The sequence below is a fragment of the Leucoraja erinacea genome, chromosome 21 (genome assembly GCF_028641065.1).
Source record: "Leucoraja erinacea ecotype New England chromosome 21, Leri_hhj_1, whole genome shotgun sequence".
Taxonomy (NCBI): Eukaryota; Metazoa; Chordata; class Chondrichthyes; order Rajiformes; family Rajidae; genus Leucoraja; species Leucoraja erinaceus.
Genome location: NC_073397.1, coordinates 28932592 through 29076770, shown reverse-complemented (window position 1 = coordinate 29076770; position 144179 = coordinate 28932592). Strand labels below are relative to the sequence as shown.

General features: G+C 43.1%; 2 long non-coding RNA genes across 4 annotated transcripts; one reads left to right on the top strand and one right to left on the bottom strand.

The window, feature by feature from the left end:
• Nucleotides 1-52186: 52186 nt before the first annotated feature.
• LOC129707449 (uncharacterized) lies at nucleotides 52187-120156 on the bottom strand. 3 transcript variants are annotated; one of them, XR_008725187.1, is made up of 3 exons: nucleotides 118814-120156; nucleotides 64918-65019; nucleotides 52187-52605 (listed from the first exon to the last, which is right to left on the bottom strand). It is a non-coding gene; the product is annotated as an uncharacterized LOC129707449 (long non-coding RNA). The 3 variants fall into 3 exon arrangements; XR_008725188.1 differs by lacking the exon at nucleotides 118814-120156 and adding an exon at nucleotides 100193-100301; XR_008725186.1 differs by lacking the exon at nucleotides 118814-120156 and adding an exon at nucleotides 71084-72250.
• A 7708-nt stretch (nucleotides 120157-127864) lies between these two features.
• Nucleotides 127865-141109, top strand: LOC129707448 (uncharacterized). Its single transcript, XR_008725185.1, has 3 exons — nucleotides 127865-128171; nucleotides 132221-132376; nucleotides 139979-141109. It is a non-coding gene; the product is annotated as an uncharacterized LOC129707448 (long non-coding RNA).
• Nucleotides 141110-144179: the final 3070 nt, after the last annotated feature.

Genomic DNA, 144179 nt, shown 5'->3' with positions numbered 1-144179 from the left:
TTTTGCATTCAAAGGCGCCAGTTCTTAGGAAGTTTACGACCTCTACCTTTGTGTCTCTCTAAAATTTCTCACAGCTGAGAAGATAAGCAGGTGATCTGGTTTCTTGCCTCTAAAGATTTTCTTTGCACTAACTGACAGGACACCTTATTGTTCAATTGTGACTTCCTTAAAGTCTCACAGCTGGGTTCACTCCTGAACTCAGGTGCTGTATGTGAAGAATTTGCATGTTCTTCATATGACCACATGGGTTTCCTTCGGGTGACAATAGACAATAGACAATGGACAATAGGTGCAGGAGTAGGCTATTTGGCCCTTCGAGCCAGCACTGCCATTCACTGTGATCATGGCTGATCATTCACAATCAGTACCCCGTTCCTGCCTTCTCCTCATATCCCTTGACTCTGCTATTTAAGAGCTCTATCTATCTCTTGAAAGCATCCAGAGAATTGGACTCCACTTCCTTCTAAGGCAGAGAATTCCACAGATTCAAAACTCTCTGGGTGAAAAAGTTTTTTCTCATCTCCATTCTAAATGGCCTACCCTTTATTCTTAATATGTGGCCCCTGGTTCTGAACTCCCCCATCATTGGGAACATGTTTCCTGCCTCTAGCATGTCCAATCCCTTAACAATCTTATATGTTTCAATAAGATCCCCTCTCATCCCTCGAAATTCCAGTGTATACAAGCCCAGTCGCTCCATTCTCTCAACATATGACAGTCTTGCCATCCCGGGAATTAACCTCGTGAATCTATGCTGCACTCCCTCAATAATAGGAATGTCCTTCCTCAAATTTGGAGACCAAAACTGCACACAATACTCCAGGTGTGATCTCACCAGGGCCCTGAACAACTGCAGAAGGACTTCCTTGCTCCCATACTCAGCTCCTCTTGTTATGAAGGCCAACATGTCATTAGCTTTCATCACTGCTTGCTCTACCTGCATGCTTTCTTTCAGTGACTGAAGAACAAGTACCCCCAGATCTCGTTGTACTTCCCTTTTTCCCAACTTGACCATTCAGATAATAATCTGCTTTCCTGTTTTTGCCAGCAAAGTGGATAACCTCACATTTATCCACATTAAACTGCCTCTGCCATGCATCAGCCCACTCACCCAACCTGTCCAAGTCACCCTGCATCCTCATAGCATTCTCCTCACAGTTCACCGTGCCACCCAGCTTTGTGCCATCTGCAAATTTGCTGGTGCTCCTGTTTCCAAAGGTGCTCCTGTTTCCTCCCAGATACCAAAGACGTGCCAGTAGGTTAATTGGCCTCTGTAAATTGCCCCTAGTGTGTTGGGAGTGGATGAGAAAGTGGTGTAACATAGGTCGGCACGGTGGCGCAGCGGCAGAGTTGCTGCCTTACAGCGCCAGAGACCCGGGTTTGATCCTGACTACGGGTGCAGTCTATATGGAGTTTGTACATTCTCCCTGTGACCGCGTGGGTTTTCCCCGGGAGCTCCGGTTTCCTCCCACACTCCAAAGATGTACGGGTTTGTATGTTAATTTGGCTTTGGTAAAAATTGTAAATTGTTCCTAGTGGTGCTGGTGTATAAGCATCACTGATCGGCGCGGACTCAGTGGACCAAAGAGCTTGTTTCCGCTCCGTATCTGGAAGCTAAAGAACCAGTGTGAATGGGTGATCAATGTCCCCGTGGACTCGGAGGGCTGAAGACCTGTTTCCATGCTGTATCTTTCAACTAAAACAGCATTTGAGGAACTGGAAATTGTACTTTCTCAGGCAAGCGTATCTTTTTAGATATTATAACATGATTTTTATATGACATGTGTTTACATTTTAAATGAGGCAATGCACATCCAATGGTTTATGGTTTCCACAAAATGAAAAGAAACACTGTGACCGCTAAATATCAAAAACAAACAGGAATTTTGCTTGGAACACAATAGTGAAACATGTGGGCACCAAATGTATCAAGTGCATTGATGTGAATATCACACACATTTATCCTTTGATAGGGTACTTCACACTGAAGTGGTAATGCTCTGAAAATGGTAATAAAACACACGCATTTTAAAGCTACTTAATATTATATGTGGTCCATTTGTTATTTATGCTGGAGTTTCCCATTTGGGTGGAATATAGCTGTTCCAAGAACTATGGTGCCAGATTAATTCCTATCGTCCACTTAATTAACCAGTCGTGAAGTGTGGACAAAGTTTGCTTCAAGTGGTCTTTGTACTTCGAGGTTAGTGAAGAGCATTTGTATAGACTCCTGCTCCAAATACTTTAAATAAATGTTGAATACATCTATTTGGGAACAGAGATAGGACAATGGTGGGAAGATAATTGATTGTGATGTCTTCTTGTGGAAGATACTTGTCGACGCTCATGAAACTGGCCCTTCGGCCCAACTCATCCATGCTGACCAGGATGCAATGGTTCAATGGCACTATATCATCGCAGGCGAGTCTTTGTGTGCCAGTCACAGAGGTGGCTCTGCAATCACACATTACAATCGCTCCCCTCTTTTAAATCTCTATTCCAATAGCAGCGTTTCTCACTTTAACTGTGCTTTTCTTGATCTCCTCTCAGATCTGTCCATTATTCATGTTATCCCCTTTATCGTGTATCTGTACACGGTGGATGGCTCAATTGTGATCATGTATTGTCTTTATGCTTACTGGATAGGATGCAACAAAAGTTTTTCACTGTACCTCGGTACACGTGACAATAAACTAAACTCAAACATTTGTTTTTTTCTATACAGTTCAGTGACAATCCTACTATTAGGCATAATCATACTAAGTACATGATTGTAAGATAGTCGACCAAACTGAGTCAGTACACAAGAGTCGCCACATCTCAGGCAAAATCTTCTACCTATAAAGTCCAACACTTAACAAAACATATTAGAGTCTTAAATTGGCCACAAAGGCCCGTTGTCATGGCGGCAGCACTGGAATGGAGTTACAGGGGTCGTCCTGGCCCAGGCGACGTGTCGGTGTCATCCACCGCTGCTCCGCCACTACTTACCGCTGCAGGCCACGTCCACACAGCCAACTGGAATGGTGTCTGATCTAATGAAGCCCTAGGCTGCTTCAGGGCCTCCAGCGGCCCTCTCCAAAGCCTCTGCATTGGCCCATCAACATGTCGTCCCTCGACTCCAATGGTCAGCGCTCAGCCTCTGTGTCACAGGACATCTCCCACAGCCCGACCCAGAACGCCTCTCAGGGCGCAGAAGGAAGCCCCGAACCCGCTTAGCAGCGTCGTTCTTTTCCTCCATTTCCGCTGCCGCCATCTTGAAGGGTTATCACCTTGGAACCCACAAACTAAGAGTAGAAATCTCAACCCTGAGGGCTGACAGAGAAAAACGCATTGTAGAACGCCGAGATAATTTGATTGTCTGGTTGCATTGTTTTAGCACCAAGTACTGACCTGCAAACTGGTTACAATCTCTAATGAGTACGAGGGAGTGGCAAGCACCTTGGTTTAACAACCTGCCTGCCTGCCTCATCTAGGCTAGTCCAACTTGCTTGGATTTGGCCCATATCCATCCAAACCTTTCCTATCTATGAGAAGAACTTTTTTCAATGAGAATAACTTTTTTTCACACAGAGTGGTGAATCTCTGGAACTCTCTGCCACAGAGGGTAGTTGAGGCCAGTTCATTGGCTATATTTAAGAGGGAGTTAGATGTGGCCCTTGTGGCTAAGGGGATCAGGGGGTATGGAGAGAAGGCAGGTACGGGATACTGAGTTGGATGATCAGCCATGATCACATTGAATGGCGGTGCAGGCTCGAAGGGCCGAATGGCCTACTCCTGCACCTAATTTCTATGTTTCTATGTTTCTACCCAATTTCTGCTGGGAAATTGAAAGATTTACTGTTACAATGATTCCCCTCTTGGGCCATGATAGTTTCAGAAGGTGAAAAAGGCAAAGAAACTAGAACTATTGAACATACAGTGGGGACCAATGGTTTGCACACATAATCACACGCTATAACTCACAATGTTTGCATAAGTAATATGGTCAACTGCAGAACCAGTGTTATTAATTTCCTACAATCCTTTAACCCCAGCTGGAATTCTTCATACATTAATAGCATTTAAATAAATCTCTCCGAAATCCCGTGGAAGATTTATTTACCAGTCTTTAGTGTGTACAGAGGGACATGTAAAGCCATTCCAACGTTAAAAAAAAACCAGTGACTATGGAGCTGGTAATTGGGTCTGATGAAGTCATCATGCCACAGGAATGTTGAGACTTGACTTTAGTTCTGGCTGCACCTTCCATTCAGTTCAACAGACAATTTCCTTCACCCACACTTATTAGCAAATGTGAAAAACAAACAAGATCTGCTCATCTTTCATAACTTCTATCAAGAGGGCGGCAATGGATGCTAGACAGACTTGAATGGGTAGATGGCTGCTTCCTATTGCTTACGTTCCTGTTTTTTCTAAGGTAGCAGCCAGAATTGCTAAAGATTCAAGGCTATTAGAGGGCGGCACGGTGGCACAACGGTAGAGTGATTACCTCATGCCCCTGTCGCACTTAGGAAACCTGAACGGAACGGAACCTGAACGGAAACCTCTGGAGACTTTGTGCCCCACCCAAGGTTTTTCGTGCAGTTCCCGGGGGTTCCCAGAGGTTTTTGTTAGTCTCCCTACCTGCTTCCACTACCTGCAACCTCCGGCAACCACCTGCAACCTCCGGGAACCGCACGGAAACCTTGGGTGGGGCGCAAAGTCTCCAGAGGTTTCCGTTCAGGTTCCGTTCCGTTCAGGTTTCCTAAGTGGGACAGGGGCATTACAGAGCCAGAGACTCAGGTTCAATCCTGACTACGGGTGCTGTCTGTACAGAGCTTGCACGTTCTCCCTGTGACCACGTGGGTTTAATCCGGGCACTCCGGATTCCTCTCACATTGCAAAGGGTTTGTAGGTTAATTGGCTTTGTAAATTGGCCCTAGAGTGTAGGATAGAACTAGTGTACGGGGTGATTGTTGGTCGGCACGGACTCAGTGGGCCAAAGGGCCTGTAACCAAGCTGCATCTCTAAACTAAACTAAACTAAACTAAAAATCTGACCTCTGGGTCTCAGGAAAGAAGTTGGCTGGTCAAGGATCTCTGTCTGTGTTTTTCTAAATTGATTTATTATTTCTCTTTCATTACTATTGCAGGGGGTGGGTTGCAATTTTATATCATTAATACAATTTTATTCTGCTTTTACTTTTACACTTTAATGCCCTTATGTATTTTTGCTTACAAACCATAGCTTTGCAGAGATGAAAATGTGTAATGGTCACACTATGGTACCATTAGGGTCTCGACCTACTCGTTTCTCCAGAGATTCTGCCTAAGCCGCTGAGTTACTCCAGCATTTTTTGTGCCGGTGCCAAAAGATGAGTTTTTCACCCTGTTCAGCAAGCAATTCTTTTTGTACATGGACACCTCTATAGAGAATTCAGAGTTTCAGGATGTAGCAGTTTTTGGCAAAATGTTCTACAGACTAATTATAACATTGCTACAGACTGACAGTCCAGCCCTATCTCCAGCGCTGCACACAATGGACTTGGGCATAAGACACCCCACTTTCCTCAAACAAACTCTCTTACACTCCATACTGAATCCACAAGCATACATTAGGATTTCTTTGCAATCTGCCAAGCAGGACCCTTGTTATTTGTCAACTGGTTGACAAGGGTTTTGTACAACATAAAAGATGCTTCGGGTAGCAATTAGAGACGAGTTTTCTTAAAAGATCCCATGGTCTTTGATGCAAACACAGAGGAGGCGCAAGCATAAATTACCAAAGGCCTCTAAATGCAATTTAATAATTGTGTTGCGTCTTTAGCAAAATTGTGTTTCTGGCTCAGCAGCCATTTTATACGTATAGCAAGAAATGAATTCTTCCATAAGGTTTCTTGCCTCTTCCCTAATCCAGACACTATTTTCAGCAATTTACCTGCACTTGACTTATCATATTTATGGCCCGTGAGACAATTGTTTAAAATTTTGGTTTCCAAATGTGATTAGTCTTGCATGAAATCCCCATTCAGTCGGCCAATGTAACCCCAGGTGTCTGGGCTTTAGACTTTAAACTTCAGACTTACTTTAGTTTAGAGATTCAGCACGGAGACAGGCCCTTTGGTCCACTGAGTCCGCGCCGACCAGCGGTCCCCATACGCTAACACACAAGGAACGATTTACAATTTTGTGATGGAGGAAACTGGAGCACCTGGAGAAATCCCATATAGTCACAGGGGGAACGTACAAAATCCATACGGACAGCACCCGTAGACAGGATGGAACCCGCCTCTTTGGCGCTGTCAGGCAGCAACTCTACAGCTGCGATACTGTGCCACCTCCCCCTTGACTTTTAATTCACCACATCACTCCCACCTGATATCCCTGTCCGTTGCCTCTCACTCTGACCCAGTGAAAGTCCGAGCTATCAATTAGACATATGAAATCTTTCCGGAATAAATAACAAATGAAATAATTTCAAATTATTACCCCCATTTTCAATCTGCGTCTGGAGGAAATGATTTATTGTAAACAGTGCACAGAAGTCAGACATAAAGTGCTGGAGTAACTCAGCGGGTCAGGCAACATCGCTGGAGAAAAAGGATAGATGACGTTTCGGGTCGGAATCCTTCTTCAGACTGCTTTCGGAGAGAGGAGAAGAATTTCTTCACACTTGGCATACCTGAAGAAGATTTTGCAGTGAAGCAGACTAAATGTGTAGGAAGGAACTGCACATGCTGATATATACAAAGTACTGGAGTAACTCAGCGGGTCAGGCAGCATCTCTGGATAGTGCGCTGTTCAGGCCCAGTTTTCCAATGGGTGGTGTTTCACCCAGAAATGATTATTAGTGCAGTCTACTCTGGGTTAGCTCAGTTTAGGGGCAAAAAATTGGTTCTCCACAATCCAGTTACTAGGCATGTATTATCTTCATCAATATAAACTTCTTACATGTGGCAGGGAATCTTTTGCATATTACCAGCAGATTCAATTTTTACTTCAGAAATTTGCCATTTTCACTTTTTCCTTCTTTTGTAGTCGCTGCATGATAACTGGCTTAATTTTTCAACCTGAATGGATAAACTCATAATCTAAATAGCAAGCAGATTGCTAATTGCATGTGAGTGGAACATGTCAAAGCTCTCATTCATTACTATTTCCCTGCACTATGTTATAATGGGCTGCTGGGTACTTATTACAATTTGGCTTTTTATTTCTGTCCCCGCTGGTTTGAAACATTTGATATATTGTCAATGAAACTAGTGTGCCAAAACACTTTGTTGTACAGTGAAGTACTGAGGCTGTATAGCTTCATGGAGCAAGCCCCTTGTGGAAGCCTCGATCCAACAGGGCGGTCGAGTTACTGCCTTACAGTGCATGCAGCGCCGGAGACCCGGGATCGAACCCAACTACGGGTGCTGTCTGTGCGGAGTTTGTACGTTCTCCCTAGTGACTTTGGTTTCCTCCCACATTCCAAAGGAGTAGAGGTATTTAGGTTAATCGGCTTGGTGTAAGTGTAAATTGTCCCTAGTGTGTGTAGGATGATGTTAATGTGCGGGGATCGCTGGTCGGTGTGGATTTGGTGGACAGAAGGGCCTGTTTCCACGCTGTATCTCTAAACTACACAAAAAAATAAACTAAACAACATCATTCATGACCAGGTGTGATAGAACTTTGATTGATCTGTTGCTTCTGGTATGTGTTATCCATTGCAGACTGATGTTGCCGTTCGACAAGTATATAGTCCAGTGTTCCAGTGGGGCAGCTAGTGAGGTCACTGGAGGAGGCATCTCCAGGAGGGTGGGCTTACATAGTCAACCCTATAACCTCAGATGTACAATTGCCCCCCATCGGCTTGTTTCCATGCTGTATCTCTAATATAAACTAAACTACTTGTGTCGATTGCATTTGCAGCCCTTTTAAACGTTTGCATATACAGGTACTTCATTGCTCATCTTTGGCCTGAAGCTTTTCTTTTTCTTTTCACGGATACTGTCTGACCTGCCGGGTTTTTTTCCCCAGCAGTTTTTGCTTTTATTTCAGATATCCAGCATATGTGGAGGGGTTTTTTAAATTTCAGTTTTCCCTTTGGCAAACATGCAGAGTAGAAAACTGGACTCAAGGTACCACTGCTTCAGTGGTAACTATCTGGTAGTTAATTAATGACAAGATGATAATGCAACACTGTAGACGGAAAATGCTGGAGTAACTCAGCGGGCGAGGCAGCATACCTTCTTTCTCCTTTACTTTTCAAGGTCTTCACCTGTGTCTTCACCACGAGAAAACCTATTCCATGTTGACTGAATAACAGATAGATAATTTCAAAAGGAAATCCTCCCATATGTCATAGAAACATAGACATAGAAAATAGGTGCAGGAGAAGGCCATTCGGTCCTTCAAGCCAGCACCGCCATTTAATATTATCATGGCTGATCATCCAAAATCAGTACCCCGTTCCGGCTTTTCTCCGCATGTCCCTTCATTCCCTTAAGCCTAGAAGCTAAATCTAACTCTCTCTTGAAAACACCCAGTCAAACATCCACTATCCAAGTGGACGTGGACTTGTTGGGCCGATGGCCCTGTTTCCCTTCTCTTCCTTTTAATAAATTAAGTGAGTCTGCACAAAGCAGTGATTATATTTATTTTATAAAGGTGTAAGAAAGGGCCAGATGAGGTCACATGACACTGCGGAACAGACAGCATCTCTGGATAGAAGGAATGGGTGACACTTCAGGTCAAGCCCCTTCTTCAGCTGAAGAATGGCCTCAACCTGAAACATCACCCATTCCTTCTATCCACAGATGCTGCTTGTCCCACTGAGTTTCTCCAGTATTTTGTGTCTATCTTCAATTGAAACCAGTATCTGCAGCTCCTTCTTACACATGAGGTTACATGACAATGTGTGTTGAGTAGTGGGTTAGTGTGGTGATTGTTCCCAGTAACTGGTCCTTAGCAAAGATACATCTATGACCCCGTGGGCATCACCCCAGGTTAGGATGCGTCCTCTAAATCAGTGGTTCCCAACCTTTTATAGTTCATGGCCCCCTTGGGCTCTTTAATTTTTCTGTGGCCCCCCCCCTGACATTATTAGTGGAAAAAAAGTGGCCCCCTTCATTGAACCTGGGGCCCCCTAAATCCCCAAATTTTTCTTTGGCCCCCCTGAAATTTGCCATGGCCTCTTTGGGGCTATATGGCCCCAGGTTGGGGATCACTGCTCTAAATAATCTAGAGTTGCAGGAGAGGATAGAGGATTGAAGGATGTTTCTGCAGGGAAACAAAATGGTCAAGTAACTGTCCTGCTAACCGGGTGAATTTCCTGTTTCAGAAGGCTAAACTCATTCCCATTACTGTCAATGTTCCATTTGGATTTAAAACATTGGGGATTTTTATTTGCTTCTGGCTGGTTGGAAGCATTTTTTCCAAATAGATTACAGGACGTGGCTTCCCATGAGACTCGGTAGCAGTAAGTATAGGTGTTTCAGGTTTGGCCCAGTATCGTGAATCGAGATTTTCTGGCCTCAAGTGCCTCGGTGGCAGTATTGCTTTTATTTGCGTTTGGCAGGCTTTTACATCAGATCATGTATTTACTTCAGCGACGACCAATCTCCGAGAACTACTGATTTTGGTGATACAATAAACAAATTGTTCCAAGCGCCCTTGGTCTGGACTATCCAGTCATGGCAATTTACAATAACAGAATAGGGAACACAATATTATGAGTCCTGAAACTGGGCTTAAGGCTGAAATGTGAAACCACTTCTTTGCAGCAGAAACCAGCAGAGTCCAAGTTTCTGAAAGCATCTTTAGTTGTAACTGTCATTGCTATAAACAAGTTATTGCCTGCTCAACCATCTTCTAGCTTAGGTAGACACAAAAAGCTGGAGTAACTCAGCGGGACAGGCAGCATCTCTGGAGGTACACCCGAAACGTCACCCATTCCTTCCCTCCAGAGATGCTGCCTGTCCCGCTGAGTTACTCCAGCTTTTTGTGTCTATCTTCAGTTTAAACCAGCATCTGCAGTTCCTTCTTACACATGCTTTAGATTAGATTAGTTCAGTTTAGTTTAGAGGCACAGCATGGAAACCAGTCTTTGAGCCCACCGAGTCAATGAAAGCCATCAATCTCCTCTGCATACTAGTTCCATGTTATCCCACTTTCTTATCCACTCCCTACACATCAGGGATAATTTTATAGAGGCTGATTAACCTTCAAACCTGCGCGTCTTTAGGATGTGGGAGGAAACCAGAGCACCCAGAGGCAACCCACACAGTCACTATGTGGGAGGAAACCAGAGCACCCAGAGGCAACCCACACAGTCACAGGGAGAACGTGCAAAGTCCACACAGACAGCACCCAAGGTCAGTATCGAACCTGTGTCTCCGACTCTGTGAGGCAGCAGATTTATCAGCTGCACCAATTTGAAAGTTGGGTCGATCCTAAAAAGCAAAATTCTGCACAAATCGAAATGAAACACAAAATGCATCATATGCTCTGTTTTTCTCTCTTCACAACCACTGCCTACCCTGCTGGGCATTTCTAGTATTTAGTGCTTCAGTTTGAATATATCCTTTTATTTTGAAAAGTAGGTGAATTGTTGAAAAGCCCTTTCAAGGTGGGAGCGTCATGAATAAATGGCGTAATAATCCATACCATTGCTGATAAATTCTCCCTAAAATCAATATCACATCATACTAGTTCATAATTGCAAACAGCATGAAGCAAATGAACACCAATAATATGTATTTAGTGCTCACAATTTTTTGAATTTGTGCACTGCATTCCACAATAAATCTTTGTGATGAAATGTAGTTTGATTGTCCTCGTCATCACTAGAAGTAAAATATTCAATGAAACATTATGGAACAATAAATATTATTTTGAAACTAGGTTCAAGTTGTAGTTGTTGAGATTCCATTTTGCATCCCCCCCTTTCCTACACTCAAGGTTTATTCTGCTTACCAACAATGTTGCTTTTCCTCAAGGGAAATTGAAGATCAAAGATGTAGGGGCACTACCAACTTACGTAATAGGTGACTTATGCTAACTTGCACTTACGCAAGCAATTCTTTAAGCCCACAGTTTTATTTCTGAGTTGCATGTCTCGGTGGTATCGGTAGCAGTACGTTACTGCTGTCGCATGTGGCCGATTCTACTACCTAGTCAGCTGTATTCGTGGATGATCCCACAGGGTCCCCACGATGAAGCTCCCATGTAGTCTCCACATCGGAGCTCCACGTGGTCCCCACATCAGAGCTTCTACATGGTCTCCACATCGGAGCTTCTACATGGTCCCCACATCAGAGCTTCTACATGGTCTCCACGTCGGAGCTTCTACATGGTCCCCACGATGGAGATTCCACATGACCTCCACGACAGAGGCTCCACATGGTCTCTATGTCGGAGCTCGCACATGGTCTCTACATTATATCTCCCACATGGTCTCCACGTCGCGCGTCGGAGCTCCCACATGGTTGAATAGTATATTTACACTTGTGCAATGGCACCTCCGTTTCCTACTTCTATAGCATCTGACTTACGATTACTTCCTCCAGTATCACATGCAAGCACACTCACCTATGCACATGCATACACATGCACGCACACATGCACTCGCCCACATGCACTTACAAACACACACACACATGCATATGCAGGCCCATACACATTCATATACATACACACACTCACATACATGCACGTATACACACAGCCATGCATGATCTCACACTCTAATTAAATTAAATAAAACACTGGTGTTTCTGCCAGTAATCACCAATTTCCCTCATTCACTTTAATGAAGCTGTAGAACCTGTACCGGGTCGAAGCTCGAGCTCATACTTCAGCTTGTCTGCGTCCATGCTCATTTCAGTCACGACAGGAATCAGAAACTGTGGCTGTGTTTCTTAACGGTAATGATGTTGTAGGCAATGTGTCAGTGGGCAGATAACTCCTCTGCCACAGCTAAAACAGGCATAGAAGTTATTGCTGCCCCTTCGTTGTCCATGTGGACTCCACCAATGCAGTGCAATTTCCCCTAAGGCCAGCAGTCTGCTGAGAGGAAGGCAGCGATACCTTCTTGGCTCAGACCAGGGGCACATATGCCAGTTTTCTGTCTAGCGTTTGAGGCAGATCTTGGCAGAAAATTGGCAGCTGAAGATGGTTGAGTTTCTTGAGGGCTTCTTCCCCTTGTCTTTCAGACAATATGCGTGCAGCTCGATTGATTCTCCCTCACATGTTATTCTGTTGTCCGTAACTTTAACAGAAGCATTGCCCCGAGGTTGAAAATAGTGAAGCAAGGGGATTGCACATTGATTTATTAGCTTCTAAGAGGCCAATACTTGCAGAGTAATTTCAACCCCCTCAACGAATAAGGCATTGTTTGGAACACAGCCTCTTTGCTCAGTAGTTCTGTCAGTGGAGGGAGCAGGAGCCATGAGTCAAATACAAAACACAATTGTTGATCCAAATCTCAGACCTAATAGTGTCATGGAGACATAGAGTGATACAGCGTGAAAACAGGCCCTTCGGCCCAACTTGCCACACCGGCCAACATGTCCCAGCTCCACCAGCCAGCATTTGGTCCATATCCCTCCAAACCTGTCCTATCCATGTACCTGTCTAACTACTTCTTAAATGTTGTGATAGTCCCTGCCTCAACTACCCCCTCTGACAGCTTGTTCCATGTATCCACCTGCCTCTGTGTGAAATGTTACCCCTCAGATTCCTATTAGATCTTTTCCCCTTCACCTTTGTTACCACCTTTCGTTGGATACATTCTCAGATGTTTGATTTAGTGTCAATTTATGACAGTTTGCAAACATTATAGCATTTACTTCAGTCTTCTTATTAATTTACAATGGAACATAGAACAATATAGCAAAAGGACAGACCCTTTGGCCCACAGTGGGATGGCACGGTGGTGTAGCAGTAGAGTTGCTGCCTTAAAGTTCCAGAGACCCTGGTTCGATCCTGACTATGGGTGCTTTCTGTATGAAGTTTGTTCGTTCACCCCGTGACTGCAAGGGTTTTTTCGGGATGCTCCGGTTCCCTCCCACACTCCAAAGATGCGCAGGTTTGTAGGTTCATTGGCTTTGGTAAAATTGTAAATTGTCCCTAGTTTATAAGACAGTGCTAGTGTATGCAGTGATCGCTGGTCGGCACAGATTCGGTGGGTCGAAGGACCTGATTCCGTGCTGTATCTCTAAAGTCCAAAGTCTAACTTAACAAAGTGCCAAACATGATGCCAAGACTACCTCTTTCCTGCTTGCACATAATCCATATACCTCCATTCCCTGTATATCTGTATGTTTATACAAAAGTCTCTTAAATGCCTCTCTCACATCTGCCTCGATCACTATCCCTGGCAGTGCTTTCCAGGCATTCACTACCCACTATATGTAAAAAATGTTCTCCGCACATCTCCTTTAAATATTGTCCCTCTCATCTTAAAATTATGCCCTCTAGTATTCACTTTTTCCATCCTGGGATAAAGGTTCTGATTGTCTACTCTGTCTGTCCCTCTCATCATTTCATATACCTCTATCGGGTCTGTCCACAATCTCCAGCGTTCCAGAGGAAACGGAAGTCTGTCCAACCTCTCCCTATAGCTATAGTCTGCCTGACACTTGCTTTAGAAATCACAAAATAAAGCAAGTTTACTATATAACTATACACCAACATTAGTTCATGTTAAATTTGGACAGAAAATGGATGAGAATCATGTAATGTAGACACAAGGAACTGCAGATGCTAGTTAACAAAAAAAAAGACAAAGTGCTGGAGTAACTCAGCGAGTCAGGCAGCATCACTGGAGAACATGGCTAGGCGATGTTTCAGGTCAGGACCCTTCTTCAGACTCAATAAATAGACATTAGTTCCGTGTGTCATGAATGGCAAGTCAAGGACAAAATGAGTGACAAATCGCTCATAGACATATGTGACTTGCCACAGATTACAGAGAGTGATTCTGTTTTATCTAGCGGGCGCTGTCTGCCTAGACAAGAAACTCAGTTTAGAACATAAAAATGAGAGAAAAAAAGGGGCTTCCTTAAATCAGGGACTGGCAAATGAATCTGTCAGATTATTGACATGAGTTGTACGATGTATACTCTTCCTTCCTTCTCCATGGATGGAATTCTGTTTTGTCTCACAACTAATTTCCTTTCTCTAGATTTCCCATTGAAATCAAAATCCTGGTACTGGTTACACTACCTGACAACTAATTAGGCCTGGCCCCATGCACAAAGTATGCTTCATAGAGGCTCTTTAATGACATGGTTATTTATGTACAAGGTTCGCTCATAAATCCACTGGGTGCCTCTTCCACCGGCAAAACCAGAGACAATAAAATCGGAAAACAGCAAGAATGGCAATTGCTTCATTCCCATTCAGTGGAAAGAGCTAATATTTCTCTTGTTTTTAAATAAAAAGTTTTCTTCTGGATTTCCAACATTTGTGGCCTCCCTTTTTTAATTTGTTGTCGTGGGCAGCTGCCACTTGTCTATGGCTTTACCCCGAACTGTCTCACCAGGTATGCTGGAAATTCCTCAAGTAAAACCAAGGGTGAGGTTAAAGCTTTACTGCCGCTTTGGGACAAAAATGGAGCAAATGACTATTTAACAGTATAACGATGCACGATGCTATGTTAAAACCACCAGGTTTACTCACTTGGTGGGGCCCCTCTCTTCCCTGACGCACAACCATTTCTCCCCCCGTCCCCTTCCACCTATATTCCTTCCTCTTGCTTCATATTTCACGCTACTCCCATCCATATCTCTTTTGTCTTTCATCTCTAGCCTTTGTCCAATCATCTGCCAATCAACTCCACCCCCCTCCCTCCCTCAACTGTATCCACCTATCACTTGCCAGGCTTTGTCCTATCAGTAATCTCTCTCAGCTCTCTCCCCCTGCTATAATCAATCCGAATGATCAAGAAGGAACTGCAGATGCTGGAAAATCGAAGGTAGACGAAAATGCTGGAGAAACTCAGTGGGTGAGGCAGCATCTATGGAGCGAAGGAAATAGGCGACGTTTCGGGTCGAGACCCCACATCCCCACAATCCTGACCCAGGGTACTGTCCATGCAGCGTTTTCATGTTCTCCCTGTAACCTGTGTGTGTACTCCGGTTTCCTTTCCAAAGACAGTAGGCTGCTAGGTTAATGCGTAGGATGGAACTGCTGCAGATGCTGGTTTAAACCAAAGATAGACACAAAATGCTGGAGTAACTCAACGGGACAGGCAGCATCTCTGGAGAGAATGAATGGGAGACGTTTTGTGTCGAGACCCTTCCTCAGACTGCTAGGTTAATTGGTAATACAATTGCCCTTGTGTGCAGGTGGACAACACAATATGGGTGGGAATTAATGGGAATGTGGTGAAAATAGATTACAAGGAGCAATGGCATTGAAAAGGTGATCTGGCATTGACTCGACAGGCTGAAATAGCCTGCTTTATGCTGTGGAGAAATATATGAAATGTACAGCAACAAAGAACTGCAGATCCTGGTTTATCAAAGAAAGACACAAAATGTTGGGTAACTTAACAAGTCAGGTAGCATCTCTGGAGCACATGGATAGGTGACGTTTCGGGTCCACAATCACATTGTTTAATCATATGTGAAATGTATGATTGAACCTAGTCACAAGCAGAATGTACAAACTCCACACTAGCAGCACCAAGGTTGGGAACAGTCCAAGCAGCTGGGGCTGTGTGGCAGCATCTTCACCAACCCCTGATTCTGCTCTATGCAATGTTGTTCTGTTTGCTGCATAAATTGCTCACGAGAAATCACGGAATTCAAGTTTACTTTAGACTTTAGAGATACAGCACGGAAACAGGCCCTTCAGCCCACTGAGTCTGCACAGACCAGTGATCACCCCGCACACTAACACTATCCTACCCACTCGGGACAACTTACTGCTTTACCAAAGCCAATTAACCTACTATTTTTGGGGTTTGGGAGGAGACTGAATGACCTGGAGAAAAACCCACGTGGTCACAGGGAGAACGTGCAAACTCAGCGCAGACAGCACTTGTGGTCAGGATGGAGCCCGGGTCTCTGGTGCTGTAAGGCAGCAACTCTACCGCTGCACCACTGTGCCAAATTAGCCACATTCCGATACTGTGATTTGAAGTGATTTGCAGTGTTATTGGAGAACAATTAAAACATAGTTTTATCTATCTCTCCTGATAGTTTCCTATCAAAATCATTCCGTTTCTGAAGCCGCCTTTTGTAGGACATTGTTGCCTAAATCCTTCATGACCTGTAAGGAGACCTTTTCTAAACATATGGAATCTGATCATATTTATAGTGGCAGTGAGACTAAAATTAGGCCTATATTTGTGTTTCAAGTTTCCTTTAGCCAAAGACAACAAGATTGTCCCGTTTACATTGGAGTTTCTTCTCTCTGTTGATCTTGCAAGAGGTCGAATAATTTGTTGCACTGCTATGTTGTGCCGTTGCCAAAAGTGCTTTCCCTCAGATGAATGTTCACAAGTTAATTACAGATGGTGAAGCTCATCCTAATTTATGACGTACAAAGATCATTACTCCCTTCTATTGCAACAAGCAGTTATGTATTAATTATGCTTCCAATGCTCTGACAGGAAGTTTAGTTCTCATGTTGATCACTGTGTGAAGAATATAAATGACCCCATCCTTACTCTCAACTCTGCTCTTAATCCACTTTTCCCTTTCACGTCATCTCCTGTGTTAACTATTTCTGTACCTTGAACACTCTTGTAGACCAAAGATTAGATCTCAGATTTCTCACATCGAAGCTATAAACCAATGGACCACGGTGGTGCAGCGGTCGAGTTGCTGCCTTACAGGGCTTGCAGCGCCAGAGGCCCGAGCTACGGGTGCTTGTCTGTACGGAGTTTGTACGTTATCCCCGTGACCTACGTGGATTTTCTCCGAGATCTTCGGTTTCCTCCACACTACAAAGACGTACAGGTTTGTAGGTAAATTGGTTTGGTAAAATGTCAAAATCATCCCTAGTGTGTGATAGTGTTAATATGCGGGGATCGCTGGACAACATGGACCCTGTGGGCCGAAGGGCCTGTTTCTGTGCCGTATCTCTAAACTAAACTAAACTAAACCGGAAACTCCACAGCACACACACTGCTCACCTTAGACATTTAAGATGGACACAAAATGCTGGAGTAACTCAGCGGGATAGACAGCATCTCTGGAGAGAAGGAATGGGTAACGATTTGGGTCAAGACCTTTCTTCAGACCAAAAGTTCCTTCCTACCCCTTATACATTTGTTCTTCAACCGTTAAAGTTGCCTAAAAGTCCCAGTTCATTATTTGGAACAATATATAGTTATTCTTCAAATTCAAATGAAAAGTCTTCAATGCAGTTCAAGAGGGCTTTAGAAAAAATATCTAAATTGTTCCAGTGCTGGGGTAACTCAACACTACAGGCAGCATCTCTAGAGAACATGGATAGATGAAGTTTCGGATCAGGACCCTACTTCAGTCTGAGAGAGGGTCCCGACCAAAAGCTTCACCTATCCATGTTTTCCATTGATGCTGCCCGACCCACTGAATTACAACAGTACTTTGTATCTTTTTTTGTTGTAAACCAGCATCTGCAGTTCCTTGTCTCTCCAGTGTCAACTGTGCGGTGATATGACACAGATTTATGGTACAAATTTGTTGGTATACTGAATTAGGCCAGTTCATAACACATCTTCCACCTTAATACTGCCTTATGTGACACAGTTTTACTTTAGACTGAAGACTTTAGAGATACAGTGTGGGAACAACCCCTTCAGCCCATCGAGTCTGCGCCAACCAGCGATTGCCCCATACACTAGCACTTGGTTGGAAATGTGGTTAGAAATGCATCCATTTCAGTTTTATTGAATCATGTTCTCGATGTTGGGAGAGTCCAGAACCAGGGGCCACAGTTTAAGAATAAGGGGTAAGCCATTTAGAACGGGGATGAGAAAAAACATTTTCACACAGAGAGTTGGGAGTCTATGGAAATCTCTGCCTCAGAAGGCCGGTTCTCTGGATGCTTTCAAGAGAGAGTTAGATAGAGCTCTTAAAGATAGCAGAGTCAGGGGATATGGGGAGAAGGCAGGAACGGGGATACTGATTGTTGATGATCAGCCATGATCACACTGAATGGCGGTGCTGGCACGAAGGATCAAATTAGATTAGATTAGATTAGATTCAACTTTATTATCATTGCACAAATACGAGTACAGGTACAACGAAATACAACAAATGGCCTACTCCTGCACCTATTGTCCATTGTCTATTGTCCATTGACACTATCCTGCATGGATATGAGAAACATTGTATTTCCATGCTTAATGAAGTTCAGACTTCTTGAGATCAGCTTTCAATGGCTCTACTTTTTGGCAGTCACATCATTGCCTCATAACACTTACATGGGGAAATAATGAATTCATGTGGAAAGTAGGGAGAGGAGCTGTTTGCGTGACACTTGGTACATCTGCTTCGAATGAATATTTTGGCCTGGAGATCCATCAATATAACATCCGCCTTCGAAGCATAACACAGACGTTTATGCGTGCAATATGGTGGGTGATGACTATACCCATTCCAGAGCAGAAACCCGGCTCATGCTGTTTTGGGAAAGGGTGTGGTATTGATGTCCAGTGCTTGTGCGTTGGCTGACATATAAGTGCACATAAGGTACTTCTGACTATTTTTCAAGACCCTTTCAATGAATATAGCAGTCCCTCTGCATTTATGGTAACCAAATCCCCAAGTAAGATCACTAGCGTAACACAACTGGCTACATGAAACACACTCATTGCTCGTGTAAATATACCTGGCTACCCTTAATGGGTAAAGGTTCCCTTCCGTGGTATTTGGACAGAATGAAAGGGAAGGATTTCTTGGAGCACAGGAGAATGAGAGGTGGACATTACATAAAGGTTTACAAAATCATGAGATAAATAGATCAGGTAGATGCACAGAGCCTTTTGCCCAGGGTAGGGGAATTGTGACCCAGTGGATATAGCATTAAGGTGAGGGGGGAAAGATTTAATAGGAACCTGAGGGGTAAGTTTCTTACACAGAGGGTGATGGGTGCATGGAACAAGCTGCCAGAGGAGGTAGGTTTAGAGGGATATGGGCCAAATGCAGGCAGGTGCGACTAGTGTAGATGGGACATGTCAGTCGATGTGGGCCAGCAAGTTGGGCCAAAGGGCCTGTTTCCACACTGCATGATTCTATGGAAAGTAAAAGGGTGGAAGTTTCAGTCCCAGTGGTGGAGTGAGGCTTCTACCAAAGGTTTTGTAGCTGAACGGTGAAAGAGATCTTCAATGCTAATGGTTCCAAAGAGCAAATAAATGGAGAAGAGCACATTATAAGCTGTGCAATGGAATATAGTAAATTTCCAACTCAATTTAACCACACTGTTACAGGCTTGCACGGAACAAATGATAGCACTTCTCGGCATTGCCTGCATGGGGTTTCTCCGGGATCTCTGGTTTCCACTCACACTCCAAAGATATTGGTTAATTGGCTTGGTATAATTGTAAATTGTCCCTAGTATGTGTAGGATAGCATTAGTGTGCAAGGATTACTGGTCTGCATGGACTCGGTGGGCTGAAGGGCCTGTTTCTCTGAACTAAACTAAACCAATCTTGCCTGTTAAATCTCCAGGTTATTGCTTCAAACATTACTTCCGGATTCACGAACAGTTTCTTCCCAGCTGTTATCAGGCAACTGAATGGTCCTCTCATCAGTATGGTCCTGACCTCCCAACTACCTCATTGGAGACTTTGAACTGTCTTAAATCGGACTTCAATGCGATATCTTGTACTAAATGTTTAACCCTTTATCCGTGCAGCTTGACTGTATTCATACATAGTCTTTCCTTTAACTAGATAGCACGCAAACATAAGCTTTTCACTATATCTCGGCACACGTGACAATAATAAACAAACTAAACTAGACTGGGAAGCCTTAACACTGGACTGAAATTTCAAGGCAGGCAAGAGATGGTGGGGTGATGTCAGCAATAAAGACTTTTAAATGAGATGTTAAATCATCTGCTTATTCAGGTGGCAGTAAATGATTGCATGGATCTATTCAAAGGGCAGGGATTTTTCCTGGCTAATGTACCCTAATTACAGGGAACACAGACTTTGATGCAAATATCTCAATAGAACAAATCTGCTTCCTAGTCCCGCTTGGAGCTGAGATATGGCTAGCAAAGGGCCCGGGCTTTGATTAGTTGTAATCCTGATAACAACTACTTTGTAGGCCCTTAGGACCTTGCAGTAATGAGCTGTGACTGCAGTTCTGTTTTGCTTCGAATCTCCTTCAGAACGCAGACAGTTAACTTTACGGAGAAAGTTTGATGTAAAGGAAAGATTTTTTTCTCTCCAGCTTAATGCTGATATGCGACCAGTCAGTAATCAGTCAGCAACAGCTGATAAATGCAAAGTAAATGATTCAATGTGAGGTCAAAAAGGAGCACTTAACTAATAAACCAGAAGATGGATTAATATTTTTAGAGTATAACTATATTTTTCATCACTAGAAAAGCAAGTAACAGTCAAGAGGTGAGGAGGAGGTGGGGGGTGGGGGGAGGAGTGGTAATGCACTGACCTTGTCTTTAGTTAACTTTAGGCCTTTAAAAATGTGTCTTGAACAGGGACAGGAAGTCCCCTAGCAGACAGAGTGTCTGCTAGCCCGTAATGTTTGGCACAGTGGAGTACTCTGTTCAATGCCACCGACCAGGAAAAATTCCAAACAAAAAGCACGAGACTCCGGAAAAAGGAGGAAGAAAATTGGGATCTGACTCCTACAATCTTGCAGAAATGCTCGTTTTTATGTTCCAAGAAGTTAAAGACTTTGAAGTCTCGGAATCAGCTGGGAATTCTCAGTGAGATTTTCATTGCAGAGCTCTTGATGAGTTTAGCAATTTTATTTTTTCGCAACAATGATTTATAATTCAATTCTACAAACTTGTAGCCAAGGCACTTGTTGGAAATTTACCAGATTCCTACCTGATGAACTGAGAGCGAGAGTATTCGCCGATAAATCTGGAAAAAAATGACAGCAATAAAAATCAAAATACTGCTGATTTTTCTTCTCCTTTTTGACAAAAAAAATAACTTTAACACTTCATGTTTGACTACAAAATGCGTAGCAATTTAGCTTAAGATGCAATCTTGACTAGGAATAATTAAAATTCTGTGTAGGTTATCTCTCTATCTTTGCTGACTTAAAGCAGTGCTACCCAGTTTATGTGGAGTTATTTCCGTAGTTCCTGTTTTACAAATTGGACACATTGATAAATTGGAAAGCTGAGAGAGAGAGAGAGAAGTGCAAATGTGTTCTGCAGTGGCAGAGGCACACATGGTTTGAGAATTCTGCTTTCATCTCCTCCATTAATTCATTGTGCTTCCTGGATATCTACGATTTGGCAGGAAGTTCTGGCCAATTTGACATTCCATTGAAACTACCCTTTCTGTTAATTATTTCTCTAAAAATTAAAATGGCTCGAATGCAAGGAGAATTTCGACGACATTGGGATCATCAAACTACGAGCAACAGCTGTTCTGCACAGCCAAGCAAGGTCGTGTAGTTTGAAATATTTCATGATGCCTCATTAACACTAACATGCCTGTATCCATGATGGATTAAAGAGTACAGCCCAACAAAAGTAGAGTTTGATATGCAACTCTGTGTGTGTATGAAATTCATTTAGCTGAGGGTTTAACTCAATTGTTAAATTAGTTAGATCCATATTTAAGGTTCCCGAGCGAACTGCACGCTTGAAGGCCTTTTTGAGGTGTAATAAAACTCTGTTACATAGAAACATAGAAACATAGAAAATAGGTGCAGGAGTAGGCCATTCGGCCCTTCGAGCCGGCACCGCCAGTCACTATGATCATGGCTGTTCATCCAACTCAGTATCCTGTACCTGCCTTCTCTCCATACCCCCTGATCCCTTTAGCCACAAGGACCACATCTAACTCCCTCTTAAATATAGCCAATGAACCGGCCCTCAACTACCTTCTGTTGCAGAGAAATCCAGAGATTCACCACTCTCTGTGTGAAAAAGGTTTTTCTCATCTCGGTCATAAAAGATTTCCCCCTTATCCTTAAGCTGTGACCCCTTATCCTAGACTTCCCCAACTTCGGGAGCAATCTTCCTGCATCTAGCCTGTCCAACCCCTTCAGAATTTTCTAAGTTTCTATAAGATCCCCCCTCAATCTTCTAAATTCTAGCGAGTACAAGCCAAGTCTATCCAGTCTTTCTTCATAAGAAAGTCCTGACATCCCAGGAATCAGTCTGGTGAACCTTCTCTGTACTCCCTCTATGGCAAGAATGTCTTTCCTCAGATTAGGAGACCAAAACTGTACGCAATACTCCAGGTGTAGTCTCACCAAGACCCTGTACAACTGCAGTAGAACCTCCCTGCTCCTATACTCAAATCCTTTTGCTATGAATGCTAACATACCATTCGCTTTCTTCACTGCCTGCTGCACCTGCATGCCTACTTTCAATGACTGTTGTTCCCTTGGCAGACACAAAATACTGGAGCAACTCAGTGGAACAGGCAGCATCTATGGATAGAAGGAATGGGTGATGTTTCAGACTGTCTGAAGAAGGGTCTCGACCCAAAATGTCACCCATTCCTTCTATCCAGAGATGCTGCCTGTTCCACTGAGATACTCCAGCATTTTGTCTCTGTCTTCAGTGTAAACCAGCATCTGCAGTTCCTTCCTACACATTTAGCCTGTTGTTCCCTACACCCACAAATCCTTCGTCCACACATGCACACAACCACCCACACATAAACCCAACAGCAGACTATTGGGACATACTTGAGAATCAGGACACACATAAAACAAAGTTTGAAGGGTTGAAGTCTGAAGAAGGGTTTCGACCTGAACTGTCACCCACCCTTTTTCTCCAGAGATGCTGCCTGACCTGCTGAAGGTAGACAAAAATGCTGTAGAAACTCAGCGGGCGAGGCAGCATCTATGGAGTGAAGAAAATAGGCAATGTTCTGGGTCGAGACCCTTCTTCAGACTGATGTGAGGGTGGGGGGAAGGGGGGGCGCGGGAAGAAGAAAGGAAGAGGCGGAGACAGTGGGCTGAGGGAGAGCTGAGAAGAGGAGGAGAAAGCAGGGACTACCTGAAATTAGAGAAGTCAATTTTCATACTGCTGGGGTGTAAACTACCTGACCTGCAGAGTTACTCCAGCACTTAGTGTCTATCTCCATCTTTAATGGTCTATTTAGGTCTACTCAACATCCCCAACATTGTCTCACCTCATGTCCAAATTATTCATACGCTGAAACTCTCAAACTTCTGCAATCTCTTTGGGCTTACAAGATGGAGTCCTACCGTTCCATATCGACATTCCCCGTCTTTCTTACATCCAGAATTCTCCATTCTTGTGACTAAACGTTCGACTTTTGCTCACCTTTGTGTTCACATTTTGTGAAGCTCCCAGGGATGTTAAGGTTTCGTATCAATGATGATTGATGTGCCTCCTGTGTCATGTTTTATTATTATTTTTCTTCTATGTCCCACTGGTCTGACGGACGAAAGGTCCTTGACATTCCAAGCTCCCAGCGATCTTCCCGTGATGGTTTGTAAGTAATCCCATTGCAAGATGTAAAGGAAATAACCAGGAAATAATATTATTGCTCTTTGTGGAACAAAGGCTTGAAGGGAGATAATCCCTGCAGCAGTCCAAGGGCAGTGAAGTGAGAAACCAGAAGTGGATAGTGTTCATTGCTTGAATATGAATTACCAGCCAAGATAAAGGAAGGGGCGTTGAATAGGCATGAGATGAGCAGTCAGCCTCTGGAAGAATCGAAGGGATGGCTTGAGATGATTGAGAATCAAAAGAAAGTGAAGAGGTCCAGGGAAGAGATGGAAAACCGATGCAAACAAAATAGTCTGAAGAGAAGATGCAGTTGCTGGTTAACACACAAAAAGGACATAAACACTGGAGCAACTCAGCGGGTCAGGCAGCATCTCTGGAGACCACGGAAAGGTGACGCTTCGGGTCGAGACCCTTCTTCTGAAGGGAAACAGGAGCTGGCAGTCCAAGGGAAAGGATGGAAAGGGTGTAGGCCCAAATCCATCATTATGGCACGAATTAATGTTGGGAGGGGAGGGTGGGGTTAGCGGTGCGGAGGCACAGGCAGTATCAATGGAAAGGGGTGAGTTATTCATAAATACATTGAAACAATAGTTTGCTTTAAAACAGTTAAATGCACATCTCTAGAAAAGGCTGGATAAAGACAGATGGCGAGAGAGGGGAGAAACAGAGTCCAGAAATGACAGTGCCAGATGGTGGCTCGAGCTCGCAATTGCAGCGTGGCAGGCACTTGTTTACATAGGACAGTTGCCATCATAAATATCTACATACTATTTTAGTGTTGCAAATGGTGATATGAAAAAAAAAGTAGCCAGGGAAGCTGATGGCAGGAAGCACATGCCTGTGGAAACATTTTGAAAGACAGATATGCATTGATCCTCACAAGCCAACTGGGGGTGGTGGGAAAATGCTTTGCCTCATGCTGTGGATCTTTCCCATCCTAGCTTTGAGCATAGACTTGTAGGGCCCGAACTTTAATGTCATCCACCCGCTCCCTCCTCCCACGGCACCCACCACTTCCAAACCAAATCAAAACTCCGAAATAGACCCAGATGCCCATCCTTTACAGTTAAGTGGTTGATCACCAGGCTCTAATAAATAATGAAAGTGTATCATATATTTTATAAGATGGTTTAATTTTTATAAGTGTATCCTTTATTGTGGTTGTATTGCATCATCTGCTTCTATTTATCTTGATTATAAGCATTTTTTTTTAATCCAGTCCCAAATGTTTTCATATGAGGATGTCAGATGAGATGTTTTAGCTTCAGTGCATGTGAGCTGACTGCTCCAAATGAGGGAATGGTCATATTCTGTGCCAAAGGGGTCACTCCATTCATTGCATTAATCTACCACTTGATTAATCTGAAACACATGATATGACCAGACTTTTTTTTTAAACAACTTCTGCCATCCATCATTGTGTTCTGTATTTCCTCAGTAACTTCCCACTTTCAAAGTTGGCAGCAGAAATGATGTTATTTGACTGTTTGTAACTGGTTTAGTGGATATAAGCTTCATCGTGTTATCAACTTTACCCTGATCAAATTTTAACAAACAAACTCACAAAAACAGCACTTGCAACATCCCGGGGATTTGCTGACAGATCCGTTTCGGATGCAAACGTTGGATTGTTTAAATGTCACCAGGGTAATATTACGTATTCACGGTTTCTCCCTTGATTTACAATAATAATGAAGAAAGAACAAATCAACTAGTGTAAGATGTTGCAGCTGAAATAAGTAAAAACCTTTGTGAACAGTCAATGATTTGACAAGAATAAAATACAATATTGGATGCAAAGAACGGCTTCCCTGACTATGTTTGATTGGTTTTGAGTCCACAGTATATTGAGTCCACAGTATATTAAAGTTAGAGGCTTCCAAGAACCACAAGGCAGATTGGGTTTCCCCTGTGATATAAACCACTGAAATAAATCCAGATAGGTCAGCCTCCAAACAGTGAAAAGGCACGCTAACTTTTGGATGTGAATTCATTTCAAATATCTCTTTGTGAAGTGGTGTTGAATTATATTTCAGTTATATTTCATGGCTTCTGACTCATTCTGAGGCAATGAAAGTATCCATTTGTCTCGGTAATCATATGTTTAAAATAATGTTACAAGATCATTCTAGGATCCCTGCCATGTCTAAGGAGGCTTGATGGTAAGGAATAGGAAAAGGTTGGTTATGGGGGGATACGGTGATGCTGTTTCATAGAAGGGTGTAAGTGGAGAGTCCTGTTGGAACAACAGGGTGGCACGGTGGCGCAGCGGTAGAGTTGCTGCCTTACAGCGCCAGCAAGCCGGGTTCGATCCTGACTACGGGTGCTTGTCTAACGAAGTTTGTACGTTCTCCCTGTGGCTATTCCCCAAGATCTTCGGTTTCCACCAACACTCCAAAGACGTACAGGTTTGTAGATTAATTGGTTTGGTATAAATGTAAACATTGCCTTTAGTGTGTGTAGGATAGTGTTACTGTGTGGGGATCGCTGGTCAGTGCGGACTCGGTGGGCCGAAGGGCCTGTTTCCGTGCTGTATCTCTAAACTAAACTAAAACAGGAAAGATCACGTAACCTGATTCCACCTACTCCCCAGCGACAACAATTCGTCTTGTGTTAATAAAAAATAGCAACAAATCTCAAAGCGATTGAGGATCTCAGCGGGTCAGCAGCGTCTGTGGAGGGAATTGGCAATTGACGTTTCAGGTCCGAACACTTCCTCAGTCTGAAGATGAGTCATGACTTGAAAGGTCGTCTAATAGACACAAAGTGTTGGAGTGACTCAGCGGGTCAAGCAGCATCTCTGAAGAATAAGGATGGGTGAAGTTTCGGCTTGGGACCCTTCTTCAGACCCATATCAGACCCATTGGTTTAAACCAGCATCTGCAGTTCTTTGTTTTTACCACTGAATGGTTGCCTGTCCATTACCCTCCACCGAAGTTGTCTGACCAGCTGAGTTCCTCCAGTACATTGCGTATTGCTCAAGATTCCAGCAACTGCAGTTTCTCGTATCAGCAACAAATCTTTATTTTTTTCAAACTATGCCACTGAATATATTGGATATAAACATGTTTAAGAAGGAACTGCAGATGCTGGAAAATGGAAGGTAGACAAAAATGCTGGAGAAACTCAGCGGGTGAGGCAGCATCTATGGAGCGAAGGAAATAGGTAACGTTTCAGTGATGTGAGGGTGGAGGGGAGGGCAGGAAGAAGAAAGGAAGAGGTGGAGCAAGTGGGCTGAGGGAGAGCTGGGAAGGGGAGGAGAAAGTAGGGACTACCTGAAATTAGAGGTCAATGTTCATACCGCTGGGGTAGAAACATGCTCATTGTCTGTACTATCAGAGCCAGGAACCTTGTCACATGTCTCCTTTTATTTCTTAACTGTAACACTGGAATAGTTAAACCCAAATATGGATTAACTGAGTGACAATATCCCAAGATGCTGCCTGCCCGCTGAGTTACTCCAGCACTTTGTGTCTTTTTTTGTTGTTGTAAATCAGTACTTGCAGATGGTTAGGATTCAAAAACATCCTTCTTTGTTTTCTTAAAGTTGTATTGCTTTTTAGTTTAGTTTTTAGTTTTAATTTTAGAGATACAATGCGGAAACAGGCCATTCGGCCCACTGAGTCCGCACTGACCAGCGATGCCCGCACATTAACTCAATCCTACACACACTAGTGACAATTTACAATTTTACCAAAGCCAATTAACCTACAAACCTGCCCATCTTTTGAGTGTGGGAGGAAACCAGTGATCCCGGAGAAAACCCACGCAAGTCACGGGGAGAAGGTACAAACTCCATATACACGGCAGCCGTTGCCAGGATCAAATCTGGGTCTCTGGCACTGTAAGGCAGCAATTCTACCGCTCCGTCACCGTGCTGCCCTGGTATTAACCATATACATGAAAATATAAACTTTAACTTACATTTTTGTTATCAAGGGCCCATGAGAAAAGAGTCCAGAATGTTTTAATGGGAATAAATCAACTGTAACTTAAACCAGGTTGGAAACAATTGTTCATCTTTCTTTCAATCCGTTTGCCAGAGATAAAAACAGAAAACTACAAGACATTTGGGGTAAAGGTGTGTGAACAATGAAGACAACAAACGTCTATCATTTTATATACAGTACTTCTATCTTAGTAAAAATGAATCATCTTCACTGCTTAAAGCGTAGGCAGTATTGGTGACAGCCTGCCTTCATCAAAGTAGTATGTGTTAAGCCCCTGTCCCACCGTACGAGGTAATTCAAGAGTTCTCCCGAGTTTCCCCCGATTCGAACTCGGAGAATGTCCGTAGCGGGTCCGTAGGAGTCCGTGGATGTCTCGTAGCGGCTCGTAATGCTAACGGTAGGTACTCAGGACATCCGGTAAACTCGTGACTTTTTTTCACCGCTGCAAAAGAATGTCCACAAGTAAACAAATACCCGTGATGAAAAATATTATTACTTTCTACTTGTACGAGCCGCTACAAGACATCCACGAACTCCTACGGGACCCGCTACAGACATTCTCCGAGTTCGAATCAGGGGAAAACTTGGGAGAACTCTTGAATTACCTCGTACAGTGGGACAGGGGCTTCAGAAGGAACTGCAAACTCTGGTTTAAACCGAAGATTGACACAAAAATCTGGAGTAACTCAGCGGGACAGGCAGCATCTGAAAAGGAACGAGTGACGTTTCGGGTCGAGATGCTTCTTCGTTACTCCAGCTTTTTGTGTCAATCTTCTTCAAGTAGTGTCCGATGCAACATGAACACATGGCTCTTTTGGCAATTATGTTGCTGGAAAAAGGCTGTTTGAGAACGTAGCCAAACTATGAATCAGGATCCAGTTCACTTTTCTTACTGAATGCAAATCTATTTGATTTTGTCAGAGAAAACCAAAACTCTGATCATGAAAGAGATCCACCTCAAATTATCATTGGTTCATAATCGGTACAAAAATTAATGGTAAATATGTATGTGAACGAACATCAATTCCATTGACATGACCATTTATCTGCAGTTGCCTCTGTACGTATGCACAAAGGATCAAACTGCGATTTATAGAAGCAAGCATCACGCACACAAATGATCGCACTACAGTTAGGGCGGCATAATGGTGCAGCGGTAGAGTGGCTGCCTTTCAGTGCCAGAGACCCGGGTTTGATCCTAACTACTGGTGCTGCCTGTAAGGACTTTGTACGTTCTCCCTGTGACCTGCGTGGGGTTTCCCCGGGTCCTCTGATTTGTTTCCACATTCCAAAGACTTGCAGACTTGCAAGTTAGTTGGCTTTTGCAACTTATCCCTAGTGTGTAGAATAGAAATGGTGTATGGGTGGCTGCAGGTGGCACAGACTTGGTGGGTCTGTTTCCATGCTGTACTCTATCGCTGAACCAAACTAAACTAAACTAATGGTACACAAAAATGCTGGAGAAACTCAGCGGGTGCAGCAGCATCTATGGAGCGAAGGAAATAGGAAACGTTACCTATTTCCTTCAGGTTTCGGCCCGAAACGTTACCTATTTCCTTCGGGTTTCGGCCTGAAACGTTACCTATTTCCTTCGGGTTTCGGCCCGAAACGTTACCTATTTCCTTCGGGTTTCGGCCCCGAAACGTTACCTATTTCGTTCGGGTTTCGGCCCGAAACGTTACCTATTTCCTTTGGGTTTCGGCCCAAAACGTTACCTATTTCCTTCGCTCCATAGATGCTGCTGCACCCGCTGAGTTTCTCCTACATTTTTGTGTACCTTCGATTTTCCAGCATCTGCAGTTCCTTCTTGTAAACTAAACTAATCTTGGATTGTTTTCGATACAAACAAGTTTATAAAATCATGAGAGGTATAGATAGGATAGGTAGACAGTCAGAACATGTTTCCCCATGATAGAAACATCAAACAGTAGAGGGCCTAGCTTTAAGATGAGATGGGCAAAGATTAAAGGAAATGTACAGGGCCAGTTTTTGCACAGAGAGGTGATGGGTGTCGAGAATGCAGAAACGATATTGGCATTTATGAAGCTTTTAGATGGGCACATGGATATGCAGGGAATGGAGGGATATGGATCATGTGTAGGGAGATGAGATTAGTTTATCTTGGCATCATGTTTGATATTGACATTGTGGGCTGAGTTCCTTGTTCCATGATGTACTGTTCCAGTTCTAATGTTTTCCCAGCTTATTAGTGAGTACAGAGTGCTATCAAACTGGAAATTAAAGTGCAAATCAGTGGCAGGCAGCTGTCAATCCGCTAAGTACCTTACTACTTAAGTGTTCATTTAGTTTAGTTTTGTTTAGCGATACAGCACAGAAACAAGCCCTTTGGCCCACTGGGTCCGTGCCGACCAGCGATCCCTGCACATTAACACTGCCTTGCACACACTAGGAACAATTTTACATTTATATCAAGCCAATTAACCTACAAAGCTGTATGCGTTTGGAATGCAGGAGGAAGGCAAAGATCTCGGAGAAAGCAAACGTAGGTCACGAGAAGATCGTACAAACTCCGTACAAACAAGCACCCATAGTCTGGATTGAACCCGGGTCCCTGGCGCTGTAAGGCAGTAGCTCTACCACTATGCCACCGTGCCACCCTAAAAAGCTGTTTGTTAAGCAGTTATAACTGAAGATTTTCTTAAAAACCTGTATTAATGGATACCTGCTATCACACAGGGTAATGGTCACAAAGCTGGGGGATTCAGCTCATCAGAACATGACAAAGGAGTGTGGTGGAGAGATGCTAAGATAATGAAACCAAAATGACAATAGTAACTTGGTAAATAGATATCAATAGAATAATCAGGATAATTGATTAGATCTCGGGGGGGTGCCAACTTTAAAAGGAATCAAATTATTTAACTTAAATTCTGGTAGACATAAAAAGTAAATAGGAGATAGGGGATACTAAAATAAACAAGTTATTAGGCCTGAAGAAGGATCTCGAAACAAAACGTCACCCATCCCTTCTCTGCAGAGATGCTGCCAGTCCCGCTGAGTTACTCCAGCACTTTGTGTGCCTATCTTAAGTGAATTAACCAGTCAGAAGTGGGTCTTCGTGGGGATATCATTACAGTGTTAATAAAGCAATAAAAGGGATGTGGAATAATTAATTTTGTGTCAGTCTTCACATTCAGGAGGAGAATAATATCCCTGAGCTTCTAGGGAGATGACTTACAAATCACTCACTAAAATGAATGTAAGAAAACAGAATTAGAAAAAAAAGTTTGATAATAAATACCCAGGACAGGGTGCTAACAAATCAATGCTGGCTGTCCTTGATTAACTTATGCATTTCCAAAGGTCCATTGATTTTATGTTGAATTATGGATTCTGAAAGTTCACGCCTAACTGAGGTTCACATAACTGTCTCCAGTTATTCATTTAATCCTTCTCCCTTGATCTTGTACGATAATATTGAATGGCTCTTCTCCAGTCTGAGCATAATTCTTCTCGTTTAGATGGGCTAGTCATTTTGTACTGCCTGACTTCCTTCATCGGTCTCAGATAAATGCAAGAATGAACTTAACCGGCTAATAACCCAAAGGAATAATGAAACAATCGAGACACCTTCAGCAATATCTGTGGGAAAAATAAACTCTTTGTCAGAAGAGGTGTGTAAAAAATCAGTTTGTTTTTCATTGCAGAGAAGGGGGGGAGGAGGGAGGGAAGGGAATATGTCTGAGCAGTGTAGCCAAAGATCACCTGGTTGATTAGATAATGGGAACAGTTGGGCGGCACAGTGGCGCAGTGGTAGAGTTGATGCCTGACAGCGCCAGAGACCCAGGTTCGATCCTGACCATGGGTGCTGTTGGTACAGAATGTGTACGTTCTCCCCGGGACCACGTGGGTTTCCTCCGGATGCTCCGGTTTCCTCCCACATATCGTAGATGCACAGGTTTGTAGGTTCATTGGCTTTGGTATTAATTGTAAATTGTCCTTACAGTGCAAGATAGGGCTAATTACGGGGATCACTGGTCGGTACGGACTCGGCGGGTCGAAGGGCCTGTTTCCGCACTGTATCTCTGAACTAAACTAAAGGTTAGAGGGAGAGAGAGATTTGAAATGAAAGCAATTAACGAGTGAAAGAGAATTACTTTCTCTACCCAAGGAGAACTTGGATGCTCATTCATTGAGCATTTTCAAGGCAAAGATGAATGGATATTTAGGTGCTGTAGAAACTAAGGGGTTTGGAATTACTGCAGGAAAGCTACACTGAAGTCAACAATTAGCCATGATTTTATTGAATAGTGGAGCAGGAAGAATGACCAAAATGGAATGCCTCTGTGTTGGCCACTTGGATAAATGCATCTCCAACAGCCCTGAAGAACCTCAACGCCATCCTGGACCATGCAAACCTCTTCGTAGGCACACCATCCACAATCCTATGCATTAATTTCCTCCTGTACCAATTCACCGTCATTGCTGTAGGTCCCACTGAAAAAATGTCTTGCAGTTCTTCATCCAGGCTGCACCCACACTACATTCAAAACCTTTGCCATCTTCCACCAAGGACAAGGGCAGTTGGAAACCAAGTTCCATTTTAAGTTACACACCTACTGACTGGGGATCATGACAGAGGCCTCCTAGTGGCGATCCCTGGGAGCAACGATGTGATGCACTCTGTGATGCGTGGGGCGACAGTTCTGTCAACATGTTGGACAACGGCAGAAGCCAACAGCGAGCTACATCGTCTGACACACGAGCGAACAAACCTACTGACTTGGAAATGTAATGGAAATGCACAATTGTAATTATTTTTAAATGCATTATTATAATTATCCGGCCAGCCCACTGAGTCCACTCCGACCATCGATCACCCATTCACTATCGTTCTATGTTACCCCACAGTAGTTGGGGCTGTGGGAGGAAACCGGAGCACCCAGGTAAAACCAACCCGGTCACAGGGAGAACATGCAAACACGGACAGTGCCCACAGTTAGGATCAAACCCGGGTCTCTGGCAAGCAGCAGCCAACATCCTGAGAAATGAATAACTATTTTTTTTAATGCTAACACGGGTCTGGTATCCTACCTGATCTCAGAGCTTGCCAATTTGTAGGTTTGAACCAAATATTTTTTTCTGCAGTTGTCACTAACAGGAACAATTTGCATTCATAGAGCACCTGTAACAAAATATAATATCACTGGGTACTTTGATGAATTGTTATCAACAAAAATAAATGTCCAGCTGCAGAAGGAGAGATAAGGACAGGTGAACAAAACACAAGCCAAAAGCCTGGGTGTATACGGCCCTAGTGATACCATACCTGGAGTATTGTGTGCAGTTTTGGTCCCCTAATTTGAGGAAGGACATTCTTGTTATTGAGGGAGTGCAGGGTAGGTTTACAAAGTTAATTCCCGGGAATGGCAGGACTGTCATATGCTGAGAGAATGGAGCAGCTGGGCTTGTATACTCAGAAGTTTAGAAGGATGAGAGAGGATCCTATTGAAACATATAAGATTGTTAAGGGTTTGGACACGCTAGAGGCAGGAAACACGTTCCCGATGTTGGGGGAGTCTAGAACCCGGGGCCACAGTTTAAGAATAAGGGGTAAGCCATTTAAAACGGAGACGAGGAAACACTTTTTCTCACAGAGAGTTGTGAGTCTGTGGAATTCTCTGACTCAGAGGGTGGTGGGGGCCGGTTCTCTGGATACTTTCAAGAGAGAGTTAGATAGGGCTCTTAAAGATAGCGGAGTCAGGGGATATGGGGAGAAGGCAGGAATGGGGTACTGATTGGGGATGATCAGCCAAGATCACATTGAATGGCGGTGCTGGCTCAAATGGCCGAATGGCCTACCACTGCACCTATTGTCTATTGTCTATTGTCTATCGAAGTCAGAAGAAGGGTCCAACACAAAATATCACCTATCCATGTCCTCCAGAGATGCTGTCTGACTCGTTGAGTGACTCCAGCTCTTTGAGCTGCTGAATTACTCCAACACTTTGCCCCGCTGAATTATTCCAGCACTTTGAGTCTTTTATTTACCTGGTGTAAAAGTGGTCTTAAAAGATGTTGAAGAGATGCAGAGGTGCACCAGGTACCTGCCAGGCTCCTGATGTTAATCTGAAACATTCCATTTAACAAAGTTATATTGATTCTCTGGCCATCTCATTCACTACTTTTGCTTTTTGGGCTGAGAGGAATATAGAACAGCTTATGGCCTCAAAGCAGAATCAGTTTTACTGGATAAGAGAAGAGTAAGTGGATGCTTAAATGATGCTATTAAGATGATAAAGTCTTGATGTGGCAATAAAATTAAATGCCTCTTTCTTATGAATGGGGGTGAGGGGGGGGGGAGGGGGGGGAGGGGAGGAGGGGGAGGGGGGGGGGGGGGAGGAGGGTTGAGGTGGGGGGGGGACATTAGATTTTTACATATGTTAGAATTCTTTGTCATGGTATGATGGGGTGTGGGACTGTTACTTGAGACAGAGATCACTTCATTTTTAAAATGTAGATTGAATTGTATGAAGGTTGAATTATGGACCAAGGGTCAAACACCAGAACAAGTCGGGCGGCACAGTGGCACAGCAGTAGAGTTGCTGCCTTACGTATCCAGAATCTCAGGTTCGATCCTGACAAGGGGTGCTGTCTGCACGGAGTTTGTACGTTCTCCCTGTGACTGTGTGGATTTTCTCCGGGTGCTCCAGTTTCATCCCATATTCCAAAGACGTGCAGGTTCGTAGGTTAATTGGCTTCTGTAAAATCTCCTTACTGTGCAGGATAGAACTAGTATATGGGTGACCTTTGGTCGGTGGGCTGTCTCTATGCTAAACTAAACTAAACCAGAACAAATACAATTAGTGCACCTCACAAAGTGCTGAAAAGCCTTCCTCTGGAGAAAATGCCCCAGTGATATAGCAGATTTTACAGCACTAGTTTCGACTCTGGGTTTAAAAAAAAGGGTGAAATATTCAGTTCCATTTCATGCCGAATCGGGGTAACCATATTTAGCAGTTGCATCTGCTAGCATTTCAAAACACTCACAAGCAGGTATTTGGAGACAGCAGATTCCTAATATAAGGTGCATAGTTTGAATGTTACAGCGATATTCAGCAAACCTTAGAGCAGGTAGTATGATCACATCCAGGGCGTCACATTGGCGTGTGCGAACCTGCCATGTAGATCAAAATCTCTGCCGCCGGAACGTGCCAGACAGGTGTCCACACGCATACCACAGCTCCCTCTCACTTATTGACTTTGCTTACAAAATCTTGCCCTGAGGCTACAATAAGAACAAACTGCAGGCTCTTCATTCCTTGAGACATTTTAAAATACATCTGTACTATCTCTCTCTCTCTGTAAGTTCTCACTACACATTAGCACCTGAAATTATTACCCTCAGCCGTGTCGACACAGCAAAAAATATTTTCCAAATCCTTTTCATGCATCGGGCATAATCTATGTTAACATTTTTTTAATAGATTGGTAATGACTACCTTGTATTATTGTGAGGTGGCATTTGCTTTGTGTTCATGCAAAATGCACCGGTTAACAAACGCAAAGTTACTGAACAGATTTAGATAAGTGGTGTTACATCTTCACATGGTAATTGCATATATTTAGAAGGTGTGATTCATTTTCTCCGTGCTAATGGTGGGGCAGCACGGTGGCGCAGCGGTAGAATTGCTGCCTTATGCCCCTGTCCCACTTAGGAAACCTGAACGGAAACCTCTGGAGACTTTGCGCCCCACCCAAGGTTTCCGTGCTGTTCCCGGAGGTTGCAGGTGGTTGCCGGAGGTTGCAGGTAGTGGTAGCAGGTAGGGAGACTGATTAAAACCTCCGGGAACTGCACGGAAACCTTGGGTGGGGCGCAAAGTCTCCAGAGTCGCCAGAGGTTTCCGTTCAGGTTTCCTAAGTGGGACAGGGGCATTACAGCACCAGAGACCCGGGTTTGATCCTAACTGCGGGTGCAGTCTGAATGAAGTTTGTACGTTCTCACCGTGACCTGCATGGGTTTCTCCGAGATCTCCGATTTCCCTCCACAATCCAAACACATAGAGATTTGTAGGCTAATTGGCTTGGTAAAATATTAAATTATCCCATGCGTGGTGACTGTGTATAAATATCCAGCCTCTCCACTTCCCTTAAAACCTTCTCAAGAGTAATCTTTTCAACCAAGCTTTTGAACATGCCTCTAAACATTTGCTAGCACAGAGCACTCCTCTTCAATATATTGTGTTTTATCTGCCATTTTGCCAAGATGTTCCTTTGGTTATAGACACTACAGAAACAAAAAGTATTTATAATAATCAAGGCTTTAGGACGAAACAGAAGAATACCATTTTAATAATTTCAAAATGTTTCCAATGTTGATACTACTATCTAATAAACAAGAATGACCAGTTGAGACAGAGACTCAGAAACCTGGCGGTTCGTGCATATGGACTCTGTGGGCCGTTTCAACACATTTTATGTACTTAACTGGAGATTGTACCTATGTATGGGAATAATCTTACTGATCAGTGTGCAAAAAAATAATTTCACTGTACCGTGGTATATGTGGTAATAAAAGAACCATTGACCATTGACTGTAATACCAGGTTTGCCTGAAAACATTTTGCAGACGGAGACAATAATGGAAAAAAGACACAAAATGCTGGAGTAACTCAGCGGGTCAGGCAGCATCCTGGTGATCAAGAACAAGGACAGGTGACGTTTCGAGTCAGGACCCTTCTTCAGACTCTATCAATAATATGAGACAATAATGATAGCTGTTCAATATTTTCTTGCTAAAATGCCAAGTTTATTAACATAGTCATAGAGTCATACAATGTGGCAACAAGCCCTTTGGCCAAACTTGCCTGCACCGACCAACGTGACCCATCTACATTATTCCCACCTGTCTGTGTTTGGCCCATATCCCTCTAAACTTGTCCTATCCATGTACCTGTGTAAATGTTGATTAAACGTTGTGATAGTACCTGCATCGACTAGCTCCTCTGGCAGCTCGTTCCATGTACCCATCACCCTTTGAGTAAAATAGTTACTCCTCCAGTTCTTTTCCCCCTCATCTTAAACCTATGCCATAATCGTGGATAAATGCTAAGCAAACCAAAATCTACATTTATGATCTTGCAACATTTTCCATGAAAAGGAAACTGCCCTCTCTGGCCCCACCACTAAAATGGAAAATATTTAAACCCTGAATTTATTAATGGGAATACCAGTAGACAAGAGCTTAACACAATATTTCTTTGTCTGTAATTTTAAAGAATCCATTGGAAATAAATGATCGTTTGTTAAAAAGCATTAACTTGTGCGAGGTCACTACGCATACTATGTTTATTTAAACTTTTAAGTTTCTTATTAATGCTCAAGCAAAAGAGCTCTTCATTGTTGTGCAGGTTGAATCTTGCATTACGTTACGTGTAATATCCTCCATACATAAAAGAAAAAGACTCACCGTGGCATGTCGAAGCTTAGTAAATATTGAAAATTCCAATACCTTAAAGACTGGGCTGAGGCATGTTTTTGACTAAGAATGAGATGTGTTTAATACTGAGCAAGATGCCTCTTTATAGTGCAATACGACCATTACGAGTCATGAAGTCAAGTTTAAAAGAGTTGCCTTGAAGCCACCTCAATTTAATAACAATAGAAATATCTCCAGCAGGTACAGCCTAGGGTGGAATCGCCAGCGGGTGTCCTGTTACAGCATGGTTTAGATATTTCAGATCTGTGTTGATTGCTTTAGGACATACTCAAAAATTGCTGCACCTGCCGGCTCAAAATGCAAATGCAAATGATAGTGAGCACGTCCCAGCCTGTCTGAAAATAAATGATTGCAAACTAGCTTTGTTCAGTCAAAGGTTGGGTTGGTCAGGAATGATCCCAACCCACATCCCAGCTATGACAAAAATAAGAAACGTATTGTGACTGAATGTTTGTTAAAGTGCCACAAAAATTGCTAGACAGAATAATAGTCGTTAATAAAGAATTCCTTTCATGTGTTTGGTGGATTTCATGCTCATACATCCCAGAAAAAAATATCTATTATATTTATTGTAATTATGAAATCATAAGAGATCGGGAGAGGACTGCTCATCCGCCCAGCTTATCCTTCTGCTCATCCGCCCAGCTTATCCTTGAGCAAAATTGCAAAACGGTTGGAGTGAAAGCCAGTTAATGGAATGTGAAAGAGATAAGAGTAGAAATAGGCCATTCGGCCCATCAAGTCTACTCCGCCATTCAATCATGGCTGATTTATCTCTCCCTCCTAACGACATTCTCCTGCCTTCTCCCCATAACCTCTGTCACCCAAACTAATTAAGAATCTATCTATCTCTGCCTTAAACATATCTGCGGACTTTGTTCCACAGCCTACAATCCACAGTAGTCTCTTCTATGTATCTCTTTCCACACAGAAGATACTTTGCAAAAACTTCCCCATTCCTCTTCAGGGCTTTATTTTTGCATCAATTTCACTGTCACCGAGTTATTTAACAATGAGGACTACAGTGTATGCCTCAATACCCTTAAACTATGTTAAGGCACATACAACTTGTGTACAGGACCACCACCGATTTTCCGGCACCCTTGATTCCAGACCCTTGCCGTATTATCTGTTTTGCCGGACCAACAGAAGTAACGGCCTCGTGGGACCACGATACCGGCTCACAACGTTGGCCGTGGAGTCGGCAATGGGAATGGATCTGCCAGGTCAGAGTTCCAGAGCCCATGCCGCAGGGAGGCAAATTTAACCCGCCGATCGGCCGCGGAAATCCTGATGAGGGAGAGATCGGCCTCCTCACCCGGCCTAAGTGTCACATTGTCAGGGGGACATCTAGGGGGGATTTCAAGTGTGCTCTCATAATTTTGTATGGATTTAAGGAGGTGCCAGAAAATCAGTGGTGGACCTGGTGAGAATTTTTCTTTTATCGTGCGCTAGAACAATGAAGCTTAAACTTAAAGTAAAAACCAGATCTTTCTCAGACCTGAAACATTAACTGCATCTCTTTCCACACAATTGATGTGAGATTCCAGCGTTCCTTGTATTTAATCCACATTTCCAGAACCTGCAGCTTCTTTAAGACGTGATAAATTGCAGATGCTGGAATCCTGAGATAAACACGAAACTGGGACCCAACCTGAATCCTCATTTATCCATTCCCTCCACAGATGCTGCCTGACATGCAGCCTTTTGTTTGATAATGCTTGGATTAGAACAGCCATTCCACAGTGAAAATGAATCTAACAATCAATTTTCTTAATTAGTTGACATTGGGTAACCAAATGTTAATTTGACGCACCAAATTCACGCCGACCAATGATCGATCACCTGTACTCTAATTCTATCCTACATACTACGGACAATTTAGAGAAGCTAATTAACCAACAAACCTGCAAATCTGTGGAACGTGGAAGGTAACTGGAGCACCCAGAGAAAAACCACACTACAGACAGCACCAATAGTCAGGATCGAACCCGGGTCTCTGTAAGGCTGCAACTCTACCTCTGTGCCACAGTGCTTCTCATAGCCTGCTATTTTCTAACAAAAATGCTGCCAATTTATTACTTTGTAAACACAAAGTTTTTATCTGCCATAATTAAAACCAAAATGGTGAAAATATTGAGCTGGTCAGGAAACGTATTGAAACTTTAGCTCTCTTTCCCTCTCTCCAGATGATGCAGACCCACTCAGTATATTGTGTTTTTTTCTGGTTTTTATTTCAGATTGCCAGGATCTGTAGATTTTTCTTTTTCTTTGCCTTTCCCCTGCTGTTGCTGGTCTCAAGATGTGAACATATCACTTTGCTGACATTCCTTTGTAAGCTGCATGAAGGAACACGCACAATGGCATAATGGGACAATGCTCACACATTCCTTCCTGACTCTTAAAATTCAGAACAAAATCTTGGGTAAATTCACTTGTTGGTCATTCTGGCTATGTTGTCAAAGCCGGTTTAGCGAGTCTGGATTATTCTTTATCACCCACATCCTCCCATCTCACAAGACATCACTTGCTAGGCTTTGCCCCCACCCCACATCGCTTTCCCAACTCCCCCCCCACAATGAATCAATCAGTAGAAGGGTCCCTGTCCATTTCCTTCACAGATGAACCCTGACTCACTGAATCTGTGGTGTCTAGTGTCTCCATTATTGCTTCAACTCTAGCTTGACAATGACAATGGCACAGTGGTGCAGCTGGTAGAGCTGCTGCCTCCCAGCGGCAGAGACCCAGGTTTATTCCTGATATTGGCTGCTGTCTGCGTGGAGTTTACACGTTCTCCCCTGCTACCACGTGGGTTTTCTCCAGGCGCTCCAGTTTCCTCCCACGTCCCAGAGAAATGGGGTTTGTTGGCCTCTGTAAATGACCCCTTGTGTGTAGAGAGTGGGTGAGAAAATGTAATAATGTGGAACGAGTGTAAATGGGTGATAGATGGTTGCCATGGACTGAAGAACCTGTCTCAATGCTGTATGTTTAAATGAAACTAAACTGAAAATCGAACGCAAATGTGACTTAAAGTTAACGAACTGAGTGCGACTGTTGTTGAGTGCATGAAATGGCCAGGGCTTTACTGGGGAGAAAGATTAACATGCCACAGACGACTGTGGAGGCCAAGTCAATGGATATTTTTAAGGTGGAGATTGACAGATTCTTGATTAGTACGGGTGTCAGAGGTTATGTTGAGAACACAGGAGAATGGGGTTGAGAGGGAAAGGTAGATCAGCCATGATTGAATGGCAGAGTAGAGTTGATGGGCCAAATGGCCTAAATCTGCTCCTAAAACCTATGAACATTTAACTGTAAAGGGTGCACATAGTAGAGTATTTGTCTCTCACTTGTTTTCATAAGGTTTAATGATGTACAGAATAAAAAATGATCCTTGAATTTTGCATTTTGTTTTTGCTCCTATTTAAATAAAGTGAATAACATTTGATAATTTGAGTAAAAAGCCACCATTGTGCTGATTTTAAATATCCTTAATGAGCAATAAGTCATCCTCTGGGTCATTTGCCTCATTGCAGTGATATCCGACAGAAACTGCTCACTAAACACTATAATGGATTACAAGAACTTAACTTAGAGACAGGCAGTGAGTTTAGATAAAAATGAACAGACCCCATATACCACTGAGCTACAATACAATAAATAATTGTCACTGACCCTCACTCTTTTCCCACACATACAATTTGGTCACTAATCAGAATCCAGAGCTATGAAGCGACATACAATTGTTAGACTCACACAATGCAGATAAACGCAACTCTCCTAACAAATATGGACCACCATTGACTAATCAAAGAAGCATTGTGGTTTCCACATCATCAATTCATGGACAAGTAATGCAAACAGATAATATATATATATTATCCGGCAGCACTGAGGTGCATCTTGTAGAGCTTCTGCCTCATAACGCCAGACACCTAGGTTTTTATTACCTTCTCCTAGCTAACAATGATCTATTCTACATTTCCCTTGATCTCCACCCCCCTTTGATCACTCATTTTCACCCCTTACACTTCCTTGTCTCTGTATCTCCCCCTCCCCTGACTCTCAGTCTGAAGAAGGGAATCGACGCGAAACGTCACCCACTCCTTCTCAGAGATCCTGCCTGTCCCACCGAGTTACCATCATTTTGTGTCTATCAACCCAGGTTCAATCCTGACCTCGGGTGCTATCTGTATGGAGTTTGCAATAATCTATCTGTGATCATGTGGGTTTCCTCCTGCTGCTCGAATTTCCTCCCACATCTCAAAGATGTGCGGGTTAGTAGGTTAATTGGTCTCTGTAAAGTGCCCCTGGTAGGTAGGTGGATAACACAGTGAATAGATAACATATGAATGGATGATCAATGGTCGGCATGGACCCGGTGGACCGAATGGCCTGTTTTATTCAGACCTGTACATTGTAAATATGAGAATCAAGTCGACATGAACGGTGGTAATGTGCATGACTTATTTTATTAGCTGATCAGGAATGCAAATAGGAACATCAGGATTGATAATAAATTAGCCATACATTATGGGCACCCTTTTGGTCAGGGGGTGGAGCAGATTTATAGCAGAAAAAGAGGTGACCCATTAATTCACCAGTTGAGCTTGATATATGCTAACTACAAAGGCTAAGATCACGATTCCAATAATTTTCCGCTGTAATCTGTAAAATCTTCAGCACTTCAAAGAAATAGTTCCATCAACACTCATTCATTCTTTATCAGCCAGAAGGTGTGTGGAGAACCATTGATGCTTTTAAAGAACATGGCAGAAATGGGTAGTTCTAAGAAAGCCACAGTTACTATCACAAAATTGAAACAACGTGTGGACAGGCACATGGGTCGGATGCTACAAGAGCCTTAAGGGCCTGTCCCACTTTCACGACCTAGTTCACGACCTCTGCCGAGTTTGCCCTTGACTCATCCTCGCAGCATGAGGTCATCACGAGGTCGTAGGTAAGTCGTAGCAGACCGTGATGCTAGTCGTAAGTACTCGTGGCATCAAGGTCGGGGCGTTTTTTCTAGCCTGATGAAAAATGTCCATGAGTAAAAAAGGTTGTGAATTAGGTCGTGAAGGTGGGACAGGCCCTTAGCAGTGTACAGGTGTAGCAGGACTGTACAACTGCAACATATTTCCCCTTTCTGAACTCCATCCCTCTAGAAATAAAAATCAATTTGTCATTTTGGCTTCCTAATTGTATGCTGCACCTGCTTGTTAGCTTCCTGTGATTAACACCTATATCCTGCAGTGCTTTGCCTAATTGCAATCATTCTGTATTTAGATAATAGTCCAGTGGACCGATGGGACTGTTTAATCACATTGACTTTTGCAAATGATGTCTGGGGTAGCTGGCAGGCAGGAGAATCAGCGGGTAATTGATGTGAGAGAATACATCAGCAGTGGAATAGGACTGAAACGAGAGCTCTGGGACCAGCAGAGACTTCATGGGCCAAATGGCCTTCTACTGCGCCACAAGTGAATTCGACCCATTATATCATCTGTTTGATTAGAGATGAAGCCTTGTTTAAGATCAATGGCCTGGAAATTAGTACTACAAACCTTGTAGTAATTGGGCATCTAAAAATAAGGAAGGGCATGTAATGCAGAGAGGAAACCCCAATAAAAGAGAATAAAATAAATGTTTACATTTGTGAATTGAAAGTTGTGCTCAGGCACTTGTCAAATGCACAATACATTGCAGATTTCTGAAGCGTTAGCTACAATAGATTCGGACCACTATGGTGAGCCTATCACAAACAGCGATGAGACGGTGTGCACAAAGGAGCACAGCAACATGGTGTCAGGACAATAACCTCTTCATTAATTCAGCGAGTCAAAAGAGCTTGTTATCAACTTCAGGAAGCGTGGTGGAATACATGCCCCAGTCACTATCAATGGTTCCGAAGTGCAAATGATTGAGAGCTTCAAGTTACATGCGTTAATATCAGCAACGATCTGCCATAGACCAAATACATTGAAGCTGCAGCCAAGAAGGCAGACTACTTCCTCGGGAGACTATATCAATTCAGGAGGTAAACAAAAGTGCTAGAGAAACTCAGCGGGTGCAGCAGCATCTATGGTGCGAAGGAAATAGGCAACGTTTCGGCCCGAAACGTTGCCTATTTCCTTCGCTCCATAGATGCTGCTGCACCCGCTGAGTTTCTCCAGCACTTTTGTCTACCTTCGCTTTTCCAGCATCTGCAGTTCCTTCTTAAACACATATAAATTCAGAATGTCTACAATGATTCTTATAAACTTTTACAAATGCGCTATTGAAAGCATACTGTAGGGTTGCATCGCAGCTGGGTTTGGGAAGACCACAAGAAATTTCAGAGAGATGTAGATGCGGTCTAATCCATTCACAGACCTGCCAGTGGCTCCATCAACGCCGCACGCTGCCTTGGAAAAGCAGCCAACACAATCAAATCCCAACACCATCATTCCCTCTTCCCCCTGCTCTCATTGGGCAGGAGATAGAGAAAATTGAAAGTGCTCACCACCAGACTCAGAAACAACTTCTTCCCTTCTCATCGGTTTTCTGAATGGTCCTTCCATAAGGTAGGTACTGTCTGATTCATCTCTACCCCATTGTGGACACTGTACTTTGTCCATGGAACTGGTGCGCTACAATGCTGCAAACTACATTCTGCACTCTGTATCTTCCCCTTTGTATTGTATTGTATTGTATTGTATTGTATTGTATTGTATTCAAATTTATTGTCATTGTCTCAATTTGAGACAACGATATGAATTTCCCTTACAGGCAGTTTAATAAAATAAAATTAAAAAAAAAATGTTTGCTCTACCGACTTTGCTTAAGTTTGGATTGATTGTATCTATTCTCATAGTCTTGTCTGATTTGATTAGATTGAGAGCAAAACAAAGCTTTCCACTGTACCTCAGTACACATGGCAATGATATACCTAAACCTAAAGATAGATCTTTGAATGATGCAAAAATATTTATTTGAAATTACATAGCATAGCTTCAAGATTAACAGAATAGTGAACTAGAGGATATGATGAAATAGAATTGAAATCATGAGTTTTCAATTTTAGAGTGAGTGAGATTCATAGATATGATTGATAATTCCAATTCCCCAGATCAGATCTTCCTTGATGCTCTAAGAGCTTGTAATGGGAAGAAGAGTACAGATCCATTTAAGTGAAAGCTCCCAAATGAATCAATCTGGAGGAAGAACTCCTTTCGCACAAATGAAAAGGTTTATCAGTGGATTAATCTGTCGTTCATCAGGTCAAGGTTATGGCTGAAACACATGAGGCTGGATTTATCACTGAGGTTTAGACCAAAGCGAAGCACAGCTATTTATCTACAGTGAAATTAGGCTGAGAGAGTGAAAGAAAATTAGGTATATGACTTGACCAGCCCAATCAAAGGAAATAAATTATAATTGATAGATTAGTTACTATGCAGCATGGAAGCAGGCCCTTCGGCCCAGCAAGTTCGCACCGACCAGCAATCCCTGCACACTAACTATCCTACACACACTAGGGATAACTTACAATTTTACTGAAGCCAATTAGCCTACAAACCTGTGGGGTGTGGGAGGAAACCGGAGCTCCCGGAGAAAACTAACGTAGGTCACGGGGAGAATGTACAAACCCGTAGTCGGGATCCAACCTGTGTCTCGGGCTCTGGAAGACAGTAACTTTATTGTTGCACCACCGTTCCGCCCACTGTTCTTCCACTTACTCATCCATTCCTTGCACACTGGGGCAATCGACTTACAGAGACCAATTCACCTACAAACTCACACGTCTTTGGGATGTGGGAGGAAACCGGAGCACCCAGTGGGCACCCATCCTGTACCCGGTCACAGGGAGAACATGCAAACTCCACAAATACAGCATCCCAGGTCAGGATCAACACCGGTTCTCTGGCACTGTGAGGCAGCAGCTCTACCAGCAGAGCCACTGTGCCATCTTTAAGCCACTGTACCGCCCTGAACAATCATAGCTTCTCATAGTTTGGAAAACCTGTCCTCTGCATTCGAGGCAGGATTGTGCTTGTCAACGATAGTGTCTATAGCTGTGCATAGAATAGATTAGTTCATGGATCAAAGCCTGTGATTTAATATGCGCACTAACTTCTCGAGCTTCACTTTTGTACAGAGTTATTTAACAGCACTTCTGTCTTACTGAAGGACCCTGTTGTTTCTGTTAGAAGTGCCTGTACAGGCAATTAAAAATATCACACACAGGCACAGACACAAAGCATGTCTGCGTCTTGTACATCATGTAGCATAATGCAAGGAATTTAAGTCAAACATAATCTAGGATGCATAAATTGCAGGTTTGCGATTAGTGATGTCATCCATGTCTTCTCGGTTGTGTTTTTTTCCTTGTTTTTCTTACATCAATCTTCCATATTTTCATTTATAGTGTCTGGAGGTCGGAAAGATGCTGTGTGAGTACGCTGTTTAAAAAAAAAAAATGATACCCCCACTGTTGTCAGTGTGAAGAAACATATTGAAGCCAATTTTCTCCTTCTGAGGTGGTAGCACAAATTTTGGCAGAAGGTCTGGTACTAATGTGCCGAACAACTCCCATGTGAAAAAATACTCAATTCCTCACTGCCGCTGCAATTAAAAGCAAATATTTAAATAAGACGTTAAAGGAGAATTATAGCCTGCATTATTTTCCAATCTAAAATAATTCCCCTTGGATGTCGAACTCTTTTCAGCGAAATGGGAAATTTGCATTCCTTTTCATACACCAAAGCATTCTCCTGGTGTGTTAAGCTTCATATATGTCCCTCGGTTCTGCACGAGCATGAAACAAAGTCAGTCAGTTTCATCAACATCTTATTCTTGCTTTGGCCCACATGATAGCTGAGCAAACAAAAAAACACTCACAGTCGACAAACCAAATCCAATGAAACCTCTAATTTGCTGATATTTCCCCCAAGGCTGACCCTGAGCACTCTGCCTCCTACTGTTCTAAGGTGCAGAAAATAACTTAAGTAAAACTTAAATGAACAGAGACGGGCAGAGAATTCTTCAGGTGACTTCAGTCCTGCCTGACATGAGCTTTGATAGACATAGTTGTTGGAACCTCTGAACGTGATTGCAGGAGTGCTTCGAGGCAAAATATTCTGCACAACTACCTCAGAAGGCAGTGGAGGCCAATTCTCCGGATGCTTTCAAGAGAAAGTTAGATAGAACTGTTAAATATACTGTAGCGGAGTCGGGTGATATGGGGAGAAGGCAGGAACTGGGCACTGATTGTGGATGATTAGCCATGATCGCAGGGAATTGCAGTGCTGGCTCATAGGGTCGAATGGCCTACTCCTGCACTAATTGTCTATTGTCATTTGTCATTTGCGATCATCAATTAACCATTCAAAATGGGCTTGTTTGATGATGGTTTTAAATTAATTTAATTTCCAAGTTTGCAGACAGTGAAACAGTCTATCACAAACATCAAGGATGAGGTGGATAACATCTCTGTTGATAAGTGGCAAGTAATGTAGGTGCCCTCTGTACCAGGCAATAGTCATCTCCAAGATAGACACAAAATGCTGGAGTAACTCAGCAGGACAGGCAGCATCTTTGGAGAGAAGGAATGGGTAATATTTCAAGTCGAGAACCCTTCTTCAGACTGATGGTCATCTCCATTAAGAAATTCCAGATGACTTTCAATAATATTTCTATCATTGAGGCCCCATGCTGGGGTTGATGCAATGGGTGTATTTTGGGGTGAGGCTGGTTGGGAGGACTAGTTAGCCATGACAGAAACTCAACTGGACCAACCACATAAATACTGTGGCAACAAGAGCATTTCAGAGACGGAGCATTTTGTAGAGAATGCTTTGCTTCTTGAAATGTATCCATCAGCTACAAAGGTAAAACTCAGGACTGGGAACTACCTTGCCTGAATGGATGCAATTTTCAATAATACGCGGTAAGCTTGTTCCCATCCAATATAAATCAGCCTGATTTGACTAGCACCCCACCTACATTATCAGTGGAACATGACCATAAGGCACAGTGCCTGTTATGTGGACCTACAAACCTGTACTATTAAGAAGGAATGCTAATGGCTTTGGACATGCCATTAGCTATAGGTTCCCATCAAAGTCACACATCATTTTAACATGAACACATTTGGACATTCCTCAATGGCACTGAAACTCTCTATTTAACAGTTTTACCACAAGGATTGTAACTGTTGATGAATGTACTTAACTACATTTTCTCTGGGGTAATCTTCAGGCGTCTTTAAATGTCCTTTCCAGTCATCTCACTGATGCTTGCATTTTCAAAATAAATTATCCTGACTTTCTTCTTCCTTTTCCATGATGTCACTTCAATTACCCGTGTTCAAAGGTGAAATGAAGACACGTTGAATTTTTTAGCATATGTCCATTTCTATGTCTTACTGATCTCAGTTCCTTTGGACTGCACTGGAAACTAACTTTCCAAGGATAAACAGAGCCCATAGTATTTAAATGATTTCTAGAGCAAATCTCAAAGGTCGACTGTACATTACTGGCAGGAAATAAACAATTAACGCCTTCAATCGGCCTAAACTATTTAATATAATCCATCTATAATTTCCATTTAACTGAAAACCTCTATATACTGTCAGCGGAATTGGGGGAGCTCGTAACTTCTGAAATCTGCCTTTTGTCTCCCAAATGGTCGGCAGCTGAGCTGTGCAAGCGATGATGCTCCTTACATATTCAACAGCAGTAACTCTTCAAAATTCCCATGTCAACAAGCCTTCCCCAAACATGAGTAACTGCAGTCTCTTCTCCTTTGGCATGAACTGCATGTGTTCATTGGGCTGCAGACCCCTGCTGCAAACCATTACTTGGGTTCAGATAAGATCAGTTGTGCAGAATGTTTGGTTGGAAATTACAGAAACATATGCTGCTGTTGAATAAAGCGCAGGCATTGAGCCAAAAAGATTCAGATGTACAAGGCACAGAAATAAAGAATGTTGTCTACATCAGACAAACCCGTCATTCATTCCAGCCGAATAATTAGCGGATAGTCCCTTTCACCAGATTAGCCCCCCACCTAATTTTTATCACACTGTTCCACTTTTTGCATTCAGATATTTGTCAAATTAATTCAGCGATATAGCACATACAAAGAGCAATAGCTCCCCCAGTGACTTGTTGGTGTACTATCAAAATGCAAACAATATTTTCATTGTTTCAATATTTTCAAATACTGGAGGGCATAACTTTAGGGTGAGAGGGGTAAAATTTAAAGGAGATGTGTGGGGCAACTTTTTTACATGGACGGTGGTGAGTGCCTGTAACGCACTACCAGGGCTAGTGGTTGAAGCAGGCACAAATGTGGCATTTAAGCCCATTGCATAGATAGGCATGTGGTTATGCAGGGAATAGAGAGATATGGGGGAACAGAGGTTGATAAGAAATGGCCTTGGTATCATGTTCAACACAGACATTGTGGACTGAAAGGCCTGTTATAGTCAGAGAGTTATATAGCATGGAAACAGGCCCTTCGACCCAACTTTCCCACACCGACCAACATGTCCCACCATGCCAGTAATCCCACCTGCCTGCATTTGGCCCATATCCCTCGAAACCTGTCCTGTCTAAATGTTTCTTAAACATTGTGATAGTACCTGCCTGGACTATCTCCTCCGGCAGCTCCTTCTATACACCCACCACCCTTTGTGTGAAAAAGTTACCCTTCAGGTTTCTATTAAATCTTTCTCCCCTCACATCAAACCTACGTCCTGTGGTTCTATGTTCTATAGTCGTGGAGTTTAACACCAGCACTTGTACTAAAGAGGCGCAACTCCAAAGACATACAGGTTTGAAGTTTAACTGGCTTTGGTAAAGTTGTAAATTGTCCAACATGTGTGTAGGATAGTGCTAGTGTGTGTGGATCGCTGGGTAGAACAGACCCAGTGGGCCGAAGGGCCTGTGTCCACACTGTGTCTAAACTAAAACTAAACTAAACTAAACTAATATCAATGCTGTTTCTATTCAACCTCTGACATTAATGATCAAATAGCAGTGGGCAAATGCAACTGGCAATGAACAACTGGAGAAATATTATTCTTTTGTAAGTAGTTATTCTATCTCACGCCTGAGCCGAATACACATCAGGGACAGGTTTTTGGAGGAAAAAGTCAATGCATCAATGCTGGGAGAACTAATTGGTGCCTTTGACACCAAAAAGCAATGTATCAATTTTCCCTTTAGTTCCTCATTTGTATTAAATGACCTTTTGCAGATATATATTCTGACATACAGTATAATGTGCTTTAGCTGTTAAATGTTTGCAAAGCTGAATGCAAAAAGATAAAGGAATGATAAAGATGAATTGGGCGGCAGGGTGGTGTCATCAGTAGAGTTGCTGCCTTACAGCACTAGAGACCCTTGTTCGATCCTGACCACTGCCTCTGTCTGAACGGTGTTTGTATGTTCTCCACATGATCTGCGTGGGTTATTTCCGGGTGTTCCTGTTTCCTCCCACGCTCCAAAGACGTACACTTTTGTAGTTTAATTGGCTTTGGTAAAATTATTAAAATTTGTCCCTAGTGTGTGTATGTAGGATAATGTTAATGTGTGGGGATCGCTTGTCGGCGCGGACTCAGTGGGCTGAAGGGCCTATTTCCGCGCTGTATCTCTGTATATGACAATAAATGTGAATGTGAATGTGAATGTGAATCTGAATCTAAACAAAACCTAAATAATCATTATTTTGCAACCTGCTGATGGATTGAGTTTAGTTTAGAGATACAGCGCGGAAACAGGCACCGGCACTGAGTCCATGCCAACCAGTGATCCCTACATATTAACACTATCCTACACATACTAGGGACAATTTACATTGATAGAAAGCAACTTCACTTACAAACCTGTACGTCTTTGCAGTGTGGGAGGAAACCGAGGCACAGACAGCACTCGTATTTGGGATCGAACCCAGGTCTCTGGTGGTGAAAGGCAACTATAGCCCTGCGCCACCGTGCCGCTCACGGCCACGCCCCCACCGATCTTCGTGTATTATTCAGTGAAATTGGCTGATGAAGATGAAAACAATAAAACAATAACAAAAGTTATTATTGAGGACTAAGGGAAACTGAGTTTTAGGAAAAAACTGAAGTGGGAAGGAACGTGAAGTAAATCAGGCATTGGAGCAAGTGGGAGTACTTGGCATTGTATCACAGAGAAGGGATATATCTGGCAGACATGATTATCAAGGCACAGAGTAACTGACCCCATTTGGGTTCTCAGGGGAAATGATAAACTAAATCAAAGCTTTCTTATGGGAACGAGCAATGTTCAATGACCTAACCATACTCAGTTATCCCAACATGGCTGATAGTCAGAAGAGTGTTCGCTTAAAAAGTCAGTTTACCTTATGAGAGAGCTTAGTGATAACAAAAACAAATTGCTTTTAAATAACACTTACAACATTGTGAAATATGCTAATCTGCTTCACAAGAACTGGCAAACAAATATCTCACGCTGAATTACATCAGAGGATATTGGGAGAGTTGACCGAATGTCTGGTCACAAAATGATTTTTAGAGAGGAATTAACTCATAGATTGGCCAACAGAAGGCCAGGCCATTAGTCTGTGAGGGATTATAATCAGAGATGAAGCAGAGCAGCATAATTGTAGGGACAGACAGATCACAGAAGGTTACAGAGCTGGAGGAAGGGCTGAGAGATAGGGAGGACTATGGCCAGAGAGAGATTTGAAAACAAGGGCAAGAATGGTGAGGGCAACAAATATAGGGCAACACAATGGCGCAGCTAGTAGAGCAGCTGCCTCACAGCTCCAGAGACCCGGGTTTGAACCTGACTTTGGGTGCTGTCTGTCTGTGTGGAGTTTGCACGTTCTCCCTGTGACTGCGTGCGTTTCCTCCGGGTGCTCTGGTTTCCACCCACATCCCAATGGCGTGGGGGTTTGTAGGTTAATCGGCCGAGTGTGCAGGGAGAGGATGGCAAAGTGGGATAACAAAGAACTAGTGTGAACGGGTGATCGATGGTCGGCATGGGCTCAGTGGGCAGAAGGGCCTGTTTCCATGCTGTATCTCTGAACTATGCAAAGTGCCTAAATGGTTGCCAAAAGGTAGATAGACACACAAATTGCTGGAGTAACTCAACGGGTCAGGCAGCATCAATGGAGAAAATGGATAGGTGATCTTTTAGGTCAGGATCTTTCTTCAGACCGATTGTGGTAGGGAGAGTGAGGGCAAAAAACTGGAAGCAAAGAAAAAAACCCCAGGATAGATGGGAATGGGCAATGGATGGCCTCAGGGAGGGATGTTACCCGATAGGATGATTGTTGGCTAGGGACGGTGCCATCCCAAGAGGGATCCATCATTCCGACTGTGGAACTGGTTGACTGACTTTTAGTGGAGGAAGGAGGGGCAGGGGGTAGAAGAAGGAGGGAGGTGAGTTTTAGTCCAAATTACCTAGAGTTAGAAAGCTTAATGTTCATATCGCTGGGGTGTAAGCTGCTCAAGCGCAATATGAGGTGCTGTTCCTCCAATTTGTGTGAATTGTCACTGGCAATGGAGGAGACCCAGGACACAAAGGTGAGTAAGGTAACGGGAAGGGGGGTTAAAATGGGTAGCAACCGGGAAATCCCATGGGCCTTGGTGCACTGTTAAGGCAGGTTAGGATAGGGGCAGCATCGTGTAATTGGATGAATATAGGCTGACTAAATTAAAGTTTCAAAGGCAAAGCAGCAAATAGTAGCAATGTTACAACATTTTGAGATTTAAAAAATCAAGTCTGCAATTTATCCCATCAGATAAAGCATAAAAAGAAGTTTAATTTGACACCCAATTCACTTTCATATCTTCAGTATTAAAAAAGATATGGCAATTTTCATACTCGGAAATTAGCATCTTGTTCCCTATTGCTTTTCCATTGACTTAACACAAAAGTTGTGATTGAGGACAGTCAAAAGCCCATACCTTTCTCAAAAATTAAGAGAACTGAATGAAATTTTCAGTTATTATAGATTGAAGCATTCTGAAACAAATATAAAATATCTTACTTGGACCTGAAATTAAAACATATAATTAGTTAGTTACCTAATTGTAGCTAATTAGAAAATAGTAATAGTTTATTACTATTTCCGTTTTGACGGAAATAGTAATAAACACCCAGGCTGCATTGAAAATTCAAAAATGTGATATTCTCAAGATCAGAACTTTAATATTATTGTATTATATGCTGTAAGTCTGTAACAGATAGGTAAATAAATTACAATTTCTAGTAATAGACCAAGTCTTTATGGAGAAGATCAGTTGCTAGCTGGTACATTGGCATATCATAATCAGTAGCATCATCATACTCCTCAGATTGTAACCCATAAGCAACTCTGTACACTTTGTTTTTCCTCGACTTTTCAATTTTGGCATTGTAAACTACAGGTTTTTGCTCTTCAAACCATGCATGACATGTCTTTCTGCCCACTACTTTCCCATTAAGAATGTCCTGTAGATCATCACATTTGGAGTAGTCTAAATTCGGATAATCTCTGCGAATGCTGTCTAAATCAGTCTCTTTTGCTGGGCATTTGGATTGACAATTTTGCATTTCTTCTTCGGAGACATCTGTTTAAAATATAAAGGAAAAAAAAACAATGAACAGCATTAACAGAAACAAGTTATTATTTGCAGTTTTAGAAAAAAGGTAGAAATGATAAAGTTAAACGCTAAAGCAAATAGTAAATACCCAACAAAAAATTCATATTTATCAGTTTCATCTAATCAACTAAATTCATCTAAATTCAATTACTAGGTCTAAACATCTATCCATTTCTTAAGAAAAGGATAAAACATTTTAATAGCCTAAGTATCCAAATAACAAACTAATCCCATTCACGCAAGAATTCACAATACAACATGATTTTTAAATCTCACTGTCATGACCTTATATGCCAGATGGATGGAATTTATTGTTAATTCCCATAAATTAATCTAGAAACATCCACTCTCAATATAATCAAAATTATTATTTTTTGCACAATACGTGTGGCTAAAACTGTTGTGGATATTTAGTATAAAAATATTGACTATGGATAGACAATTACACAAAATATAAACGATTTAGATGCTCTTTTGACATGATTGTCCAAAAAATATGAGGATTTAAATCATCTTGCGAGAGGGTGTTTCTGGTATGCGATCGATTGGAACGTTGCCGTTGTCGTGAATTTTAACCCCATATCGGTAGGAAAGACACTGCCTGTTCATATGGGGATTAAATAATATTTTTGCATCGTAAAATTAGATTAAAGTCGCCCCAAGAATCAAGATTATATGTGAAATACACAAATTACCTTTTGGTTTGTCCTGATATTACGATCCGTCATGTTGTAGGCATTGAGAGCGTTCAAAGTCACTTTTTACTTTAAACCAACTATTAAATTGTCCAGCAATTTTTTAATTAAAAAAAACAGGAATTGGAAGTTCGATCGATTTTTCTTCATCGACTAGCAGCCCGAGGAAATCCCTCTCCAACAAGCGATACAAACCTGCATTTTAATCCCACCCCCTCCCCTCAAAGATGCCAAAGCCACGCACACAGCCCGTGGCAAAACGGCAGCGCCGCTGAAGGTAGGCTTTGTAACATCGCTACAAATAGAAAGACACAAAATGCTGGAGTAACTCAGCGTGACAGGCAGCATCTCTGGAGATTTGTTTCGAGTCAAGATCCTTCTTCAGTGAGAGTCAGGGGAAAGGGGCACGAGACGCGAGGTATAGATGACAATATAGAGAGATGTAGAACAAAGAAATGAAAGATATGCAAGAAAGGTAACATTGGTCAAGGAAACCATCCATTGTTTGCTGTGAGCTAGTTGAAAACACGTTATACAGACAACGCAACTCACCAGTGATACTAGTACTACTAGGGTGGGGGAGGGACACAGAGAGAGGGGATGCTAGAGTTACCTAAAGTTAGAGAAATCAATATTCATACTGCTACGTATAGGCAGGATGGAGTCAGGCATTATAACAAAGTAGATATTAGTGATCTGGTTAATGCAAGCTCATCCAATGGCCGTGGTCAAGGAAAGAATGCGCACGTCGCGGCCAAGTTTCCACCAATCTTTCCACCGCCAAGCGCAAGAAGCACAAGATGCCATTGCATGCAGATGCCGAGAAGTGAGCTCAGCTCTGGTGAACAATTTTGCATCTTGTGATGTGGACTCGATAAGATGATGATCCAATGGCCAAAACTAAACCAAGGCTGCAAACAATCTGGATCAGGCCCAATAACGTTGCCAGGATGAGGGAGATTGATGCCTCAGGAACAAAGTAATGTCAAGGATTGGAATCTCAGTCCTTTCCATAATTATTAGGCAGAAATGTATACTTATTCAGAATAGATGTCAGAGATACTAAAGAGATGTAGACATGTTGGAGGGAAGCTGGGTTTCATTAGTATAAATGGAGAAATGTATATTTTGGTTTGGTTGATGTGCTAAGGAAAACAAATAAGAATATGGAAATCAAAGGCAGAATAAGTGAAAAATCTGGATGCTAGTATACTTACCCATTGTACATTTAAGGCAACAGCGTATAATTTCCTTCCAGCGATATGAGCGCACAAATGCTATTTAATTGGAGCTATTACCATTCTAAAATTAGCACTAATTTCCGAGATCATGTTCATGATTTTGACCAAATTAAAGCATCCTGCAACTAATCATGTTTTAAATTACAGCATTTCATGCTAAAATAATCCCAGATATGTTCACAGCAGTAGAGTTGCTGCCTTAAAGCACCAGATTCCCGGGTTCGATCCTGAGTACAGGTGCTGTCTGTACGGAGTTTGTACAGTTCTACCTTCGAACACGTGGGTTTTCTCCGGGTGCCCCAGTTTCCTCCCACATGTCAAAGACGTGCAGGTTTGTAGATGAATTGACTTCTGTGCATTGTCCCTAGCGTATTAGGATAGAACTGGTGTATGGGATTGCTGGTCTGTGTGGATTTGGTGGGCCGAAGGGCCTGATTCCACACTGCATCTCCAAACTATAACTAATAATATTATGCACGTACACTCTTTTTGCCTTTACCAAATGTGGGATAACCAATAGGGTCAGTAATATCAGTTTCAATAGAAGCTCTCCTCAAGAAAGTATCTTGTGATCAGATTGCTGATCTTAAAGCTGCAATTTTTCCTTTTGAATGTTACTATTCACAGAGTATAAAGATCACTTAAAGATAGTCAAGCTACTCTCTTTGAAACGATTCTGGCATGAAAATAGAATGAATGAACAATTATCTAAAACCCGAGGTCACTTTGCAACAACCCAATCACGGGAATAATATCCAGCATTAAGAAAGTCAAACATTTCCTTCAAAGCTAAATTCATAAAAGAGCCTCTATACTGAGAAAATATTTTTTCCACTGCCCTCCCAGTTTCTATTCTCCCTATCAGATACTATCAATACATTTTGAAAAAAACCAATCGTAACAATAATGTTCTACCAGAAAGCATGGACTTAGCACAAGATCTGAAACCTTGGTAATGACAGACCTTAATTCTCTTTGCTAATGATGACAAATCTTTGTGAGATCAAATGAAATTAAATAGTTTCAATACCTAACCTACAAGATCTATTTTCTCACTGATTACAGAGAAAGGTTTCAATTGATCATTGTAACTTTTTTACTTTGTTGCATATCTTTAATTCATTTGTTCTATATCTCTCTATATTACAGCCTTTACCTCTCATTTCCCTCTCCCCTGACTCTCAGTCTGAAGAAAGGTCTCCAATCGAAACATCACCTATTTCTTTTCTCCAGGGATGCTGCCTGACCCGCTGAGTTACTCCAGCTTGTTGTGTCTTTCATGGTCTTAATTTTTTGAAATTGAACACAAAGTCCGAGCAACATTCATCAAGCAACTTTACTAGCCATTTCTAGAGTCACAGTCATAGAGCCATCAGCGTGGAAACAGGCCCCTTCGTCCCAACTTGCTCACACCAACCAACATGCCCCATCTACACTAGTCCCACCTACGCTTGCTTGGCCCATAACCATCTAAATCTATTCTTTTTTTTTTTAATTACAAGCCAGATATATCTTATTACATTTATTGTACCCCTTCATTTTTTAAGCTTTAAGGAAAGATATAGATAAAGAAAGTAGAGAAAGTGAGAGAAAGAAAGTTGTGTTCGTGTAAAAGAGTGATCAATGAGAGAGAGACAAGATACCCATTGGTTAGAGAAAAGAATTAAGAAATAGACTCTAGAAAAGAAAGGAGGAAAAAGGAAAGGAAAAAAACCCAAAGCTCTGAATCTATTCTAACCATGTACCTGTCCAAATGTACCTTTGTCAAGGTGGGAGTTGCCATGATGATACTCAAGGATAGAGGGTTGCATTGGTTAGATTTAGTCCGCATTTCAAATTGAAATCGTACCAAACGAGGGTAAAATCAGAGGCAAAAGCGGAAAGCAAGAGTTTAGCTTTTAGAGTTAAACCATGCTCTGCACCATTTGCTAACGGTTCATGCTGCGAAAGGAATATTGTCTTGTAGTTTACAAAGGAATTACAAACCATATTCCTGGCCCCGGGTGCAATCTAGATTATGTTCATCTTCTAGCCAAAGTGCAAGTTTGAAAACAAGTCGGGTGTGGTCAGATTGAAAATGTTACTTTTGCACCAGCAATAGAGGTTTTGGTAACACTGAACTGGACTTCAGGTCGGCACAGTGGTGCAGATGGTAGAGCAGTTATTTCACAGCGCCAGGCACCTGTGTTCGATCCTGACCATGGGTGCTGTCTGTGCAGAATTTGGATGTTTTCCTTGTGACCCTGTACGGTTTTCTCCGGATGCATCGGTTTCCCCCCACATCTCAAAAACGTGCCGGTTTGCAGGTTAAAATTGGCCTCTAGTGTCTAGGGATTCGATGCGAAAATGGAATAACATAGAACTAATGTGAACAGGTGATCAGTCGTCAATATGGTCCCGGTGAGATGAAGGGACTGTTTGCATGCTGTACTTCTAAAAAAAATAAGTTCAGAACAAAGGAGGCGTAACGGTTGTGTTTCAACATATTCTCTCAGACTCTAATGTTTTTGCAGGTTGATGGCAGATGAGCATCTGACAGTGGAAAAACCAGCACATAATATTCTCCATTTCATTTATATTACGTTATATTATACAGGGCGTCTTTAAACAGTCTGTATATGATGGCTTCAATGCAGTGGATTTTGTTTTGTGTACAATGCGAAGTAGATTTCTGAGCACAACCACCATGGTCTATTTGTTCCAGTTATAGCTTCCACAGTCTGGTTGCCGGTTTCTTCATGAGAGTGCAAGATGGATACAGACCCGCCTCTGGTAATATGTTCATCCCACTCATAGAGTTACAGGGCGTGGAAATAGGCCCTTTGGTCCAACTTGCCCACACCGACCATCACGTCCCATCTACACTAGTCCCACCTGCCCATTTGCCTCTAAACCCATCCTATCCATGTACCATCTGATTGTTTCTTAAACGTTGCGATAGTACCTGCCTCAACTGCCTGCTCTGGCAGCTCGTTCCATACACCACCACCCTTTGTGTAAAAAAGTTACCCCTTAGGTTCCTATTAAATCTTTCCCATCTACCCTTAAACCTATATCCTCTGATCCTCGATTCCCCAATTCTGGGGATCTCTCATGATTTTGTACACCTCTATAATATCACTCCTCATCCTCCTGCAATCCAAGGAATAAAGTCCTCACCTACTCAACCTTCCTACAGCTCAGGCCCTTGAGTTCTGGCAACATTCTCATAGATCTTTTCCACACCTTTCCCAGCTTGACATCTTTCCTATAACTATAGAGCAAGAATAAGCCTTTGTGACCAGCGACTGAGGGTATCTAGCTGAACTGCTCCTTGGTGAAACCTCCCGCCTGCCCCACCTAATGAATTATTTACATTACAACTTGACTGCTAAGGTCACAAATGTAAATTACCTCCTGGTGAATCAGAAAATGCTTACCACAACGAGCAAACTTTTAATAATGTTTCAATGTGCAATAAAATTTCTCTTACATTTTTCTGTACCTCGTAACTAAATTAATGAAACATGTATTTTTCTTGTTCCCATACAATAGCTCTATTGTGTCGTGCAATAATATGGCTCATTCCGCATCCGTTAAGAATCTGCCTTCATTTACACATATTGGTTATTTATCTTAAGTTATTAAGCCGTGATTACAGAATTTTCGATATGATTGAGGAAAGATTTACTGTCAGGAAATACCTATTGGGAATTAATTAATTCAGAATCTGGAGTTCATCCTCTCAGGACCTGTTTACGTAAACATTCTTGTAAACACAGATTGAAGTAATTAACACCTCTTAGGGGACTTGGCACTCACATATTGGTACTGTGATATTCCACAGCATTCTTCATCACACCTAACCTGCAATTTTGGCACCATTCTCGAGCTTACTGACATTTTATTGGAAAAAGATGTGTTTAACATGTTTTGTATCAGTAAGGCAAAGTTATCACCAGCCTACTACCACCTAAAACCATCTGTGCGAAAGCCACTTCTCAGGTCCACAAGTGGAAAGGTGTCAATACATTTGTGTTGCTTGCATCATAAACAGTTCTGGGCAAATTACAAACACTGTTTACACTGGATAATTGGTGGGCTTTGTCCATCCTCTGATCAAGGTGAATCTGTTCAAGAAGGAACTGCAGATGCTGGATGATCAAAGGTACACAAAAATGCTAGAGAAACTCAGCGGGTGCAGCAGCATCTATGTGGAGCGGAGGAAATATGCGACGTTTCGGGCCGAAACCCTTCTTCAGACTGATGGGGGGTGGGGGGGAGCAGGAAGGAAAAGGGAGGAGGAGGAGCCCGAGGGCGGGGGGATGGGAGGAGACAGCTCGAGGGTGAAGGAAGGGGAGGAGACAGCAAGGGCTAGCAAAACTGGGAGAATTCAACGTTCATGCCATCCGGACGCAAGCAACCCAGGCGGAATACAAGGTGCTGTTCTTCCAATTTCCGGTGTTGCTCACTCTGGCAATGGAGGGGACCCAGGACAGAGAGGTCGGATTGAGAATGGGAGGGGGAGTTGAAGTGCTGAGCCACCGGGAGTTCAGGTAGGTTATTGCGGACTGAGCGGAGGTGTTTGGCGAAACGATCGCCCAACCTCCGCTTAGTCTCCCTGATGTAAATCAGCTGACATCTAGAGCAGCGGATGCAGTAGATGAGGTTGGAGGAGATACAGGTGAACCTTTGTCACACCTGGAATGACTGCTTGGGTCCTTGAATGGAGTCGAGGGGGGAGGTGAAGGGATAGGTGTTGCATTTCTCGCGGTTGCAACGGAAAGTGCCCGGGGAGGGGGTGGTACGGGAGGGAAGGGAAGAATTGACAAGGGAGTTGCGGTCTTTGCGGAAGGCAGACATAGGGGGAGATGGGAAGATGTGGCGAGTGGTGGGGTCACGTTGGAGGTGGCGGAAATGGCGGAGGATTATTTGTTGTATTTGCCGGCTGGTGGGGTGAAAGGTGAGGACTAGGGGGACTCTGCCCTTGTTGCGAGTGCGGGGATGGGGAGAGAGAGCAGTGTTTGCGGGGTATGGATGAGACCCTGGTGCGAGCCTCATCTATGGTGGCGGAGGGGAATCCCCGTTCCCTGAAGAACGAGGACATTTCCAATGCCCTGGTGTGGAAATCTGATGTCTTGTTTTCCCTCACATGGCAATCCACTGACAAGTAATCCACCAGAAGGAATGGATAAAGATGAATAAGTGAATAAAGATGAATTGGGCAGCACGGTGGAGCAGTGGTAGAGCTACTGCCTTACAGCGCCAGAGACCTGGGATTGAAACATAGACATGGAAACATAGAAATTAGGTGCAGGAGTAGGCCATTCGGCCCTTCGAGCCAGCACCGCCATCAATATGATCATGGCTGATCATTCCTGCTTTCTCCCCATACCCCCAATTAAGGGTGCTGGGCTGTGCGGAGATTTTACGTTCTCCCCGTGACCTGCGTGGGTTTTCTCCAAGATTTTCGGTTTCCTCCCACACTGCAAAGATGTACAGGTTTGTAGGCTATTTGGCTTGGTATGAATATAAAATCCTCGCAAGTGTGTGTAGGGTGGTGTTAATGCGCGAGGATCGCTGGTCGGTGCGGACTCGGTGGGCCGAAGGGCCTGTTTCCGCGCTGTATCTCTAAAACTAAACTATTGTCAAATTCCATGTCTGACGTATAAGTAATTTTGGGCTGACCATTAAGTATTCTGTGTAAACATCAGCGTACACCAAGGGCACAAAAGCACGTTAATATGGCTGCAGCATCCTGCCTACAGCTGTGGAGCAGCAGTGAAGGACACCACAGCTAGGCCAACCCTGCAATGTCGCCACGACAACGGGCCTACGTGATCAAGCCAAGAACGCGACACTTACAGCAACTGGGACTTGAAAACGGCCCCAAAAACTGGCGACTATGTGTACACTGTTTCAGTGTATTACTCACTTGTACTGCACCTGAGATGCTTATCTAAGATGTACGTATCTAAGTGCTTATGTACACAGTTAAACTTGTACTGAACTGTATTCAAAAATGAATTTCCCCGTACCTCAGTACATGTGACAATAAAGAACCATTGAATCATTGGTTTAGGATAACAAGTTATACAATTGTGAGACACAAGAAACTGCAGATGTTGGTTTACATAAAAAGACAAAAAGTGCTGGGGTAACTCAGTGGGTCAGGCAACATCACTGGAGAACATGAATAGGTGACATTTTGGGTCAGGACCCTTCTTCAGACTGATGCATTGTGTTTATGTTTTTGATGTCAAGTTATACGTTGGGTTTTTTCTAACTACTTTCCCTTGTTATATCAGAGCCTTCCATCCACTTTAACTTCGCAACGTAGCTTCAGTGAGACTTTGTCCATTTTCTTCTCCCCATTTCTGAAACCTCTGACACTTATTGGCTTTCAGGCCAACACTATGGCAGCTCCACCTGCCCTTCCCAATGTCGGAGCCCAGACAGCAACAACATCAGTAGGTTATTTGGGATGGAGACAGGAAATGTTCCCAATGCCTCTGAGTCACTGGGGGTATCAAATCCTGCACCAGGACTGAGTTACTGAACATTCGCAAATCACTATTAGGGCGGAACAATGTCACAGCTGGTAGAGCTGCTGCCTCATAGCACCAGAGACCCGGGTTTGACCCTTACCTTGGGTACTGTCTGTGTGGAATTTGCATGTTCTCCACGTGAGCACATGTGTGTCTACCGGGTGCTCCGGTTTCCTCCCAAGTCCCAAAGACATGCGGGGTTGTAGGTTAATTGGCCCCAGTGTGTAGGGAGCAGATGACAAAGAGAGATAACATAGGACTAATATCAATGGGTGGTCGATAGTTGGCGTGAACTCAGTGGGCTGAAGGGCCTGTTTCCGTGCTGTTTCTCTAAATTAATCTATCGTTCAACAGGCTCTTGGAAAATGAATTGATTTTATTCCTCTCCAGTCCGGAGGCTCGTGGATCGAGATTGATATTTTAAATTTGTTACAATAGAATCACCACGCTTGCAAACTTTGAACAGTTCCATGCTGAAAGAGGTGATGATAGATTTTGCCATATGGTTTTCAAACTCAGCCAGTGCTCTGTCCTGTCTCTAATTCACATGCAATTAGTAATATTATACAGATGACCCTAGTATTACACAATTTAAAATAAATTGAAATTTGGCAGTTCACTCCCTTTCGTTCCTTATCCGAGAAACTTCTGACTTCTTTACATCATCGGCCTCTGCCTGCGCATCTGCCAATCAAGCAAACCCTCACCTGTATCCACCCATCACTTGCCCCGCACCTCTCTTCCAGCTTCCCTCCTCCCTACCTTCCCCACTACAATCAGTCTGCAGAAGATCACCTATCCATGTCCTCCAAAGATAGACAATAGACAATAGACAATTGGTGCAGGAGTAGGCCATTCGGCACCATTCATTGTGATCATGGCTGATCATCCACAATCAGTACCCCGCTCCTGCCTTCTCCCCATATCCCTTGACTCCGCTATCTTTAAGAGCACTATCTAATTCTCTCTTTAAAGCATCCAGAGAATTGGCCTCCAGAGGCAGAGAGTTCCACAGATTCACAACTCTCTGGGTGAAAAAGTTTTTCTTCATCTCCTTTCTAAATGGCCTACCTCTGACCTGATGCTGCCTGACCTGCTGAGTTACTCCAGCACTATAGTGTTTTTTTTAAAACCATAATTTTCAGTTCCTTATGTATCAATTCTACATCCTGATACACTTCAATTTCGGATGACAGATAACAGATTGTGTAATTTCTATTACTGTAGAATTAAGGGTGTAGGAAGGAACTGCAGATGCTGGTTTAAACTGAAGATAGACACGAAAAGCTGGAGTAACTCAGTGGGTCACGCAGCATCCCTGGAGAAAAGGAATAGGTTACATTTTGGGTCGATACCCTTCTTCAGACAGAGAGGCAGTGGAATGTGAATGAATGAAAGATATGCAAAAATTAATCTTTATTTTTTTCCATACTTTTTTGTCTCAACCCGAAACATCACCAACTGTCTGCGCATTCTAGAATGGAGATAAAGGATATTTATTGTCACATACACAATTGGTGCAATGAAATTTGAGTTACCATGCAGCACACAAATAAGATAAACACAACACTGTAAAATTTAACATAAAACATTAAAAAATGCCCCACAGCAAAATCAACGTTTCCCACTGTTAGGGAAGGCAACAAAGTTCAGTCATCTTCCACTTGTTCACCCGTGGGCGGGGCCTATTGAGGCCTCCGCAGTCGCCGCAACAGCGGCTCGATGTTTCTGGCCCTCTCGCTGGGATGATCGGATGATCGGAGCTCATAAGATAAGAATATCTAAGAATATCATAAGAATGTCATCGGAGATGATAAGTTGTCAATGGATAAAATCATAACATTGTTCTAGAGTTGGTGGTGGTGTTTATGGAGAAAGAAGATTGCCGCTCATTATTTATTTGCTACAGACTGATCCCAAGTTCAATAAAGTCTGGTTAGAACGAGCAGCTATTAAGGAACTTAGTAACCATTCGATTCTGTTTTGTAAACCCCCTGTGAAGTGCTTTGGTGCATATTATTTCTTTGAATGCAAGTTGTTGTTGAGAAATATTTATCCATATTACTTACTTGTTGTGGAATAGGAATCCCCTTCCTTCACACCGGCACATCCTTCCTGCTTCTTAAGAGATTGGACAGGCTAGATGCAGGAAAAGTGTTCCCGATGTTGGGGGAGTCCAGAACCAGGGGTCCCCCCTGAATAAGGTGTACGCCATTTAGGATTGAGATGAGGAAAAACTTTTTTCACCCAGAGAGTTGTGAATCTGTACAGGGCAGTGGAGGCCAATTCACCGGAAGTTTTCAAAAGAGAGTAAGATATAGCTCTGAGGGCTAGTGGAATCAAGGGATATGGGGAGAAAGGAGAAAAGGGGTACTGATTTTGGATGATCATCCATGATCAGATTGAATGGCGGTGTTGGCTCAAAGGACTGAATGGCCTACTGCACTTATTTTCTATGTTTCTATGTTTCCCTGCTCTTTCATACCCCTCCATTCGCATTGGTTTTGTGAAGGCAAACAACATCAGATACCCACTGCAATAGGTGCTCTCACTCACTGGCATTTGAGTCCTTATTGTTATTGGCCACATTGCCTCCGTAATCTCACATCTTCGCCAATAATTGTTTGGAACTCATGTTCCTGATTTCTATACCACTAACCCTCCAAAAAGAGCTAAATCCATCTGCTACAAAGATGGGGCACGTCTGGAGCGCCTAGAACATGCTGCGGGGGAGGAGGTACGATAATAGTATTTCAGGGACTTTTGGACATGGACAATGGAGGGATATAGATTATGGGCAGGCACATAATAGTTGATCTTGGCATCATGTTTGGCACAGACATTGTGAACTGAAATTTTGTCACATGTACCAAGGTACAATAAAAAGCTTTTGTTGCGTGCTAAGCAGTCGGTAGAAAGACAATACATGATTACAATTGCACCATCCACAGGGTACAGATGCGTTACGATGCTATACAATAGAACTTTATTTATCCCAGGAGGGAAATTAATCTGCCAACAGTCATAAAACACAAAATACATGAAACATGATATTAAAGTTACGAATGGAAAGGATTGGGGATGTGCAAAGATTGGGGGGGGGGGGGGGGGGGGGGGGGGGGGGGGGAGGGGAGTCAGTCCACAACAGAATACAAGATAAAGGGAAGATAAACACAAAAAGCTGGAGTAACTCAGCGGGACAGGCAGCATCTCTGGAGGGAATTATTGCATAACGTTTCGGGTCGAGACCCTTCTTCTGAAACGTCACACATTCCTACTCTCCAGAGATGCTGCCTGTCCCACTGAGTTACTCCAGCATTTTGTGTCTATCTTTGGTTCAAACTAGCATCTGCAATTCCTTCCTACACATGATAAAGGGAATAATGTTTAGTGCAAGGCAAAGTCAGTGAAGTTCAATTAAGGATAGTTGGAGGGTCTCCAATGAGATAGATAGTAACTCAGGACCGGTCTCTAGTTGTTGAGAGGATAGTTCCGTTGTCAGATAATAGCTGGGGGAAAATTATCCCTAAAATGCCTGTTCCTGTGCTGTATTGTTGTATGTTCTAAGTCTTAAACTCAGGGTGCATTCTATACATATCAGCTCCAGGCAGCAATCTAATTTGTTCACTTTTTTTAATTAATTCTTAATATCAAACAGGCAAATAACTATAGATAATCAATTTTACCTTGTAATTTTGCTCATATACTAAGAAGAAATGTTATATTACAGATGGGGAAACAAATGCAAATAACTTGTAAAAATATTTAGCTACTTGCAGACACTTCGTTGCTCATCAAAGTTAACAGAAACCGTACCTTATTTCTGGTTCATTGTTGATGCAGTATGCAAATACTGATAGCAAAAGAGTCTTTGGATTCCAAATGCATTACCAAAAACGCCAAAAATTGTGAAATATCCTGGAAAACAGGATATCACCAAATATAAACACCAACAATAATATTAACACATTCAGAGCACAATACTAGTTTTATTTTTTTTTAGGACAAAATGCCTTCAGATTCTTTACAAAATAAAATCGTGAGCCCTCAGGTGTAGCTTACTCAATGATTATTCAGGTCTCAATCCCCGCATGTACCTGTAGATGTTCGTATCTTGCTTACTTTAAAATAAAAGGGATGATTTTTGGGGGAGTGGTTCTGAAAAATGTTGAGTCATAGAATCATAGAGTGAATCACAGCGTAGAAACAGGCCCTTCGGCCCAACTTGCTCAACCGGCCAACATGTTCCAGCTACACTAGTCCCACCTGCCCACGTTGGGACAATATCCCTCCAAACCTGTCCTATACGTGTACCTGTCTAACTGTATCTTAAAGAGTGTTTTTAAATAGCAAATTACACAAGAACATTTTACAAGTGTATCAGTTTGCATTATTGATAGACTGCAATGCACAGTAGTTTGTTCCTTCAGCTAATGCTGCTACTTAAAGTAACACACAGAGTGTACTTTGAGAAGAGTGGAAAATAATTTATACCCATCCATGCATTGTAGTGCACATGATCTTTGTAGATGCATTAATTCAGTTTTGATATATTATAGTCACACAATTATTGATTGTCATTGTTGGGGTTCATAGAAACATAGAAACATAGAAATTAGGTGCAGGAGTAGGCCATTCGGCCCTTCGAGCCTGCACCGCCATTCAATATGATCATGGCTAATCATCCAACTCAGTATCCCGTATCTGCCTTCTCTCCATACCCTCTGATCCCCTTAACCACAAGGGCCACATCTAACTCCCTCTTAAATATAGCCAATGAACTGGCCTCAACTACCCTCTGTGGCAGAGAGTTCCAGAGATTCACCACTTTCTGTGTGAAAAAAGTTTTTCTCATCTCGGTTTTAAAGGATTTCCCCCTTATCCTTCTGTGACCCCTTGTCCTGGACTTCCCCAACATCGGGAACAATCTTCCTGCATCTAGCCTGTCCAACCCCTTAAGAATTTTGTAAGTTTCTATAAGATCCCCTCTCAATCTCCTAAATTCTAGAGAGTATAAACCAAGTCTATCCAGTCTTTCTTCATAAGACAGTCCTGACATCCCAGGAATCAGTCTGGTGAACCGTCTCTGTACTCCCTCTATGGCAATAATGTCCTTCCTCAGATTTGGAGACCAAACTGTACGCAATACTCCAGGTGTGGTCTCACCAAGACCCTGTACAACTGCAGTAGAACCTCCCTGCTCCTATACTCAAATCCTTTTGCTAGAGTATAGCAAATCCTCTAGAGTATACAATTCAGATTCCTACTGATATATCATTGCATCTTTGTTTTAATTGTTAATTGGCAACATGTAATGAAGAACTAAAACTGAGGAAGGGTCTCGACCTGAAACATCACCTATTTCTTTTTCCCAGAGGTGTTGCCTGACCCACTGAGTTACTACAGTTTTTTTGACTCTCTATCCAATAGTGTTGTCACTCAGGCCAAGATACCCAGTACGGAGACTCTAATGACACCATGAGCTCCATCAGACAGGCCTCATCGTCCGATGCCCAAAATCAGACTTCCAAAACAGACACTCTTCTCCACACCCCACCGTGGCAAGAGATTAGCAAGTGTCAAAACAGCAATGCATTGATGTTCTCTAATCCTCTTTAATAAGTGCAACATCCCCCACCGACTCCTGGGAGTTCCTGGCTCATGAACCCTGATGTTGGTGAACAGACCTTCAGGATGACACATGGAACCTCAAGTATAACTGGTGAAGTCTTCTTCTTATCGAGTCCACACACAAGATTAGAAGTTGTCCAGCCAGAGCTGAACACACCACTTGGCATCTGCATACAATGGTCTCTGTCTTGTGCTTCTTGTACATGGTGGTGGAAAGATTGGTGAAACCAGGGCCGCGACGAGAACGCTCTTTCCTTGACCCCACAGGTGAAGTAGAGATGGTTAAAAGCTTCAGGTTTTAAGAGTCAGTATCAGCAGCAGCTTATCCTGGACCAGCCACATCGAAGCAATGGCAAAGAAAGCACACCAACGCCTCTACTTCCTTAGAAAGTTTGGGAAGTTTGGCATATCCCCGACAGCTCTCACCAACTTCTACAGATGCATCGTGGAAAGCATTTGATCAGGAGGCATCACAGCATAATTTGGGAACAACTCTGTCCAAGACCGCAGGAAATTGCATGTAGTTGTGGACTTAGCCCAACCCATCACACAAACCAATGTCCCTTCCACTGACTCCATCTACACTACACACTGCATGGGCAAGGCCATCAGAATAATAAAGAACAAGCCTCACCCCAGTCATCCCTTCTTCTCCTCTCTTCCATCAGGCAAGATGTGCAGATGTTTGACAATGCATACCTCCAGATTCAGGGACAGTTTCTTCCCAGCTGTTATCAGGCAACTGAGCATCCTATCACCAACTAGAGAGTGGCCCTGACCTCCCATCTACATAATTGGAGACCCTCGGACTATCATTAATCAGACGTTACTGGACTTTAGCTTCCGCTAAACATTATTCGCTTTATTCTGTATCTGTACATTGTGGACGGCTTGATTGTAATCTTGTATAGTTTATTCGCTGACTGGATAATATGCAGCAATAAAGCTTTTCACGGTACCTTGATGCATGTGACAACAAACTAACTAAACTAAAACTAAACTAAGTGGTAACGTACCTCGTACACTGGGCATGCACTCTGACATCTCCAGATCCATACAGGCATGCCTCACCATCCAGGATAACACCAATGTCCCTGCTTTTCACTGTACCTCGATACACGTGACAATAATATACTAAACTGAAAACTAAACTAAGGAGCACCCTACGCCATAAACTACCAAGCTGCCCCTTCCACCATGCCACATCCTACTCAAACTGCTCTGCCCATACCAGCCTCATCAATCACATTAGGACCCATAGATCTGGAGTAAACTCATCATTCTCAACTCTGAGGGATTATCCGAAGAAGGTGAGGAGATTTGGATCTTGAACAAACCCAAAAAGTGGCCACAGATTTGCTTTTAATGCGTTTTATTAATTGTAAATCGTGACCATATGAAAACCTGGAGCTCTCTTCTATCGATTGCAAGATCCTTGCCCTGTTTGAGAAGGAAGAAAATCTCTGGAGACAGGAGTGAATCCCCCACTGGTTACTGGACCTTAGAGCTGACAGGAAAGGGAGTTTCACTTTTCATTGTGAAATTCTGGATCTCACATCAAGCCTGAAGTGAGTTCAAGTTGAAAGGAGGAAAGCATATAGTTCGAAGAATGAAACATGATTATCCATACATTAGATGACAGCTAAAATTACCGCTTTGTGTGTATACACATGCTTTAACCTTAATGTGCCGGGAGAAAGGTGTATGTATGTGCAGAACAATGATTGCAAAAATACATTTGGTGTGTGTGAATGACATCCATTGAAGATGATCTTGAATTTACTCCGCCCCATTTTTCTCCCCCACTTTGTACTGTTTGATCCACAGCTGCCTTACTCTTGACAAGGGTTCTGATCTGTTCCTGTTAACATCAGTGAACAATTTGTCCCCAGGCCGGAAACAGGTAACATCTGTCAGTGGAATTCAAAGCACCTGCTTCCTTAAAAGATTTTTCAAACCTAAACCAAAAAAGATTTTTCATTCCTGAAGGAACTTCACCAGCAAATGTACAAAATGAAAACATTGCGGGATTATATCCAAATGGCAATGGAATGATTAAATTGATGCAAACACACACGCACACATACATACACACACGCGCTCACATACGCACGCGCGCACACATATACACACACACGCGCACACTCACACGCACACACACATACCCTCACAAACACGCGCGCACATGCACGTACACACACAAATGCGCACACACACACGCACGCATGCACACGCACGCACGCACACACGACAGGCGCACACACACACAACACGCACACACACACACACACACACACGCACACACACTCACACACACACACACATGCACACACACACACACACAAACACACAAACACATATATACACCCACACATACACACACACACACACACACACACCCAGCACACACGCACACACACACACTCACAGTATCTGAGATCTCCACTGAGATTAATCAATTTTGAGGATGACTTTTAGAACTGCGCAAACAGATGTTTATTAGTGTTGTGCTGTTTTAATTAAAATTATACCATGTGCTTGGATCTTGAAACCATCCTAAACCCAGACCCAAACTCCCTGGTCAACTCGTCCCTTCCTACCCAAATCATCCCCTCCCCAGGTACTTTCCCCGGCAACCGCAGGAGATGCAACACCTGTCCCTTTACCTCCCCCCCTCGACTCCATCCAAGGGCCCCAACAGTCTTTCCAGCTGAGGCGGAGGTTCCCTTGCACCTTCTCCAACCTCATCTAGTGTATCCGCTGTTCCAGGTGTCAACTCTTGTACATCGGAGAGACCAAGCGCAGGCTCAGCGATCATTTTGCTGAATACCTCCGCTCAGTCCGCCTTAACTTACCTGCCGGTTGCTCAGCACTTTAACTCCCCCTCCCACACCCCTGATATCAGTCTGAAGAAGGGTCTCGACGCGAAACGTCACCCATTCCTTCACTCCAGAGATGCTGCCTGTCCTGTTGAGTTACTCCAGCATTTTGCGTCTACCTTTGATTTAAACCAGCATCTGCAGTTCTTTCCCGGACAAAGAAATAGAACATCTCTTTGTCATAAAAATACCAGAAGCTATCTCACACTGTTAAAATAAAACAGCGACAGATTATAATGAAGATGAAGAATTGTATGTTGCAAATAAAGTAGTAGCTAAGCATATGTACAAAGAGGATTAATAAGCAATGAAATTACACTATCAAATGCTTGATGTAGTGGCAACTGGTCATCTTGTTCTTTAGTTTTCTCTCACTAGTGCTCTTGCATTATCGGCCATGTTATGCTGCCATTTTGTTCTGTCTCTAAGGCATCAACAGTCCATCATTACTTCCCCCAGCTGGCCTTTTTTCAATATTAACGCCAGATAGCAAGATATTCCTTCTTCATTAAAGGTCTTGCAAACTAATTCCTCCTCCCAACCAGGAACTTTCTGGATTCAGTTTTTGTTTAGACATTTTTGCAACAGCTCCTGTTAACTTTCCTGTCTATGTTGAAAAGCTCACATTAGAGCAGGCAGCTTGAAATGAGCAACAATTATCATTGAGATTCCTTCCATTTAACTTATTTGACGTTTTCCTTGTTTTTCAGCACAACTTAACAACGTTGCACACGTCTGATGTGACTGGATTCTTGATGTTTTCCTTTTTTACCTTAGTTTAGAGATACTGCGCCGAAACCGGTCCTCAACCAACCAAGCCGGCACCGGCCAGTTATCCCCGCACACCAGCACTATCCTACACACACTAGGGGCAATTTACAATAGTTCACCAAGCCTATTAACTTACAAACCTGTGGGTTGTTGGAATGTTGGACAAAACCGGAGGTCCCAGAGGAAGCCCACACAGATCACGGGGAGAACGTACAAAATGTGTACAGACCGCACCCTTGGTCAATATTGAACTAGGGTCTCTGGTGCTGTAAAGGGCCTGTCCCACTTGGGCGTCATGTGTGCGTCATGCAGGTGGGGCGCTAAGATTTTGTGAATCCCAAAATCCCTGGGGCACCGCGCGCGACCGCGCATCACTGCCTACACCATGCGCCACGCTCCATGCACGCGTAATGCGTGACACGTAAATGACGCACAAAGGACACGCCCTCAAGGCAGCAACTCTACCACTACGCCAAGTGCCACCTCTAGGTGTTTTGCATAACTAATTCAGTAATGAAAGGACAAAGTAATAACAATACAACATTTAACATATTACTTCTAATTAAGATGGATACACAAGTCACCAGAACATGATGCAGAAGCAAAAATGTGTGGATTGCATGATCAACATTTTGCTTAAAAGGTTCAATTACAACAATCCATTAAAAGCAGAAATTCAGCAGTATAAAAAAGGAACCAACCTCATGGAATTAAATGTTCCCAACCGGTCTTCATCTGAAGTTGTTGATTTACACATCGGAGCAGTGACCACGCAGATTTATTTCTCTCTCGGGGACAACAATTCTGAGTTTAATGACAATATTCCTGATGGAGGGATTAACTAACTCAGAATAGGCCACAGACTGAATTCAAGACCTTCTCTTGTTTGTATGACCTTTGCCACCTAAACAGTGCACTTACATTGTAAGCCATCAGAGGACTAAATGCTCTTCCATATGCATATGCATCTCAAAATGCATAATTTCATCTCTTGCAAATGTCCTTTGGAAATATTCCCTTCCCCCTGAACTTTAAATATTATAATTGTTTACTAAAGCATGTTGTTGTAAAACTAACATTTTACATTTTGGTTTAATTCTGTTTAATAAATAGTTACATTGGAAAGTAGCCAACATCCAACATTTTTTTTTTTTAAAGGAATAGTTTAACATAACACATCTGGAGAAAACCTGTATGGGGTCAGATGGATTCAAGGAAGAATGGTTGGACAACATCCAAGCTTCTTACCCCTATCATTCTAGTGAATGGTCATTATGATTCATAACAAGACCACATTGAGATTTCATTATGAATTCTTTTGAGATCGACAATAACCATACTACAAACCAAACCAAAGTGAAGAAAATGTTAATTATACTGGTCCACTTTTCTCCTACCAAATGGTAGATTTGATATTGTTATTATGAATAATGTAATAAAAACATCATTAAAAGTTCATATCGGAAAAATATGTGGTTTTCTTTCAGATTCTTTTGTGCTCTCGAAGTAATAGCTTCTCTTCCATTTTACATCTCCCCCATGGTATAAAATAGGTAGAGCTGAGGTCAGTGATTCAGAGTCATTTCCTCTTTCATTACTTGGCAATGTACCTCTGCCTCCTGTTAGCTGTCAGGAAACCGTCTTTACTGTACATATGAAATTAGTCCAATAAAATGATATCAAATTGTTTTCCACTCCAGACAGCATTTCCCCCCTAACTATTTTTTCCGTCGATTGGGAAGCATAATAATAATAATAATAATAAATTTTATTTATGGGCGACTTTCAAGAGTCTCAAGGACACCTTACAAAAATTTAGTAGGTAGAGGAAAAATATGTAAGGGGAATGAAATAAATAGTAGAGACATGACTAGTACACAAAGTTAAGACAGAATTCAATTCAAAACACAATATGAGGCAATTAATGCACAGATGAAAAGGGAGGGGGACATGGGGCTAAGGATAGGCAGAGGTGAAGAGATGGGTCTCGAGGCGGGACTGGAAGATGGTGAGGGACACGGAATTGCGGATCAGTTGGGGGAGGGAGTTCCAGAGCCTGGGGGCTGCCCTGGAGAAGGCTCTGTCCCCAAAACTGCGGAGGTTGGACTTGTGGATGGAGAGGAGACCGGCTGATGTGGGTCTGAGGGACCGTGAGGGTTGGTAGGGGGAGAGGAGGTCAGTGAGATATGGGGGGGCCAGATGGTGGAGGGCTTTGTAGGTGAGGATAAGGATTTTGTAGGTGATCCGGTGGGAGATGGGAAGCCAGTGAAGTTGTTTGAGGACTGGAGTGATGTGATGCCAGGATTTGGTGTGGGTGATGAGTCGGGCGGCTGCGTTCTGGACCAGTTGGAGTCGGTTGATGTAGGTGGAGCTGATGCCAAGGAGAAGTGAGTTGCAATAGTCCAGTCGGGAGGAGATGAAGGCATGGATGAGTCTTTCAGCAGCGGGAGGTGTGAGAGAGGGTCTGAGTTTGGCGATGTTGCAGAGATGAAAGAAGGAGGTTTTAATGACGTGGCGGATGTGAGGCTCAAGGGAGAGGGTGGAATCAAAGATCACGCCAAGGTTGCGGGACTGGGGAGATGGGGAGACAGTGGTGCCGTCGATGGTGAGAGTGGGGTTATTGATTTTGCTGAGTGTGGCTTTGGAGCCTATGAGGAGGAATTCTGTCTTATCGCTGTTGAGTTTGAGGAAGTTATGTTGCATCCAGGTTTTTATAGCTGACAAACAGGAGTTGATATGGGAGAGGGAAGGGGGGGGGGTTGTGGGGGGATTTGGTGCCAAGGTAGATTTGGGTGTCATCGGCGTAACAGTGGAAGTCCAGGTTGAAGTGGTGGAGTATCTGACCAAGGGGGAGGATGTAGATGATGAAGAGGAGGGGGCCGAGTACGGTGCCTTGGGGAACGCCTTGAGTGACTGGGGCTGTAGCAGAGGTGTGGTTGTGGAGAGAGATGAAGTGGGATCTGTTGGCCTCATGGCCAGCATGGCCTCTTCTGAGGTTTGACTTTTGCCTATCATCAGTCATTACGTTTCGGACTAGATAGAAAAAGTTGGACAGAAAACAATAAATAATTAAAGTCATCATCGACAACCGGGTTATGATTTTGAAGCTGGTTGGGGCACCGGTGGGTCTTTTAGGAAGGTCAGGTTCGTTGAAGGCAGATGCACAATTAAAAATATACTCAAAATGCTGGGGCAACTCAGCGGGACAGGCAGCATCTCCGGAGAAAAGGAATGGGTGATGTTTCGGGTCGAGATCTTTCTTCAGACCCTCCTTCATCGTTGATGGTGAGATACGCAAGCGTGAATATTGTTTGTTTGCATAATATAAATTACATCACAGTGCTTGAAAGAAGACTAGGAGCAAAACTGAAGTACCGCATGACTCTGAAGGATCAAAATCACGAATGAAAACTTTTCATTTCTGAAAGTCAAATTAATCAAATAAAAACAAACTATAAAGTTTGAGTGTAAAATCAGAATGTCCCTGAGAGAGCAAAAATTGTAAATCCATTAGGACTATTTACTTGTTCCTCTGCAAGGTTTATTGCATTGATCAGACTTTATGGTTATTCGAATAACACTGTACCTTAATGGTACACATGACAATAAAAGACCTTGAAACCTTGAATTTGCATTTCTTTACAGCAGAACACAATAATGTGACTGGGCAGAGTTTCCTGTTAAGGATATGGTCCCGTGTAGGAAAGAACTGCAGATGCTGGTTTAAACCAAAGATAGACACAAAAAGCTGGGGTAACTCAGCAGGTCAGGCAGCATCTCTGGAGAAATGGAATAAGTGACGTTTCGGGTCAGAACCCTTCTTCCGACCCGAAATGTCACCTATTCCTGTTCGTCAGAGATGCTGTCTGACCCACTGGGTTACTCCAGCCTTTTGTGTCTATCTTAAGCATAGGATCAGCCCTACCACTGGTTATCCACCCAGGAAATCCAATAGCAGAAAGATAAAAATGTGTCTCCAGAAATACAATACAACTTTGCCGCATTTAAGTTCAATCTGTGCAATATCTCCTCTATTTTGTGTAAACTGGCTTTAAATATAGCACAATAATGTTCTGAGCCTTACTAAACAAATCTTATCCCATGAGTTTCATCTTCCACACCAACAGTTGTCCCATGTGCTACCAAACTTCAGGTGTGCATGAAATGAGAAAAGGTATACTCCAATTTAGTAACGATAGTACAATAGTATAACAGTACAAAATAGCACGGGTGTCAGGGGATATGGGGAGAAGGCAGGAGAATAGGGTTAGGATGGAGAGATAGATCAGCCATGATTGAATGGTAGAGTAGACTTGATGGGCCGAATGGCCTGATTCTGCTCCGATCATTTATGACCTTATGACCTCAGCCAGCAGAAATCTTTTCTCCTCAATGCTGAATGTAACTTGGCAATGACAATGTAGGTTGGGCTGGAAGTCATAGTTATTAAAGAACATTGACAACCAAGTCGTAATGTCTACATTGTTTCGACCACCGACGGAGCAGGCTAGACCTTTCAAATTAAATTGCACAGTTGAGGTTCAAGAACCATGTCGATGTAAAGAATTCATTCTCAGTGGGTTTTTAACCTGATACATCGACCATGGCAGTGTGTGCAAAGTAAGTGAGCTCAAAAAAATCATGTCGACTTTTCAGGACTTGTCACAGACTGTCTTAAGAACTTAGTATAAATATTGCTGTAATGCAAAGCATAGCTCAGCATATGACTAAGTTCTTACAGGGCTGAATGAATTGAAATTACAATTATTGCTCATAGCTAATGCTATCTACACCGCCATAGACATAGACCTAGTACAGGCTCTCTGACCATGTAGGTTTCCTCCAGGTGCTCCTGTTTCCTCCCACATCCTAATGCTGTGCAGGCATGCAGGTTATTTGGCCTTTGCAAAAAATGCTCTTAATGTTTAGGGAGTGGATGCAAATGTGGGATATCATAGAACGGGTGTGAATGGGTGAGCGATGGTTGGCGTGGAAATGGTGAGCCAAGACGGCCTGCTTCCATGCTGTATCTTTCAATCGATCACTTTATTTTCATTAGAGGTGATTTTGAACCTGCATCAAAATCTCCAGCTTCTATAGACTTTAGACTTCAGAGATACAGCATTGATGCAGGCCCTTCAGCCCTTCCGAATCCGTGACGATCAGCGATCACCCTGTACACACTTGAACCCTCTTACACACTGGGTACAGTTTACAATTTTACCAATTAACCAATAGACCTAACCTATAGAAACCAGAACATAGAAACGTCTTAGGGAATTGGGAGCCTGCACCCCATTCAACACATGGCTGATTCCAACTCAGTTCTCTCTCTCCAAGTCATCAGTCTAACTCCCTCTTAAATATGGCTAACTGGCCTCAACTACAGAGAATGAGAACCACTGGGGACTTCAATCAAAACCCTGATTATGTTCTCTCTCTAAGTCCCATAATATGACTACATGAAAACCAATGGAACCCATAGGTACACAAAAAAATGCTGAGAAACTCAGCGGGTGCAGCAGCATCTATGGAGCAAAGGAAATAGGCAACGTTTCGGCCCGAAACGTTGCCTATTTCGTTCACTCCATAGATGCTGCTGCACCCGCTGAGTTTCTCCAGCATTTTTTGTGTACCTTTGATTTTCCAGCATCTGCAGTTCCTTCTTAAACAAAGGAACCCATAGGTTAGTCTAGGTGAGAAAAGAAATGAAGATAGTCCTCCTAATTCCACTGTTGGTTATGCTCTATAGTGATTTAATTTAGTTTAGTTTATTGTCACGTGTACCGAGGTATAGTGAAAAGCTTCTAACCAGCGTACTAACCAGTGAGCGGAAAGACTACATGGGATCACAATTGAGCCATCCACAGAGTACAGCTTCACGATAGAGGGAATAATGTTTAGTGCAAGATAAAGTCCAATACAGTCCAATTAAAGATAGGCTGAGGAACTCCAATGAGGTAGATAGTAGCTCAGGATTACTCTCTGGTTGTTGATGGGATGGTTCAGGTGCCTGATAAGTAAGTAAGTAAGTATGTAAGTAAGTAAGTTTATTGGCCAGGTTTATTGGCTCCGCCCACAAGTAACAACATGATATACAATGACATTTACGAATGACTCAGAAAACACTAAACATTAATAATAATAAGACATTAATTTTAAAACACCATTGATCAAGCAGGTGAACCAACAAAATACCAGATCAAAGGGAGGTTACAGATTTTTGGCTGTTGAGTAGATCAACTACTCGTGGATAAAAACTGTTTTTATGTCTGGCTGTGGCAGCTTTGACAGTCCGGAGTCGCCTTCCAGAGGGAAGTGATTCAAGGAGTTTGTGGCCAGGGTGAGAGGGGTCAGAGATTATCTTGCCCGCTCGCTTCCTGGCCCAGAATCATTCGTGCTATGCTCCTTATCAATTGTTATATGGTTATATGTTGATATCATTTAAAAATAAATTGGATAGGCGTATGGATGAGAAGGGAATAGAGGGTTATGGTATGAGTGCAGGTAGGTGGGACTAAGGGAAAAAAGTTGTTCGGCACGGACTTGTAGGGCCGAGATGGCCTGTTTCCGTGCTGTAATTGTTATATGGTTTTATATGGTTATAAGATACAAAATGGAATAAATCAAATGAAATGCAGATTTTAAAATCTCAGCTATTGGCAGTGAATTTGTCAAGCAATTTCTTTTGACATCATTGATCCCCAGTTATTCAATCCCAAACATTGCATTAGGAAACATTCATCATTATTGCAATTCCAATTGCCACAAAACCACTTTGAGAACATTCAGAAGTTGTGCTCGAATTACCAAAATACTGTAATTCTACACTGGTGGAGGTGAAAGTTATTAGATAAGACGGTGTTTCAACAACCTCATCTGTCCTCTCAAATGGGAACAAAACATTCAATGGCACCCTTAGTTAAAGTAACAAGAGAATTCTCCTGGCATGCTGACCAACATCTGTCCTCAGCTAATATTAAAATGAATAGTGAATTAGTACCTTACTATTGGTAGGAACTTGCTGTCATGTGTGGTATGATCACAACTCTGTATGGTGTGATCTGCCTGGATAGCAGAAGGATTTTCACCTTATCTTGGTACATGTGACAATTTGTTTAGTTTAGTTTAGTGATACAACATGGAAACAGGCCCTTCAGCTCACGCTGACCATCGATCACCATTAACACTATTTCTATGTTATCCCACTTTCGCATCCACTCCCTGCACTAGGGGCAGTTTTCCTTAAAGCCAATTAACCTACAAACCCGCACATCTTTGGGATGCGGGAGGAAACCAGAGCTCCTTAAGTAAACCCATGCAACAACCATAATAAATCAATACCAGTCTCGATACCAAAACCAATTTGGTTGCTACTTGGACTATTCTATTGACTATTCCACCTCAAAGAATCAGTGCCATCCAGGGCACCACTTGTGCATGTACAGGCCAGCAAATACTGGAAAAGCAACTGGATGGCATGGTGGCACAACTGGTCGAGCTGCAGCCTCACCGAGACACAGGTTCCACCCTAACCTTGGGTGTTGTCTGAATGGAGTTTGCATGTTCTCCCTGTGACTGCGTGGGTTTCCTCCGTGTCCTCAATTTTTCTCCCTCATCCCAAAGAGGTGCGAGTTTGTAAGTTAATTAGCTCTGTAAAATGCCCCTAATGTGCCGAGAAAGTGGGACAACATCGAGCTAGTGTGAAGGGGTGATCGATCGATCGATGGTTGGTCAGTGTGGACTCGGTGGGCAGAGAGACCCGTTTCCAAGCTATATTTTACAATTCCATTCAAAGTGACCCCAGACAAAGAATGGGGAAGGAGCAGGTGAGGGGGATAAATGAGTATGGACTGGAGTCCAGCTTGTGGGCAGTCGGATTGTGTATGTACCCCTAATCTATACATTTCCAAATTGAGCGCCGGTGAATAAACCAGATTTTTAACTATTTAAGATTGGTGAGGATAGAATGGGGATGGCTGATGGATGCTTTTATACCTGTCCATTTTCTAGCGCAATCTGGATTAAAATATCACTCATTCGCTGAGATGCTGAGAACAGCTTTGAGTTCACCATTTTCATGAAAGGAGGGGAACACCGAAGAAGGAGGGTTACGTTTCAAATGCCTAATGTGTCACAGTGAAAATAATCAGCGAGAGTGAAGATAAACTTACAGAATATAACGCCATCAATTGCTAAAGGGGCAGCACGGTGGCGCAACGGTAAGTTGCTGCCTTGCAGCACCAAAGAACCAGGTTCGATCCTGACTACGGATGCTGTATGTACGGAGTTTGTACATTCCCCCCGTGACCTGTGTGGGTTATCTCCAGGTGTTCCGGTTTCCTCCCACACTTAAAGGATGTAGAGGTTTGTAGGCTAGTGGCTAGGTAAAATTGTATATTGTCCCTAGTGTGTGTATGACAGTGCTAGTGTGTGGGGATCGGTGGTCGGAGCAGATGTGGTGGGCCAAAGGGCCTGTTTCTGTGCTGTATCAATAATCTAAACTAGACTAGACTAGACTAAACTAAACTAAAGATGGAGAATGAAGAATCAATTGAGAACTAAGTAAATGCCTCCCATGCATAATACTTATGAAGTTTTGAAGATGTTCCAGAGGAAATCCACATACCAATTTGCTAAAACTTTTATTTTAATTCTGCTTCCAATATTCCTTCTTTTATATATTTGCATACATATGCTTCATGGTACAATTCTAATAAGTTTGAAATACTTCACTATAACGTTCCCCGGGGTGATGATTTCATAGTTGATGATTGTACATTACCTCACTGTGCCTCTGAACTATAACAGAGAAAGCTTTACAAGTAAAAGAAAGGAATGGACTAATAACAATGATAGATTAAACCCAGGGGGTGCCTGGTATTCCTTCTTCACTCCCGGCTGATGGCAGCGCTGAGTGACAGCTACATGACAACTGAACTATCATCAGTACTAATGTGTAGCAGTTGGATACATTCCAGAAAAGAGGTATATTATCAAGATTTATATTTCAAAAAATAAATGACTGGGCCACTACCAGCTGCTCTATTAAAGTATGAAAACAGAACTCTAATGTGTCAATTTTGATTAAATGTAATTATTTTTGCATATGTTTGGGTGATGCGATTAAAGTTTGGCTTCATGAATGTTCTGTTTAGTTTTAGTTGAGTTTAGTTTACTTTAGTTTAGCTTAGTTGTGAGATACAGCGTGCAAACAGGCCCTTCGGCCCATTGAGTCCAGGCCGACCAGTGGTCACCCCTGCACTAGTTCTGTCCTACACATCTGGGAAAATTTACAGACGTTAATTAACCCACAAACCTGCACGTCTTTGGAATGAGGGAGCAAACCGGTGGACCCAGAGAAATCCCATGCAGTCACAGGGAGATTGTTGCAAACTCCGTACAGACAGCACCCGTAGTCTGGATTGAACCCGGCACTAAAAGGCAGCAACTATAAATGTTGTGTTGTAAAGCACTATTGTAAAGTGCATGGTAGGTGTAGATTTTCACTGGGGCCTTACAAAAAGATTTAAAAACACAAGGCGCTCTTTTCTCCGTCCTATCCTATTGTTAACTTATGGCTTTCCTGGATGCGGTTTATTAATTTTTGATGTCATGAGAAAATTGGAATGATTTTCAATTTAGGCCATTTTAGAACAGCATTCATTTTGCAAACTCAGATCTGCAGTACATTTGGACGGCACGGTGGCGCAGTGGTAGATTTGCTGCCTTTCAGCGCCAGAGGCCTGGGTTCGATCCTGACTATGGCTGCTGTACGGAGTTTGTACGTTCTCCCCGTGACCATGTGGGTTTTCACCAGGTGCTCTGGTTTCCTCCCACACTCCAAAGACGTGCAGGTTTGTAGGTTAATTGGCTTCTGTAAATTGGCCCTAGTGTGTAGGATAGAGCTAGTATACGGGTGATTGCTGGTCGGCACAGACTGGGTGGGCCAAAGGGCCTGCTTCCACGCTATATCTTTAAACAAAATTAGTTGCACTGTGGATGGCTTGATTGTTTTCACACATGACCTTTTCTTTGACTGGCTAACACGCAAACAAAACATTTTCACTGTACTTCAGTACATGTGACAAAAATAAACTAAACTAAACTAAACAATCAAGGACATAGCCTTCATTCAACAGAGCTCTCTCCTTTGCCCATCTATCTTTTTACACTCTATCTACTTTATAAAGCCCTTTAAAACAGACTTCTTGGACTCACCTCCGGAATCTTCACTTGTCTCCAAACTATTCTTTGCAGGGCCTTGTGTTGAGGTGTGGCTGGAGTAAGTAAAGATGCAGTTGCTGCTTAAGATGTTGGATTATTTATAGGCATCAGTATTATACAGTATTAAGACAGAACTCTAACTTCTGTGCTAAAATTATGGCTAAGGTAGGGTTGAATGGGATTGATGTCCTCCATCTGTCAATGCAAGGTATTAAAACCAAAAGAGTCCAAAACTGCAGGCAAGCAGAAAATGTTTCTAACAAGTTAAAAATGAAGAGACAAGTACTTTAGTCTGCATACAGTAGTCGTATTTTACAGATTCCTCTGTGACATTAACGTGGCTTAGAATAAACAGTATGGCGAGGGATACAGGCACTAGAATGGGTTGCTCCCGGTGCTTATATCAAAGTTAATGAAATAAAGTTGAAGAGCCCATTGACAGGTACAGAAGAATGATCAAGTACCATATGTTTTGATGTTTCTATCAGTGCAACCTTACTCACCAAACCCCACTTTGAAGATAAGTGCCCACATTAAATTAAAAACTTTGCGTCTTTCGTTGCCAATGAGACAAGTTACTGGATTACAATTTAATGGAGTTTGTTGCTGCAATTTAAACCCCCCAGAGACATTGATAACCTTTCAAATGATATGAACACCGTGACTGTGTTAAAGAAATGTATCTTAAATCTCCTTTGTCATTAATCTTTGTGATAATATTTAGCATTAGGGACCTGTTCACAGGAAATCTTCTCTTGTTTGAATATAGTTAATTTTTGCATGTTTTTGAAAAGTTATCCCTTTCCCTTATCATTCCACTGTGATTTGTAGTTCCTTTTAACATGTGATTAATATCTCAGTTTTCAAACCATGTGTATTGTCTATTAGTCTTCATGGTTTTCTCAACTTTCTGCATGCTGCAAAAACGAATTGACTACATGATACAAGAGACAGCTTTCTTTTACTGATTATTGCTGGGCCTTTTTTTATTTGGGGTTTGTTTTACCTTTGAATTTTCAGTTCTAATTAAGGATTTACATTCGTTATATTAAATAGTATTTCATCTGAACAATTTATGGAAATTTTCCACATTTTCTTGCATTTTCAGGCAATAAGGTGTAGATTTATTACAGTCTAATATAGCCAATAGTCCTGGTTTGGAATAGCTCCTACAGCAGACTGAAGTAAACTAATTTTCCAGTGTTTCCTGGCAAATGCTGCTGGCCTTGCCTCTCTCTACCTCAGCAAGGTCAGCAGCATAATCAAGGACGAGTCGCACCCCGGCCATTCCCTCTTCTCCCCTCTCCGCTGGGAAAATGGGATAGGTGTGTGAAAACGCAGACCTCCACGTTCAGAGACAGTTTTTATCCCAGCTGTTTACCAGGCAACTGAACCATCCTGCCGCAACCAGAGAGCAGTGCTGAACTACTATCTACCTCATCGGGGACCCTCGGACTATCTTTGATTGGACTTTACTGGTTTTACCTTGTACTAAACGTCATTCCCTTATCATGTGTCTGTACACTGCGAATGGCTCGATTGTAATCATGTATTGTCTTTCCACTGGTAAGCACGCAACAAAAGCTTTTCACTGCATCTCCATACCTAAATTAAACAAAATAACATGACCAGCTTTCCCTCAATGGTTCATCAGCAACTTATTTATCGGACTCCAATTTTTCATTCCTTATGAAGACCAAATGGTCGAATGAAGTTCCTGGCAGTCTGCTGTTAAATCCACCCAATAAACATGGGCTGGGTTACATCTGATACAGATTCAGTGACGTTATTTACTGTAATGGAGAGGAATGGCTGTAAGGCTTAGAAGTAATTTTACAGTGTACAGCATACATTGTTTTGAAGTTAAGTAATAAGAAGTTAAGAAATAAATGTATCAAATTGTTTCAAATGTTTCTAGTAATTTAAGTGTTTTAGATCATTTTTATTTTCTAAAAATAAATGTAATTTAAAGATTATTTATAATAGCATGAAATATTGTAAGCGTTTTTTCATGTATGTCGATATGCAGTGTAACTACTCAAAATTCTTGACAGCTAGTTAAGCTGGAGGCGTGGCACAAGCTATTGTTGAAGAATTTCTGGGGGTAAGCTTATTCTGGCTCTGAGATCTGCACATATTAATTGCCACAAGGATCTGAACTTTATTTTATTACATTGAGTATTGTGTTTACAAACCTCTTGTGCTGCTGTAAGTGAGAATTTCATTGTTCCGTTTCAGTACATCTGACAATAAAACACTCTTGACTCTCCAGACTTGAACTACATACGATGTCGTCAATCAGGTCAGACCCAACTTCCTTCTCTTTTCCTCCTTAAGATGCCTTTTGAAACCTACCTCTGTCTAAGGTAGTAGGAAGGAACTGCAGATACTGATTTATACCAAAGATAGACACAAAATGCTGGAGTAACGCATTATGCTGGGTCAGACAGCATCTCTGGAGAAAAAGAATATGTGACTTTTGGGTCAGAACCCTCCTCCAGACTCTTCTTCAATTCCACCCCAACATGCCACCTATTATTTTTCTCCAGAGATGCTGCCTGACACGTTTTGTTACTCCTGCATTTTGTATCCCTCCTATGACTAAGGTAGAAGGGGCAACTTTGTTCCATTAAGGTGCCATATAAATGCATGTTGATGTTATTTTAATTTTGTCATATATTCAGTAAAAAATCTACTTAACAGTCAATTCTGGAAGTGATGATTCCATTGAATGAGTGTTGGTGGCAGGGTTTCTTAAGCCCTCTGTACATGAGGTGATATGTGCTCCTGAGCCCCCTTTGCCCCAAGGTCGGAGCATGGTCTCCTCCAGCTTAACGAGCTGAACTTACAAAGTCTCCTCTTCTGAGTTGGAGTCATCCCACCAGTTCTTTGGCTTGAAGAGATGAACACCATTTAGTATGCTTTCCAATTCCCTATCACTGGAAGCTTGAACTGAGAGTGAGAATGGTGAGGATAGAACATATAAGATGGGATATGTGGAGGCGGGGGGCAATTTTAGGGCGAATGTATGTGTGTGCATGTGTATGTATTTGTATGTTTGAGTTTGGCTTATAGTCACATGTATCGAGGTACCTGTGTGTGGGTGTGTATGTGCGTGGGTCTATGTATATATGGGGGTATAGCATAACTTTGTGATACATCTTTCAGCATCAGTGCTTACTGAGGGGTACTCATTCCTCGTGTTGATGACTTTCACTATTTCCTCTCTGGCTCTACGCGTCTATCTGTGGTCTTGGTGGATCTCCTGTGGCCCTTGATGCATCAGTCCTTCCTGCCGGTGTAGATGTCACATATTAGGACATCTAACATGTCAACTCAATCATAAATTTAAAAAAAATAACCTGAAGTAACTATGTTTATACTAAAATTGGAGAATCTTTTAGTACTATAAAATTAAATTGGGATTTGTGGTCATTTGGTTTATTATTGTTACGTGCAGTGAAAAACATTAGTTTGTGAGCTAGCCAGTTACTTGATGCTGTACATGAGTACAATTGAGCCATACACAAGCACAACAGGTAGGGCAATGAGAAAACTACCAGAAAATAAACTGTTGCAGTCACCTGCAAAAATCATTCCAATTTAAACATTATGTCCTGAATTAACATGGCAGAACCCATAGGGGCTTTTCCTGTTTTCTATTTAACTACACTGTACTAACAAAATCCTCCGTCATACGCACTCGGAAGAAAGCACTTGCGACAGGAAGGACACAGGAAATGTGACGATGTATTCAGGACATTGCCCTGACTCTTGGCACCTCAGGACATGGTTGCTATCAAGATTGAATATTACACTGGCTTCCTTATATTGAGGACAAAAACAAAGATATGTGCAGTGTTAATGTAGACATTGGAAGCACTTCATCATTATACCAGAGGTATTAAACTTTAGACTTTAGACTTGAGAGATACAGTGGAAATCAGGCCCTTCAGCCCAACGAGTCCGTGCAGACCAGCGACCACCCCGTATACTAGCACTATCCTACACACACCAGGGACAACTCACAATTTTACAAGCCAATTAACCTACAAACCTGCACATCTTTACATGGGAGGAAACCGGGGCAGCCGAAGACAAACCACGTAGTCATATGGAGAACGTACAAATTCCGTAGTCGGGATCGAACCCTAGTCTCTGGCACTGTAAGGCAGCAACTCTACCGCTGCACCACTGTGCCAGCCCTGATATTGTGAATACCACAGAAGTGTGTAGACTAGTATTATACGATGGCACCATGCAAGTCACCCTAGTTACTTTGTAGCGTAACACTTAATATTTAATCTTCTCTGGCTGGAACAGTAAATGTTCTGTTTCCCGACTCTCCACGGTGATGTCATGCTGGCTCACAAAGGTAATTAAAGACAAACCTTTCCCTTGTCGACTCTGTGTGGGTTTTCTGACCATTGGTATTTATCCTCTGGGGAACTTTTGTTTAAAACTAGAGGCATGGTAATGTATGCCTTTCTTTCGCTTGCTGAATTATATAGAAACATGATTTTAATTCAACTTAAAGGCCACTAGCCATCAGGGGCAAGTTTATTTGCCAGCTGTGGATTTTTGCTGGCATGGAATGTTATAAAGCAGTAAAAGAACATACAATCACTTCTAATGCAACCTGGCAGAAAATCCCTGGCTTAGGAGAGGGCTTGAACAGCATGGCATATCTAAACAAACTTACATATTGCCCTATAGCTACATTCTGTTTCACAATGTACAAGGGCTAAAAGCTATCTTTCCAAATCATTCGCATTTCTTGATGGGGGCATGGAGTCATACGGCATGGAAACAGGCCCTTTGGTCCAACTCGTCCATGCCGACCAAGATGGCCCATCTAAGCTAGTCCCATATGCCTGCATTTGGCCCATATCCTTCTAAACCTTGTTTAAGAAGGAACTGCAGATGCTGGAGAATCGAAGGTACACAAAAAAAAAAGCTGGAGAAACTCAGCGGGTGCAGCAGCATCTATGGAGCAAAGGAAATAGGCAACGTTTCGGGCCGAAACCCTTGGGTTTCGGCCCGAAACGTTGCCTATTTCCTTTGCCTGCTATTTCCTTTGCCTGCTATTTCCTTTCTATGGAGCAAAGGAAATAGGCAACGTTTCGGGCCGAAACCCTTGGGTTTTGGCCTGAAACGTTGCCTATTTCCTTTGCTCCATAGATGCTGCTGCACCCGCTGAGTTTCTCCAGCTTTTTTTTGTGTACCTCCTTCTAAACCTTTCCTGTCAAATGTACCTGTCCAAGTGTTTTTTAAATGATGCTTCAACTATCTCTTCTGACAACTCGTTCCATTTTCCCACTGACACCTCAGTGAAAAAGATGTCCCTCAGGTAGCTATTAAATCTTTTGCCTCTCAACTTAAACCTAAGTCCACTGGTTCCTGATTCCTCTACTCTGGACAAACAACTCTGTGCATTCGCCCTCTCCGTTCCCCTCATGATGTTATACACCTCTGTGAGATCACCTCTGAGCGTCCTCCACTCCAAGAAATAAAATCCTAGCCTGCCCAACCTCTCCCTATAAATTAGGCCCCCCAAGTCCTGGCAACATCCTTGTAAATCTTCTATGCACTCCATCTGGCATAAATGATGTTGAAGAATACTAGCTTTGAGATTATTATGACACAGGCATTGAATATCCGTTGAATATCTTGTAAGTTTTATTTGAAGGTCTCATTGATACCCTTTTCATCCATTGTCAAACAAGATGTTGATAAGCAAATATCAAATTCTTACCCTTCTTACAACTGTTTGAAAACCGCAATAGCGCACTGCTGCTAAGACTACGTAAACTCGCAAATAAAGCACGGGTTTAAACAATTGTTTACGCAAGTGCGAGTTTTTGTAAGTCGCCTATTTTATCAGTACCCAAACAGAGGCCAGATTCCCAATATATTAATTTTTGATTAAATGGAGACAGGCAATCGATTTCGTTTCAGAAGGAAGATAATTAGGGAAAAGTAAAACAAAATCTTTTGAGTCTCTTGAGGGATTTGTTTTCCGTTGCCAGGTAACCGTATAAGAGATGTAAATACAAACCATTGAACAGAGCAAGGAAGCAAGGCCTACTTCTCTGTGAAAGAGGAATCAATAAAATAGAACTTGTACCAGACCAGTACTAAGCGATTGGGTGAAGCATGCAATAGGTTGAGGTGTGCTTTTTGACTCAGGGTAGATATGTAATAATGTGAGATAATAAAATAATTTAAAGTGTGGATCAGCAGTTATCCCACATTACTTCGACTTTGCTACCTATGATCTCCTCATAAACCACACAACACTTGTACTTGTACTACTCCTCCTTTTCCCTTTCTTGTCCCCACCCACCCCCACCCCTGATCAGTCTGAAGAAGGGTTTCGGCCCGAAACGTTGCCTATTTCCTTCGCTCCATAGATGCTGCTGCACCCGCTGAGTTTCTCCAGCTTTTCTGTGTAACCTTCGATTCTCCAGCATCTGCAGTTCCCTCTTTAACACTTGTACTTCAGTGTTGTGGATGTGGCTCAGACCATCAAACAAACAAGTCTCCCTTCCATTGACTCCATTTACTCTTCATCCTGCCTCAGCATAATCAAGGGCCAGTCTCATCCTGATCACTCCCTCTTCTCCCGCTTCCATCAGGCAAGCCAAACAGAAGCTTGAAAATGCATACCTCCAAATTCAGCGATGGTTTATTACCAGCTGTTATCAAGTAACTGAACAGTCCTCTCATCAGCTAAAGTGTGGTCCTTACTCTCCCCCCCCCCCCCCCCCCCCCCCCCCCCCAACCCGCGACCTCCGCAGCCCCACCCCCAATCCATCTTCCTCATTGGAGGCCTTTGAACTATCTTTAATTGGACTTTATCGGACTTCGATGTTAGATCTTACAGTAAATGTTGTACCCTTTATCCTTTATCTGTACACTGTGGAGAACTTGTTTGTATTCACGCATAGTCTTTTCTTTGACTGGATAGCACGCAAACCAAAGCTTTTCACTGTACCTCGGTACACGTGATAATAATCTAAACTAAACTAAAAGTTGCTGCCCATTTGAAAAGTCAAAACCAAGGAGCCTTCAAGCTGACACAGTTCAAGTGTTCCCTTTTAACCTGTGCCCAACTTGCCCGCAATGACCAACAAGCCCCATCTACATTAGTCCCACCGGCCTGCATTTGGCCCATATCTCTCTGAATCTATCCTACCCATGTACCCATGTACCTGTAATAGTACCTGCATCAACTACCTCCTCCAACAGCTTGTTCCATATATCTACCACACTTTGTGTAAAAAGTTGCACCTCAGGTTCCTATTAAGTCGTTCTCCCCGCATCTTAAACCAATGTAGGTCTCAGACTGATGCGACTATATTTACTTACTGATTAATCAATTTGAAGACAATAATGTCTCCATTAAATAAATGAATGAAAGGCTGTAATGCAGGGTCAATGTATACTGGAATCAAAAGCTGTGGGGATAAAAGTCCATTCCAACCATTGTATACATTCAGCTTCAAGCACTTTTTCCCTGACTTTCTGGGGAGGGTCAGAATCATAGTCAAAGAGTCATCGAGTCATACCGTGTGAAAATAGGCCCTTTGGCCCAATATGCCCACAACCACCAACAAGCTCCATCTACATTTGTCCCACCCACCTGCATTTGGCCCATACCCCTATGAACCTGTCCTACCCATGTTTGTGTCTAAACGTTGTGATAGTACCTGCACCGACTATCTCCTCCAGCAGCTCATTCCATATACCTGCCACTTTTTGTGTAAAAGGTTACCCCTCAGGTTCCTATTAAATCTTTCCCCCTTCACAATAAACCTATTCCCTGGTTCTCGATTCCCCTACTCTATGCTCTATGTCATAGAGTGTCAGCACTTTGTGTATTAACCAGCAACTGCATTTCTCCTACTTAGTGTCACCGAGTTATAAAACATGGAACCAGGCCATTCGGCCCAACTTACCCACACCGACCAACATGTCCCATCTAGACAAGAGTCACCTGCCTGCGTTTGGCCCTATTTATATAGTGCATTTACCAAATCTATTTACGATGCCAAAATTGGAAAGAACATCATTGCAATTCACCGTGCCACCCATTTCTATTTATTCACGACAGTTTGTTTCTGGACTAGCATTAGAAATTAAGCTGAGCAATTTAATTCATGAAGTCACTGTTGTGTACACATGGCAACATCCTTTCACCTCAGCAGAACATGAACCTGCCACTTTTCTGCAGGTTATACCACATAAAGTAATATTGATTAAACTCACACTAGATTCTAGGCATGATAGCATTGTGCTGCCTTCATTTTATCACGACAAATGTGCACTCTTGGCACACGTACAGAGAAATTGCAGGTAGAATCACACATTTTTCCAGCGTTAATTATAAAAAACACTTTGCAAAGGAAGTACACCTGTAATATCATGATGTGCACCCAGCTAGTAAGGCTGCTTGCTGGTAGTCTGATATCACAAAACCTTAGTTGTTAATCTACACAACAGTGCACTGGAGTGCTTTTGACTTAGACAATAGACAATAGACAATACATGCAGGAGTAGGCCATTTGGCCCTTGAGCCAGCACCGCCATTCAATATCATCATGGCTGATCACCCACAATCAGTACCCCGTTCCTGCCTTCTCCCCATATCCTTTGAGATCTTTATGAGCTCTATCTAACTCTCTCTAGAAAGCATCCAGAGAATTGGCCTCCACTGCCTTCTGAGGCAGAGAATTCCACAGAATCACAACCCTCTGTGTGAAAAAGTTTTTCCTCATCTCCGTTCTAAATGGCTTACCCCTTATTCTTAACCCCTTAAACTGTGGCCCCTGGTTCTGGGCTCCCCCAACATTGGGAACATGTTTCCTGCCTCCAGCGTGCCCAAACCCTTAATAATCTTATGTTTCAATAAGATCCACTCTCATCCTTCTAAATTACAGTGTATACAAGCCCAGTCACTCCATTCTATCAACATATGACAGTCCCGCCATCCCGGGAATTAACCTGGTGAACCTACGCTGCACTCCGTCAATAGCAAGAATGTCCTTCCTCAAATTAGGGGACCAAAACTGCGCACAATACTCCAAGTGTGGTCTAATCAGGGCCCTGTACAACTGCAGAAGGTCCTCTTTGGTTCTATACTCAACTCCTCGCTATGTGCGTGAAATATGAGTGTGAGCCGAAGCCAAAGTTATCCAGCCATCCCCTAAAATTGGACGAGCACATGCACATTCTCCAAAGCTTGGTTTCGGAACATCCAAGACCGCAAGAAATTGCAGTGAAATATGGACGCAGCCCAGACCATCACACATCCATTTACACCTCATGCTGCCTCGACAAGGCCATGTCAGACCCTGGCCACTCCCTCTTCTCCCCTCTCCCATCCGGCAAAATGTATAGAAGTGTGAAACAGCAATGTCAGATTTTTAGACTTTTAGACTTTAGACTTTAGAGATACAGCGTGGAAACTGGCATTCAGCCCACCAAGTTTGCGCTGACCAGCGATCACCCCGTACACTAGCACTATCCTATGCCCTAGAGACAATATTACCGAAGCCTCAACTACCTCCTCTGACGGCCTTTATATCTCTTATATCTCATCCACACAGAGGATGGTGAGTGCCTGGACCGTGCTACCAGGGGTGATAGTGGAGGCAGATACGATAGTGGCGTGAAAGAGGCTTTTAGGTAGGCACATGGACATGCAAGGAATGGAGGGATATTGATCACGTGCAAGCAGTTGAGTTGAGTTCATCTTGTCATAAGGTTTGGCACACTTCATTAGCACTTTCTAACAGGTTTTTTTCAAGACAGCAAGGGATTGGAATACCCTACCAGCCAGCGTCAGAGATCTCCAAAACATCAACACATACAAAGTTGCACTGACTCCAAAAGCATCTCCATCTGGGCTAGCACATCCACCGCCATCATAGTGCTGAGTGATGCTCCACCCAGGGCTTTTCAGCGTATTACATCCAGATCCAGATCCAGGTATTGTGGGCCGAATGGCCCGCTCCTGTGCTGTACTGTTCTATGTAAACAATACCTTGGAAAACTCAGTGCTGACTTAATCCTGGACTGAAGTAAATGTCCAGATAACCTGCTCCAGACCTTCAGCCTTATCCATCGGAGTTAGGACTATTGCTGCTCAGCCAAAGCTGACAGTTTTTTTTGGTTCTATTTATCTAATTGTCAGCAGATATTTCCCCCTGCTTGCCAAAACAACACAAAACCACTTGAAATTAAGCATTAAATTCCACACATTCTTGGCACAAACTGTGCTAGATTTGTGTTATATCTTTCACCAGATTTCACTTTGCCCGATGCCAAATTTAAGCACCCAACTTTTTTTTTTAATGCATGTTTGTCCCTTAATTACAGGGCATAATGAGATTAACTGGTTGTAATTTTTTATTTTTCACTCATTTTCCCACTACAGATCATTAAAACAGACAAGTTAAGGTGTGGATAATGGAATCATCCTCCATACAATATTGTGCATGATTAATACAATCTCTCCCTGCCCATGCCATCTGGAAACACATCCTCAGATGAACAGGACTGCAGCCATGTGAATCTACAGTAGTCAGGGGGGACTTTCAGACAACTACTTCCCTACTGAGCCAGGTGTCTCCTCTTCTTCCTCATTTTAAAGACAAGACAACTCGAATACCTGCAATGCCTTTTCCACTTGAAGTACCAAGACAGCACATGCACTCAATAATATCAGCGTTGTTATAATACGTCAGTCAGTAATACGGCACAAAGTACTGGAGTGAAGCCCCTGTCCCACTTAGGAGACCGAAACAGCAACCTCTGGTGACCTTGCCCTCCACCCAAGGTTTCCATGAGGTCACCAGAGGTTTTGGTCACTCTCCCTAATGGTCGGAAGTGGTTTCCGAATGGTCGAGGCTTCAACTACGTTACTGCTATTTTTTCATCATGGTTAAAACCAGCCTCGACTAAAAATAGGTTGCCGTTTTAAAAATCGATAATTTTTTAGCCGGTTTTCATCATAGTCGAGGAAGGTTTTCAACACATGCGTGGGAGGTGGTAGGAGGTTGCAGGTCACCTCGACCTTGATTTTCTTTTTAGAAAAGCCTTTCTAATTACTTGTGGCACCTGCATGCTAACATTTGTGTTTCATTTATGTTTGGACTCATTTTGACGTTTCAGGACTGTGATCATCTTGACTTGGGAAATACATTCTCTCCTTTGGCTACAATAGGTGATACATTTTAGTGAACACAGATGTCTCACAACATTTCTCTCCGAGTTTCAGGAAGGGGAACTTCTCTCTGGGCAGACAATGTTCCCACAGGGAATCCTTCCCCCCTCCTTCCTTCCCAATTGTATTCCAATACGCACTCCACAGTAGAGCTTGTGTTCTCAGTCGACCTTATTCCAAGAAGAATTTGCATTCATCCACCCATGCATTTGAAGTTAGACACAAAAGGCTGGAGTAACTCAGTGGGACAGGCAGCATCTCTGGAGAGAAGGAATGGGTGACGTTTCGGGTGACATTTCAGACGAAGAAGGGTCTTGACCTGAAACGCCCTAGAGATGCTGCTTGTCCCTCTGAGTTACTTCAGCTTTTTGTGTCTATCTTTGGTTTAAACCAACATCTGCAGTTCCTTCCTACAAATGAATTGTAACAACTAATTTGTGCAGACATACTGACATCAGGACAAGGTTCTTCACCAGTGTCTCACCACAAATTATAGGTTGTGGCAATTTGACAGAAATTCAGCAGGGACCATATACATTTAGTCCCAGAATGTGCCAGTAGTTGTGTCAGCAAAGAACCCAAAAATAATTGCTAACTTCTTTCTAAAGTGTTGGTCAGTTCTTCGTGCTGCAGTACAAAGTCATACAAAGTTAAGAGCACAAAACTGTACACAGTACTTTGTGTGTGGTCTCTTCAGCATCCTGTAAACTTGCATCAAAGCTTTCCTACATTTGTACTCCATGACCCTTGCAATAAAGGGAACATTTCATTTGCCTTTCTAATTACTTGTGGTACCTGCATGCTAACGTTGTTGTTTCATGTTTTAAACTCCCACATCCCTTTGTACTAGCACATTTTGCAGCCTTACTCTATTTAAACAATAAGTCGCATTTTCATTCTCCTTCTACAGTGGACATCCTCACATATTCGCACATTATACTTCATAGTGAAAGAATCCAAAGTAGTAGTGGAGACAGATGAAGGTCTTCAACTCTGTCAAGTTGCTTGGAGTAGCTGCACTCAACACTGCACCAACCTTGTCAACTGCATGGAGTTCTTTGGCGTCTATCTTGTAGACTACTCATGTCACAACCCAGACGTACTTGCCTTTCTTCAACTTCTTCTTGATATCATCAAGGTGCACCCTTGGATTCTCCTTCTACATTCTAGTTTGGTCTCTCCAATCATGAATATGCCATCTGGTTAGCTGGTGGCTCCCAATTTAATGTGAATTAAAATGCCCTCCCACACTCCAAAAACGTACAGGTTTGTTGGTTAATTGGCTTCGATAATGTCCCGAGTATGTAGTATAGTGTTGGTGTAAGGGTTGATCGCTGGTCGGTGCGAACTCGGTGGGCCAAAGGTCCTGTTTCCACGCTGTATCTCTAAAGTGTAAAGTCTAAAGAAGGTTTACTTTTCTTTCCAACAATTACCAATTTTAAGGACTGAAACTGGAGCCAGCGCATTCAAGGGAGTTTTGTTTTTTATCAAAGCAACATGCTGAAGGGCCGTAAGAATAGTATCCATAGATAATGGCGTCTGTAAGTAGATGAGGTAAGTATTAGATCATCAGTAGTGCTGTGGCCACCAGCAGAAAACCAGAAATGTGGTTAACATTAAAAGCATATCTTCTGCACAAAAACACTTGCCAATACTTGGGATATGGCACAGCTAGAGACTTTGGAAGGAAAAGAGGTTTGATACCAAACATAATGCATGTATGTAGGCACATGTTCCAAGGTGTGTGAGAAATGTAATGTATAACAACTCACAGTAAAAGATATCGGAAGGGATGAAAAAAACATGATGAAAGACCCACATTTTAACAAGGATTGCAAAATGAGGAGAACTGTGAATGATGACTTCAGGCTTTCCAGTTTTCCACTGGAAGAAATTAGCACCTAAAAGTCCCGGAATTTGGAACAACCTAATGGCCTTATTAGTACGGGTGTCAGGGGTTATGGGGAGAAGGCAGGAGAATGGGGTTGAGGGGAAAAGATAGATCAGCCATGATTGAAAGGCGGAATAGACTTTGATGGGCCGATTGGCCTAAATCTGCTCCTAAAACATGAAATTATGAATTTATGAGCTTCGAGACAGTGGGTGGGTGGGTGGGGCAAGCAGGCAAAACTTTACTGCAGGTACTTAACCTGGGCAGACATCATTCTGAATTAACTATAGGTAATAAAGACCTTCACAGCTCAAGGTAGAAAAGCATGAGTCATGCATGATGTGAACTCCACCTTCCCCTTTGATGATTGTGCAAGTTGTGGCAGAGCCTTATACGCATAGGGGAAAGAATGCCTGCAATTGTCCCAAGAACTCGCCAAGATAAGTTTCCTCCCACCTCAGTAATGTTTGGCTGAAGGCCCATCTGACTTCATCGGTTTTTCTATGTCTGGTAGTTTTAGTGTGAACATGCAACCAATCGATCCGAGTCTCATCCGTGACCCTCAAAGACCAGGTTTAACTTTATAGAAGTACCAGCACACCGTTGATAGACGCAAAATGCTGGGGTAACTCAGCAGGACAGGCAGCATCTCTGGAGAGAAGGAATGGGTGACGTTTCGGGTCGAAACCAAACTGGTGCTTACCATCACACATTAGGCACTGATTGTACCCTTCATCAACATGGCAGATAAAATACTAAGCTCTTAAGCAAATATGTTACATCTGTATGACCTGCCTCGTATCCATCCTTCATACACCACCCGTACTTGCTCAGTTGCACGGGCCCCCTATGTGCCAATGAATTAAAATTGACACATATTCATTGGCATTGTGTCAATGAATCTTCTGTCTTTAGACCTTAAAGATACAGCACGGAAACAGGCCCTTCAGCCCACCGAGTCCATGCCGACCCACAATCCCCCTACACTAGCACTATCCTACACACTACAGACAATTTACAATTTTATCAAAGCCAATTAACCTACAAACCCGTCAGTCTATGGTGTGTGGGAGGAAATCGGAGAACCCGCGCAGTCACAGGGAGAACGCACAAATTCCGTACAGACAGCACCTGCAGTCAGGGTCGAACCTGGGTCTCTGGCACTGTAAGACATCAACTCTACCACTGTTCTGCTGTGCATGCCCACAAAGTCTTCAATCATTTATCTTGCCCAAATTCTATTTTATCCAAAATATAAACAAGAAATGCAGGAAATGCTGAGCAGATCAGGCAGAATGTGTAGAAAAACAAACAACGTTGGGGTGAGATATTAATTTAGCAGAGTCTTGAATGCTGCTTTATCTCGTTCCCCTTCATTCCCCAATTAACCTGATAACTTGTACCAAATGCACCCCACTTCCAGAACTCTTCCTAGACACTGTAGTTGTGCTATCTTCTCTGCTCTCTACAAAAATCTCATTTAAAAAAAAAATGTTTTTATTTGCAACAGTGGTAAGGGAAGTGATATTGAATCAGTCAATTTCCTAATTTTCCTTTCTGTGGTACACAACTGTAATATAATCAGGCATGACATGTAATGGCCGATCATTTGCCACAACCACTAAAACCAACAACTCACACCAACTCTCTTCTTGAATCTTCCTCACTAATTTCCTCTATCAGCTGATTGATATCCTTCGCCACCCCAGAAACTTTGTTTCATAAAAAGACCATGATCTAAACTAAATCCATTCAAAATCATTTATCTAACAGGAGTGTGCATCTCTGCTGTGATACTATTGTAGATTTAACTTAGATCAAGTAATTCTATTTTAATCTTAAAGTAAAGGATTTCTCGACTTAAGGTAGTTTCCCGATAACATTATAGTTGCACTGCATTAGTGGACTGCATTGTAAAAGGAATTTTTTACCATTATTATTTTGGAACATCATGGGCCAGAATTGAGCTTCCCAGTGCCTCCTACATACACGATCGCTGGCAAGTCATTCAGTCGACATACTCTCCAGAGAAAATGCTGGGAAACTGCAGTAAATGTGGGATCTGCTGCTGAACTCCGTCGAGGACTTCTCAATTTGGTTACACTTCAATGAGAAAATGACTTCAGCGTGGAACTGCCAGACCTTTGTACGTTTCTGTGATTTTATACTCATTAATGTAAAGCACGTTAGAATATTAGTTTGATTTTGTTCCAAGATGTCTCCGTCAAATGCGGATATATTGTTATGCAGGCAAATGTAGAATGAAACTGCTGGCTGAATGTGACAGTGTATTATACACCCCACGACTCCTCAAAGTGGAGAACGTGTGTTCAGGGCAAATGCTGAGTGCGGCACGGTGACGCAGGGGTTGAGTTGCTGCCTTATGGGCCTGTCCCACTTGGGCGACTTTTTAGGCGAGTGCAGGAGACACTGCGCTCCCCACATGATCGCCAAATGGTCGCCACATGTTCACTGGGGGTCTCTGGCGAGTCTCCTTCATGGTCGCGAGGTCTTCCCGCATTCTGGGAACTATTCGCGGCCTCAGCGTGGTCACCGCAAATTTTTCAACATGTTGAAAATTTTTCTGCAACCAAAAATTGGTCGCCGTGTAGAAAATCGGTAATCTTTTAGTCGTAGGTGCAATTGTAGTGGGGTCGCCATGTGGTTATAGGTAGTCGAGGTACTCGTAGGTAGTTTTAGTTCATCGTCTGACTGGTGACTGGTCATTTTCATTGGCTCATTGAGGGAAACAAATGTAAGCACGAGTTTTCAGAACCAAGGATAACCGACTGGTAATGTTAAATGCCCACCGAACTTCGCAGCTGTGTATCTCTGGCTTATTAAAAGTTGTCTGGCTTCTTAAAATTTGTCTCCACTCCTTCTCCCTCCTTCTTCTCCCCCTCACTCTTTTAAAGGACTTACCGTACACTGTGCTAGCCTTCCTAACCTTCATGTTCATCGCGGTGTGTGTCTGTATCACCTTGGCTTTGCACTGTGTGAATTTCAGACAGTGCTGCACCCGCTTGCCCTGGCCCCCGCCTTGGCGATGTGTTTGTGTGTGTTCCACTCTGACAGTCGCCGTTCCAGTTCCCGGTTTTTCAGGCGACTGCCGGCAACTTGACAGTCACCGGCAGTCCGTTGAAAAATCGCCTTGGTGGGACAGGCCCATAAGAACCACAGAGACCCGGGTAAGATCCTGACTATAGGTGCTGTCTGTAAACCACAAGGTTTTCTCCGGGTGCTCCAGTTTCCTCCCACATTCAAAAGATGTGCAGGTTTGTAGGTTAATTGGCTTCAGTAAATTGTCTCTGGTGAGTAGGATAGAACTAGTGTAAGGGTGATCGCTGGCCCGTGTGGACTCGATGGGTCAAATGGCCTGTTTCCAAACTATCTCCGTATCATAAGCTAAAAGCTAAAACCTCGAGCCCACGTATCAAGAACACACACAAGTTCTGCAGAGAAGACAGAAGAAGTGTTCGGTCTCAAACAACCCACTTTCCCAACCACCAGATACCTCCTGCCCCATCTACAGAGGGTCTACAGTTCCCTCAATGGTGTCTGAGCCATCTCAGAATCCACACAACAAGAACAGAAAATTGCCTTAGAAGAAGAGCAGCCTGTTTAACAGTCACCTTCACCACACAGAAGACCAAATCCACAGCAGCTGAGTTGATAGGTTCATACTGTAAGCGATAGGAGCAGAATAAAGTATTCTCCCCGTAACACCTGACATTCTTACTAATCAAGAATCTGTCAATCTCCACCGTAAAAATATCCACTGCCTTGGCCTCCGCAGCCTCTGTGGCAACGAATTCCACAGATTCACCACCCTCTGATAAAAAAAAGTTCCTTCTCATCTCCCTTCTAAAGATATGTACTTTTATTCTGAGAAAATCATCGCCACAGAATGCTGTGGAGGCCAAGTCAATGGATATTTTTGAGGCAGATATTGATAGATTCTTGATTAATACAGGTGTCAGGGGTTACGGGGAGAAGGCAGGAGAATGGGTTGAGAGGGAAAGATAGATCAGCCATGACCGAATGACGGAGTAGACCTGATGTGCCATCGGCCTAACTCTGCTCCTATACCGTATGAACTTATGACCTTATGTAAAGACTGTTCATCTTTACATATAATTGACCAAAACTGCAATAAATAAGCACTACTGTTCTGTGCCCATAAAATAGAGGGAGAAAAACGATTTTAACGTCACAGACATTTTCTTTAAACATGCTTCTCCCTTTATGTACAGCAGCACATCAAGGAGACCAGCTGCTGTCACTTAGAACACAGCATTTCTCTTCCTGTGAAAACCCAGTTCTCCCACCATATTTTCACACGCCACATTCACAGCAACCAAGAAACCAGCGCCCTCACTTTTTATCAAAAACACTGCTGAAATCTGCACTCATTTCATGATTAAACCCCAAGGCTTTCCCACCATGCACTAAAAAATGTTGAAAGGTATCGGTGTACACATTTTGGACACGCAAATGCTCGTGAACGTTACACAACGCTGTGGAAATAATGAGTGTGGTCCAGGGCTGGAGCTGTAAAATACTGCCAGCTTGAAGGTTAGAGGGATGGCAGAGTTTGGTACAATGATTGAAGCCATCAACTTGGGGTATTATTGTACAGTCAGGATTTAATTCTTCTGTAAGCCTATCATTAGTCCTCTAATTACACGCTCAAGCAAGCTGCCAGCATTTCTTTTATTATACCCATGTGCTGCATTAAATTATTTAACTTGAAAATGCTTTTTCTTTCCTTTGGGTAAATTTTAACATATGCTTTGTGGCATCAATAGACATGGGGACCATGTTCCACCGCCCATCTACATCACCTCACAAGAGACAACCGTGGAAGGTTTTTGTTTCAAATATTTGTTTTTAAACCCAGCACAGAATTTCGGCAACTTTATTTAATTGTAAATTCGAAACTCCAAGCTAGACTGCACGTCTCCAACTCTCCTGCCTGGTCTCGAGGGTCCGAGTTACGGGGAGCGGGTTGGGTAGGCCAGGACTTTATTCCCCTCCAAGGGCAAGGGACAAATGTAAGTATTTTCCATCTGTCTCACATTACGAATCACCTCTGGCCTCCAAGGGAAAAATAACAGAAACATTCTCCCCTCGTTTTTGAGATGGTTCATTACCTAGCAAGGGTCATGGAGAAAATGGGAGCACATTGGGAAGTCAATGAACCTATGTCCAGTCACTGGGGACAAGGAACGAAGTGGCGATTCGCAACAGCCAAGTATGATCAAATAATGAGTGTGGTTTGCAGAAAGTGAGCCAAGCTGCTTTGAGTCTAACTGCTTCTTTCTTGCAGGAACCCTGCACAAAACCAAAAGCCAAATGGATTCCTGCCAAAGATTGATACAAAGTGCTGGTGTAACTCGGTGGGTCAGGCAGCATCTCTGAAGGAAAAGGATATGTGACGCGACCCAAAACTTTCCCTCCACTGACCCGCTGAGTTACTTCAGCACTTTGTGTCTATCTTTGGTATAAACCAGCATCTGCAGTTCTTTGTTTCTCCATTTTGGATTCCTTCCAGTTGTTTCATTGTTGTCCCCAGAAGAGCCACATTTCCATTCCACTCCATCGTCTTTCCACAAAAATAAATTGTGAATAAAGATCAGGGATTTGCTGTATTTTATTTAGAGCTACAGCACGGAAACAGGCCCTTCGGCCCACCGAGCCCGTGCCGACCAGCGATCTCCGCACACGAACACTATCCTACACGCACTAGGGACAATTTTATCAAGCCAATCAGCCTACGAACCTGTACGTCTTTAGCGTGTGGGAGAAAACCGGAGCTCGCGAAGAAAATCCACGCTGGTCACTGGGAGAACGTACAAACTCCACACAAACAGCACCCATAGTCAGGATTTTACCCGGGTCTCTGGTGCTGTAAGGCAGCAACTCTATCGCTGCACCATCGTGCCTTGCATTTTTTTTCATTATTCCCCTGTATGTCCAATTTCTTAACATATGATGGACCCCAGACCTGAAAAATGCCGTCCAGTCACAAGCATGGAATTTGTAGTTGTGTTAAATTGGTCAACATTGAGGACAAGCACATCCTTTAGAGCAAGACTTTCACAGGGCCTGCAGGGCATTGCTTCTGTGAGAATGTAAGAGGTTCTCCCTGGATAGGTTCCAGCCTGACAACAAATATCTGACAGGTAGGTCACCTCTTAGTAAATTATCTTCCAGCTCATCTTCTGACTCTGTAACCCATCTCCCACCCTAGTGAATACAACACCCATTCATCTCCACTGTACGCTCACAATCCTGAACTATCCCGATATCTCTTTCACTGATCACCTGAATCCCATCCACAACACCATTGCCCTGACAGGAGAGTCACCCTCCTCCTCCATCCCCCCCACCAGGAAGGGCCAAAAGCCCTCCGTTTCTTCCTTGACTGCAGAACCAGCATATGTCCCTCTACAAACTCACCTCACACGCAACAACTTCTCCTTTGACTTCTCCCACATCCTCCAAATCTAAGATGTAGCCACAGGCACTCGCATGGGCCCCAGCTCTCTCTCTCTCTCTCTCTCTCTATCTCTCCCTCTCTCTATATATATATATATATATATATATATTTATTTATTATATAGATATACATGCACGCACACACACACACACATATTTGTTTATTTATCTAATTTATTTGGCTGCTTATTTATTTAATACTATTATTTAACATGTGTGTGTATGTGTGTGTGTGTGTGTGTGTGTGTGTGTGTGTGTGTGTGTGTGTGTGTGTGTGTGTGTGTGTGTGTGTATGTGGGTGTATGTGTGTGTATAAATATAAATATATAATCTGAACTTTCATATATTGTTTGCAGATTCTGATGTCCTGTGTCATGTTCTGTTTGGGATATTTGACAATAAAACACACTTGACTCTTGACTCTTGAGTTCAGAACTGTCATTACCTCCTGCGTTTTGAAAAGGTTCCGCAGATTATTCCCAGACTAATGTACCATCTTAAGTACCCTATTTATCTCCACTTATTATTCTTGTCATCCTTCTATTAAAACCATTTAAAAAAATTAGAAAGATAACATGAACTTCTATCTGCCTTCTCCTCCTCCAGGGATCGATTTTCTTGCTCACTCAAAATAGCTCGCTTGAATTCTTCTCACAGTCAACTGCGTATCTCCGAAAGTGAAATAAAATCAACTAATGAGCTCTAATAAAATCCTTTCTTTAAAATATTCTTTCTCAGAATGTGGACGTAATTTGCACGGCCAGCTCCTAATTGCTCTTGAAATAACTGGCTACGCCTTAGTTAGGGCAGTTTAAACGTAGCCATGTTGCTATGGTTTTACCACAAATTGGAGAGTCCAGGTATGGACAGCAGACATTCTTCCCCACTGAATCGGGAGGAGTTTTTTTTTTAATGACAATCCAGTCATTTTGTGGTCAGTGTTACGAGCACTTGTGCTCAGTAACACCTAACTACGAACAATAAACCTTCAGTGCACAGTTAGCCTGTTGCGATTCATCAGGGTGCACATTAGACACGGTAGCGGGGAAATTGTTGAGGTAATTTTGAGGATGGAACACTGCTGTTAAATTGCTAATGTACAAATCAAGATAATTAGTGGCTTAGTGCCACACACTTGCCAACCCATTCCCTCACAAATTGGTTCAATTTTCCAAACCTTAAAGAATACAGTCCGCCCCAGCAGCTACTTACTGCCCAGCATCCGTAGAACATGGAACATAGGGCACCGCAGCACAGGAATTGGCCATTCGGCCCACAATGTCTATGCTGTACATGATGCCTCAGCCCCTCAGTGCACCGAGTCCACACTGGCCGCTGATCACCTGTTCACAGGAGTTCCATCTTATCCCACTTTTGCAAGTATTGCCTGCACGCTGGGAGCTATTTACAGAAGCCAATTAACCTGCAAACCGGTTTGGAATGTGGGAGGAAGTCGGGACACCCAGAGGAATCCCACGCGGTCACGGGGAGAACGTGCAAACTCTACACAGACAGCACCCGAGGTCAGAATCGAACCCGGATCTCTGGCACTGTGAGGCAGCAGCTCTACCAACTGCGCCACCGTGCCGCATTAATAATGGGTTATATAATGATGGGATAATGATAAGAATGATAGGATAGCTCTTACTCCCCTAAGACACTACCCTCGGTGTGGAGTGGTGACTTAGAACAGCAGGCAACATAAACTGCCTGCCAAAAATAAGTCATATCAACCCTTGAAAAATGTGGCATTAGCAATCATAAATTTCTCCTCATGGTTCACAAGTTGCACACTCATAGACTGGCAACCCTTGCTGTTTACTCAGTGCCTCGAGTTCTGAAGAGGATCCACTACATCTGAGCAGCCTATCACTTCATGAGCCTTGAAAAGTCAAGAGAGTTTAATTGTCATATGACCCGAAGTGGAACAATTAAATTGTTACTTGCTGCAGCATCTGAGGTCAGTAAACACAGTACTCAATGGATAACATAATAAACTAACAAAATTAAGTTCAATAAATTAAAAAAAAATCAATATTTGTGCAACTATTGGGGCGCAGTGATAGAGTTGCTGCTCTTCAATGCCAGAGACCCAGGTTCGAACCCGACTACGGGTGCTGTATGTATGGAGTTTGTACATTATCCCTGTGGCCACGTGGGTTTTCTCCATGTGCTCCGGTTTCCTCCCACATTCCAAAGGCGTGCAGGTTTGTAGGTTAATTAGCTTCTGTAAATTGTCCCTAGTGTATTGGATAGAAAAAGTGTACGGATGATCGCTGGTCTCCGGTGGGCCGAAGGGCCTGTTTCCACGCTGTATCTCTAACCTCGAGTAAACTGAAACAAAACAAAAGCTCAAAGTCCCTGGTGCAACCAAGGCAGTTTGTAGCTTGTGGTTTAGATTCAGATTCAGATTCAGATTCAATTTTAATTGTCATTGTCAGTGTACAGTACAGAGACAACAAAATGCATTTAGTATCTCCCTGGAAGAGCGACATAGCAAATGATTTGAATAAATAACAATAAGTGTCTGGGGGGGGGGGTGGTGATTGGCAGTCACCGAGGTACGTTGTTGAGTAGAGTGACAGCCGCCGGGAAGAAGCTGTTCGTCGACCTGCTGGTTCGGCAACGGAGAGACCTGTAGCGCCTCCCGGATGGTAGGAGGGTAAACAGTCCATGGTTGGGGTGAGAGCAGTCCTTGGCGATGCTGAGCGCCCTCCACAGACAACGCTTGCTTTGGACAGACTAAATGGAGGGGAGCGAGGAACCGGTGATGCGTTGTGCAATTTTCACCACCCTCTGCAATGCCTTCCGGTCGGAGACAGAGCAGTTGCCATACCATACTGTGATGCAGTTGGTAAGGATGCTCTCGATGGTGCAGCAGTAGAAGTTCACCAGGATCTGAGGAGACAGATGGACCTTCTTCAGTCGCATGCCCTTTAGTTGCTGCTTGTAGTGTTGCTTGGGAAGATGTTGCTTCCTGGACCTAGAGGTCATGGTTTTTAGACTCCTCTGCCTTCCTCCTGATGGAAGGGGTTAAATGAGAGTGTGGCCAGGGGGGTGTGGGGCCTTGATGATGCTGGTTGCCTTTTTGATGGAGTGCCTCCTACGGATCCATGCGATGGTGGGGAGGTCAGTACCTGCGATGGACCAGGCAGTGTCCCGCACTTTTTGTAATCTCTGCCATTCCTGGCCGTTCGACTTGCTGCACCATGCTGTGATGCACCCAATTAATATGCCCTTTATCAGACGCCTGCAGAAGCTCAAGGGAGTATACTAAATCTCCTCAATCTTCCAAGAAAGCAAAGGTATTGCTGGGCTTTCTTTATGATGATCTCACCTTAGCCTTGTGTATCTCGGACAGGCTCCATAATGTTCTGCAGTAGATGACAGAAGGTTCAATTCTCACCAGGTTATGTGCGTGTTCAGCTTGATGGTCTCTGGTTCAGGAAGTAGAGACAAAAGTATCTTTTTCTTGGAAGGGAGAGGATCCATGCATTCACTAACGGAGTAACTGGGGAACAGGGTAAAGATCAACCACCGTCAGCTGGAATGGTCCAGATGTGAGCAGGTTCAGGGTGATGGTGGCCTGTATAGGTACAACTGGAATTCTGCCTGAGGATGGCCACGGATCTCCATCGCAATTGACGTTGATGCCCTCAACCTCCAGAATCATTGCACCCGATGGAGTTGCAACTAGTGCTTCCGTGATTCATTCTTGGGAGGCGGGGTCTCCAGACCTGTGGTCTTCTTGTCACCCTGCCTTGTGGTCCATGGGCATGTCACCCACAAAGTCATCTATAGAGCAGAGATACTCACAAAGGGGTGTGGGTGTATGGAACGAACTGCCGGAGGAGATAGTTGAGGCAGGGACTATGCGTTTAAGCAACAATTAGACAGGTGCATAGTTCGGACAGGTTTAGAGGGATATGAGGCAAGTGGGACTATTGGTCGGTGTGGGCAAGTTGGGTCGAAGGGCCTGTTTCCACACTATGACTCTATGATAAGGTCAGAACTGGCAGAACCAGCAGATCTTCTCACGACAGCCTTATATATCTCGGACAGCCTCCAATGTGTAGACTGCAGAAAGGGTCAATTGAGTGAGTAGCCCTTTAAATAGTGCAGCTGCATTGAATGTAATGATATAAAAACATGGTTCCATATGCAGAGCCAATGAGTATTCTAGAAAAATGTGTCCAATTTCAGCTGTCAACACTCCAAACAAGCGTTCCATAAGAGGTGACGTCAATCAGTAACCACCTTAAACGCCAAAAGGCTCGGCATGTGCTAACGAACATTGCCTAGTCCATAAAGACAGAGTTCTGTAATCCAATTTTAAGGCATAATATTTTTATTCCAGATTTATTTAATTAAATGAATTTAAATTCCCCAGGTATTGTTTCAGGATTTGAATTCATACCTCCAGATCCTTATAATCAACATATCACTATACTCCTTAAATTTCTTTTAGTCTGTTGGGCATATACAAACAGTTTTATTGTTTTCTTATTTGATGTCCACTCTTAAAAATAGAGTGTTGGACTCCATCTACAATATCATCTCAATAAATATGAATATATACATTTTTTCAGGTTAAAGACCACTATAAAAACGAGCCACTCAAATTTATACCAGGTGCTCATTCCGCAGAATCTAGAACTGCGTAAGCTATTAAAATGTTCTAAATTTCTCGTACAGCACAAGTGTTAATGGCACATGCTTTCCCTGGGACAATGAACACGCTGCAATATACAATATTTGCAGAAATGTGAAGGACAGGCTTTCTGGAATTATAAGTAACGTAATGAACTGTTAATAAACAAAGAAAGCAATGAAGGTCAGCAGGTCAGGCAGCATCTCTGGAGACCATGGATAGATCTCATTTCAGGACAGGGCATACAGTTTGGAGACAGGCCCATCGGCCCAACTTGCCCACACCGAGAGGTCCCATCGACACTATTCCATTTGTCCCATATCCGACTAAACTTGTCCTACCTGTATACCTGTCTAATTGCGTCGTAAATGTCACGATAGTCCCGGCCTCAACTACCTCCTCCGTACACCCATCACCCTTTGGGTGTAAAAGTTACGCCTCAGATTCCTACATAATCTTTCCCTTCACCTTAAACTTATGCCAATGGTTCTCGATTCCCCCACTCTGGGCAAGAGACTCCGTGCGTCTACCCGATCTATTCCTCTCATGATCTTATACAGACTGAGGAAGTATCTGAAGAAGGGCCCCGACCCAAAACGTCACCCATCGCGCATATCTTTCATTCATTGTTCTTTATCTCTCAACATCATCAACTATTTCTCTCGTTTCTCTTATCCCTAACGAGTCCGAAGAAGGGTCTCGACCCGAAACGTCACCCATTCCTTCTCGACAGAGATGCTGCCAGTGCCGTCGAATTACTCCAGCTTTTTGTGTCTATTGTCAGTTTAAACGAGCATCTGCAGTTCCTTCCTACACCCATCTACGTTCTCCAGAGATGCTGCCGGACCCGCTGAGATTCTCCAGAATTTTGCGTCTTTTTTTTGGAAATATGCATCTGCAATTCGTTGAGTCTCCAAAGAAAGCAATGGATTGGAATTGTTACCTCACCTGCTTTAGATAATCTGTACTCAGAGTGCCAAGAGAACATCTGTGGTGCATGCACATATTTGTAGAGCTAATCAGGTGGGATACCACATTGGCAAGGGCAGAGGGAACATCCATCAGAAGAAATAATGACGCCAAATATTGTTAATGTGTAATGTTGATTTAATGTCAGCAATTGAAGCATTTTAGTTTAGTTTAGTTTAGTTTAGAGACACAGCGCAGAAACAGGCCTTTCGGCCTCCCCGAGTCAGCGCCAACAAGCGATCCCCGTACACTAGTACTATCCAACACACACTAGTGACAATTTACAATTATACCAAGCCAATTAATCCACAACCCTGTACGTCTTTGGCGTGTGTGAGTAAAACCAGGAGAAAACCCACGCAGGTCACGGGGAGAACGCACAAACTCCATACAGATAGCATCCGCAGTCATGATCGAACCTGGGTCCCTGGCGCTGGAAGGCAGTAATTCTACCGCCGTGCCACCGTGCCGCCATTTAGGCCAGGGTAACTTGTAAGATGAGGAGCAAAATGGTGTGTGGGATATAAGGAGTACAATAAACTGTGGCGGTACCTGGTAGCTAGCCACGGGTAGCGAACCCTCGGCTCAGAAGGGGGAAGTTGAGAGTCTCAGAGCGGGAGGCGTTGGGTCATGGGGTCCGACCCCGGGTATTTAAGGTCAGGTCACGGGGTTGAAGTTGGAAGCAGCACAGTGCAGTAATAAACACCATTTCATTCACACAACTCGTTTTGGCCTCATTCTTGGCTGGACTCTGCTACAAAACCCTCATTTTAACGTACCTCTTTATAACGGGTTTCGGGTAGAGCGGACGGACCTACCGACGGCCACCAATGTCATCCCCGGCTCACACCGACTCCCCTGCCACTTACAGCCCTGGCTGCCCACACCACCCCTGGCCCTTACCCCATCTCCAGCCCCTAACAGCCCAGGCTACCACCAACACCGCTGACCCTTACCTGTGGGCAGCGACCATTGACCCCGCCGGTCCTCGTTTCTCCCCCGGCCGCCAGCTCACCTGGATTCCAGGCCCAATTCCGGGCCACGTGTTCGAAGGAGGGTCTCGACCCGAAGCATCACCTATCCATGTTCTCCAGAAATGCTGCCTGACCCGTTGAGTTACTCCAGCACTTTGTGTCCTTTCATATATTAACCAGCAACTGCAGTTGTTTGTTTCCACTACTTAGTCACTTGGAGTCATAAAGCTTGGAAACAGACCAATCATCCCAACTTGCCCCTACCGACCAACATGTCCCATCTACACTAGTCCCACCTGCCTGCGTTTGGCCCATATGCAGTGTTGGCTTGAAGGGCCGGATGGCCTACTCCTGCACCTATTGTCTATTGTCATAAACCTGTAAACCATATAACCATATAATAACCATATAACAGTTACAGCACGGAAACAGGCCATCTCGACCCTACAAGTCCATGCCAAACAAATGTTTTCCCCTTAGTCCCACCTGCCTGCATTCGTACCATAACCCTCCATTCTCTTCTCATCCATATGCCTATCCAATTTATTTTTAAATGATACTAATGAACCTGCCTCCACCACTTCCACTGGGAGCTCATTCCACACCGCCACCACTCTCTGCGTAAAGAAGTTCCCCCTCATATTACCCCTAAACTTCTGTCCCTTAATTCTGAAGTCATGTCCTCTTGTTTGAATCTTCCCTATTCTCAAAGGGAAAAGCTTGTCCACATCAACTCTGTCTATCCCTCTCATCATTTTAAAGACCTCTATCAGGTCCCCCCTTAACCTTCTGCGCTCCAGAGAATAAAGACCTAACTTATTCAACCTATCTCTGTAACTTAGTTGTTGAAACCCAGGCAACATTCTAGTAAATCTCCTCTGTACTCTCTCTATTTTGTTGACATCATTCCTATAATTGGGCGACCAAAATTGTACACCATACTCCAGATTTGGTCTCACCAATGCCTTGTACAATTTTAACATTACATCCCAGCTTCTATACTCATAAACCTGTCCTATCCATGTACCTTTCTTAGATTTTCTTAAACTTTGCGATAGTACCTGCCTCAACTACTTCCACCAGCAGTACAATGATACAATGATGATACCTCACCTTGCTATAGCGGACAATCTGCAATAACGGACATCATTTCCTCCCCAATGGTCCTTTATAAGGAGTGTTTGCTGTGGTTCAATTGACACAATCCTACCAGGGATGATAGACTCAGCAATTTTCCATTAAACAGTTAGAACATTCGGTAATGACCATCCCCCTGCAGTTAGTTTCTACTGACTTTGATTTCCCGAAGAAAGAGGGAACTGTGACAGTGACTGTTATACAATCTGCCTGGGTGAGGTGGCTTATGTAATTGATGAATTTCAGATGAACAATCAAGGCCAGTGTGAGCATTTTCAACTGGCGTCTCCTACCACTAATCTCAGACACTGGTCACCCCAACACAGCACCCCCCACCGTTCCTCCCCCCCAACCTCCCCCCCCCCAAACCCAACCCCCAAAACCCAACCCCCCCCAAAACCATGCTGGATCCCTAAATTCTAATCTAAATTAAACTCTGAAGTGCATTTGATTAATATACGTAAAGCCTTGAATGTGTGGTGCGATGCGATATAAGAGAAGTGGTGACTGGCTGAGGTTAGTGAGATGTTTGGTAGGATGAGCCATTTGAAAGTCCATGATTGGATCCTGACTATGGGTGTTGTCAGTACAGAGTTTGTACGTTCTCCCTGTGACTGCATGGGTTTTCTCCGGGTGCTCCGGTTTCCTCCCACATTCCAAAGACCTGCAAGTGTGCAAGTTAATTGGCTTCTGTAATTTGTCCCTAATAACTAGGGTAGAACTAGTATATGGGTGATCGTGGTGAGGCGCGGACTCTGTGGGCCAAAGGGCCTGTTACCACGATGTGTGTCTCAACTAAACTAAACAAAACATTAGTGAACCTCTTCCCGCACAGCACCATATCTAGGTCCTATAGGCGTGACTCCTGACTTTGAACTCGATGGCTTTTTAATCCTATTATCTATTAAGCACGTGAATGGCTCCCTGCATCATGGGGAAAATAATCCCTCCAACTTTCCACATCCACTATCAAATTTCCATTGCAGCACATTAACTCATCCTACTCTCCCCCTCCCCCTCCCTCCCTCTCTCCCCTCAACTCTGTGTCATTGTTCATCATCTCCCGAGTCAGTTTCTCCAGCCATACAGCCACCAATACCCGCTCCACCCGCAGCTCACGGCCTCTTTAAAAAAAGAGGCCTTTAATCAACAGTCTAACTCTGCCCGTTGCATTGCGCTCACAATGTTCCTTGCACCCTGCTGACTTGTTTGCATTGACTGCAGGCAGGAATTATTTCAATGAACAGGCATTATTAACATTGGCGTCCCGTCTGCCTCGCAATGAACTAGCAGAGGTTAATCACAGTCTCCCCACCCATTTCTGGTGGCCATCCAATTTCCCTAAGCGTCTTTCTCCGTGGCTATATTTCTACCAACATCCTGTGTCCTCGAATTTAACATAAGTGGTATAATTACAGCTGTTTTTATTCAATCTAGATCAATTTCGAAATAATCTTTTCATTTCAGACGGCACTCTTAGATTTTGCCTTCATTATTTCTTCATTAAGGAATCCTTCCATCTATTCCCCTATCAACATGGGAATCGTTCAGCTTTTACATGAAAAAAATCTGCCCTCTGGTCTCCATACTAAACATGCAATACAGTAACATGTCTGCATGCAACTCCACCTCACTGAGTTGGCTCCAATAATTTCAATGAGATCACAGCATGAAACCAATTGAATCCCCCTCAAGTAGTTCTTAAAGCTTGCATTTAATTCAATAGAAATGTATAATATTGGAGAAGGGATAGTAGAGTTTAGAATTTAGAGATACTGCGTGGAAACAGGCCCTTCAGCCCATCGAGTCCATGCCAACAATCACCCACTAGTTCTATGTTATCTCTCTCTTGCATCCTACACACCAGGGGCAATTTTTACAGAAGCCAATTAACCTACAAACCTGCAGGTCTTTGGGCCATGACAGGAAATTGGAGAAAACCCACGCGGTCACAGGGAGAACGTACAAACTCCACACAGACAGCACCCGTAGTCACGATCGAACCCGGGTCTCTGGCGCTGTGAGGCAGCAGCTCTACCGCTGCGCCATTGTGCAAAATAGTTCAAGTTGATGTTCCAGCAGGATCATGTGCATGCAAGATTATTGTGTCACCTCACATTGAGGCGCAGGCGGGGAAAAAATCCAAAGGAATTTGTTTGAGATATGCTGAGCCTAACATTTTCTTAGACCACGTGGTGCATTGGAGATTATGTGGTAGTTACAGATAAACGTTTAATGATTCAAGATGTCAAAATGAAGACTTGGCAGCCTTGCAGTTTAAGAGGCAGATGGAACATTTATCCTGGCAAAAAATTCAACCATTCTCAATCATCGATTAGTTATCCACCAAGATAATTCTTCCAAACCCCAAAAAATAAAACTCAAAACGTCTTATAACAAAAGCCTTTTGTTAAATGAAATTGTAATAGGGGTGCCGACTATGTATGGAGACTACATATGTAAAAGCTGGACTAATGAATAAATAACCTGAACCAAGCCTTTGGTGCGTTCTTATAATCTGTGAAAGCGTGGGGGAGGGGGGAAAACAATGGACAATGGGGACCCGGTGTGGTGGAACTGGTGTGGGGGGGGGGGGGGGGGGGGGGGGGGGGGGGGGGGGGGGGGGGAGAAACAAGGGAGGAGCTGTTGGGGGAATTTTGTGACTTTGTCAGCACCGTTTATGTGGTGACTATTCGCATACCTTGCGTATGCAAGCAAAGAATTTCACTGTGCCTTGTCACATGTGACAATAAGGTATTCCATTCTATTCCATTCCAAAGTGTAAATCTGATAATCCACGATACATGGAATTGTTCAGAGAATGCATATTTGGTTTACCTCAAGGTTTGGATTGAATTAAAACACAATTAAGCAACAGGCTGCTCTCTTTCCATCAACACTATATAACCTAGACGCAATCTCATATCGTGGTTAGAAAGTTGCGGGTTCAAGTAGGATTCCTCATTGGAGACCTTCAAACTATCTTTAATCGAACTTCATTGGACTTTATCTTGCACTAAGCTTTATACCCTTCATCCTGTCTCTGTACACTGTAGACAGATTGATTGTAAGCATCTGAAGAAGGGTTTCGGCCCGAAATGTTGCCTATTTCCTTCGTTCCATAGATGCTGCTGCACCCGCTGAGTTTCTCCAGCATTTTTGTCTACCTGCGATTTTCCAGCATCTGCAGTTCCTTCTTGAACATATGTATATACAGTATATATTATCTTTAGTATAGTCTTTTTGCTGACTGGGTAGCACGCAACAGAAGTGTTTCATTGTTCCTCAGTACACATGACAATTATCAACTAAACTAAACTAACCATTCCAACACCTTGAGCACAAATATCTATATGAGCACTTTAGTACAGTAATAATAATAATAATACATTTTATTTTCGGGTGCCTTTCAAATCTCAAGGTCACCTTACAAAGATTAAACAGAAGAGAAAAAAAACATATAGTCGGAGAAAAATAAATAATAAGGACATCATCAATACACAAATTAAAGATAGAAATCGCTCCAAAGACACAAAATCGATAAATCAAAAAAAACACAATGTGAAGAACACAAATTACAAGACGCTAGTTTAAAGCTTTACTTGGCCTTTTTTTTCTCCCCAGTATTAATCCACCTTATCAACATCATTAAATAAGGCCTGTTAGTTTGATCATTGTTGTATAGGTATTTATGGGAGTTTGATATGTGTAAGTTGCCATCACCTTTGCTAAATTACAACAGCAAACGTCCTTTAAAACTGGATCATTGCGAGCACCACTTTTCCTGGGTCATCAATGCTTATTCTGTACACTTCCCATACAGGTATTGCCCCCCTCTCTGGCTCTCACTCTGATGAAGGGTCTCGACCCGAAATGTCACATATTCCTTTCCTCCAGAGATGCCGCCCAACCCGCTGAGTTACTCCAGCTTTTTGTGTCTGTCTTCAAGAAGACTTCACTGGCTGTGTAGCATCTTGCAACATCCTGAAACTGTGACTGCATGAATGACTTTTTTTCCAAGTGGATATCTCAGCAGGAATTAATGACATGGTCGACCTAAACCTCAGGAAAAAGACTTTCTTAAAAAGTGAGTGAATAAATCACCAAGACTTGTTGAAATATGTGCTAAAAGAAACAAGCGAAGAAATTGGAGATGTCCTGACCATCATTTTCCGATCATTCCAAGCTGGGGGATTAGTGCCAGAGGATGGCTAACACGAGCCATTGTTTAAAATGGAAGGGAGGGATGAAGCAATAGTTATAGGCCAGGCAGTCCAATGTCTGTCCTGGGTAAATCATTGAAATTGATTCTGAGGAAGAATATATTTTTTTATTTGGAAAGGCAAGGATTAATCACAGACAGTCTGCATGTATTTGTTAATTAATCTTGCTGAAATGTTTGTGGGGTAACAAGGAGGATGGATGAGAACAGTTAATTTGATGTAGTCTTAGTTTAGTTTATTTTAGTTTAAAGACACAGAGCTGAAACAGGTCCTTCAGCACACCGGGTCCACGACGACCAGCGATCCCCACATCCTAAAAGGATGAGAGGTAATCTTATAGAAACATCGACAAATTCTTAAAGGATTGGACAGGCTAGATGCAGGAAAAAATGTTCCCAATATTGGGGGAGTCCAGAACCAGGGGTCACATTTTAAGAATAAGGGATAGGCCATTTAGGACTGAGATGAGGAAACATTTCTTCACCCAGTGAGTTGTGAATCTGTGAAATTCTCTGCCCTGAAGGCAGTGGAGGCCAATTCACTAGATGTTTTCAAGTGAGAGTTAGATTTATCTCTTAGGGCTAAAGGAATCAAGGGATATCGGGAAAAAGCAGGAACGGGGTACTGATTTTAGATGATCAGCCATGATCAAATTGAAAGGCGGTGTTGGCTCGAAGGGCCGAATGGCCTACTCGTGCACCTATTTTTCTATGTTGCTACCAACACTATCCAACACACATTAGGGACAATTTACAATTCTACAGAAGCTATTTAACCCACAAACCTGTACGTCTTTGGAGTGTGGGAGGAAACCAGAGATCGCGGAGAAAACCGTGCAAACTCCATACAGACAGCCCCTTGGTCAGGATCGAACTGGGTCTCTGGTGCTGTAAGGCAGCAACTCTACCGCTGCGCCACTGTGCCGAGATGGAATTCAGTAAATGGTTCCTGCTGTTCAAAAATGTAAATAGAATGGTGAGTGCCGGGAATCTGGTGGTGGGAGGTCGATATGATTGTGGCATTCCAAATTCTTTGGGATATGAGGGATATGAATCAGGTGAGAGGAAGGAAGTTGGGATCCATTGCAATCAGGGTGAGCGAGGCCCAGAGCTGTGGGAGAGTCAGAACGAGGGCCTACTGGTGTCGGCGCATGGCAGCCAGTGTGGAACGCAGGGCACGGAAGGAGAACTCTCACGAAAAACGGTGGATTGACCGTCAGTATCTGAAATCCGGGTTGGGTCCAAACTGGGACCAGAGTTGGAAGCTCCGGGGCAGAAGAATTATGTGAGAGTTGGTCTTGGCACTATGTTCAGCACAAACATTGTGGGCCGAAGGGCCTGTTCCTGTGCTGTACTGCTCTATGTTCTACGTACAAGAGATCTTGCTGTGCGAGTAACAAACGGTAAAAATCACTCAGTGATAGGAAGCAGAAGTCAACGATTGATAATTCTGTGACTGGACGGCTGTTACCATTGGTGTTCCGTGAGGTGGCATCCCTGCTCTCCGTCCTTTTATTGCATATATTAATGATTTATGTCCTAAATGTAGCAAACGTGATGAAAAAAAGTTTGCAGGTGATACATGTACTGGTCCTGTGGCAGGCTGAGCGGAGGAAAGCTTTCAACTTCAGGCCTGGCAAAATAGGCAGATTTAATCCAGAGAAGTGTGTGGTAATGTATTTTCGGGGTGAGGAGATAGGTATAACACAACAAGACAATACACAATAAATGGGAAAATATTGAACAGAAACGGAGGGACATTCTATATTAACACTGATCCTCAAAGATTATAGACAGGTTGATATGAGGATAAAAACACACAAGGAACACTTTATTAGTCGAGGGAGATAATACAAGATCATATATTTCAATGTTTAAATGGAAGTGATGGCAGGGGGCCATAAAATGGAAAATCTTCTCAAGTTTAGTTTAGTAATTTAGTTTAATTTAGAGATACAGCACCAAAACAGGCCCTTCAGCCCACCGTGTCCACACCAACCAGCGATTACACCAACCAGCGATCCCCTTACACCAACACTATCCTACACACTAGGGACAATTTACAGTTTGTACCAAAGACAATTAACCTACAAACCAACATGTCTTTGGAGTGGAACCGGAGCACCCGGATAAAACCCACGCGGTCACGGGGAGAACGTCCAAAGTCCACACAGACGCCACCCGTAGTCGGATTCAAACCTGGGTCTCTGACGCTGTAAGGCAGCAACTCTAGCGCTGCGCCACCGTGCCGCGCCCCAAAGTGATCAAACAATCTTTATTTTCAGCTTTACTACATTTTCTCTCCAACGTCATCGCCTCATATCTGCCATTTTGTTTTCGTAACAAATATATAAAATGGTGGAAAATCTCTGTGGTGCTAGCTCCTAAAAAGAAAGGGACCAAGGATAAAAAAAAACACACAAGGAATACATCATCTTTCTACGTTTCAGTGCAGGCGAAAGTAAATCTGACTGTCTTGTGTTCATAGATTAGGGCTGGGGTATTTATCTTTTACAGTGCCTTGGAGAATATGTCAAGATTGTGATATGAGAATTATTGTTAAACGAGTTGCTGAAAGTGTTCTTGGGAAAAGAAAGAGCACACACATTTAGCAAATTTAAAAAAAAAATGGAATTAAACGTCAGGAACACCACACCAATAAAAAGATAACATTTCCCAGAAGGACTGAGTCATTCAACAAATCAGAGGTATTTAATTTACAACAAGACTAACAAGAAACTCCAAATCGCCTCAGTGGGTATTTCTCAGTGTGGTGCAGTCAGTGACTAGGTAGCCAGCTCATTTTAATCATTCCCAGATTTGTGTGGGAGGTCAGGGCCCTGGGGTGCCACTCCATGTCAATTTTATAAACAGTGCAGTTATTCCAGATGGTCGCTGGCTCCAGTCTGGCTAGCAGGTTGATTGGGCCAGACCAGAATAACAACAGGTGGAGAACAGCCCATGGATTGCTCGGCACTCTACATACCCTCCCTCTCTCCCCCCCCTTCCCCCCCCCCCACCTCATTTACCCCCCCACCCCCACCCTAACTCACCCACCTCACACTAAACAATTAACTATTGATTAAGGGGGAATAAGCATGCTGGAATGTAAACATAAAATCACCATTTTAAATGTATTTATTTGGAATAGTTTCATGTCCAATGGAGTTCACTTTGAATAAAGAAGTGATTTAGTCCCGGAATCTGTTATCCTAATAGTTCTCGGTCAATTTAAAACTGTTCCAAAGTAGTTTCGAGGTTTGCCTGTGATCTCAGTTCTGAAATGGTTTGTGGACCCCGTGCAGAAGAACTGATGATATTACAAATCCAGGACTGAATACAGTTAATCTAGTGATCAGTGCAGACGGTAGTTCATTGCTGGAATTTGATGGGATAGGATATTGATGTCACTGAGAAAGAGTGGGTTGAGAAAACAATAAAGTTTTCAGTGGAGAGAGAGAGAGAGAGAGAGAAATGTTTCTTTGACATAGGCGTTACAGTTTAAACCCTGCAGTAGAAGCCAGGAGCTGGGGAAGAAATTTGACATTTAAATATCACAACACTGTAGACGCTCAGTGGAGCCACAACTGAGTCAGTGTTTATAAGAAACTTGCTCACTTCCTCAGGTTCCTTGCTTTCCTATCAACCTTCCAAAGCGGTTGGACTGTGATGTCACTTGTACATACATACCAGGGTGTGAAGTTCATTTGCCAGCCTTCCTCCCTCACTCAACACGATCAAGAACAGTTCATTAATGGAACCTTGCTCTGCAGAAATTGGGCACCAGTTTCAGCCACATTATATTATACGTACAGATACAGCATGAAAACAGCCCCTCAGCCAACCGGGTCGATGCCGGCCGTTGATCAGTCGTTCACAGTGGTTTAATTTAGAGATACAGCGCGGAAACAGGCCCTTCGGCACGCCGAGTCCGCACCAGCCAGCGATCCCAGCACGTTCAAGTCAAGTCAAGCCAAGTCACTTTTATTTCAATAGCACATTTAAAAAAACAACTCTCGTGGGCCAAAGTGCTTTACATTGGTGGAGGTACTAACGTTATACAACACTGGTTCATAGATTAAGTACATACATAAAAACATACATATAGCCCTCCCTCAGGGGACGTCAAGAAAGGCTTGAGAGTAAAGATGAGTTTTAAGTCTCAACTTGAAGGAGTCGATGGAAGGGGCAGTCCTGATGGGAAGAGGGATGCACGTTATCACTATCCTACACTAGGGATATTTTAACATTTATACCAAGCCAATTAACCTACAAACTTGTACATCTTTGGAGTGTGGGAGGAAATGGAAGGTCTCAGAGAAAACCCACACAGGTCACAGGGAGAATGTATAAACTCCGTACAGACAGCACCCACAGTCAGGATCGAACCTGGATCCCTGGGTTTGTAAGGCAGCAACTCTACCGCTGTGCCACCGAGCTGCCCTGGGTCTATTATCCCACCTTTGCACCCACTCGCTACACACTCCGGGTAATTTATAGAGGGTCAATTCACCCTCAAACCCGCATGCCTTTGGGATGTGGGAGGAAACTGGAGCACCCGGAGGAAACCCACACAGGCACAGGGAGAACGTGGAAACTCCAAATAGACAGCACCCAATGTCAGTCTCTACCTGTGCTGCCTGAATATTGTCCAAAATAATTTCAAATTCACTTGCATAATTCCAAATGCAAATAGTTCATAGCATCTTTTACGAGAGACTTGATAAGATTTCTTTTTTGAAAATATAAACACTTAAAATTGTAGTAGTTTAATACAAAACTCCTCAAAAGTAAATTTTAACACAGATGTATAAAAGATAATAATTGAGAGTTTTCAACGAGAACCAACAAGACGTAATTCGATTGCACAGATTTGAATTAGGGGCGGCATGGTGGCGCAGCGGTAGAGTTACAACGCCAGACTCCCAGGTTCGATCCTGACTACGGGTGTTGTCTGTACAGAGCTTGTACCTTCTCCCCATGACCTGCTTGGGTTTTCTCCGGGATCTCCGGTTTCTTCCCACACTCCAAACACATACAGGTTAGTAGGCTAATTGGCTTGGTATAATTCTAAATTGTCCTTGGTGTATGTAGGAAAGTGTTAGTGTGTGGGGATTGCTGGTTGACACGGACTCGGTGGGCCGAAGGGCCTGTTTCCATGCTGTATCTATAAACTTTAAGGGCCTGTCCCACTAAAGGGCCTGTCCCACATGGAAAGTTTTCCGGTGACTGCCGGCATCATTGACTGGCGTGTCAGGTCACTGAAAAATTCGCAGCGTGTCACGGCGTGATGGCGCGCGGTGTTTTTTCAAGTGTCGCAACTTTTTTTTGTCGCCACTGGATTTTGAAAAGTTCAAAATCTTTTGGTGACACTTATGTGACACCGGCAGTCACTGGAGAAATTGCCAGGTGGGACAGGCCCTTTAGGTGACTCTTTAGGCGACTGCCAGGGACTAGTTTTAATGGAATTCACCTACGACACCTGGCGACAACCTACAACAGCACCTACGACAACACTTACGTCAACCAATGACAGCCTATAACAGCAACATGTTGAAAATTTTGTGGCAGTCACCCGTATTCGCCCAAAAAATGACCAGAGTAGGACAGTCCCTAAACTAAACTTACTCTGATATCATTTGGAAAAACTATGGAAAGTTTCTAGGGTCACCAGGTTTACCTTACAGCACTGTTTCCAAGTGGCAAAGAAGTCAAGTGGCTTTATTGCGGTGGTTATGAACACCATCAATGAATACTAACCCTGTAAAAGAAATTTACAATAAAATGCGTCACAGATGCTGTCATTTATTACCTCTATCGACTGCCTTTAAATTACTGGAACTGCAAAATTAAAGGGAAATTGTCATCATAATGAAACATACTTTGTCTAGTTGGAAATAACATTGTAATGTCACAGAGATTCAAATTATCACAAATAACACCTATTATTACAGAGGTTTTCCAAAACTAAGAGTCCAAATTACATTGTAAAATATTTCACTAGTCTAAACAAAATAGAAATTGGATCTTCACTTCCTGTCTCCATTTTCCTTACAAAATACAAAATTCGAATAGACCTTATTTGTTAATTGCTCTTCTTCTTCTGAAGTCAGGTATCTATGGAATCAGCAGCACAGGCTGATATTGATGGATACTAACATGAGTAATAGGAACAGGAGTGGGCTACGAGGATCCTTCAATGGTTGATCTACAGTAATCTTTGAATTCAGGCCTGGATAGTGAATGTGGACAGGATGTTTCCTCTCGTGGGAGAGTCTAGGGCCAGAGGTCATAGCCTCAGAATAAAAGGACGTACCTTCAGAAAGGAGATGAGGAGGAATTTCTTCAGCCAGAGGGTGGTGAATCTGTGGAATTCATTGCCACAGATGTTTATGGGGAAAAGGCAGGGGAGTGGGATTGAGAGGGAAAGATAGATCAGCCATGATTGAGTGGCGAAGTAGTCCAAATGGTGTAATTCTGCTCCTATCCCTTATGTTCTTATGAACATGAACTCAGACTTAATCCCCAGGACACCTGATTGATCCCTAGGACCCTCGATCCACTAATAATGCAAAAACCTAATAATTCAGCATCCACTGACTGGGCAGACACTGTAAAGATTCACAAACCTCTCCAAGAAGAAATCCCTTGATCATGTCGGCCATTAGTGGCTGGTTTGGATTTTCACATCAGGGAAAATGTTCTCATTCTCAGAATCTGAAATAAAAATTGAAAATGCTGGAAATGCGCAGCAGATCAGACAACTGCCACAAAGAGAGAAAGATCGTCAATGTTTGTAGTCAGTAGCCTTGTAACACACCATATATTTCTTACTTCCAAGGGGCAGAATCTTGACAATATAATGATCCCTTCTAAACTCCAATGGATAGAGGCCCATTCTTCTCAGTCTTTACCCGTAGGTTAAACACCCTGCCAGGAATCAATTAAGAGAACCTTCATTACACTGAAGCAACAAGGAGACCAAAGCTATACAGGGTACTCCAGCTGTGGTCTCACCAAATCCCTGCATAGTTGCAGCAAGTCCGTACTCCTGTAGCCCATGCCCTTTGTAGCAAGACATCTGCCTTCCTTGCATTACAAATACTGAAACCAATCCCCAATCCTTTCCACTCATCATTTTAATTTTATGTTTCATGGATCTTGTGTTTTATGGCTGTTGGCAGATCAATTTCCCTCCTGAGATAAATAAAGTTCTATCGTATCGTATCGTATCGATACCACACAAAATCCACAGCCACATCCTCACCAATGTTACATTATAAACATACTATCATTATATCATATAATATCTTTAACAAAGAGCATTTCATATTTGGCAGTTGCTTCAACTATATCTCCCACATTGATTAAACTTCTACTTTCCTCTTTCAATGGGATACATTTTCTTATTAAAATGTGTGCTGATTATATTACAGTAACGTTTTCCTTATTCTGATGTCAGAATGCTCAGATTTGCTCGGTAGTGTTTTGATCCCCTACTATCCCATCTCACCCCCTCCACCAGCATCACCAGAGTCTACTAATGAAGTCCATAATTTTTCAGAGCAGAATTAGAGGCTGTTTGGCCCATCAAGTCTACTCAGCTTTCAATCGTGGCTGATCTGTCTTTCCCTCTCAACGCCATTCTTCTGCCTTCGCCCTATAATCCCTGAAACCCTTACTTATCAAATGAATTAAGGCCCTGACCTAATACATTATCTACCCATGTTCTCCAGAGATACTGCCTGACCCATTGAGTTACACCAGCACTTTAGTACCACCTCTGGCAGCTAATTCCATTTACCCACCGCGGAGTGAAAAATATGTCCCTCAGGTTCCTATTAAATGTTGGTCCTCTCACCTTAAACCTATGTCCTCTGGTTCTTAATTCCCCAACCCTGGGGCATTCAATCTGTTTCCCCTCATAAGTTTATCGGTCTGAAGAAAGGTCCCAACTGGAAACGTCACCTACCCATGTTGTCCAGTGATGCTGCCTGACCCATTGAGTTAGTCCACTATTTTGTATCCTTTGCGGATGAAAAGTTTCTTTAGCTGATCTCTCTGCCACTACATCTAAACATTCAAAGTACTAAAACCTATGCTGCTCAACACAAAGCTCAACAGCACATTCAATTCTATCACAACCCACGTTCCTCATGACCAAATTGGCTAAAAACAGAATTGTGGCTTTCATCCTGGACCCCAGTTTTCTCCATCTCCAGAGAGTTGTTATGAGCCAATGGAATCAAAACAATTCCTTTAGAATTTGGATGAGATATTATTTTGACTTCCTTCTGTATAAGTTGTTTATGGCGTTCCACTGTGATCACATTCAAGTTATTAGTTTTCATTCCAATTTTATTTTTTGTTCTGGTTCCAGTTCCATAGGCAACATCACCGTACCATTAACTTGTATCATTTTTCATATGATCCAGGGACATTGGTCATGAAGTCGGGCTCTATAACATGGAGACATAGAGACATACATGGTGTTATAATATCAACTACCTCCTCCGGCAGCTCATTCCATATAGCAACCACCCTCTGAGTGAAAAAGATGTCCCTCAGTCAGGTTCCTATCAAAGGTTGCTCCTCTCACCTTAAATCTATCAAACCTATGTCCTCTGGTTTTTAATTTCCCTGGCTAAAAGACTCCGTGAATTCAACTTATCTATTCCCCTCATGATTTTATCTGTCCGAAGAAGGGTCCTGACCAGAAACATCACCTGATCATCTTCCCCAGGGATGCCGCCTGGCCCGCCGAATTACTCCAGCACTTTGTGTCTTTTTTGGATGTGTATTTTGGCGAGCATCACTTGGCCACTTCAAGAATTTTGGATGCACTTTGCACTGGCATCAAACAGGTTAATTACACAATGCAATCCTGGCATCTATTCCCAGCTGCCAGTGATTGTTCATAGATTATTCAGCAAAGGGTCTCAACCCGAAACGTCACCCATTCCTTCTCTCCAGAGATGCTGCCTGTCCTGCTAAGTTACTCCAGCCTTTTGAGTCTATCATAGATTATTCAGCACGTTGCTGATTTTCGCTTCGGCACACATCCAACACGTCACTTAGGAACAATCAGGGCCTTACAACCTGACTAAACTTTCCCAATCCAGGAGCCTTTTGCTGAATGACAACCTGATATTGCTTATCTGACACACAGCAGCCCATAGCTTTACTAAAGGGATCTGACACCTTGACAGAATTATGAAATAACCAGTGTGCGTTATCCTCTCATCATGAGAACAAAATAATAGGAGCAGGAATAAGATAATCAGCCTCTCAATCTGGCATTTCTCAGTCTCCAAAGCTGCCTTTTACACTGGTGCCACAACCCAATACTCCATGACCAAGCTGCAAAGGAGGCAGCAAATATACACTTGGGGGCTGCCACGTTTGGAGGGCTTGAGTTATAGGTGAGTGTGTTATACAAGTGTCTGAGGTTTGGGGGAGAAGGCAGGAGCCAAGAGAAGAGTCAAGAGCGTTTAATTGTCATATGTCCTAGATAGAACATGACGTTATTACTTGCAGCAGCACCACAGAATATGTAAACATATTACACTGTAAACAATATAATAAACGAGAGAGAGAAAAATAATGTTCAGTGTGTGTATATATACACACAAATTCACAAAACGCATATATATATATATATCATATATACTGTATGGACACAAAATGCTGGAGTAACTCAGCGGGTGAGGCAGCATCTATGGAGAGAAGGAATAGGCGACGGGTAGAGACCCTGTATATATACTGTATATCTATATATATATATATATATATATATATATATATATATATATATATATGTATATCTATATGTATATATATCTATATCTACACACACACACACACATGAGTACACACAAAAAAACACGATAAAAGTGCAATAATAACAATAATATTATGCAGTTCAGAGATTATTTGAGGTTGTAGTGTTTCCGTGGATTGTCACCTTGTCGTGGTGGAGAAGCTTGAGTAGTCCTGTGGTCCTGAGATCCATGCCATCTGGAGCTATACTCCTGGTAGGGCCACCCATGGTGGTAAGGTGGAGAGGGATGTCCCTGACAAAGAGCAATCCAACCAAGACCTCAACGGCGGAACAGGCGGAGGATGATGGTTGACTTTAGTGGAGCGTCACAACGGCTGCGAAGATGGATGAAGGCTGTAGCAGAAACGGGTCGCGGTTGTCTTGGACTCCATGCCACTGGAGCCTGACCCAGATCTGTCAAGAACCATGTGGTGGCTGTCTGTGCACCAGTCTCCCCACGTTAAACAAAGTCACGCACAGGCGTCCTCCCAAAAGAGGACAGTCATACTCGTTTCCACTGACCGCAGATGAGTGTTTATTAGCTAAATGGATGCAGGGAAGAATAACGGGTTTAGGAGGGAGAGATAGATCAGCCATGATTGAATGGTGGAGTAGACATGATGGGCCGAATGGCCTAATTCTGCTCCAGTCGCTTATGATATGATCTTATGAGAGGCTGGATAGGCTGGGAGATCTTAGCATGGAGTATCGGAGGTTGAAGGGTGATCGTATAGAGGTGTTTAAAAATCATGAGGGGAAGTAGAAGGTGGATGGTAACGGTCTTTTTTTCCACAGGCTTTGGAAATCTAAAACCAGACATGTTTTATGATCCTATGATTTTATCAAAAAAGAGTTCAATTTCTTCCTTGCATTTACTTTGCAACTGAGACTTTGCAAATCGTCTTGGTTCGTCACTATCTGGTAGAAGAAAGTCCTTCTTGCCTCTGTCCTCACTGACTGATCCCTTATTCTGTGACTGTGGCCCCTCCATCTAGACACAGCACGAGAGGAAGCATCCATCATCCTTGCTACTTAACCTTGGCAATTCTTCTGGAAAACAAAAATCACCAAAACCCACTTAGGTCATAATAACAATGGAAGACTCCCAGAACTGACTGGTCAAAGACAGCCATCCCAATACTGAATGTTCCCAGCAATTTAGACGTTCGAATGTGAATCCAATCCATCACTGGGCCAGCTATGTGGCATTACAAAACAAATAGTCAAATGTGTATTTGGTTACAGTTCAGCCAAAGTAAAATGGAATCATTTACCCCTGGTACACCCCAAATAATACAAAATGTGTAATTGGTGTTGCCAAAGGATTCCTCGCTCACAGAGGGCTCCTTTATAAAAAAGGTACTAATCGTCACAAGAGCTGAAATCATCCCTGCTCTAAGGTTTTACCTTTCCATTTGTCAGCTTTGCAGTCAGGAAAAGACGGGTGCATTAAATTCAGACCGTGACAATAAAGCACTCGCTGACTGCCCCAGTTGAGAGACGCAGGCACATAAACCAGTTGGCCCCAAAGCAGAAGCGCCCACATCGCGGGGCTGGAGACTGGAAGTATCCCGAGCTAATTCTGCTACCACCATCATCTATTGCAACAAGTGCAGGCTCCCACTGATTGTTGCCGGAAGCCTGCGTCCTTTTCAGAATGGACGATGACAGCGATGTCAACATTTGAAACATGGAAGATGGACAGGAAAGAAGATAAACCAGTAAACGGAATAATCTTCTGAGTATGTTTTACTCAGCGGTATGAGGTGAAGTGAATAGATTCTCTAAAGGTAATAGTGAGCCCAAGGTCCACCTCAAGCAGCGTTCAGGTCATTTTTGTAAATGTTTTAGGAAAAAATAATCGTACTCCGAGGCCTTTGACACGCCCGATTATAAATTCATAATGATGATCATTTTGTAGGATGTAGTTGGCAGAGCCACTGCCTTACAGCATCAGAGACACGATTTGGTCCTGATCTCGGGTGCTATTTGTGTGGAGTTACCACATGATACCTGTGACTGTGTAGGTTTCCTCCCAGATTCGAAATACCTGAGAGTTTGCACTTTAATTGGCCTCAGTAAAAATGTCCCCTCATGTGTGGAGAGTGGATGGGAAAGCTGGATAAAGTTGAATGAGTGTGAACGGGTGATTGATGGGCAGCGTTGACTCAGCGGACCCCGAAGGACTTGTTTCCATGATATATCGCTAAACTAAACTAAACAATGGGAAGAGCTAATGTACATGGGCTCTCCCCAAATGTACCTAGAGAATAAATTGGCCAGTGTTACTTGAAGGAACTAATGGAGGTCACTTTAAACATATCTGCGGGAATGCTTACTTTGTTTCTTGCAGCGCTATTAGGAACAAAAATATGCCTCATTTCTAATTTACACCCTGTCCTTGTGGGATTGCTTCCTCCAGCTTCCAAGGCACAACTAAAGTGGCCAGATGACCTTGGGGCTGTCATTTCATTGTTCACAAGGCACACTCAGACTGAACGCACATTTGAAAATGTTCAAGAACTCTCAACTAGTTTCAAATAGACAATAGATGGTTTAATACACCTCTTCACATATTTCAGGTTGAAGTCAAAAATCGTGCTAGTTTTTTCTTTGACTGCAGCAGGTTCTTTCCATTATGTGGAAAGCATCAGTGTTGGCAGGAAGAGTAATGTCCAGAGTCATTGTCTCTAAATACATAAAGCAAAAACATCAGTGGATAGGAGAGCGTACATTGTATTCTCATGAACTCACCCACATCTACACTTTTCTTATTCTCGACGAGGAAGCAGCCTATTCTAAGATGTCCATCCCTCGAGACGAGAATACTGGAAGCAGCAAAACTATTGTGGTTTCATATTCCGCTAACTTGGAAAATGTCCCAAGCACTTAACCCAAAGGAGAAAGTATATTAAAAAGAAATAAAAAAAGATAGCTTATAACAGAGTCCAAAAACTCGGTGAAATGATTTTGGTTTGAAATGGGATTCAATGTGGGAGAAGGCAGAAAATCATGGAGTGCTTGGAAACGTTCCAGAGAATTGGACTACGGTATCATTAGCAATGTTACAAACATCGAGCTACAGGACTGTGATGGGTTTGTAGAAGGGTTTCGACCTGAACCATCACCTGTTCCTTTTCTCCAGAGATGCAGCCTGACCCAGTTGCTCCAGCATTTCATTATAGTTCAGTTTAGCTTAGCTTAGTTTAGTTTATTGCCATGTGTACTGAGGTACAGTGAAAAGCTTTGTGTCTACCTATGTACACTGTAGAAACGAGGAACTGGAGATGCTTCAGACTGAGTCTGAAATCTGAGTGGTCTAAAGGTGATAGATGATAATTTTAGTTGCATTTTTTTAACAATATGATTTTGATACTATTGGGAGTATGGTTATGCACAGAGATTGATTGGAGAAAAAGATTCAAGGATGTGCTCTAATCATACTTGAGAAAATGCTAGCTTCACAATGATTTCTGGGAGCCATCGGTCCATCACTGCTTGAAGTGGAGAAGGACTATTTGGTTCTGAATTACAAAAGCCTCAAGACTACGTATTAGGAGCACTCAGAAGTCCTGCATTAGGTAGGGGGAGGAGCATATCACTTCTCAACCACCCACATAGTCCACCAGCCACTGCCTGTGGTTCTCACATTAGCCTCGAACCTGGGTCTCCGGTGCTCTGTGGCAGCAACTCTGCTGCTGAGCCGTGTGCTGAACAACCTGCTTCCATGCTGCATCTCTATACTAAACCAAACATAAATCCTTCTATCCGCATCAGCCTGAAGAAGGGTTTCGGCCCGAAACGTTGCCTATTTCCTTCGCTCCATAGATGCTGCCACACCCGCTGAGTTTCTCCAGCATTTTTGTCTACCTTCGATTTTCGAGCATCTGCAGTTCCTTCTTGAACATAAATTTGATAGTCCAGGATAGTTACGCACTTGAAGTAAATGATGTGCAGCTGAAAGAGATACCAGCTGACTCAGGGTTGCTGATTTCTTGGATTGACACTGTGAGATATGGAGATTAAGTCAATCACACGCACACACACTGGGCAAGATTTTTTCTCCAGTTATCGGAGAGAAACATCAAGGGTCTTTCCCTCGGGGCTGACAGTAAAGACAACTGGTGCGTTGCCTGAGGTTATTATCAGTCACATTCCAGTGACAAACAGGCTGGGACTTGGGAGGTGATTGCTCCATCCAATGTCCCACATCCTTTGTCTGTTGTATGAGCAAACCTGAAGGTGGAAAAACACTCTCGGACCATGCTGAGAGGAAACAATCCCAAACAGGTTTTTTAAAACGTGGCAACAAATGTCTGATGTCTTTATTTTACACTTAGTTAATAGAAATTTGAGATTCGTCATTTGCTTTTCTAAATCTCAGTTACAGGCACAAGGATGGTAGAAGCCCATTTATCAGTTACCCTCTCTTTTTAACACTTTTTAGTTTAGTTTGTTTTAGTTTAGATTAGTTTAGTTTAGTTTACTTTAAATATAAAGCACGGAAACAGGCCCTTCAGACCGGGTCCGCGCCGACCAGCGATCCCCATACACTAACACTATCCTACACACTAGCGACAATTTACAAATGTTACCAAAATCAATTAACCTACAAACACGCACGTCTTTGGAGTGTGGGAGGAAGCCAGAGCACCCGGAGAAAACCCACGCAGTCATGGGGATAGCATACAAACTGGAAGAAGGGTCTCGACACGAATGGGTCTCACCCATTCCTTCTATCCAGAGATGCTGCACGTCCCGGTGAGTTACTCCAGCATTTTGTGTCTATCTTCAGTTTAAACCAGCATCTACAGTTCCTTCCTCCACAAACTTGTATGTCATTTTTGTAAATGTTTCAGGAAAAAAAAGAATCCTACTCTGAGGCCTTTGACGCACCTGATCTTCCGATGCGACCAGTCCATACTTAGGCATACAACACTAAATTTCTTTCAATTCCATCTTATACAACATCAGCGGCAATCTTTTTGACGGGACACATCAAACAAATGCATTTCAATAACGACCATGCAATTACTTAAAACAGAATGGCCACAAAGTAAACAAGGATTCTAAAAGAGTTCTAAAAGACACAGCAGGAGTGTTGCAATGTGCACTACAGCCTGATAAAAAGGTTCAAACAGGGTTTTATCATGCTTCAACCCCACACTTCCTTTAAAGCAAGGTATCATTAATCTAAGGTCAACTTTCAGTTTGAATACACCCCGCCATTTGTGACCCACTCTGTCTTGGGGAATCAGTGAAACCAAAATCTCACCTTCATTTCACTACAGAAGCCAGATGGAAGAATATTTACCTACATTTTCTGTAAAACATAGCCACGGGTCTCACATTCTACTAAACAAACAGCACCAGGACATTATTTATAGTCGAATGTTGTAGGTTTAATAAATATTGTAGAATTATTTCCTGGTAGTATACTTATTCCAAATTAAGACCTCTGTTGTAGAAATAGCATGGTATAACATTGCAAAATGCTTTAAAGAGTTTTAAGAAGATATAACTGAGAACAGACAACAGAAGCCAATCTCAGTCTGAAGAAGGGTCTCGACCCAAAACATCACCGATTCCTTCTCTCCAGAGATGCTGCCTGTCCCCCTGAGTTACTCCGAAATTTTGTGTCTATCTTACTGGATAAAGATAGACACAAAATACAAGAGTAACTCAGTGGGACAGGCGGCATCTCTGGAGAGAAGGAATGGGTGACTCTTTCGGGTCGAGACCCTGCTTCAGAAAGAGACACTGCCTGACCCGCTGAGTAACTCCAGCACCTTGTGTCTTTTTTTTTTGTAATTCAGCATCTGCAGTTCCTTGTATCTAATATTTGAATCATATTGTTTTGTAAACATAGGCTTTCTTATGTTGAACGGAAGATATGACACTCCACACTTCATAAAAGTAGTTTCGGCAAGAACAGAACAGCTTTTGAACAGCTATTATGAGTACGATGTTAAAATCACAGTTCAACATCGTTTTCAACGACGTTTAAATGTGAATAGGATGAAATTCATGTCAGATCACTGACTGTGCATTGATTGCATCAGTACAGGCTGCAACAGCGCAACCAGTGGAGGCCAATGTACTGACAGCAACATCCGACTTCTGCATTTAACTCTGTATGCTGCTGTCAGTTTTACACAGTCCTGATGGTGAGTGCTGACAGTTTTGTTGTCATTACCACTGTACATTCAGTCACTATTTTGCAGATCGGCCTGTTGTTTATGTTGCAATAATTGCTTGCAATAAGCCTCGAAAATATCCCGCCATTCCCTTGCAACATGGCTGCCTATTTTTCTGTACGAAGTCTACCATGTGGTGCATTGGCTTGACCTAGGCGCTTGTCAGCAAAATTAAAATGACAGCAATAAGAAAAATCATGCAGGGTGGCACAGTGGAGCAACAGTAAAGTTGCTACCTTACAGCACCAGACACCCGGGTTCAATCCTGATTATGGGTGCTGCCTGTATGGAGTTTGTAAGTTCTCCCTGTGACCGTGTGGGCTTTCTCCGGGTGCTCCGACTTCCTCCCACATTTCAAAGACGTGCAGGTTTGTCGGGTAATTGTCTTTGGTAAAATTGTTAAATTGTCCCTTGTGTTCAGGATAGTGCCACTGTACGGGGATCGCAGGTCGGCGTGGACTCAGTGGGCTGAAAGGCCTGTTTCCACTCTGTATCTCCAAACTAAACTAAACTCAACTAAACTAAACTATACTAAACTAAACAAAATCAATCCAATGACTAGAGATCAGGTGCAAAGGGTAAAACCTTTCTTAGCTCAACTGTAATGTTTGATAAAATTTCAGAGAGCTTTTACTCTGCTGCAGAGTATAAATATTAATATCAACTTGTACCATAAGAACACGAGTTAGATTGAACAAGGAATTATTTAAAGAACACAGTAGAGCAGAAATTAAATTCAATCAATAGTCATGTTATTGAGAGACACGAGGCACTGGATTCTTGGGGCTTAAAACATATTATTTAAGAAGTTTGTTAATTGTCCAGAATTTCTGAGTTCAACTGTTGCACAGTATTTCAGTACTGATGAAATGTAAACCAAAAATGCAAGTGAAATAGTACTTTATTTGTAATCATAAAAGATTCCATTCTCTAAGATGCCCATTGACCCAGAGCTGAACAAAAACAGGCCGTTTAGGCGAGAATTTACCCCCTACTGTTTTGTAATTCTAATAAATTGCTTACATTGTTAAAATTTTGCATTTAAAAGTTCATTTTACGTTTTGTTGATTTATGCTGATCAGACAACCTTTCCTCCCGCGACCAATAAAACGCACATAAAGACATGCATAAGTCCTTATAAGGAGTCTAAAACAATATGGTGGTGTGTTGAACTGCACACAGTACCACAAGTACTTCCTTCAAGTGTTTGCCAGCTGTACTCTGGAGACAGCCAATTTACTTGATGGTTTGTGTGAAAAAAATTATTTCCTGGCCAGTTATCACAAACGTATAATTATAGCTCTGGTAAAGCAGAATGGGAGTGAGAGAGTGAGAGAGAGAGAGAAAGAGAGAGAAATGAAATAGAAAAATAAATAAACTAATAATATTTTCCTTTAAAATTGCCCCATAATAGCATTAAAATATACAATGTCACTGTTGTGATGCTGCACTTTTGTTTAATTATCCTCAATCTACAATGAGCACAATTGTTCTCTTTAGAGAACGGTTTTGTGTTGTGTGAAGAAAGATTTTTTTTTTTTGGTTGCAGGAATGCCCGAACAATAATGGTGACATTGTTGGGAGCTGTTCGAACCGTTTCATATAACCCAGTTAGGAAAGGGTGACTATAGATGCCTTTTGGCCACATGTGTTTACATAAGGAAATGCATGCGGGTTTGAGATGGCGCCTCTTGTCAGCGGCCGCACTCTGTACCGATGACCCTTACAGAGCTGCTTTTTGCTTCTGGGTACGTTTACTGCACTCCAGATGTGTGCTGGCTCCAGTGTGGCTGCAAAGCGCAGTGAACTGGCATCCCAGGGCTCATCAATCCGTGGGGTAGTACGCCACTGTGGTGCACTTGGCGCAGGCTACAGGAAGGAGCGCAGATATTCAGTCTCAGAGCTTCCAGAGTTGCTAGTAAGCGCTGTGAAATTCTCATAGAATAAATGTCACTTTTATTGCCTGGCTTAAACTGAAACGTCTGTAAATCACACACCACTCTGCTTGTTCACATAGTTGAGTACATTTCACATGATTAGTGTTACGCATAACAGCATGCGACATTGAAACAGAGAAATATTGCAGTCATGTAAAGGAGTTAGTGAATAGGTTTGTGGTTTGAGACAAGGATTACTTTTTTTTCCAATTTTCCAAATCTTCTTGCAAAACCTTTCAGTTGTATTTTAGATTTCCACTCCTTGTGAAATTTCAAAATGCAATTTTCTGATGCAAAACTCTCAGTTAACCCTGTGAGTACCAAATATATTTTCAAGGCTCACACAAGAATCTTTAGGATACGGAATAGATGTAAAAGCTTTTCACTCTACCCCAGTACACTTGACAATAATCTAAACTAAGTTTCTGTCCTTGTTTAGTCTAGTGATACAGTGCGGAAACAGGCCCTTCGGCCCATCAAGTCCGTGCTGACCAGTGATCCCTGCACAATAGCATTATCCTACACACACACAAGGGATAATTTACAACCATATCAAAGCAATTAGCCTACAAAACCTGTACGTCTTTGGAGTGTGGGAGGAAACCGGAGCACCCAGACAAAACCCACGCAGGTCACGGGGCGAATGTACAAACTCCATACAAACAAGCACCCGTAGTCAGGATCGAACCCAGGTCTCTGGCGCCATAAGGCAGCAACTCTACCGCTGCACCACTGTGCTGCCCTAGGTTATTGTTAATTTCAGTCAATCTCAGAAGATACATGTTCCTTATGCTTTTAAGCCAACCACCAGGGAACACTTACAAACATTTAAGCATTCCATAATTAGTTTGAATTTAACAATTGCAATTGTGTGGCTTCAGGTCCAATTTCTATTACACCAATTGTCTTTCCTGCATTAACAAAGCAATGAATATATTTTGAAATTAACAGAGGCCAATGAACCTACAAACCTGCACGTCCTTGGGGTGTGGGAGAAAACTGGAGCACACGGAGAAAATCCACATGGTCGCAGGGAGAATGTGGTTAGGATCGAGGTTAGGATCAAACCCCTGTCCCTGATGCTGACAGGCAGCAGCTCCACCAGCTAAGCCACTGTGTTGCCCCCTACTCTTGTAGATTGTTATGTAGTCGGGATCATCTGTGTAAATGTAAATGTAATTATCTTACAAATATATTATAATATATATAAACATACACATTATAAATATTGAAGGAAAAAATATTAGAAATAATCTAGCTGCGATGATCCTTCATTTATAATATCATTATAAAATTATTTTCCGGCTCCTTCATCCTTATAAGTGTTACCATTTAGTTTAGTTAGTTTGTTGTCACATATACCGGGGTACAGTGATTAGAGTTCTGTATAAGCAGATGAACCTATTCTCTGCATACTGATTTTATTTTACAGCTTTCATGGTATATTTTATGTATTAATAAAGATGGGTCTCCTTTCATCTCCAATAGCTCCTGGAACCGGCTCTACATTTGGATCCCAGACAAATTCTAATCAGCAGTAATAATGACATTTGCTACTGTCAGTGTCTAGCTTTGCTGTTTTAAGACAACGTTTCTCTCTCTTCTTTTTAAAGGTCTTTTCACTCAACCAATTACTCAGACCAGCAGTAGCATGTTCGCACACCAATCCCCCTTCTTTATTGACTGGCTGCTTGAAGTGTGAGACAGCAACCCAGGAGACTCAAAGTCCACCCCTCCCTCTCTGTGGGGGTGACAGTTCTTTGATCAGCGTTTCCCTGGCATGACCCCCCTCTAAGTACTCTCATCCTCCCCCCCCCCCCCCCCCAACCCACCCCATCCGCCAAAGTGTCATATGGCCGGGATGGAAAATTCAGGGCTTGTAAAACGACGCCAGGAACCTGCACCTTACCGACCTGCTTCTGAGCATGAATGTGCTACTGTGTAGGGCTCTGTAAGCATCGAACTTTACTTTACAGAAGGTTTACCAGATAAATATATAAAATAACAAATAGCTGGCAGTAACCACATTGCCAATCTTGAAGTTCCGGTGACATTCATGATTCAAGATTTTCTCATTTGCAGGAAGGAACTGCAGATGCGGGTTTACACCGAAGATAGACACAAAATGCTGGAGTAAACTCAGCGGGTCAGGCAGCGTCTCTGGAGAAAAGGGAACAGGTGACGATTTGGGTCGAGACCCTAATTCAGACTGAGATTCAGCGGAGAAGGAAACTAGGGGTATGAAAAGGAACAAAGAACAAAGGAATGAAATGCATGAAAAGAACAAATCAAGACTTTCTCAATTTTCATGTAATTTTCTCATGTTAAGTCAGGCAGCTGCCTGAATAACTGTGGCAGTACATGAGAATGATTCTGATAAAGACACAACGAATTAGAGATGCTAGTTTACCAAAAATAATTCAGACCCCGGGTTAGTTAACTAGTTAGACACAAAATGCTGGGGTAACTCAGCAGGACAGGCAGCATCTCTGGTGAGAAGGAATGTGTGATGTTTTGGGTTGATGCTTTTCTTCAGACTGAAGAAGGGTCTCAACCTGAAATGTCATCCATTCATTCTCTCCAGAGATGCAAGCTGTCCTACTGAGTTACTCCAGCATTTTATGTCTATCTCCAGTGTAAACCAGCATCTGCAGTTCCCTCCTGCACCGAGTTAATCAGTTAACTGTTCTTCCCAAGTGAACTAAAGGAAATCGAGGCCCAGCTCTGTACCAAAAATAGAAAATGCAGGAAACTCTCAGCTTGTCAGGCAGCATCTGCGGAAAGAGAAACAGTCTAAATTTCTGGTCTATGTTCATTCGTCGCAGCAATTTTCTGGTGGCGGGTAACAGGCATGTAACGTTAACTGGTTTTCTTTCCACAGCTGGCATCAGATCTGTTGAGAATTGATGGCTTTTTCTGTTTTTATTTCAGCTTTGCAGCATCTGCAGTTTTTTTCAATTTCTATGTCTGAACATCTGTACTTTAACAGCCAGGGCACTGTGTAGGGCAATTAAACAAACATGGTCATGTTAAGGACTCTGAGATCTTTAACAAATTTCAAACAGCAAGCAACTTTCCATGCTAATCCTCGACAGTATCGTTATTACCAGGTCTTCAGTAGAGGTCTCAATTATAGAATATAGAACATGGAGCATAGAAAACTCCCTCCAGGATGCATCACAGCATGGTTTGGGAACACCAAGAAATTGTGGTCGCAGGCCAGATCATCAAGCGATCATCATCTCCCTTTCATTGACTCCATCAACGCCTCATGCTGCCTCGATAAGGCCACCAGCGTAATCAGAGTCTCACCCCGGACAATCCATCATCTCCCCTCTCCCATCAGGTGAGAGATACAGAAGTGTCAAAATGCACACCTTCAGATTTAGGGACAGTTTCTTCCTGTCTGTTATCAGGCAACTGAACCATCCCATCACCTACTAGAGAGCAGTCCTAACCTACCATCTACCTCATTGGAGACCCTGGGACTACCTTTGATCGGACTTTATCTTGCACTAAATGTTATTTACTTTAGCCTGTGTCTGTACCTTGTGGATGGCTTGATTGTAATCATGTATAGTCTTACCGCTGGCTGGATAACACACAACAAAAAGCTTTTCACTGTACCTCGGTACACGTGACAACTAACTAACTAAACTAAAACTAAACTAAATGGTAACATACCTCATACACTGGGCTTGCACTCTGACTTCCCCAGATCCCTACAGGCATACCTCATCTTCCAGGATAACACCAATGTCCCTGGGATTCATCCAGAATAAACTCACATACAAGCTGTGTGGGACTGCTGTAGGGATGCCATTGAACAAGTGGCGATCCAAATCCACACAATGCCAGAATTTCTCCACTAACGTCTGACCATCTCATTGATATTGCCAAGACCAACATCTGCTGGGTTTATAGGAATGATTACAGCCCCGATTAATGGGAAATCCAGGATTAGGCCAGCGGTCTCCCCAGACCATGGGTTGAGTCCTTACATTCGGCCAATTACCACAACGCATTTGGTGCCAACAGCCTGGAACATCTAACTCTTTCTGTGCCTGGTTCTCACTATAGCATCTTGGAGCCAACCAGCGATGCAGTGGGAAATCAGGCCTCAAAAGAATGGACCAAGTGGTGGAGATAATTAAATAAAATCCAGCAAAGTTTGATTAAAGATAGTCCGATGAGGTAGATGGTAGGTCAGGAACATTCTCCTCCATAGCAAACTCTGCAAGTAGTTCTTTAGACAGAGAACACGCGCTGGATAATAACTTTAAGCCTTCCAGAGGACTTCACCATCACCTACAGAGGAAGAGTAATGGAGAGGTACTTCATGAAAACCCGTGGGTCACTGGGTCTGGAAGGCTCGACTCACCCACCGTGGATTGAGGACACATGGGAACCCACCTGGAGGACTGGTAAGCAGGCCGGCTGCTGGGAGTGGGCGCAGGGCCTCGAAGGTGGACCAGGCCACTGGAGGTTCTGCAGCTGCCTGGGGCTTGGCTGGACTGGATGCTGCTCCAAGGCTGGGAACGTAGACAGGACGCGGTCTACAGCATTGGAGCAGCTACGCTTGGCCAGGCCGACACTGCAACGCTGCCAGGACAACAGACCTTCATGGTCATATCAAGATCCCTGAGACTTGAAAACGGTGCCAAACCGGTGACTCTGTATGCTGTCTCAGTGCACTACTGCTGTACACTTGTACTGTATCTGAGATGCTTATCTGATATGTATCTAAGTGCTTATGTACAGTGATATGTACTGAACTGTATTCAAAAATGAATTTCTCTCTACCTCAGAATATATGACAAAGAAAGTACCTTGCCATCATGTTGGCCATGAAACAGCCACTTTATACACTAATCTTACCCTATATCCATTTTATTTTCCTGTCATTTTCATCAACTCCGCCAGATTTTACCGCCTATTAATATGTGAAGGACAATTTGCAGTGGCAATTTAACCTGCCAACCCTCTTATACCAGGGCACCTGAGAAATGACGTGGTCACAGGGAGAACGGGCAAACTCCACACAGACAGCACCTGTGGTCAGGATTGAATTAGCTCACTAGGGCTGTGAGGAAATAGCTCTGTTACCTGCACCATTGGGCTGTCTAGACGTGCTGATGGAAGATTTTTCAGCAAAGAAGAAAGGAAAGGGCATGCAATTTCTTCACCAACTATAGGAAAGGTTTCATAGGAATCTGAGGGGTCACTTTTTCTCACGTTGGGTGGTGGGTGTAAGTAACAAACTGCCAGAGGAGGTAGTTGAGGCAGGTACTATCACAATGTTTAAGAAGGCATTAGTCATGTACATGGATAGGACAGGTTTACAGGGATATGGGCCAAATATAACCATATAACAATTACAGCACGGAAACAGGCCATCTCGACCCTTCTAGTCCGTGCCAAACACGTATTCTCCCCTAGTCCCATACACCTGCGTTCAGACCATAACCCTCCATTCCTTTCCCGTCCATATAGCTATCCAATTTATTTTTAAATGATAAAAACGAACCTGCCTCCACCACCTTCACTGGAAGCTCATTCCACACAGCCACCACTCCCTGAGTAAAGAAGTTCCCCCTCATGTTACCCCTAAACGTCTGTCCCTTAATTCTCAAGTCATGTCCCCTCAATGCAGGCAAGTGGGACTAGTGTCGATGGCACCAAGCCCCAGGCAGCTGGTGGAAAAGCTGAAGCTGTTGAAGGTGGACACTGACACCTGCAATTGGGTCCTTAACTTTCTGACGCAGCGGCAGCTGACAGTCAGGGTGGGCAGTAGGACATCAAGAACCATCACAGTGAGCACTGGCTCACCCCAAGGCTGTGTCCTGAGCCCCCTGCTGTTCAGTCTGCTTCCCCATGACTGCACTGCTAGACTCAGCAACAATTTATCAATAAGTTTGCTGATGACACAACAGTGGTGGGTCTCATCAGTGACAATAATGAGTCGGCGTACAGGATGGAGGTGGAGCTGCTTACAGAGTGGTGCAGATCTCACAACCTCACCCTCAGCATGGATAAGACGAAGGAGATGGTGATTGATTTCAGGAGGGCTGGCAAACACCATCATACACCGCTGCATATTGATGGAGCTGCTGTGGAGAGGGTTAGCAGCGTGAAGTTCCTGGGAGTTCACCTAGTGGACAACCTGACCTCAACGACCAACACCACAGCAGTCATCAAAAGAGCACAGCAGCGGCTCCACCCCCTCTGGAGACTCAGAAAAGCAGGTCTCCCCAGTGTGCACCTAATGACCTTCTACAGCGGTACCATCGAGAGCATACTGACCTACGGCATCACTTCCTGGTTTGGGAGCTGTAAGGCTTACAAACAAAGACTGCTAAACAGGATAGTGAAGACAGCCAGTAGGATCATTGGTGCCCCACCCTTTCCTGTTGGAGATCTATCAGAGCATCAGGAGCCATCTTCATCATTAAGGACCCCCTATCATCCATCACACCACATCTTCTATACCTCCTCCCAGATGGCAGAATGGAAGAGTATCAGCTGCAGAACCAGCAGGATGCTACACAGCTTCTTCCCACAAGCAATAAAAATGGTTCACGGACTGTGTCCCCTCCCCATACACACACACCACCACATCTAACCTCGCCCAAACTTTGACAGCTAGACACCTGTCAAGGTAAAGTCACTGTCCGATCTGAATGTCTGTTGTTAGTTCAATTTTAGGTCTATTTTAGATATGATAATTTTAAAGTTGTATGTATTTATTCTGTTTTTATCAATTGCACTGACTGGAACTGATGAGAAACAATTTTTTGTTTCTTCTGTGTATGTAAGTACTCGGTGAAATGACAATAAATTTAATACTGAATACTGTTCAGCGTGGGCAAGTTGTGCCGAAGGGCCTGTTTCCACGCTGTATGACTATGACTCAAAACTCGGTGCACAGAGACTTAGTAAAGTGTGAACTAATGCTCCGATATTAGAGCACATCAGAACATTACTAAGGAATAAAGAGAGACAATGGCCATTGCCATAGTCACAACATGCACACACAATTATGAAAACCACAGTCCATTACTCCTGAATGACCTACAAACAAAGGCAACAAATAACAAGAAAATAGGCAGGAAAATAAGTCCAACGGTGATTAGTGATTTTTGAAGAGTTATTCAGTGTAAATATTTTTCCATTTGCATTACTTTGAGCAATTATTAAAAAGATGCATAATGTTATTTTCAAGAACTAGTATCATTATACATCAATTATTTGAACTGAAAGGTCAAATTTTCTTTTGTGCATTGAATTTCATAATTTTGTATATCTCTATCAAGTCTCCCCTCAATGTCTGACATTTCCGAGAAAAAAAAATATTTAACATCACGAATATTTTGGGAATAGTCATACAGTCCACACCCTTATGCAAAAACAATTTTGCATCCAAATGAAAAACAAGTTTCTTCCTGTGCAACTTCAGTGACCCACTTAGGAAATCACACCTAGCTAATTTCAACCAAGTGAAATTAGAGTCCCGGAGTAATACAGCATGGAAATATGCCCTTTGGTCCAACTTGCCCACATTGGCCAACATGTCCCATCTGCACTAGTCCCACCTGCCTGCATTTGGCCTATATCCTAAACCTGCCCTATCTATACACGTGTGTTTAGGATCAGGATTAGGATCTTTTTTTTCAGTCCCCTCTCCGAATTACAACTGGTCCCAATTCCATTCCGGGATGGCGGGACTGTCATATCTGAGAGGATGGAACGGCTGCGCTTGTACACTCTGGAGTTTAGAAGGATGAGAGGGAACCTTATTGAAACATATAAGATTGTTAGGGGTTTAGACACACTAGAGGCAGGAAACATGTTCCCAGTGTTGTGGGAATCCAGAACCAGGGGCCACAGTTTAAGAATAAGGGGTAAACCATTTAGAACGGAGACAAGGAAACACTATTTCTCACAGAGAGTTGTGAGTCTGTGGAATTCTCTGCCTCAGAGGGCGGTGGAGGCCGGTTCTCTGGATGCTTTCAAGAGAGAGCTAGATAGGGCTCTTAAAGATAACGGAGTCAGGGGATATGGGGAGAAGGCAGGAACGGGGTACTGATTGGGGATGATCAGCCATGATCACATTGAATGGAGCTGCTGGCTCGAAGGGCCAAATGGCCTATTCCTGCACCTATTGTCTATTGCCATTCAGCAGCTCCATGGAACAGCAGTGGAAATAGTTGATGTCATTACGATGGGCCAGGCAGAACCCAAACTCTATCAATTCGGTGCCACAAGGACAGAGGGCCTTAAAGTGAGAAAATTAGAAATGTCATATTTCTTTGGGCCAAGATCAGACATTTCAGAGATTAAAAAGTTGCAAATAGGTGCTGTAACATATTTTCTTTCTGCATGCTGTTCCAGAAGAGGATCTCTTGTACTCTTGTATAGTATGATATGACGGGATAGCTTGCATCTCTTTATACATGACGTTACAAAAACTAACTGATTAACTAACTTTATCTCCTATTCCAAGCTGATAACTATAGCATGTTACGTAACAAAATTGATTAGTTTAGTTTTAGATTAGAGATTCGGCATGGAAACAGGCCCTTCGGCCCACCGAGACAATGCCGGCCAGTGATTCCCACACACTAGGGATAATTTGCAAATTTACCCAGCCGATTAGCCTACAAACCTGTACGTCTTTGAAGTGTGGGATTAATCCGGAAAACCCACGCAGGTTACAGGGAGAACGTACAAACTCCGTACAGACAGCACCCGTAGCCTGGATCAAACCTGGGCCGCTGTAAAGCAGCAACTCTACCGTGTGGAGAGGATGTTTCGACCAGTGGGAGAGTCTAGAACCAGAGGCCATAGCTACAGAATACAAGGGTAGTCAGAGGGTGATGAATCTGTGGAATTCATTGCCACAGAAGGCTGTGTTGTCCATCAGTGGATATTTTTAAGATGGATATTGATGGATCCTGATTGGTACGGTTGTCAGGGGTTTGAGGAGAAGGCAGAAGAATGGGATTGTGAGGGAAAGATAGATGGGCTATGATTTACTGGTGTAGACTTGATGTGGCCTAATTCTGCTCCTAGAATTTTAAAATCTTATAAAAACCAAAATGATGTGCAGCTTTAATCAACTTCATGCAGCCGTTTATCCCTGCATGACACGGCACCATTAACACACAATGTTGAGTAACATCATGCCTAGGAAATATTACATTCACTGAGGAAAGCCTGAATTGGATTATCAGCCAAGACTAAGATCTGATTTTAGGTCTCTGGCAGAGGATTCAAGGTTCCATCTGGATTCCAAACTTATTAAATCTTATTGGCAGGAGCAATGCTATAAAATTGCATGTTATAGATATTTTCTATTAATAATCATTGTGCGAGCAGTATTTTTTAACAAGTCACAGTATGTATTTTTGTACCTTTATTTTAATTAATCGACCTATCTGCATATTTTAGTATTTCCAAAGGAAAGTCACAGAAATTGAATACATTTTAAAACCATTTCTCAACAAAGCCCCTGGAACAAGGTGGACCTTAGGGTGCAGTAAGTGAAATCACATGTAAAACAATCTGTGTTCTCAAGGCTACTTGTACTAAAAAAAATGGGATCATGCATAAAATCCCAGTGATTATTTCTCCAGTCAGCAAAAAATAAGAGACAAAATAGGAATAAAAGAGACGGAAAAGAAATTAGCTCAGGTCAGGCTCTCACGCTACCCATTTAAGTTTACAGCTAAGTAAAATATTTTCCAGCCATGTAACTTTGAGGGTCACCCTTTGTGGGAACTATATTATTTTTGTGTCGTCGCTGGATATTTGATAAGTTATCACATTCTTTAACTGCAGGGTTCCAAGATGTTCATTCTCATTGTAGGGAAGAGCTGCAGATGCTGGTTTAAATCGAAGGTAGACACAAAATGCTGGAGTAACTCAGTGGGACTGGCAGCATCTCTGGAGAGAAGAAATGGGTGGCGTTTCGTGTCGAGACCCTTCTTCAGACTCATATTCATTCTCATGTTGTGCATCATCCAATGTAAAATCCCACCAGTTTATGCACCTCTGGGATGGGATTATGATGCTGATCATTCCCACTCAGTTTCAATTCATAGCTTCCCAGATGGATCCAACTACGCAGTGTTTATTTTATCAATAAAAATGTTGCCATGGTCACATGTTGAAAATATTGCCTTTTCAGACATTTGGTTTTGTCATAAACTTATGACATGATTCTAACAGAATATCGCGGAGATTAAGTGGGATGAGATTTAACGTTATTTGCTTTTCGGAAAGCCTCTGGTTTCACACAAGGCTTCTGATCGGACTTCTGAGTCAAGATCAAGGAGGACAAGGGAGATGGCCTCAGCTGCCTTTCCAAACCTTAAATGCTGCATCTCTAAACCAATCTTACCTTGGTCCAACACACCACACCACATATACTGATACTGATACTGATACTCCACCATCGTGTGGTGAAGGTGATTAAGCAATTGGATCATCACCCCAAGTCACCAAGAGATGTAGGTTCGAATTCCGCTCAGAATCTGAGGAATTTAAAATCAAACAATCAAATAAGTCTGGAATTTTTGAAAAAATACTGATCTTGGTAAACTTGAAACTGCCAGATGGTTGTAAAACATTAAACTAGTTTAGGGATAGAAATATGCCATCCTTTTGAATTCAGTCTCACTATTGTCCTGTATCTTCAGGTATGGTTTTGCCAGTGACGTCTATATTCCATCAACATGGCGGATGCTCAGTGGCGCAGCGGCAGAGTCACTGCCTTACAGCGCCAGAAACCTGGGTTCCATCCTGACCACTGGTGAGGTCTGTGTGGAATTTCTACGTTCTCCCTGTGACCGCTTGGGTTTTCTCTGGGTGCTCTGATTCATCCCACATCCCAAAGACATGCGCGTTGTAGGTTAATTGGCATCTGTAGATTGCCCCTAGTGTGTAGGATGTGAAACTGGGATAACATAGAACTAGGGGTCCCTGCCTAGGTCCCTGCCTGCTTCAAAAAATCCATCATTGTGCCGGTACCAAAAAATGCCTCCCCAGCCTGCCTGAATGACTACCGTCCGGTGGCCCTTACCTCGGTAGTCATGAAATGCTTTGAGAGGCTGGTGAAGAATCACATCTGCGCCTTCCTCCCTCGGAACATGGACCCGTTGCAGTTTGCATACCGTCCGAACAGGTCCACGGACGATGCGGTCTCCCAGGTCTTGCACACCGCTCTCTCCCATCTGGACAGCCAGAAGGGGGGCTACGTGAGGATGCTGTTCATAGACTACAGTTCAGCCTTCAACACGATAGTCCCCACCAGACTGGCCGGGAAGCTACGGGAATTGGGGCTCAACACCTCCCTGTGTGCCTGGGTCCTGGACTTTCTCACCGCCAGGCCCCAGGTAGTCAAGATGGGAGGGAATACATCGAAGTCCCTCACCCTGAGCACAGGATCGCCCCAGGGTTGCGTCCTCAGCCCCCTATTGTACTCCCTGTACACACATGACTGTGTGGCTAGGTTCAGCTCCAATTCAATAATTAAGTTTGCTGATGACACTGTGGTGGTGGGCCTGATCTCAGACAATGATAAGAAGGCCTACCGGGAGGAGGTGGCTGATCTAGCACTCTGGTGCCAGGAGAACAGCCTCATCTTGAACATCAAAAAAACGAAGGAGCTGATCATGGACTTTAGGAGGGCACATCATCCGAGGACATACACTCCATTGAGTATAAATGGGGATCCTGTGGATAGGGTGAACTGTTTTAAATATCTGGGAGTCCACATCTCTGAGGATATGACATGGTCATCACACGCCTCAGCACTGGTGAGTAAGGCAAGGCAGCGCCTTTACCACCTCAGGCAATTGAGGAAATTCAGAGTGTCTCCGAGGATCCTCCAGTGCTTCTACGCAGCGGCGGTGGAAAGCATCTTGTCCGGGAACATTACCATCTGGTTTGGGAATTGCTCTGCCAAGGACAAGAAGGCTCTGCAGAGAGTAGTGCGTTCGGCCCGAACGCACTATGGGAACTTCACTCACCCCACTGCAGGAACTATACAACAGGAGGTGCAACTCCAGAGCAAACAAAATCATGAGAGACCTCTTCCACCCCTGCAACGGACTGTTCCAGCCGCTACGGTCAGGCAAACGCCTCCGTTGCCATGCAGTGAGAACGGAGAGGTTGAGAAGGAGTTTCTTCCCAGAGGCAATTCGGACTGTAAACGCCCATCTCACCAGGGACTAACTCTACAGAACGTTTTTTCCTTCTATTATTTATTATGTAAAAGAATATGTGTGTTATGATTGTGTTTATAATTTGTTTGGTTGTTTTGTTGTTTGTCTTTTGCACAAAAGTCCGCGAGCATTGCCACTTTCATTTCACTGCACATCTCGTATGTGTATGTGACAAATAAACTTGACTTGACTTGACTTGACTTGAGTACTGGCGATTGTTGATTGGTGTGGACTCTGTTGGCCGGAGGACCCGTGTCCATGCTGCATCTCTACACTAAACTAAACTAAACTAAATAATTAGGTCACATTCACCTACACTCACCTGCTACATCCTCATCCATGTGGTCATAACAACAGAACCAGCTCCAATGGCACGTCTACAACAACAGCACCTCTCCCTCTGGAGCCTCCCATAGATCCAACCTTCACTCTTCAACTTTATAATGCTGCTCTTCCTTGATCTACACTCGGATGTTCCATCAGAAGCCCCATGTGAAGGCAGAGTCCTTCCAACAGGCAGATAACATTAATAACCTACCTCTGTCATCTGTCTGGATGTTAATTTAGTTCAGAGGTGCAACATGGAAATGGGCCCTTTGACCCAATGAGTCCACACTGACCAGCAATCACTCGTACACTAGTTCTATCCTACACAATAAGAATTTTTTTTTTTACAGAAGCCAATTAACCTACAAATCTGCACGCCTTTGGAATATGGGACAAAACCGGAGCACCCAGAGAAAACCCACGTGGTCACAGGAAGATCATACAAACTCTGTACAGATCACATCCAAGATCAGGATCGAACCCTGGATCTCTGGCGCTGTGAGGCTTCGCCGCCGTGCCGTCCCTCCCCTGGGAGAGGCTGAGGCTAGTGGCTAAAGTAGCCCGCATTTCTCCTCTCAGATTATTCAGCCATTATGCAGGCGTAAAAACATTCATTCTATTAAAATGCTCTACAATTAAAACTTCTTGCTGTCGCGATAGGAAGGAGCAATGGAGAGAAAACCCAAGAGCAATCCCTGCCCCATTAGTCAGTGCTGCAGCGTGTAGTATGATCAATTAAGGGAAAACACACGGAAGTGGTGCAAAGTAACGTGATTGGTTTTAATTATTTCAGATACCACCCGCTGTTTAAAGACTGTAATAATTATTTAATTGCTTTGGTCAAGATTTTCTCACAATTAATCATGATTGAAATAACTTGGGAAGTGGAGATTATAAATATATGAAATGCTAAGTATTTGCAGGAAGACACATGGGGACCGTTTATATGTTAGGCTGTGTCCAATTTTCTGATGTGTATTGGCTTCCCACATTAACATTCAGCTGCCAGACGTTTACTGTAAGCCTGATACATGTAGCATTTAATAATTCAGCCCTCATGCCCAGCATTCATTTACTCAGCTCATTTTTATAGGCTCAATATAAATTTGCATTGGTATTTGTTGTATAATCAGGAGGAAAGAAGACTCACCCAATAAGGTAAGTATCGAAATTAATAGGTGCTACTAAAGGGATTGCCTGACGACGGGTCTCGAAGCGAAGCATCATCGATTCCTTTGCTCAAGAGATGCTGCCTGACTCTCTGCATTTTGTGTCTATCTTCAAGCTAAGTCAAGACAGGCTTACTGTCAGCTTGTGGAAAGGAATTGCATACGCTGATTTATACCAAAGATAGGCACAAAGTGATAGAGTTACTCAGCGGGTCAGGCAGCACCTTTGGAGGAAAGGGTGGCATTTTGGGCCTGAAGGAGAGTTCCAACCTGGCAGGAGAATGGGATTAAGAGGGAGAGATGGATCAGCCATGATTG